General features: G+C 43.7%; 1 protein-coding gene across 1 annotated transcript; it reads left to right on the top strand.

The window, feature by feature from the left end:
- Window positions 1-6,801: 6,801 nt before the first annotated feature.
- Window positions 6,802-118,809, top strand: ADA2 (adenosine deaminase 2; the record flags this gene model as incomplete). The annotated part of the gene is given in 3 exon segments (XM_054719707.1): window positions 6,802-7,097; window positions 10,147-10,357; window positions 118,684-118,809. Coding segments are annotated over 3 exon segments (579 nt in total), but the record flags the coding sequence as incomplete, so codon positions are not given.
- Window positions 118,810-144,179: the final 25,370 nt, after the last annotated feature.

Here is a 144,179-nt window from a genome sequence, read left to right on the forward strand (position 1 = left end):
CACATTGATTGTTTTCCTCCTGCACACACCTGGACAGGGGCAAAGGATCCTACCTGTAATCCAGGTATGTGCCCTTGAACAGAAATCGAATCTTTGGTGAGAAGGCCGACACTCTAACCACTGAGCAACGTCTGTTTTTATAGTTTTCATCCATTCTCTTTTCAAAGTAAAGAAACATTTCAGAGAGGGGGGGAGAGAGAGAGAGAGAGAGAGAGAGAGAGAGAGAGAGAGAGGATGAAGTAAATCCTATCTAATAAAGAGGGTATATGCTAATTGTCCATCACGCTCTCATAAAGATGGTGGCATCCACAGCCAATAAGGAGGGAATATGCTAATTGACTGCCACGCCCTCAAAGATGGCGATGCCCATAGCCACAAGATGGCGGCGCCCAGTTCGCTCAGTCCCGCTGCGGCAGCAGGCGCGCGCCATGGCTGGGCCTGCCCCCAGGTGGGTCCAGCTGCTCCGCATGCCTACCTCTGGAGTCTCCCAGTCCCCTCAGCCCCCCAGCCGCCCAGGGCTGGTGGCTGCCCAGCTGCCCAGAGCCACCCAAGGCTCAGGTAACCAGGGCCGGCTGAGGCTTGCACTGCCTGCAGTGGCAGCAGCAGGGGTGTGATGGAGGCGTCGCCTTTCCCTGATCGCTGGGTTGCCTCCCGGCCCTGAGGGCTCCTGGACTGTGAGAGGGGGCATGCTGGACTGAGGGACCCCCCTCCAGTGCATGAATTTTCATGTACTGGGCCTCTAGTAGAACAATAAGGGATTTTTTCCCCCTTATGCTAGACCAAGCTGGTCCTGACCAGTATTAATTAAATTTTGTTTGGCAGTCCAGGAAAAGTAGCCACAAATACTTTTGGGGTCCTTAGAGAGAATGGAGGTAGAGATTTTGGAACCAGGTGGCCTCTGTATTGTGTCACTAAGGAGAGAAGGACAAGGGGCTGGGGCCATTGAGTGGAGGATGCAGCATGGGATGGATGGAATGGTGACGTGGATGTCATTGTCCTTTTGCCCTAGAGCTTTCAGTTGTAGGCAAACACTGTAGTCTGAGGAGAGATTCAAGGACTTGATAAAATTGAAGGGATTCTTCAAAAGTCCAGCTCTTTAATTTGAGGGTATAACCCCTACCATGACTGTGAGAATAAATCGTCATCTATTTCTTTCTTAAAATTTCCTCTGGTGTCTGATATACCATAGAGTAATTGAATGTTCTGGAAAGAATCTTGGATATAATGTATTTCAATGATACCACAATTTTCATTTTTGTCATATCCCTGCACCTCTATTTACTTATATGTCTCTTTAAATTAACTTGCTTTAAATTTTTTTAATTCAACCTAAACAGTGATATTTTGTATCACTGATGGCACATATATCACACATTGAAAACGACTGATGAAGTCCATTTCACCCTTTTTACATGAGAGAAAACTGAGACCAATAGACATTAAGTGATTTGCCCAAGGTCTCACAAAGACATGCTAATTTGGGACTATGTCTGAGCTCTCCTAATTTACAGTTTTTATTCTTTCTAGAATAACCTATCATACTTTCAAGTACATAGAAACAATTATTAAATGTAACTCATATAGATAACCCATGTGAAACCTGCTAAACATAGTGCCTGGCAGGGGTTCAATAAATGTGTTTCTTTCTTTCTACCCTTAAGTCCCTGCTCACTGCTAACCTGAACTAGTTGCTCCCTGGAAACTATTAAAATCGTTTTAATGCTAATATTCTGAAATATTAAAATGATGTACCTTTGGTGTTGCTGTTGAGTGACTGATTGTGCTGTGTTAGATACTCAATGAGTCTTATCAATCTAGAGACACAGGCCTTCAGTTCTGGGACAATACCTCCCCTTTTAAATTTATAAATGCAATTTCTTTATTAAAAAGCTTTCACCTTTTTAATTTTTGTACAATTTTCAAAACTATTCTGAAAGCAGGATATATGTGCACAAGTTTCTGCAAAGAGTGCTAATTACGAATATGGTAAATGCTTTACAAGTTACTTTAAAAAACTGCCACAACTGGGCCATTACATTGCCATCTTTTTTTAATCAAAATATTTGATTCCAGCCTTCTTTCCACTGCCTTAAACTATAAAGCATTTTTTAATGAGTTGAAATTAAGGAAGGACTACATCTACTAGAAAAGAAGAGAAGAAAGTTCTATTAGTTTGAGGTTTCAGACTCTCCCCCAAACCAAGACCAGTATCTTGGTAAGGGCTAGGCTGGGACCCTGAACAGAGTATGAGTATGTGTAGGTGGCATCTGGGACGATTTCTTATATTATTTATTTCATTTCTTTTTTTTCCCTTTTTCCTTCTGAAATATCTGTTATTTGGATGTTGGACTTTCTGAACTAATAACTATTTCATTTTCTTCTCTCCTATTTTGTCCTACTTTTTAAAAGATTCTCTTCAATTCCATCTTTTTAATATTGCCAGTAAATTTTAAAAACTTTAGCTTTTATATTTTAATTTCTAAAAGATCATTCTCATTTAGTTCATTTTTTGTTCCTATTTTATGGACATGATATCTTTTTTTTTCTTTATTGATTAAGGTATTACATATGTGTCTTTATCCCCCCATTGCCCCCCCCCCCATCTTTTCTCTTTTTAAAATAAGTATGTTTTTATTAATTTTAGAGAAAGAAGAAGGGAGAGAGATAGGGAGATGAAACATTGATGCGAGAGAAAGACATTGATTGGCTGCCTCCTGCACACTCCCTACTGGGGATCCAGCCCACAACCCAGGCATGAGCCCTGACTGAATTGAATTGGGGACCTCTTGGTTCATGGGTCGACACTCAACCACTGAGCCACACCAGCCGGGTGACACAATATCTTTTTTTTTTAATCTCTGTAAGAATATTAATTGCTAGAGGCCATTTCATGAAATTCATGCACGGGTGGGTGGGGGTGGGGAGAGTTCTTCAGCCCAACCTGCACCCTCTCCAATTCGGGACCCCTTGGGGGATGTCTGACTGCCTCTCGCAATACAGGACCGCTGGCTCCTAACCGCTTGCCTGCCTGCCTGATTGCCCCTAGCCACCTCTGCCTGCCTGATGGCCCCTAACCACATTTTCCTGCCTGCCTGATTGTCCCTAACTGCTCCCCTGCTGGCCTAATCACCCCTAACCACCTCTGCCTCACCCCACACCTGGAACCCAGGATTCCCTCCTCCAGCTGGTCACAGGCACCTGGGAACCAGGCTTCCCTCCCTCTGGCCAGCCGCAGGCACCCAGGAAATGGGCCGGCCACAGCCGCAGGGGACTGTGGGAGGGTGGCTTTGCCCGGGCTTCAGTCACAGGCACTGGCACCTGGGACTGTGGGGAGGGTGGCTTGACCCTCTCCCAGGCTGCAGCCTGGTTGGTCCTCATTCCTCTCTTGCGAGCTCATTTGTGCCTGGCTGTTCCCCATTCCTCTCTCGCGAGCTCATTTGTGCCTGGCTGGTCCCCATTCTTCTCTCCCCAATGTTGAGTGTCTGAGCCGTTATGATGTGACAACCATTTGCATGTTAGCTCTTTATTATATAGGACTAGAGGCCTGGTGCATGAAATTCGTGCACTGGGGAGGGTTGTCCCTCAGCCCAGCCTGCACTCTCTCCAATCTGGGACCTCTCCCGTGGGATCAGGCCTAAACCGGCAGTCAGACATCCCTCTCACAATCCAGCTGCTGGCTCCCAACTTCTTGCCTGCCTGCCTGCCTGATTGCCCCTAACCACATCTGCTTGCCAGACTGATCACCCCTAACCACTCCCCTGCCAGCCTGATCAACGTCTAACTGCTCCCCTTGCTGGCCCGATCGCCCAAACTGCCCTCCCCTTCCAGCCCAATTGCCCCCAACTGCCCGCTCCTGCAGGCGTGGTCCCCCCCAACTGCCCTCCACTGCAGGCATGGTACCCCCCAACTGCCCTTCCCTGCTGGCCCAGTCACCCCTAACTGCCCTCCCCTGTAGGCCTGGTCACCCCTAACTGCCCTCCCCTGTTGGCCTGATTGTCCACAACTATCCTCCCCTGATGGCCATCTTGTGATGGCCATCTTTGACCACATGGGGGCGGCCATCTTGTGCAAGGGTGTGAGGGTCAATTTGCATATTATATCTTTATTATCCTATCTTATCTAATAAAAGAGTGATATGCAAATTAACCATCACTCTGTGACAAAATGGCGGCGCCCATAGCCACAAGATGGTGGCGCACAGTCCTCTCAGCCCCGCCGGAGTCCCCCAGTCCCAGGATGGGCTACCACTGAGAGCCGGGCAGCCCCGGGTGTTCGGCTGGGAGGCGCCTGCGCCTCCACAGAGCGATTCAAGTACTGACGATTCTACCAACGGAAAAGTTAAGAGAAAGAGATGACAGAAAAGGAATAAAAGGAGAAAAGAAAGAAAGGACAAAAGATGAAACATCAAGAAAAAGAAAGAGAAGGAAAAAAGGAAAAAACAACCACATGATATCACCTTTTCAAGGTCTCATGAAATTCCTGTTTAAGGAGTTTATTTTATGACACTTTTAGTTTGGGTTTACATTTTTACTGGTTTGTCAAGACCACGTCAGGTACACTGTCCAATATGTTTTTTTAAAAATATATTTTATTGATTTTTTTACAGAGAGGAAGGGAAAGGGATAGAGAGCTAGAAACATCTATGAGAGAGAAACATTGATCAGCTGCTTCCTGCACACTCCCCACTGTGTATGTGCCCCCAACCAAGGTACATGCCCTTGACCAGAATCGAACCTGGGACTCTTGAGTCTGCAGGTCGATGCTCCATCCATTGAGCCAAACCAGTTAGGGCTGTCCAATATGTTAAAGAAAAAACCCTATCTAATAAAGAGGAAATATGCAGGGGAGGACATTTGGGGGTGACTGGGCTGTCAGGGGAGAGCAGTTGGGGACGATCGGGCCAGCAGGGGAGCAATTAGGAGTCAATCAGGCTGGTAGGGTAGTGGTTAGGGGGTGATCAGACTGGCAGGCGAGCAGTTGGCAGCCAGCAGTCCCGGATTGTGAAAGGGATGTCCAACTGCCTGGTTAGTCCCTGGGATCGGGCCTAAACAGGCAGTCAGACATCCCCTGAGGTGTCCCAGATTGGAGAGGGTGCAGGTTGGGCTGAAGGACAACCCCCCCCCCCCCGCATGAATTTCATGCATCAGGCCTCTAGTACAGGATAATTTTTTTGACTTTTTCTTTTATTTCCTGCTTTACCTCCATTTCCCTTTAGTTGCTTCTCTCTGTGTGTTATCTTTAAATTTTTAAAATCATGTTAGAGCCTTTCTTCATATGCCTTGTGATACTTTGCTCTTTGGTTATGTTTAAAAGTGGAACACCAAAAATACTAGAGGAATCCACAGGCAACAAAATCTCAGACATATGCCACAAGAACTTCTTCACTGACACTGCCCCTAGGGCAATGGAAGCTAAAGAGAAAATTAACAAATGGGACTACATCAAAATAAAAAGCTTTTTTACAGCAAAAGAAACCATCAACAAAACAACAAGAAAGCCCACTGCATGGGAAAACATATTTGCAAATGCTATCACTGATAAAGGTTTAATCTCCAACATCTACAGGCAGCTTATGCAACTCAATAAGAGGAAGATAAATGATCCAATAAAAAAATAGGCAACAGACCTAAACAGAATATTTTCAAAAGAAGACAGAAGGAAGGCCAAGAGACACATGAAAACATGTTCAAAGTCACTTATTATCCGAGAGATGCAAATCAAAACAACAATGAGGTACCATCTCACACCTGTCAGAATGGCTATCATCAACAAATCAACAAACAACAAGTGTTGGCGAGGATGCGGAGAAAAAGGAACCCTCGTGCACTGCTGGTGGGAATGCAGACTGGTGCAGCCACTGTGGAGAACAGTATGGAGTTTCCTCAAAAAACTGAAAATGGAACTCCCATTTGACCCAGTAATCCCACTCCTGGGAATATATCCGAAGAAACTAGAAACACCAATCAGAAAGGATATATGCACCACTATGTTCATAGCAGCACAATTTACAATAGCTAAGATTTGGAAACAGCCTAGGTGCCCATCAGCAGATGACTGGATCGGAAAACTGTGGTACATCTACACAATGGAATACTATGCTGCCATAAAAAAGAAGGAATTCTCATCATTTGCAGCAACCTGGATGGAATTGGAGAACATTATGCTAAGTGAAATAAGCCAGTCAATGAAAGAAAAATACCACATGATCTCACTCATTTAGGGATAGTAAAGAACATTATAAAGTGGTGAACAAAAAGATAGATACAGAGACAGTAAAGCATCAAACAGACTTTCAAAGTACAGGGGGAAAGTTTGGGAAAGGTGGGGGAGTTATGAAATCAAACGAAGGACTTGTATGCATGCATATAAGCATAAACAATGGACGCAAAACTCTGGGGGGGGGAGGGCATGTGTGGGTGTGGGGTGGGGGGGGTAATAGTAAGATATGTACACATATAATACCTCAATAAAAATATTAAAAAAAAAAAAAGTGGAACACCAAAAATCTGATTTCAATGTCTTGCTCTGTGTGTGAGCAGGGCTTGCTGATGGAAAAGTTTCATTATAAGGAGGCCTCATGGTAACCTTTTATTTGGGAAGCACCTCATTGTCCGTACCTGGAGGTCTTTTCTCTGGAGTCTCAGAGACTAATCCTTCAATACGCTGCCTCCTGTTAATCTGAGAACAAGGTGTGAGAAGGAAAATCAACACTTAAATCTGTAGATTTTTACTTACCCACTACCCTTTTTAGCCCCATTGAATTAATCTGAGCAATTTCCTCTTCCAGGCATCGCAGTGTTGGTGGGGGGCCCGTTTGGACAGCCAGCTGTCCTCTCTCTGCTTTTGGTGGTGGTGATGTCCCTTGTCTGCTCAGCTGTATCCATAGATGAGGAACAAAAGGAGCTGGTAATGAAGGAGAAAATGATGCAGTTGGGGGAGGGGGGCGGCACGGGAAGGAGGGAGCTGGTGCTGAAGAAAGAAGAGGAGATGGCTAATAAGAGGCTCATGATCCTCAAAAATGCTGAGATGAAGCAGGCCATGAAGTCCTGAAAGTTCCCACCCAGCATGCACTTTTTCCAGGCCAAGAATCTCATTGAGTTGGGGGGACCAGGCCTGCAGGGGAGGGCAGTTAGGGGTGACCAGGCCTGCAGGGGAGGGCAGATAGGAGCAATCAGGCTGGCAGGGGAGTGGTTGGGAGATGATCAGGCTGGCAGGCATAAGTAGTTAGGGGCAATCAGGCAGGCAGGCAGGCAGGCAAAGCAGTTAGGGGCAATCAGGCAGGCAGGCAGGCAGAGAGGTTGGGAGCCAGCAGTCCTGGATTGTGAGAGGGATGTCCGACTGCCAGTTTGATCAGGCCTAAACAGGCAGTTGGACATCCCTCAAGGGGTCCCAGATTGGAGAGGGTGCAGGCTGGGCTTAGGGACACCCCCCCCCCCCCGTGAAAGAATTTTGTGCACCAGGCCTCTAGTATGGTAATATTATCCTATATAATAAGAGGATAAAATGCAAATCGACTGGACAGTGGAATGATTGGTTGCTATGATGAGCACTGACTACCAGGGGGCAGATGCTCAATGCAGAGCTGCCCCCAGCATGCAGCGATCAGGGCCTGCTGGCCAACCTCTCAGTCCTTTCCCCGGTGGCAGGCTCTGATTGCCTGAAGGCAAACGGGGAACTGGGGGTGGGTGGTGATGGGGGGAGGGGATGGCACAAATTTGTGCACCCGGCCTCTAGTCTATAATAATAAAATAGTCTAGTTATATGCTAATTAGACTGGACAGTTGAACAACCTTCCGGACGTCCTTCCAGACAACCTTCCGGATGGAGCTGGGGCTGCGAGGGCTGAGGCAGCCGCTGTGGCTGCGAGGGCTGAGCCCCTTGCATGAATCTTGTGTATTGGGCCTCTAGTCTCTCTCTATAAAAGGCTAATATGCAAAGTGTCCCCGCAGGAGTTCAACCAGGAGACCAGGAGTTTGATGATGTGTGCTGACCACCAGGGGGTGGTGCAGAATGAAGAAAGGCCCCGGCTGGCAGTTGGCAACCAGCAGTCAGGGAAGGAAGGCCCTGGCCAGCAGCCTGAAGGCCCTGATCAGCCCTTATCTCTGGCCAGGCATAGGGACCCTACCTGTGCACAAATTTCGTGTACCAGGCATCTAGTTAACAATAATTAATTTAATCATACAACCACCTATGGGGTGCTTCCATGAGGTTATTTTCCTTGACAAAAAGAAACATGAAGGTCAGCAAAGTTAAGGAAGTTGCCTAAGGCCATAGAGCTAATGTCAATGTAAAAGTGTCCAAACTTGTAAGAATTTTTATGAGTTTATTTGAGCCAAACTGACAACAATTGCCAGGAAGCAAAATCTCAACGGATTGAGGAAATGCTCTAGAGAATATCAGTTTTGCATCTTAATTTTTACATTGCAATCAAAGGGGAGGAGTAAAGGGGTTACATGAAATCCATTAGTGATAGATTAGGAAGGTGGAAGAAAGCAAAGTGGGGACATCTCTGCGACTGGATAAAAAAAATAAAGGAATAGGTACATACTTCTTTTACATTTGTGGTATAGGATAGTTAGCAGTTAACAATTAATACAATAGCAATAACAATGAGGGATTTTGTGGTCTCTGCTCTGGTACAGTGAAGGATCTGGAAAAAAAGGAAATTACCCTGACATTCCAAAGGTCTGTCATCATAGATGCAAGAAAGACAAGAGACAGGCTCAGTTAAGTTTAAGATTGAACTTTGTCAGGGAAGATACTGGCCTAGGAAATAACTAGCTGCCATGACTCAGTTTTAGTTAGAAAGTTTTAATTTCAGACCATCCTATGTGCTTATTTTAGGTCTCTGAATCTGTAAGGTCACCATGAAGGCCTCCCCTGAGCTTGTCAGGTTTGGTATGTGGGTAGCCCCTTTTTCATCCACACAAATCAAGGATGTAAACCTGGCCATCAGGGTTATTTCCAATGAACCCCCGTAGGCTAGGGCTACCATAACAGAATACAACAAACTGGGTGACTCAAACAATAGAAATTTGGCCTACCTGGTGTGGCTCACTGGTTGAGCACTGACCTAGGAACCAATAGGTCATGGTTCAATCCCTGGTCAGGATACATGCACTGATTGTGGGCTTGATCCCCATTAGTGAACGTTCAGGAGGCAGCTGATCAATGATGTTCCTCTCTCATCAGTGTCTCTGTCTCTCTATCCCGCTCCTTTACTCTCTAAAAATCAATAAAAACAAATAAAAAAAAACTTTTAAATTAACCTTTATTCTATTTGTTTTCTCACTGATCAAGTGTGAACAGGTTTGGTTTCTCCTGAGGATTCTCTCCTTGTCTTGAAGATGACCATCTTCTCACTGTATCCTTATTTGGCCTTTTTGTTTGTTTTTTTTTGTTAAACCTCACCCGAGGATATTTTTCCATTGAGTTTTAAGGAGAGTGGAAGAGAGAGGGAAAGACAGAGAGAAACATTAATCTGAGAGAAACACATCGATTGGTTGCCTCCTGCACAAGCCCCGACCAGGGCCCGAGCTGGGGAGGAGCCTGCAATCAAGGTACGTGCCCTTGACCAAAATTGAACCCGGGATCCTTTGGTCTGCAGGCCGATTCTCTATTCACTGAGCCAAGCCAGGTAGGGCCTCATGTGGCCTTTTCTATATGCACATGCATGCCCAGTGTCTCTTATAACAATCTTATTTGATATTGGTCTCACCTTTATGATTTAATTTAACTTTTGATTACCTCCTAAAGTCCCTATCTCAAATACAGTTACACTGGGGGTTAGGGTTTCAATATATGAATTTAGTGGGATGCAATTCAGTGCATAACACCATGCAAAGAGAACTTGGTCTAGGATGTAAGTACAGCGCGGTCAGATTGGCAGTATGCAGAGGAAAACAAGAAAGCCTGATTGGTGGGAACTTCCCGCCTGAGCTGTCTCCTGCAGTGTACAAAGCAGGTCTCAGGGTGGAGGCCTCCATTAGAGTCAGATGCTTTCTTTGACCTCTCATCACTGCTCACTATGATGCATCCCAGTTTTTGCTGGGTGGGAGAGGCAAGGTGGATAGGATTCCTGCAGGTGCTGGAAGGTAATGGCCTAAAGCATGCCTCCTCAGTTCACCTCCTTTGTGTCCTGGACAGCCTCCTAAAAAATTTCACTCTGATGACCAAGAATCCCGAGGTGACTTATACAAACCAAGATATTGTCTGGTCTAAGTTTGAAACCATCTTTTTTACGATCTCTGGTCTTGTTAACTATGCACCAGTGTTTAGAGACTACATCTTCCAGGGCCTGGAGGAGTTCTACCAGGACAATGTGTTCTACCTGGAGCTCAGAGCCATGTTGTTCCTGGTGAGTCTGTCTCTCTTCTCCTCTCTTCTGCTCTGGCTTGACTTTCAGATCTTATCATGTAGGTTTTCACAGGCTCCCTACTCTAGTACAAGTACAGGACTAAATGATGACTTAATCCCTAAGGGGATATGTACTTTTCCAGGGTCCAACATGAGCAAGGAAACCTGAAATGGACTGGGATGGCCCCAGCAAAACTGTTAACATGACCTCCCTTTTACTTCCCTTCTCTCATGAGCACTACTTCTCACATCCTCCTAGATACATAGTGTTGAAGCATCCATCTTATATAAAAACTGCTGTTTGAAATTTTAACCCTGCTATTTGGCTTCGGTAGATGCTTGCTTGCTTAAATAATAAGGAAAATAAGACTACTCCCACTTCAGAGAGGCCATTAAACCTTCCCCGGATGAAGTTATCAGTGCTGGCACCAGGCCAGGCCTTTGGTTGGGGTCTCAAGGCCCCACCACATAGGGACTCTTTAATAATTTGCAAAGGGGGCTGGAAACACCCCATATTTGGGAGACAAAAGAAGGTAAAAACATATAAATAGGGAAAGTTCCTCCATGTTGGGGTCCAGAATTTGAGAGACATTTTCCTCTGGACCCGCACGTAATAAATGTAACTCCATCTCTCTAAGTATTGCTTGGTTCTTCTCTGATTTTCTGTAACAGTGTCTCATGGGTTCTCAAGGTTCCCTGGGCTTGGAATCTGAGCAGTGCCTCTTGCTTGGATCTTTCTTGACTTGTCTCCTTTCATATAAAAATTCAGCTTCTCTGAGTCTCTTGGGACAATGCTCTTGGTATAGGGGACAGCTAAGGAATCTGGTAAATGGATCTCGTTGCCTGTAACTGAGAGGATTGGTAATTTCCTAGGGGTCCTTTCTCTGGAGCCCAGTTGCATTTTATCTAGGTTCTTCTATGGGAAATGCTGCCCTCACAGAGGAACTGTTGAAAGCCTTGCTCTTTCTGAGGTTTCCCATATGCCCAAGACAGTGTCTTCCAGTAGAACTCAGGGCATAGCTATGGTGGACTGGCAGTGCTAGCTGAGGTGTCTGCAAAGAAGGTAAGGGCTTGGTGACCCTTCCTCCCTTCCCCTTCCTCCTTGTGGGTACTACAGACTCTTATTATTTCCTGTTTGTTCCACCATAGAAGCTTCCTCCCTGATTTTTCTTCAAATCATTCTACACCCAACCTTTTCTTTAATCTTGGTAGATAAAGTTCAACTCTTCAGCACAAAATGAGAGACTCTCACATCTAGAGTGTATTCACCACCCCAGCCTTATTCTTATTTTCTTTCCCACCTCTCTTCCTCCATTCCTTCCTCCCCATTTCTTTCTTTCTTTCTTTCTTTCTTTCTTTCTTTCTTTCTTTCTTTCTTTCTTTCTTTCTTTCTTTCTTTCTTTCTCTCTCTCTCTCTCTCTCTCTCTCTCTCTCTCTCTCTCTCTCTCTCTCTCTCTCTCTCTCTCTCTCTCTCTTTCTTTCTTTCTTTCTTTTTCTTTCTTTCTTTCTTCCTTTCTCCCTTTCAGCTATTCATCAGACATCTGCAGGCTTCTACTCTGTCAGGCACTATGCTAGGTGCTAGGTGTACAAAGCCACATGGGACATAACCCATGTCCTTAAGAAGGACAACAGTTTCTCTCTGGGAGACTTGTGGGTAAAAAAATACATGTGATAGACATTCTTGTAGATGTTATAGAACCATTTACAGGTTGTAGAGAGAATACAAAGAATAAAATGGTTAGTGTTATTGGATGGGTGGGAGAAAAGACCAAATATGCATTATGGAGGAAGGAGAATGCTCTGGTGATGTTGCATAAGACCAGAGAAAAACCAAGCAATGCTTTAGAGAAAAGGAGTTACACTGTTTATTACGCTGGCAGACTCAGTGGAATAACTTCCCAAATCTGAGTAAAGTAACATGCAGGGGGCTTCTCTTTTATATATTTCTAGGGTCTTTGTCTCTCAAATATGGATTATGCTTCCAATCTCTTCCTGGGCTTTGCAAAAAAGGCCCAAGGTGTTGGGGGTCTTGAGACTATATCTGATGGTCTGGCCTGGTGCCAGCACTAATAACCCCTGCCCTCCAGGGGTGTGCATTGTTCAGAGTTTATGGCCTCTGTATTTAGGTAACAGGTTTTGCAAGGCCAGTTTCTGGGAAGGAGGCAATGACTTAATTATAGGTTATCAAGAATGTACACTGGGCTTGCTGGCAGATTCAGATTGCTAGCCCCCCAAATATTAGGGTTACGTTGGAATTAGCCTTTTTAGCCTTCTCAGTGAGTGCTGTAAAATAAGGATGAGTTCACTGAGTTGAAGGTGAGTGATGGCATTTTCCTCAGTGGAATCAGCATAAACAAAGTTATAGGTGCTATAGACACTTATTTGGAACCCATTTGGGACTACAAGGAGTTCATAATGACTAGATACTAAGATTATAGGGATACTCATTGAAAATAAGACTGGGGAGGTGGACAGGGGTAATTATGAATACTTTGGGCACCATATTAAAAGTTATATTCTGCAGGTGAAATGGAGTCACTGGATGGTTTTAAATAAGAGAATGTGAACACATTCTTGCAATTTAGAAAGATCACTTTGGAAGCATGTGGAAGAATGGGTTACAGTGCAAGGGTCCCCCTAGTAAAAAAAAAATGGGGAGAGGACTGGAGGAGGCTGGGAGACCAGGGAAACTGCAGGTGTAAGATGAGGGTCAGAATGAAGATAGAAGCAATGAGGAAGAGATGGATTCAAGCTATGTGCCGGAGGAAGAATCTATAGGTCTGGTTACTGACTACATGGCGTGAGGATTCTATTATGACTTGCTGGCATTTGACTTGAATTGATTGGTGGTGATGTTTATGGAAATAGGAAACTCAAGAGGAGGATAGAGAGGGAGAAACAATCACTTTGGTTTTCAACTTGCAGAGTTAGAGATGTCTATGAGACATCCACATGAAGATGTCCAGGAAGTGGTTGAATACATGCGTTTGGAGCCCAGAGGAGAGTTCTAGCCTGGAAACATGATTGATATTTACCTGCAGAAAAGGGATAATTAAAACTGAGTTAGAATTTAGTTCCCATAGAAGATGTAGGATGAGAAGAGGAGTGGGCCAAGAGGAGAGCCCTGCAAACAGCAAATAGGATGGACAGTTTACAATGTGGACTGAGAAGGGGCAGGCACAGAGATAGGAGAGGACTAGGATAGAGCTCCCCCAGGGGCCAAGGAGAAGGAGGTTTCACATGGCAGGGTGAAGTCAAGAAAAATGTGTATTGGAAAGAGCCCATTCGATATAGAAATTAGAGGTCACCTTTGAGCAGTTTCAATGGTGTGCTGAGAAGAGAAGCCCAATTTCCAGGAGTGGAAAAATGAAATGCATGATAAATTGGAGCCAGGTTTGGCTAACTAAAAGCCTTGCCTATGATTTGAGAAAAAGAAAGAGGGAGGTAGCTGGATAGGTAGTTCAGGAGGGTCCTTTTTAGGGTGGGGCTTACTTTGAACACATAAGAATCTGGAGAGATTAAAGCAGAGGGGAAAAATGGAGCAAGGGATGACATGATGTTCCTTGGGACAAAAGAAGAGGTTACCCCAGCACGTAGAGAATGAGACTGTTCTTGAACCAGATAATGTTCTCCGTGACTTGAGAAAGGGCAGGCAAGGGGCAGATATAGATATTGGAGGGATAAAAGTGGGGACTTGAAGGGAGGAGATCCTTCCTGTCTCCCCTATATTTCTTTATTTTTTAATTTTTTATTGTTTAAAGTATTACATATAGTAGTACATATATCTCCTTTTTTCCCCCATTGACTTTTCCCCAGCCTCCCTTACCCCCTGTCACATGCCCTCACCGCCCCCCTCTGCCAATTGTCTTGTGTCCATTGGTTGTGCTTATATGCATGCATACAATTCCTTTGGTTGATCTCTTTCTTCCCCTCCCCAACACTCCCCTGCCTTCCCGCTGTAATTTGACAGTCTATTCGGTGCTTTACTGCCTCTGTATCTATCTTTTTGTTCATCAGGTTATAATGTTCTTTTTTCCCCATAAATGAGTGAGATCATGTGGTATTTTTCTTTCATTGCCTGGCTTATTTCACTTAACATAATGCTCTCCAGGTCCATCCATGCTGCTGCTAATGGTAAGAATTCCTTCTTTTTTTTTTTATAGCAGCATAGTATTCCATTGTGTAGTTGTACCACAGTTTTCTAATCCAGTCATTTGCTGATAGGCATTTGGGCTATTTCCAAATCTTAGCTATGGTAAATTGTGCTGCTATGAACATAGGGGTGCATATATCCTTTCTGATTGGTGTTTCTAGTTTCTTGGGATATATTCCTAGAAGTGGGATTACTGGGTCAAATGGGAGTTCCACTTTTAGTTTTTTGAGGAAACTGCATACTGTTCTCCACAGTGGCTGCACCAGTCTGCATTCCCACCAGCAGTGCACGAGGGTTCCTTTTTCTCCACATCCTTGCCAGCACTTGTCTGTTGATTTGTTGGTGATTGCCATTCTGACAGGTGTGAGATGGTACTGCATTGTTGTTTTGATTTGCATCTCTTGGATTATTAGTGACTTTGAGCATGCTTTCATATGTCTCTTGGCCTTCCTTCTGTCTTCTTTTGAAAAGTTTCTATTTAGGTCAGTTGCCCATTTCTTTTATTGGATCATTTATCTTCCTTTTATTAAGTTGTATAAGTTCCCTGTAGATGTTGGAGATTAAACTTTTATCAGTGAAAACATTTGCAAATATGTTCTCCCATACAGTGGGCTTTCTTGTTGTTTTGTTGATGGTTTCTTTTGCTGTACAAAAGCTTTTTATTTTGATGTAGTCTCATTTGTTTATTTTCTCTTTAGTTTCCATTGCCCTAGGAGCGGTATCGGTAAAAAAATTGCTTTGGCATATGTCTGAGATTTCTCTGCCTGTGGATTCCTCTAGTTTTTTTTCTTTTTATGGTTTCCTGTCTTATGTTTAAGTCCTGTATCCATTTTGAATTTATTTTTGTATATGGTGTAAGTTGGTGGTCTAGTTTCATTTTTTTGCATGTATCTGTCCAATTTTCCCAACACCATTTATTGAAGAGACTGTCTTGACTCCATTGCATGTTCCTGCCTCCTTTGTCAAATATTAATTGAGCATAGTGGTTTGGGTTGATATCTGGGTTCTCTATTCTATTCCATTGATCTATATGTCTGTTCTTGTGCCAGTACCAGGCAGTTTTGAGAACAGTGGCTTCATAATACAGCTTGCAATCTGGTGTTGAGATCCCACCTACTTTGTTCTTCTTTCTCAGGGTTGCTGTGGCTATTCGGGGTCTTTTTTTTATTCCAGATGAATTTTTGGAGAGTTCTTTCTAGTTCTGTGAAATATACTGTTGGTATTTTAATGGGGAGTGCATTGAATCTATAGATTCCTTTGGGTACTGTGGACATTTTAACAATGTTGATTCTACCAATCCATGAACATGGTATGTTCTTCCATCTGTTTACGTCTTCCTCTATTTCTTTTTTCAGTGTCCTATAGTTTTCCACACATTTGTCCTTTACCTCCTTAGTTAAGTTTATTCCTGGGTATCTTAATTTTTTTTGGTGCAATGGTAAATGGAATTGCTTTTTTAGTCTTTCTTTCTGTAAGTTCACTATTGGTGTATAGAAATGTCATAGACTTCTTGGCGTTAATTTTATATCCTGCTACATTGCCAAATTCATTTATTAAGTCTAATAGTTTTTTGATGGAGTCTTTCGAGTTTTTTTATGTACAATATCATGTCATCTGCAAATAAGGACAGCTTTACTTCTTCTTTTCCAATTTGGATACCTTTTATTTCTTCTTCTTGCAATGGCTAATACTTCCAGTACTATGTCGAACAGGAGTGGTGAGAGTGGGCATCCCTGTCTTGTTCCTGTTCTTAGGGGAAATGGTTTTAGTTTTTGCCCATTGAGTATGATGTTAGCTGTGGGTTTATCATATATGGATTTTATTATGTTGAGGTACGATCCTTCTATTCCCACCTTGCTGAGAGTTTTTACCAAGAAAGGGTGTTGGATTTTGTCAAATGCTTTTTCTGCATCAATTTATATGACTATGTGATTTTTATCTCTCAATTTGTTTATGTGATGTACCACGTTTATTGATTTGCAGATATGGTACCATCCTTGCATTCCTGGGATAAATCCTACTTGGTCATGGTGTATGATCTTTTAATGTTGGATCTGATTTGTTAGAATTTTGTTGAGGATTTTGGCATCTATGTTCATGAGGGATATTGGCCTGTAATTCTCTTTCATTGTGTTGTCTTTATCTGGTTTTGTTATTAGGGTGATGCTGGCTTCATAGAATGAGTTTGAAAGTGTGCCTTCCTCTTGAATTTTTTTGAATAGTCTGAGGAGGATAGGTTTTAGTTCTTCCTTGAATGTTTGGTAAAACTCGCCTGTGAAGCCATCTGGCCCTGGGCTTGTTTGCTGGAAGCTCTTTGATGACTGCTTCAATTTATTCCATAGTTATTGGCCTATTGAGCTGTTTAGATTCTTCCTGATTGAGTTTTGGAAGGTTGTATTTTTCTAGGAAAAAGTCCATTTCCTCCAGGTTGTCCAGTTTGTTGGAACAGAGTTGTTCACAGTATTTTTTAACAATGCTTTGTATTTCTCTGGGGTCTGTTGTTATTTCTCCTCTTTCATTTCTGATTTTGTTTATTTGGGTCTTCTCTCTTTGCTTCTTGGTGAGCCTGGCTAGAGGTTCATCAATCTTGTTTATTCTTTCAAAGAAACAGCACTTGGTTTTGTTGATCTTTTGTATTTTTTTTTTGTCTTTATGTTGTTTATCTCCACTCTGATCTTTATTATTTCCTTCCTTTTGCTTACACTGGGCTTTTCTTGTTGCTCTCTTTCTAACTCTTTGAGTTGTAGGATTAGGTAATTTATTACCATTTTTCTTGTTTTATGCTGTAGGCTTTTAGAGCTATGAACTTTCCTCTCAAGACTGCTTTCGCTGTGTCCCATAGATTTTGGATTGTTGTGTTTTCATTGTAGTTTGTTGCCATGATGTTTTTTATTTCTTCTTTGATCTCTCTGGTAACCCAGTCATTGTTTAATAGCATGCTGTTTAGTCTCCATGTGTTTGATTTCTTTGTATTGTTTTTATTGTAGTTGATTTCCAGTTTTATGCCACTGTGATCTGAGAAGATGCTGATATGATTTCTATCTTCTTGAATTTGAAGAGACTTTGCCTGTGACCCAATATATGGTCTATCTTTGAAAATGACCCATGTGCACTTGAGAAGAATGTATATTCTGTGGCTTTGGGGTGAAATGTTCTGAAGATGTCAATTAATTCCATCTGGTCTAGTGAGTCATTTAAGATTGATGTTTCTTTGCTGATTTTTTGTTTAGAGGATTTGTGCAATGGTGATAGTGGGGTATTAAAGTCTCCTACTGTGGTTGTATTGCTGTCAATTTCTCCCTTGATATCCTCCAGGAGTTTTTTTTTTAAATATATATTCGGGTGCTCCTGTATTGGGTGCATATATGTTTACCTGAGTTATTTCTTTTTGTTGGATTGCTCCCTTTAGTATTATGAAGTGGCCTTCCTTATCTCTTTTTTTATGTCGTTCACTTTGAGATCTAATTTTTCAGATATAATTAAATCTATCCCACCTTTTAAAAAAAATTTCCATTTTCCTGAAAAACCTTTTTCCATCCTTTCACCCTCAGTCTGTGCGCGCCATTTTTTCTGAGGTGGGTTTCTTGTAGACAGCAGATATATGGGTCATGTTGTCTTATCCAATCAGTTACACTATGTCTTTTGATTGGGGCATTTAATCCATTTACATTTAAAGTTATTATTTATAGGTACTTGTTTGTTGCCATTTTTATTCTTTACCCCTGTGTTCCTCCTTCACTTCCTATTTCTTTTTTCTTTCTTTCTTCTTTCTTTCTTTCTTTCTTTCTTTCTTTCTTTCTTTCTTTCTTTCTTTTTCTTTCTTCTTCCTTTCTTTCTTTCTTTCTTTCTTCTTTCTTTCTTCTTTCTTTCTTTCTTTCTTTCTTTCTTTCTTTCTTTCTTTCTTTCTTTCTTTCTTTCTTTCTTTCTTTCTCTTTCTTTTTATAGCAGACCCTTTAGCATTTCCTGCATTGCTGGTTTTGTGGTAATAAACTCCCTTCATTTTTTTTTTGTCTTTGAAGCTCCTGATTTCACCTTCAATTTTGATTGATAGCCTTGCTGGGTACAGTATTCTTGGATTCAGACCCTTGCATGAGTTTGTATATTTCATTCCATTCCCTTTTGGCCTGATGTGTTCCTGTTGGGAAATCAGTCTCTAGCCTGATGGGGGATCATTTGTAGGTAACTTTCTGTCTCTATCTGGCCACTTTTAAGATTCTTACTTTGTCGTTAGTGTTTTCCAATTTAATTATAATGTGCCTTGTTGTTGGTCTTTTGGGTCATTTTGCTTGGGGCTCTGTGAGCTTCTTGGATTTGTGTAAGTTTTTTCTTCCCTATATCAGGGAAATTTTCTGTCATTATTTCTTCAAACAGGTTTTCTGTGTCTTGCTCACTTTCCTCTCCTTCTGGAACCCGTATTATGCACATGTTGTTTCATTTTGTGTTGTCCCAAAGTTCCCTTAGGCTCTCCTCCTGCTTTTTAATTTTTTTTCTATAAGCTGCTCTACTTTGGTATTTTTTCCTACCTTGTCTTCTAGCTTACTGCTGCGGTCCTCTGCTTCTTCTAGTCTACTGTTGATGCTTTCTATTGAGTTCTTTACAGCAGTGATGTCATTGTTCATTTCTTCTTGGTTCTTCTTCATTTCCTCTTGTTTCTTACACATATTGTTGAATTTGTCTTACATTCTTTCATCCACCGTATGACCATTTCTCTGAATTCTTTCTCTGACAGGTTCCTTGCCTCCATTTCTTTTACTTCATTTTTTGGTGATGCCTGCCTTTCTTTCATATGCAGGTTGTTTTTTTTTTGTTTGTTTTTTTGTCTCCCCATGATCTCTCTTCTCTGAGCGTCTGGTTATGTAGTTCTCTCTCTTCTCTCCTTGGTTTAAAGGCACAAAATACAACACAACCAGGTACCATACACAAGGCACTGAACAGCAATGTATTCATGATAATAATAACCCCAAATAAAGGTGACCACCAAAGAAAGGCAAATTAGAGGATAAGAGAGAAAGAAGAAGAGAAAAAAAAAGGAGTGCAAAAATGAATTTGGGAAAAGGAAAAAAAAGTACGAAAAAAAAGGAAGAGAATAAAAAAGAAGAGGGCAACAAACTATATATATGGAGAGAAAACTCCAAAAAAATAGCCACTAATTCCAACAAATGCCAGCAACAAGTACCTGGAGATGAATGCAAACTACAAACAACAACTAATATCAAGCAAGGCAAGGGAAAACAGAAGCACAAAATAAACAAAAACAAAACAGAAAGAAGAAGCAAAACAATCTCACAAACAAGCATAAAAAATCAATATAATCAACAATCAAGCAAACAACAACAAAAGGACAGAAAGAAAAATATTTTTGGATAGTGAAGAAAGAGAAGAGAGAGGTGTGTATGGACTTGGAGCAGGGGATTGGACATTAGATATATAAGTAGGGTGAAATTTTAACAGGGGTAAAAAGAAGGAATAGGGAAAATCTAAAACAGGAATAGGGTAAGAGAAACAGGACAACAAAAGGGGAAAAGTGAGGAAGAGAGTGATGGGATAAAGTAAAGTTGATATAGAGTAAATGATGCTAAAGGAAAGATGAAAATAGAATGTAGATTACTAATCCCAAAATAAAATAAAGAGAAAACAAAATGACACTTAAAAAAAAAGGTAAAATAGTAGTAGTAATAATGCTGATTGAAAATAAAAATGTAATAATTACAAAAGTAAAATCAAGTGCGGAAAAAAGAAAAAAATTAGTTTCTTAAGTAAAAGATGAAAATAAAAATGTGCAGTAGTGAAGGTCATTCACTTTCTCTACTGTTCTGTGTGGCACGCCTGTTTCCTAGTCAGGACAGTATTGAAGTTCCCTGAGTTCCACTGCTCCTCAGTGCTGTAAGCTAGTCCTGATTTTTAAGCAGGCAGTACGTTTTTATTTCTTGTACTAGTAGCCCGGTGCATGAAATTCGTGCACATTGAAAGGGAATTAATTAGATTAAATATTTTAATATTGCTATTTGCCCTTTCTCTATAATAAAAGTGTGAGAGATAAAAGGAAATGAGTACAATGTATATGAAAATAATACGTAAATTTATTAATAAGTAAACAATAACAAAATGATATAACAATAATAAACTGATATAACAATAACAAACTCATAATATAAAAACAACATTGATGCAAATAATGATTGATAAAGTGATTAAACTTATTCTAATATCTCCCTGTATACCACATTAAGAGTAAAAACACTTTCAGAGTGCTTAACTAATTTCCCTTGAGATAAAGTATTTACAACTTTAACTTTAACGTAACATGCTCTTTGAACTCAAGAGAAAGCAACAGCCGTAACTGGTTTGGCTCAGTGGATAGAGCGTCGCCCTGTGGACTGAAAGATTCCAGATTCGATTCCGGTCAATGGCATGTACCTTGGTTGCGGGCACATCCCCCGTAGGAGGTGTGCAGGAGGCAGCTGATCGATATTTCTCTCTCATCGATGTTCCTAACTATCTATCCTTCTCCCTTCTTCTCTGTAAAAAAAATCAATAAAATATTTTTTAAAAATACTTAAAAAAAAGAGAGAAAGCAACATATAACTGACCATGTCCAAAAATGGGTTCAGGTAGGAATATTCCTACTCTGTCTAGAGTTTGTCCTTGTGATTTATTAATAGTCATCACAAATGCTGGTATAACAGGAAAATATCTTCGAATTAATTTAAATGGGTGGCCAGTGTCAGATGGGGACAAATCAATTCTTGGAATCAGAACAATCTCTCTCTCTGCAGATCCTGTTAATATTTCAGCTTTGATAATGTTAGGTCGCAATCTTTTGATAATAAATCTGGTACCATTACAAAGATTCCATTTACTATTAAGATTTCTCAATAGCATAATGATTGCACCCACTTTCAATTTTAATTTATGACAAGGCATTCCAGAAGGAGTAATACTATTAAGAAATTCAATAGGAAAATTTTCCTTTTCAGCATCATCTGTTGAGTCAATGGAATCATCACTCAAATAGGCGTGAAAATCTCCATCAAGTATATCCAAAATTTCTTCATTTAATTTTTGAACGTGCTCATTTTTTGAACAAAGAATTGCATGTTTAGGTATATTTTTAATATTATCTATAGATATACTATTTCCAAAGGTGGCTTTAATAATAGATCCATTAAAAATCATTTCATGGGGAATTTCAATAATATCCATTCCTAAATGAAAACTGCTATCAAGTTTGCCATCTCCAAGTTTTACTAACCATTCACTATAAGCAGAATCCTCTGATCTCATATTTGTTTTAAGAGACAACTGTCTGAAACATCCCCAAACACTACAGTACTTTAAAACTTATTTGTACTATGGCCAATCGTATAGCATGGCAACACAAAAGTCCCCTCTGAAAAGAACTTTCCCACCAAATGCAACATTCAAAGTAGCACCAGCGAGAGCTTTATATGTATGGCACGTGTCCGAGTCAAAGTTTATTTTTATATTTCCAGTGCATCATATGTACCGGTTGGTCGGACGGATGGACAAATGTCAGTCACTTAGCCTTTTATCTATACAGATTATGAGTCATGATTTTAACTTTTTAAAAAATTATTCTTTAATACCTCCAAAGCACAATGAGTAAGAATCTGAAGGTTTATGTGGCTTCTATTTGGTTTCTAGGACAAAGTTCTTTCCTTTACCCACCACTCACTTCTCTCCTTTTACTCTTGAATTTTAATTCCAACATAATTTTTGTAACACCTCTTGAAAAGGATCCCACCAAGTTTTTGATAGTCCACATGATAAAACTTACAGAAAAATATAGCATGAGACTTTCATTCTCTCACTAAGTTCTTCATATAACTGTAATTCCTCAGCCTCTAAAGAATGAAAAAGGAAAATAAAAGTGCCTTCTCTCATTCCAAGGCCTTTGTCAGTCAGGCAACCACAAAAAGAAAGAATGAGCCTACAATTCATGCCATGTAATCTCTATCAGGCATAATTCAAATCAAATCCCATCACGCAAAGTCTGGGATAATTAAAATGTATAAGAGAACAGTGGTGACCTGGGGGAGAACTTATGAAACCTTGTCTCCTGCTTTTGCTGACTATTCTTTTCGTTATGTTAGACTCCAAGTCCCTATTGGGGACCTGGTCAGGCAGCTGTGGGTGCTAACCCACGCCACCTGGATCCGTGATCCAGGACCTGGGCAGCCAGCTGCGGGCGATAACCCACGCCGCCTGCCCTGCTCTGAGATCGGTGATGGCGGACCTGGGCAGGCAGCTATGGGCGCTAACCCACGCTGCCTTCCCTGGTCCGAGATCCCTGATCGTGGACCTGGGCAGCCGGCTGGGGGCGTTAACCCATGCTGCCTGCCCTGCTCTGAGATCGGTGATCACGGACCTGGGCAGCCGGCTGCGGGCTTTAACCCACGCTGCCTGCCCTGGTCCGTGATCCCTGATCGTGGACCTGGGCAGCCGGCTGCGGGCTTTAACCCACGCTGCCTGCCCTGGTCCATGATCCCTGATAGGGGCTTCGAGTCAGCCGCTGCCAGTGGCGGCTGACTCGAATCCCTTATCCGGGACCTGGTCAGGCGGCTGCAGGCGCTAACCCATGCCAACTGCCCTGGTCCATGATTGGTGATGGCGGACCTGGTCAGCCGGCTGCCGGCGCTAACCACCTGCCCCAGTCCACCATCATGACTTGGATCTCACTGGCATGGGTGCTGCCCTCTCCCCCCGCCATCTTTACTGGTTTAATGTGTATATTTGCTCCTGATTGGCTGGTGGGCGTGGCTGGTGGGTGTAGCGAAGGTGCGGTCAATTTGCATATTACTGTTTTATTAGGTAGGATTCCTTTATTTGTGTTTACACAAGAGTCAATTTGTGATTCAATCACTGGGTGGCAGTGTTTCTGGATTGACCTCCGGCTCTATAGGTCCTCTCTGGCTAGTGTTTAGATTTTGTTTTCCCCATGGCACTTAATACCGGTTTGGGGGAGTGGGTTGCCCCAGAGCTGGTTCTCTGATAGTTATTCCCTGCTCTTATCCCCAGGTTCCAGAAAAACAACTTTCCTCTGCAGTCTCTTAGGGTGTCCCCAATTGGGTGATCCTATGTATTAGGCTTAGTAATCAGAAGCAAGGGTTTAAAGAGGAAAAAAAAAAAGAGCCAGAGTAAGTGTGCGAACTCCAGGGCTGCGTGCAAGTCTGTGCAGTCGTTTTTCCCCCTTGGGTCTAAGCAACCAGCACACTTTAAAATTTTTTAGGCTGTCTTTTTGTGCTCAGATCAAAGTGGGTTGCTTTTTAGAGTTCCCTTCTGTTAGCAGCTCTGAGGACCCCCTTCTACATTCACGGATCACACCAGCCCCAACAGCCACAAATTTTTCTAGGCACAGACTTCCCCAGGACCTCCAGTTCCCGCCATGTGCGTGTTTCTCTCTCCTGCTGGGACCACAGACCTCACCTTCTCCCAGGTGAATTCTGACCTTTCCATGAGGGAGTGAAGAGCTCCTTTGAGTCTGAGTGCTTGCGCCAATTGGGGACTGGTGTTCTCAGGTTTGCAGCTGTTGGGTGGGTGCTGTAGTTGTAGAATCCCTGGGATTTTCAGGCTTCCGATAACATCCACTTTCCCCTTCATGATGGTGCAGTCTCCGCGTCTGAGCCGGTCACTCTGGGAGGGAACCCAGCAGCAGTGGGGGCTGCCCGGTCAGGGGAGCCCCATCCAGCAGTCCCCGACAGTCTCCTGGAGTATAGCTGTCCCTCAACTCACCAACAAACACTCCCCATGCGACCACACACTCTCCCTTTGTTTTCTCACTCACACACTATCTTGCAGTCTGCCTTCCCAATGGCAGCCATCTTCCCTCCCTCCCCTATATTTCTTTAACAAGTAAGGCAAAGATATTCACTGAGATTGAGGGGCCGTGAGGGGAGAATGGTGGATGTTTGAGAGAACCACCTAGGGCAGTGGTCGGCAAACTGCGAGCCACATGCGGCTCGTGAGCTGCAGTTTGCCACTCTGTTTACTAATGAGTTTGCTGACCACTGACCTAGACTCTCCATTCCAATAATTACAGGCTGTTGTTGTTCCTTATGATTAAGCCCCTATCCCAGTGGTCGGCAAACTCAGCCAACAGAGCGGCAAACCACGGCTCGTGAGCTGCATGTGGCTCGCGAGCCGCAGTTTGCCTACCACTGACCTAGGGGAATGGACAGGTTGCTGATCACAGAAAGATAAACTAATTCCCTAAAGCTCTAAGAGGTGGATACAAGATCTCCAGTAGTCCATGCTAGTGTGTGATTCCCTTCTGTAGTATCCTTCCCATAGGAATAGAAAATAGTGTGATGGAGCCCAGGTTAGTAAGACAAACCAAGTGAAAGAACTAGGGTGAGGACCTGAGGGCAATGACAAGGGAGTGGTGGGAGTCAGTTGGAAAGCACAGGGAGTGGGTCAATGAGAAGAGTAGATGGTTAGAGACAAGGTGAGAGACAAGGTGAAGGTAAAAACATAGGAACCTGCAGGGTGGCTGCTAAGTGATTTAGCAACCTGGAAAGACAGGAGGTATGGAGGAAACTAGCAAATTTGAATTCAATGTATTAGAAGTGGAGCAGCTTGGGTGATAAACTCAAAGGTGAGACCTCTGAAGTATGAATTCAAAGGGGAGTGTATGTCCTTGGGAGGCAGCATGCCCAGGGAAATCTAGGATGAAATGGCTCAGAAAGGGACCAGATTCAAGACAGGTCTTCCAGGGCAATGGTCTGGAGTGTGTGGGTTTTTGACTTCGTTCAGGAAGGATTTCACAACATGAGTCCAGGTGATTTTGAGAATATGTTTATTAAAGCTGGGGAGGATGGCGGCATAGGTAAGCACCTAAACTGCTGCCTCGTACAACAATTTCAAAACTACAACTAAAAGACTGAATGGACATCATCCAGAACCACAGGAAAGCTGGCTGAGTGGAAATCTACAACTAGAAGGAAAGAGAAAAGCTCACAGAGAATCAGAGGAGCGGCAAAAGGCTGAGGTACAGAGACAAGTGCACAGAGAGGAAGGGCAGTTGAGTGCCTGGCTGGCTTTCTTTGGCGGGAAGGGGAAGGAAGCCCCCAACTGCACTGAACTCCAGTTCTGGGTGAAACCCTGTGAACCCAGGCTCATACGGGAGGAGTCTGGACTGTCAGGTAGAGAGATAGGCACACGGAGACTCAGAGACTCGGGGGAGCTGCGGAGGGCAGGGGTCTGGAGGCGCACGTGCGCGCGAGTGCATGCAGAGAAGACTGACTGTGGAGGTTGCCGCAGGCTTTCCCTAGCGGAAGGGAGTCAGAAGCTCCTGACTGCACTGAACCCCAGTTCTGACTGCACTGAACCCCAGTTCCAGGCGAGCCCCAAGGGACCCATGCTCTTACGGGGGGAATCTGGACTGTCAGGTGGAAACTCAGGGGAACTGCGGAAGGCAGAGGTCTGGAGGCGTGCGCGCAAGGGCAGGGCTGATGGGAAGCCAAGACTGTCTGCTCAGCCCTGAGATTCCGCCCCACCCAAGCTGAGCACAGAGGCTTTTGCAAGTTTGCAAGTCTGGTCCTATAAGGCTGTCTCTAGCACAGAAGGTCTCCCGGTGTAGACACAGCTGATCCTCACAGCCAACTGGCCTGGAGGTCAATTTCTCCCAGTGATACCAACAACAATCAAGACTTAACTACAATAAGGCTGTACACACAGTCCACAAAGGGGTGCACCAAGAATGTCCACCTCAGGTAACTGGGGAGGCCAACCCACTGGGCCATATAGGAAACCTAGCATGTAAAGCTACCCTACCAACTCAGGGAAGCAGCTAAAATGTGAAGACAAAGAAATAGATCACAAACGAAAGAAATGGAGGAAAACAAATGACTGGATATAGAATTTAAAACCACAGTTATAAGGTTTTTCAAGAATTTCCTAGAAAAGGCTGATAAATTTAGCGAGACCCTCAAAGATATGAAATAGGACCAACTAGAAATTAAAGATACACTGACTGAAATAAAAAATATTATACTGAGACCCAACAGCAGATTAGGGGAATGCAAGAATCAAGTCAAAGATTTGAAATACAAAGAAGCAAAAAACACTCAACCGGGAAAGCAAAAGGAAAAAAGAATCCAAAAAGTTGAAGATAGTGTAAGGAGCCTCTGGGACAACTTCAAGTGGACCAACATCAGAATTATGGGGGTGCCAGGAGAAGAGAGAGAGCAAGATACTGAAAACCTGTTTGAAGAAATAATGACAGAAAACTTCCCCCACTTGGTGAAAGAAATAGACTTATAAGTCCAGGAAGTGCACAGAACCCCAAAAAAAAGGAATCCAAAGAGGACCACACCAAGACACATCACAATTAAAATGCCAAGAGCAAAAGACAAAGAGAGAATATTAAAAACAGAAAGAGAAAAACAGTTAGTTACCTACAAGGGAGCACCCATACGATTGTCAGCTGATTTCTCAACAGAAAGTATGCAGGCCAGACGCGAGTGGCAAGAAATATTCAAAGTGATGAATAGCAAGTACCTACAACCAAGATTACTCTACCCAGCAAAGTTATCTTTCAGAATGGAAGGTCAGATAAAGAGCTTCACAGATAAGAAAAAGCTAAAAGAGTTCATCACCACCAAACCAGAATTATATGAAATGCTAAAAGGTATTCTTTAAGAAGAGGAAGAAGAAGAAAAAAGGAAAGATAAAAATTATGAACAACAAATACCTATCTATCAACAAGTGAACCTAAAATCAAGTGAATAAAAAATCTGAGGAACAGAATAAACTTGTGAATATAATAGAATCAGGGGCATAGAAAGGGAGTGGACTGATAATTCTCAGGGGGAAAGGTATATGGGGGGTACAGGAAGAGCAAGAAAAGGTTAAAGATGACTTTGTTGGTTTGATTTTAAGGAAGTTTTTGAGAGAGTAAAATGGAAAGGATTAGGAAGAATCCAAAAGAACACTATCAAAAATATATAAGATGGTCCCCCAAAATATATACACAGTTTAACAGCTGATAACTCACTTAATTTTCACTCCTTTTCAGGTTTAACTGATTTGAAATAATGAGTGAAGCCAGACTAAGCTTTGAACAAAGAAAATTTATCCTTAAGTGCCACCAGATTTTTTGTATGGGGATACCGGTATATAAAAGACAAAGTTTACAGTACAAAACTGGCAACAGTTGATGAAGTGAGGGCACACAAATACTGAATGAAATGATTCTTGATCTTTATGATTCCACTGCTTCACATTACCAGCAGTGCCTGGACCAGAACAGTCATCAGTTTGAAAACAGGCATTGACAAAAAATTATTCATTTATATAGATTTTTTGAAATTTTGAAAATGAATTATATGTTGATAAACATTGACTTTATAATCATTCAAAACACATATACATTTTTTGGGACACCCTGTATATTTTAAAATAACCTGACTTTAGGGTATTCCATCTGGGCCAGAATCAAAGGATGATGGTGATTTCCAATGCTATGAGATGAATGGACCTCAGATTTACAGACATGAGCTGGTAGAAGTTCAGGCATCCACAATGGGGGAAGGCATCTGCTAGGAGAGCAGCCCTAGGTGAGTAAGTGCTGTTAGATGATTCTTTTGATCATCTATTGAAGAGAACTTTACTGAGGACGTTTTTTGGGGGGAGGGGGAGAAAGAATTGTAGTTTTGTGGGAGTGGGCAGGATTCTGAATTTTCCCTTTGGTAGGTTCACTTGGGGAAAATGACCTTTGGATAGAGTTCTCCTCTACATTATAACAAAATTAGTCTACTCATTTATTCAAATATTTGTATACCAACACCCTGGGGACTGTCCTTTAAGTTTGTGGCAGAAGCTATAAGATAGTTTTGTTACTATATCCATGTTTTTTATCCCCCCAATTTTTTAAATTAAGGTATTATATGTGTACATATATCCATGGTTTTTAAAGGCTCAGAAATTTTGTTATTTATACACCCAGAAGTAATAGGGCTACAGAGAACTGAAACACATTGACCAATTCATAAAGACATATGTATAAATAAGAAAGTTTAAATGATGTTTTTCAGATAAAACTGTCAATCAAACCAAACACACTTATGCTTCCTGAGTGGAGAAATACTCTTTTTTTAAAAAAATAAATCTTTATTGTCCAGATTATTACAATTGTTCCTCCTTTTTCCCCCCATAGCTCCTCTCCACCAGGTTCCTACCCCGCCCTCTGCCCTTACCTACCCCCACTGTCCTCATCCATAGATGTATGCTTTTTGTCCAGTCTCTTCCCGTATATCCCACTCCCCTTTTCCCCTGAGAATTATCAGTCCACTCCCTTTCTATGCCCCTGATTCTATTATATTCACCAGTTAATACTGTTCATCAGATTTTTTATTCCCTTGGTTTTTAGATTCACTTGTTGATAGATATGTATTTGTTGTTCATAATTTTTATCTCTATCTTTTTCTTCTTCTTCCTCTTCTTAAAGCAGTGATGGGCAACCTTTTGAGCTTAGTGTGCCAAACTTCGCCAAAAAATTGAGCATAACTCGGGTAGTGTGTCACTTTGAGGAAAAAACATTATTTCGCAAATGTTTCATCCTCAGGAGCAGCAAATGTTTCATCCTTGGCATGCGGCCGCCTCAGAGGCCGTGTGTCATCAGAAATGGCTATGCGTGTCAGTGCTGACACGCGTGTCATAGGTTCGCCATCACTGTAAGAATACCTTTCAGCATTTCATATAATTCTGGTTTGGTGGTGATGAACTCCTTTAGCTTATTCTTATCTGTGAAGCTCTTTATCTGACCTTCAATTCTGAATGATAGCTCTGCTGGGTAGAGTCATCTTGGTTGTAGTTTCTTGCTATTCATCATTTTGAATATTTCTTGCCACTCCCTTGTGGCCTGCATAGTTTCTGTTGAGAAAGCTGACAATCGTATGTGTGCTCCCTTGTAGGTAACTAACTGTTTTTCTCTTTCTGTTTTTAATATTCTCTCTTTGTCTTTTGCACTTGGCATTTTAATTATGATGTGTCTTGGTGTGGTCCTCTTTGGATTCATTTTGTTTGGGGTTCTGTGCACTTCCTGGACTTGTAAGTCTATTTCTTTCACCAAGTGGGGGAAGTTTTCTGTCATTATTTCTTCAAATAGGTTTTCAGTATCTTGCTCTCTCTCTTCTTCTGGCACCCCCATAATTCTGATGTTGGTCCACTTGAAGTTGTCCCAGAGGCTCCTTACACTATCTTCATATTTTTGGATTCTTTTTTCTTTTTGCTTTTCCAGAGGAATGGTTTTTGCTTCTTTGTGTTTCAAATCTTTGACTTAATTCTTGCGATCCTCTAGTCTGCTTTTAGGTCTCTGTATAATATTTCTTATTTTCAGTCAGTGTATGCTTAATATCTAGTTGATCCTTTTTCATATCCTCGAGGGTCTCATTAAATTTATCGGCCTTTTGTAGGAAATTCTTGAAAAACCTTATAACCGTGGTTTTGAACTCTATATCCAGTTGCTTGCTTTCCTCCATTTCCTTCATTTGTGACTTGCCTCTTTGTCTCTGCATTTTAGCTGCTTCCCTGAGTTGATGGAGTGGCTTTGTGTGCTAGTTGTCCTAGCAGGGCCCAGTAGCTCAGCCTCCCCAGTTACCTGAGGTGGACACTCTTGGTATGCCCTTTTGTGGGCTTTGTGTACAGTCTTGTTGTAGTTAAGCCTAGATTGTTGTTAGTATCACTGGGGGGAGTTGACCTCCAGGCCAATTGGCTGTGAGGATCAGCTGTGTCTCTGCTGGGAGAGCTTTTGTGCTCAGCTTGGATGGGGTGGAGTCTCAGGGTGGAGCAGACAGCCTTGGTTTTCCGTCAGCCCCGCCCTAAGAGGCCCCTGTGTCTCAGTGTCCTGCCGCAATGGCTGCATGCACCTCTGAGAGAAGGGTTCTCTTGAGTTTCGCCCACTGCCAGACAGTCCAGTTTTTCCTCAAATGAGTCTGGGTATCCAAAGTCTCACCGGAACTGGATTTCAGTGCGGTCAGGAGGTTTAGTTTCCCTCCCGAACGAGAAAGCTAGCCGCATGCTTGCTGCCCACCCTCTCCGCGCGCCGCAGGTAAGCCAGCCGCGTATTTAGCCGCCCACCCTTTCCACGCGCACGGGTCCCCGCACCTCTGTCCTCCAGAGCTCCTTTGAGTCTCAGTGTCCTTTTCTCTTTCCTTCTAGTTGTAGAATTTCCACTCAGCCAGGTTTCCGGTGGTTCTGGACAATGTCCGCTCCGTCTTCCAGTTGCAGTTTTGAAATTGTTGTGCGAGGCAGCAGTTTAGGTGTTTACCTATGCCGCCATCTTTGTTTCTTCTGGAGAAATACTCTTGTTGAAGGCAAATTTTAACCTTTCCTGAAACCAGGTGGGATTTGGTGAGCCAGAGCCCTAATAAGCCCTGGCACTGAGCTAATGGAGTCCATAACAGGGTTCTTAACATGTGAAAATCTGATGAAAGCTATCACCCTTTTCCCAGGAGGAAAAAAAAAAAGCATTAGAATTATTGACTCTTGAAGACAGTGTTTTCATAGGTATTCATATACATCTATACAATGTTTCTGGCAACAATACAATGCACAGCTCTTATCAGGAAGATGAGGAGACCTCGGATCTTGTCTTCTTGTTTTTTTTTTAAAATCTTTATTTAAAAAAAAAGTATTATTGAGAGTATTATAGATGTCTTCCTTTCCCCCCTTATTGTCCCCCTCTGCCTGGTTCCTGCACCTCCCCAGGCCTTCACCACCTTACTGTCTGTGTCCATAGGTAAGATCTTCAGTTAATCTCTTCACACCACCCCAACTCCTTCCCTCTGAGTTCATCAGTATGTGTCATGCTTCCATGCCTTTGATTCTATTTTATTTACCATTTCATTTTGTTCATTACATTTCTTGTTCTTTTTTTTATTTTTAGATTCACTTGTTGATAGGTATGTATTTGTTGCCATTTTATTGGTCATATTTTCTTCTTCTCCTTCTCTTTCTCCTTCTCCTTCTCCTTCTTCTTTGTCTTCTTCTTCTTCATCGTCTTCTTTGTCTTCTTCCTCCTCACCCTCTTCCTTTTCTTCTTCTTCTTAAAGAATACCCTTCAACATTCATGTAATTCTGGTTTGTTGGTGATGAACTCCTTTAGCTTTTTCTTGTTTGTGAAGTACTGGAAATCACCACCATCCTTTGATTCTGGCCCAGAAGTTCTTTTTCTGAGCATTAATTCTAAATGAGGGCTTTGCAGGGTAGAGTACTCTTGGTTGTATGTCCTTACTATTCATTATTTTGAATATTTCTTGCCACTCCCTTCTAGCCTGCAAAGTTTCTGTAGAGAAATCAGCTGATAGTCTTATGGGTACTCCCTTGCAGGTAACTAAATGCATTTGTCTTGCTCTTTTTAAGATTCTCTCTTTGTATTTATCCCTTGGAATTTTAATTATGATGTGTCTTGGTGTTGGCTTCTTTGGGTTCCTCTTGTTTGGGATTCTCTGTGCTTCCTGGACTTGTAAGTCTATTTCTTTCACCAGGTAGGGGAAGTTTTCTGTCATAATTTTGTCAAATGGGTTTTCCATATCTTGCTCTCTCTCTTCTCCTTCTGGCATCTCATAATGTGAATGTTGGTACACTTGAAGTTGTCCCAAAGGCTCCTTACACTATCTTCATAATTTTGGATTCTTTTTTCTTTTTGTTCTTCTGCTTGGGTATTTTTGGCTTTCTCATATTCCAAATCATTGATTTGATTCTTGGAATTGCCTACTCTACTATTGAATCCTTATAAATTACTAGAGGCCCGGTGCACAAAATTCGTGCACGGAGGGGGGTTGTCCCTCAGCCCAGCCTGTACCCTCTCCAATATGGGACCCCTCAAGGGATGTCCGACTGCCTGTTTAGGCCCGATCGGGCCTAAACAGGCAGTCGGACATCCCTCTCACAATCCAGGACTGCTGGCTCCCAACTGCTTGCCTGCCTGCCTTCCTGATTGCCCCTAACTGCTTCTGCCTGCCAGCCTGATCACCCCCTAACCACTCTGCTGCCAGCCTGTTTGCCCCCAACTTCCCTCCTCTGCCAGCCTGGTCACCCCTAACTGCCCTCTCCTGCGGGGTTGATCACCTCCAACTGCCCTCACTTGCAGGCCTGGTCCCTCTCAACTGCCCTCCCTTGCAGATAGTGTTGCAAGGGAGGGCAGCTACTATGGCAGCTATCCATAGGCAGCTACTATGCCTCCCAACTGCCCTCTCCTGCTGGCCATCTTGTGGTGGCCATCTTGTGTCCACATGGGGGTAGGATCTTTGACCATATGGGGGCAGCTATATTGTGTGTTGCAGTGATGATCAATCTGCATATTACTCTTTTATTAGATAGGATAGAGGCCTGGTACAGAGGTGGGGGCCAGCTGGTTTGCCCTGAAGGGTGTCCCTGATCAGGGTGGGGTTCCCTTGGGGCGTGGAGCGGCCTGAGTGAGGGGCCTGTGGTGGTTTGCAGGTGGGCCATACCCCCTGGCAACCCAAGCGGAGGCCCTGGTATCTGGAATTTATTTTCTTCTACAATTGAAACTTTGTAGCCTGGAGTGGAGCCAAGCCTGGGGCTCCCTCCGAGGCCGGTAGCCATTTGTGTTGGGGCTATAATTGAAACTTTGTTGCCTTAAGCGTGTGTGGAAAGCTTTGCTTCCCCTGTTGCCGGCGGCAACCCTGGCCTGCTCTCTCAAGCTCCATTCTGCCGCCATTTGTTTGAATTTGTTTACCTTCTATAATTGAAACTTTGTAGCTTGAGTGGAGGCTTAGGCCTGGCAAGGGCAGGCGGAAAGCTTGGCTTCCTCTGTTACCTAGGAAACCTTGCTCTCTATGGCTGTAGCCATCTTGGTTTGGGTTAATTTGCATACTTGCTCTGATTGGGTGATGGGCGTGGCTTGTGGGTGTGTTGGAAGTATGGTCAATTTGCATATTTGTCTATTATTAGATAGGATTCTTTATTTTAGTTAGTGTATCTGTCTGGTCCTTTTTCATGTCTTTGACATTCTCATTAAGATCCTTAAAAGTCTCATGAAGATCATTGAGTAATCTTATAACCATGGTTTTGAACTCTGTATCCAGTAGTTTGCTTGCTTCCATTTCTTTCATTTGTGACATATTTCTTTGTCTCTGCATTTTGGTTTCCTTGTGTTTGTTTCTCTGTATTAGGTAGAGCTACTATGTATCCTGGAATTTGTAGAGTGGCCTTGTGCAGTAGGTGTCCTGTAAGGCCCAGTGGCTCAGCCTCCCCAGTCACCTGAGCTGGGCACTCTAGGTGTGCCCCTTTGTGGGCTGTGTGCACAGTCTTGTAGTTGAACCTTGGTTTCTGTTGGTGTCTCTGACAAGAGTTGACCTCCAGGCCAATTGGCTGTGAGTACCAGCTTCAACTATAGTTGAAGAACTGCTGTGCAGGACACCCATATGGAACAGGACTTGCTTCAGTGGGGCTTTGGTGCTCACTGAGTATGCCTCTTGGGTCTGCCTCTTGAGTCACTTGTGGCTGTGTAGAGTTGTAATCTACTATGGTCTGAAGCTGTCCACCAGGTGCACTGGTTCTAGGGCCTCCAGGGAGGTGCCAAGTCTGTCACTGCCTGGAGCCTCCTGGTAGGAGCTACAGAGGGATCTGCAGATGGCTGCTATTTGCTATTTGTATTGGGCTTGGAGGTGCACAAAAAAGGCCCAGCTGTGAAGCAAGGCAGGCTGGTGCTAGTGCTGGGTCTTGGGGCTTTTATTGATAGTTTTAGGGCAGGCTGTCATCAGGTGTAGTTTGTTTGAGAGATTTTAGCAAAGTCTAAAGCCTGAGCCAGTACAGGTTATTCATATGGAAAAGCTGCTTAAATAGGTTAAGTGGGGCTGCAAATTGGATGGGCCTGGGTCTCATGGAATTTCCAGGGTGGAGCAAACAATGTGCTCCAGGCTGATGGAGATTCAGATATGGCTGCCAATCAGCCCTGTGACAGAGGAGGTCCCAGCACAGGAACAATGACCCCTGCAAGCATCCATGTCTGGGAGAAAGCTGCCCTCGAGTTCTTGCTTTTATGCCAGACAAGCCAGTTCCTCTCGGTATGTGTCTGCGTCCCCCAGAGCCACCTGGTACTGAGAGTCAGAGTAAGTCTGTGCCAGGCCATATATTTTTATTTTTAAGGATTATTATTATTTTTAAAAATATATTTTTATTGATTTCAGAAAGGAAGGGGGAGAGAGAGAGAGAGAAACAGCAATTATGAGAGAGAATTATTGATCGGCTGCTTCTTGAACACCCCCCACTGGGCATCGAGCCCACAACCCAGACATATGCCCTTGACCAGAATTGAACCTGGGACCCTTCAGTCTGCAGGCTGATGCTCTATCCACTGAGCCAAACTGGCTAGAGCTGTGGTCCCTTTAAATGGAACACCTGGGTCTCTAGTAGACTCTGTGTCATTTAACTATAATCCCTGCTGGTTTTTACAGCCAGTAATTGCAGGGACTTCTCTTGCCAGCTCTGGAACCCTGCACTGGATGTCTGGTGTGGGGCTAGGGCCCCTTGCCCCACAGGGAAAGCCTCCACAGTCAAGATATCCCTTCTAATTAAAAACAAAACAAAAACAGTACACATGGGGATGGGGGGAGAGACAGGAGAGGGTTGGAAGTGGTTAATGGGGGGGGGGAGGGGAGAGAGAGACCTATGTAATACTTTCAACAATAATGATTAAAAGAAAAAAAATAAGTCAGACACAATAGTGTAAATATTATATGTTTCCACTTATACAGTATAAGGTACCTAGAATAGTCACATTCATAGAGACAAAGTAGAATAATGGCTACTAGGGTCTTGGTTGCTTGGGGGTTGGGGAGTCATTGTTTGTGCATATAAAGTTTCAGTATGAGATAAGGAAAAGGTTCTGGAGGTAGATGGTGTTGATGATTGCACAACAATATGCATGTATCAAAGCCCTGAAGTATACACTTAAAAATGATTAAAATGATAAAAGAACAAAAAAACAAACAAACAACAAAAAACCCAAACAAAAACAGCACACATGGGTATTGGACCAGCCTATCCATACCTCTGCCCTCCTAGGAGTCTCAATGTGCTTTCTTTTTACTTCTCTAGTTGTAGGACTCCATTCAGTCAGCTTTCAGGCAGTTCTGTATGATGATTGTTCTGTATTTTAGTTATAATTTTTATGTGTTTCTACCATAGTTAATTTAAATTAGGCTAAAGCAACATCCTAAAATTCCCTTCTTTTTTTTTTTTAAATATATTTCTTTATTGATTTCAGAGAGGAAGGGAGAGGGAGATAGAAACATCAATGATGAGAGAGAATCATTGATCGGCTGCCTTCTGCACGCCCCCTATTGGGGGTCGAGCCCACAACCCAGGCATGTGCCCTTGGCCGGAATCGAACCTGGGACCCTTCAGTCCGCAGGCCGACGCTCTATCCACTGAGCCAAACCAGCTAGGGCCTAAAATTCCCTTCTTGTTGTAGGCCTTTTTATCTGTTCTTGTCTTCTTTAAGAAAATATCTTAATTAAGAGACAAAGTGTAAAAGCACAAGGAAGAATTTATTGCTACAGCAAGACATACTTAGCACATGAAACAAGGAAGGGCATAGGAGATGCAATATGAGAGCCTAGGCTGGGCTGCTTTGGCTCACAGGAAGTCAGAGAAAATGGGGACAAAGGGGGCCTTTGAGACAGGTTCAGAAAGTTAGCCCAGGACAAGCTGCCATTGCTCACTGCTCCCCTGGTTGCAAGTCTCATGGGGTCCCTCAGAGGTTAGGAGATATGTGAGGGCCGGGGGAAGGGGAAGGCAATGGTGATCCCTTGAGGGAGAGTACCCTGGGGCCTTCATTTTCAGGGGTTTTAAAGGCTGGAAGTGAAAAAAATGGTGGTGGAGTAAGTTTATGTTACACAGACAGGCTCCCAGGACCAAACTGGAATTACAACTAAAATAAAATGAAAAACCATCTTGATCTAATTAGTCAGAAACAGCATTTGGGTCCCTGCCCCAGACAGCACAGGGAGGTGAAAGCAAGCAGGACCTCACATGCACCCACCTGCCACAGACTCTATCCTGAACCTTGTAGTGAGGCAAACACCAGTGGGAGGAACCCCAAACAACTGTAGCCTACACCTGCAGGACCAGCTCTATGGGGGAGAAGAGTACAGCTTAGAACAGGGACAATTGAGGGGTGAGACTCAAGGCAGACACAGCCTCTCAGCTAAGGAGTCTCTGATCACTGGACTACAAGTGGCTTCAACCTCTTGAACCTCAATCAGATTGCCCAGGGCCAGAAAGGGACAGTGACTCCCATGCATCTGCACTATAGAAGTTCCCAGGAGACACAGGATAGATACATCAAGAGACCATATTCAACAATATCAGAGAAAAATCCAGCAAGCCCCACAAATAGCAGACCCAAAGCACCTATATAACAGCAAGCATGACTACATTGGGGTTGAACCTCATTGACAGCAAGTGAGGGGGGAGATCCCTCCCATGAATGTGACATCAACAATCAAGACCCAATTACAACAGAGCCCAAACAATGCACACAAGGGGCATTCCTATAGCATCCAGCTCATGTGAACACAGAGACTGCACCACTGGGCCTCTCACTTTCTACATGAGGCCATCCCACAAAGACTGGGAGGCATAGCAGTCCTATCTAATACATAGAAGCAAATACAAGGAAACAGCAAAAGTGGGGAGACAAAGAAACAACCCCTGAATGAGAGAAAAGAAGGAATCTCCAGAAAAAGAACTAAATGCAATCCAGGTAAGCAACCTATCAGACATAGAATTCAAAGCAATGGTTATAAAGATGCTTAAGGAACATAGTGCAAATTACAACAGCATAAAAGGGAAAATAGAGGACATGAACAAGAACCAGACAGAAATGAAGAATGATACATCTGATATCAAGTACACACTGGAAAGTATTAAAAGTAGATTGGATGAAGAAGAGAATCAAATCAGCGACTTGAAAGACAAGGTAAAAATAAATACCCAATTAGAGCAGCAAATAGAAAAAGAATTAAAAAGCAGGAAGATAGCTTAACACATGGCGGACTAGTAGTTTTATTGCTAGCTTTACCCAGTGGCCAGATAACTTTCTATTGAACGAGTACCATATTTTCCGGTGTATAAGACGACTTTTTAACCCAGGAAAATCTTCTATATGCCCAGTCGTCTTATACACCGGAAAATACGGTACAAAAAACGTTTTACATAAATGTTAAAGGCACACTTTAAAATTAAATACTCACTGCATTTTGAGGTTATTTATTACATGTTCTTACAAGCTAATATCTTTTTAAAGAATTCTCATGATTTGCCACAAGCCTTAGAACAGAAAACACGAGAATTTTCGTGATCCAGCCACAATGTGTTAAGAGGGCTCTGAGACACCATGAAACATAATAACATCTTCATTATAGGAATACTAGAAGAGGAAGAGGGTGAGCAAGTAACAAAGAACTTCTTTAAAGAAATAATAACAGAGAACTTTCCCAACCTGGTGAAGGCAAATGTCACACAAGTTCAGGAGGCAGAGAGAGTCCCAATCAAGATGAACCCAAAGGCACCCACACCTAGACACATCAATATTAAAATGGCAAACATTAAAAAAGGAAAGAATCTTAAAGGCAGAGAGAGAGAGAGAGAGAGAGAGAGAGAGGAATTACCTATAAAGTTGTAACCATTAGTATGTTAGCTGAGTTCTCAATAGGAACACTTCAGGCCAGAAGTACTTGCCAGAGTGACAAGAAGTACTCAAAGTAGTGAAAATCAAGGGCCTAAATCCAAGACTACTGTATCCAGCAAAGCTAGCCTTTAAATTGAAGGTGAAATAAAAAGCTTTCCAGTGGAAAAAAGGTTAAAGGAGTACATTACCACCAAACCAGAAATGCGAGAAATGTTAAAGGGACTGCCTTAAGAAGAAAAGGAGAGAGGGGATCATAGAATAAAGAAAATAAAAATGGCAAGAAATAAATACCTATCAATTATAACCTCAAATGTAAGTGGATTAAATTTTCCAGTCAAAAGACATAGGGTGACAAAATGGATAAGAAAACATTACTCATATATGTGCTGCCTATAAGAAGATTGAGAGTGAATGGATGGGAAAATATATTCTGTGCGAATGAAAAGGAAAAAAAAGTGGGGTAGCAACACTCATATCAGACAAAATAGACTTCAAAACAAAGGCCATACCAAGAGAAAAAGAAGGCCAGTTCATAATACTAAGGGAATGATTCAACAAGAAAATATAACCCTTGTAAACATATATCCACTCAATATAGGATTACACAAGTACATAAAAAAACTCTTAAAGGACTGTAAGAGAGAGATTGACAGCATTACAGCCATAGTAGGGTGTGGGAAGCCACCCACTGCCGATACTATCATGAGAGTGCACAAAGGAACGCGGAAGGCTGATGGACATTGGGCATTGGCAGGGCTGACTCTAAGCACTGGATTGTTGAGATAGTCATGGCTCAAGGCAATTCCATAACCTGATAATCCTTTTACTGATTACCAAAATTTACCTTTGATATGCCTGTAGGCATTGCTAAAGGGAAAATGTGTATTCAAGTAAATAAAAAGCGGACTGACCAGTGGTCAGTGTGCTCTTCATGAAAGAGATATCACCTGGCCCCAACCCCTTAATGATTCATACTTCTTGTCTAGTGTTTTCATTTGTGCATCAGCCCCTCCTTCAGATCCTGAACCCAGCCATGCAGGTTGCAGCAGTAGGCAACTTAAATATCCAACTGACATCACTGGATAGATCATTCAGACAAAAAATTAATAAGGAAACAGAGGCCTTAAATGATGCAAGATGGATCTAACTGATATTTGCAGAACATTTCATCCCAGAGCAATAGAATATACATTCTTTCCAAGTGCACATAGAATAGTCTCAAAGATAGACCACATTTTAGAGCACAAAACAAGTCCACACAAATTTAAGAAGATTGATATCACACTAAGCATCTTCTTGGATCAAAATGGCATAAGTTAGAAATCAACTACAATAAAAAAAAAAAAACCCTCAAATACATGGAGGCTAAATAGCATGTTATTAAACAATGAATAGGTTACCAATGAGATCAAGCAAGAAATTAAAAATTTCTTGGAGCCCTAACCGGTTTGGTTCAGTGGATAGAACATCGGCCTGCAGACTCAAGGGTCCCAGGTTCAATTCCGGCTGAGGGCATGTACCTTGGTTGTGGGCACATACCCAGTAGGGACTGTGCAGGAGGCGGCTGATCGATGTTTCTCTCTCATCGATGTTTCTAACTCTCTATCCCTCTCCCTTCCTCTCTGTAAAATCAATAAAATATATTTAATAAAAAGCAAACTTCCTGGAAACAAATGAAAATGAACACACAATCACCCAAAATGTATGGGACACTGTGAATGCAGTCCTGAGAAGAAAGGTCTTAGCACTACAGGCCTACCTCGAGAAACAAGAAAAAGGATTAATAAACTATCTGACCCTACAACTAAATGAATTAGAAATATAACAGCAAGAAAAGCTTAGAGGAAATAGAAGGAAGGAAATAATAAGGATCAGAGTGGAAATAAATGATATAGAGAGTAAAAAAGGAACAAACAAATAAACAAAAAAACAGTATAAAAGATCAATGATCCAAGAGCTGGTTCTTTGAAAAGATAAACAAGATTGACGAACCCCTAGGCAGAATCATCAAGAAACAAAGAGGGAGGATAAAAAAATAAAATCAGAGATGAAAGAGGCGATATAACAACAGACACCACAGAAGTACAAAGGGTTGTAAGCAAATACTATGAACAACTAAACCAGAAGAACTAACACTGATCCTCCTCAAACTATTACAAAAAATTCAAGAGGGCCAAAACCGGTTTGGCTCAGTGAATAGAGTGTTGGCCTGCGGACTGAAAGGTCCCAGGTTCGATTCCGATCAAGGGCATGTACCTTGGTTGCGGGCACATCCCCGGTGGGGTGTGTGCAGGAGGCAGCTGGTCGATGTTTCTCTTTCATCGATGTTTCTAGCTCTCTATCCCTCTCCCTTTCTCTCTGTGGAAAATCAATAAAATGTGTTTAAAAAAAAAATTCAAGAGGAAGGAACACTTCCAAACTCTTTCTATGAAGCCAGCATTAACCTAATTCCAAAACCAAATAAAGACACTACAAAGAAAGAAAATTACAGGCCAATATCCCTGATAAATCCAGATGATAAAATCCTCAACAAAATATTAGCAAATCACATCCAGCAATATTTTGAAAAGATCATACACCATATATCAAGCAGGATTTATTCTGGGGATGCAAGGCTTATACTATATTTGCAAATCAATAAATGTGAGACATCACATAAACAAATTGAAAGATAAAAAGCACATAATCATATATCAAATGCAGAAAAAGCATTTGACAAAATCCTGCACCCTTTTATTGATAAAATATCTCAGTAAAGTGAGAATGGAGGGATCATACCTCAACATAATAAAGGCCATCTATGACAAACCTACAGTCAACATAATACTGAATGGGCAAAGTATAAAACGTTTCCCTTAAGGACAGGAACAAGAAAAGGATGTCTGCTTTCACCACTCTTATTCAACACTAGAGGTCTGGTGCACGAAATTTGTGCACGGAGGGGGGGGGGTTCCCCCAGCTCTGCCTGCACCCTCTGCAATTCAGGACCCCTACACCTTTTTCTTATCTAGCTAACCTCTTCACATTTAAAAAAATTAACTGAAATATCACTTACTCTAGGAAATCGTCTTTGAACAAATGTCTTTACAACCTGTATTAAGTATTTTCATAGTATACCATTCTTTTTCTTTAACAGCTACTTAGCGTGGATGCAATGTGGTTTTCATTCTTGCATCTGAATTTTTTCTTCTTGCTCTTTTAATAGCAAAGCTTATCCAATTTACATTTGCCTTTCAAGGACTTATATTTGGTTCAGTTTCTAGTTGGCTCCCTGCTTTTTTTTTTTAAGCAATAAATTTGGGTTGTGATAGTAAGTCTCACTTGTAATCAAGTCTGTTGGTCTCTCTATCTGAATATTTCTGTAATACCTATCACTTTAGCATACCAGAGATTGTGTTCATTTATAGAAAATAACAATAAATGTCACCTGATCATTTGATCTTCTAGTTATATTTTATAGCAAGATATATTATTCTAGTAATTTAACTATTACAAAACTGAGGTGTACAGAAATAAATTACATTGAACAATAAAGAATGACTCAAATATCAAAGCATGGTACACTTAGGGCCTCCCTTGTCCTGTGCCTCAGATATCATAGCATAGTACACATGGAACTCAGCATCCTTTAAAATAGGAAGGGATGCCATACTCATGAAGCAACTACTTCCACACATATTTTTTTAAAATTTAATTCATAGCACGTACTCTTTGTACTAATTATTTGAAAATCATCCTAGCAATTGCCTCTGTTCCTCTCTGTATTGTTGCCTTACATTCTGATGTTATTACTGCGCTTTTATCATCCACTCGCTCTAATAAGATTGTGAATTTTTTAAGGGCAGAGATCATGACTTGAGCTTGTGTTTCTCTGTCATGGTGCCTAGATAAATATTCAAATGCCATCCAGTCCAAATGACTGTGATGAGAGAGGCCCACTGTTGCTGGAGACCTCTGATTTTTATTTAAGGGGCCTCACTTGTTCTGCGCCTTTACAGAGGGTTGAGTAGGGGCTGAGGGAATTTGAGGAAACCCAGACAGAATTCTCCTCCTAAAAGATTTTGCTAAGGTGGCCACCGGACCACCGGGCATTTGTCCAATTAAAACCTGGACACACAGCAATAACAAAGGCACTGGTCTCCTACTTCCAATGCATGAGGATCAACCCCAGCCTGCAGGAACTCACCCCCGCAGTCAGGACCAGGCCGCTGGGTAGACCTGGGCTGGTACTCCTAACTCTGGGGAGAGGGAGCCTTTCCATGGCTGCAGGCTAGAGGCCCTGGACTCTGGAACAGGTCCATAATGCAGGTTGGTCAGCCAAGTGGCTTCTTCACCTGGGATTGCAGGGGGGCTTGGCCAGGCTCTGCCTGGCCTGTCCACCCCATGATCACAGGTCAGCTCGGTCTGGCCTGTTCGCCCTGTGATCATGGGGCGGTTTTGACACAGGCTCTTCGTGACCACAGGGCGCCTTGGATCCAGGCTATTCACCCCACAATCACAGGGCGGCTTAGACCTGGGCTCTTCGCCGGTGATCATGGGGTGACTTGGGTTGGCCGATTCACCCTGTGATTGCGGGGTGGCTCGGCTTGGTCTCTTCGCCCCCAGATCATGGGGCGGCTTGGAACGTGCTTGGACCCGGGCTCTTCGCCCCCTGATCGCCCCGAGATCACCCTGCGGCTTGGCTTGGTGTTTGCCCCGTGATCACTGAGCAGCTCGGCTTGGCCTGTTTGCCCCGTGATCTCGGGGTGGCTTGGCTTGGTCTGTTCACCCTGTGATCACGGGGCAGCTTGGCTTGGTCTGTTCACCCCGGGGGGGGGGGGGGTGGCTCAGCTTGGCCTGTTCGCCCCGTGATCAAGGGGCGGCTCAGCTTGGCCTGTTTGCCCCCTGATCGCGGGGTGGCTTGGCTTGGCCTGTTCGCCCCATGATCAAGGGGTGGCGCTCAGCTTGGTCTGTTCACCCTGGGGGGCGGCTCGGCTTGGTCTATTCATCCCGGGGGGTGGCTCGGCTTAGTCTGTTCGTCCCCCCAGCCGTGATCTCGGGGCGGCTCGGCTTGGACTGTTTGCCCCCTGATCGCAGGGCTGCTCGGCTTGGTCTGTTCACCCTGGGGGGCGGCTCGGCTTGGCCTGTTTGCCCCATGATCGCAGGGCAGCTCAGCTTGGCCTGTTCACCCCGTGATTGCGGGGCGACTTGACTTGGCCTGTTTGCCCCGTGATCACAGGGCGGCTTGAAGCCGCCTGAAGCTGCCACCCCCTCCCCATGTCCCTGACTCCATCAGCAGCATAGGGCCTCTGTCTCCGCTGCCTTTACCCGCCATCTTTGCTGGGTTCATTTGCATATCACTCCTGATTGGCTGTGGGCATAGCGAAGGTACGGTCAATTTACATGTTTCTCTATTATTAAGTAAGATAGTACTGGAAGTCCTAGCAATTAGACAAGAAGAAGAGATAAAAGGCATCCAAATTGGAAAGAAGGAAGCAAAACTCTCATTATTCACAAATGACATGATATTGTATATAGAAAACCCTAAAGACTCCTACCGGAAACTACTTAGATTTAATAAATGAATTTGGCAATGTAGCAGGATACAAAATCAACATCCAGAAATCAATGGCATTTTTATACACCAATAATAAACTCTCAGAAAGAGAAACTAAAAAAGCAATCCCTTTTACCATTGCAACAACAACAAAAATAACATAACTAGGAATAAACTTAACCATGGAGGTAAATGACCTGTATTTGGACATTGATAAAACAACTGGAGGCATATACCATGTTCATAGATTGGAAGAATTAACATAATTAAAATGTCTGTACTACCCAAAGCAATCTATAGATTCAATGCAATCCTTATTAAATAGCAATGGCATACTTCACAAAGCTAGAACAAATACTCCAGAAAATTGTATGAAACCATAAAAGACTCTGATAGCTACAGCAATCTTGAGAAACAAGAATGAAGTAGGAGGTATCACAATGCCGGATATCAAACTATACTACAAAGCCATTATAACCAAAACAGTATGGTACTGGCACAAAAACAAGCATATAGACCAATGGATCAGACAGAGACCCCAGAAATTGACCCACACATTACGGTCAATTAATAGTTGACAAAGGAGACAAGAACATACAATGGAGTAAAGACAGTCTCTTCAATATATGGTGCTGAGAAAACTAGACAGACACATGCAAAAAGATGAAACTAGACTACCAACCAACACCATACACACGAATAAACTCAATATTGATAAAAGACTTAAATGTGAGGCATGAAACCATAAAAATCTTAGAGGAGAACATAGGCAGTAAAATCTCAGACATCCCTTGTAACAATAAGTTTACGAATACATCTCCTAAGGCCAAGGAAACTAAGGAGAAAATAAACAAATGGGACTACATCAAAATGAATAGCTTCTGCACAGCAAAAGAAAACCACCTTCAAAATGAAAAGGGAACCCACTATATGGGAGAACATATTTGCCAATGATACATCTGATAAGGGGTTAATATAAAAAATATATAAAGTACTCATACAACTGAACAACAAGAAGACGAACAATCCAATTGAACAATGGACAGAAGACCTAATAGACATTTCTTCAAAGAGGACATACAAATGGCCAGGAAACATGAAAAAATGATCAAAGTCACTAATCACCCGAGAAATGCAAATTAAATCCACAATGAGATATCATCTCACACCTGACAGAATAGCTACCATAAAAAAATCAACAAACAGTAAGTGCTGGTGAGGATATGGAGAAAATGGAACACTAGTTCACTGCTGGTGAGAATGCAGTTTCATACAGCCACTATGGAAAATAGTATGAACTTTCCTCAAAAAATTAAAAATGGAACTTTTCTTTGACCCAGCAATCCCACTTCTGGGAATATATCCCAAAACCTCCAAAACATCAGTCAGAAAGAATATATGCACCCCAAGTTCATAGCAGCATTATTTACAATAGCTAAGATTTGGAAACAGCCCAAGTGTCCATCAATAGATGAGTGGATACAAAAGCGGAGGCATATTTTTACTATGGAATACTATGCAGCTGTAAAAAAGAGGGATCTCTTACACTTTGGGACAGCATGGATGGACCTGGAAAATATTATGCTAAGTAAAATAACCAATCTGAGAAAGACAAATATCATATGATCTCACGTTTTTGGGTTTAATCTAATGAACAAAATGAATTGACCAACAAAATAAGACCTGAAGCATGGAGGCATGGAACAGATTTACATATCTTGATGTGGGGTGGGGGGCATGAGAAGAAATAAACCAAAGAACTTGTATGCATAGCCAATAGACACAGGCAATAGGGTAGTGAAGACCTTGGGGTGTGGTAGGGAGTGGGAGGAGAGGGTTAAGGGGGAAAAATGGGAGATATTTGTAATAGTATCAACAATGAAAATATATTTAAAAAATAAAATAAAATAAATTCTGGGCGTTTAGGGAGGTCTTAGGTGCAGATCAATAGAATATTCATTAGCTTAATGTTGATGAACCAAAATGAGATTTATTCTCTTAATTTGTCTGACCTTTGGTGTAGTTGGCAAATGGCACTTAATTGGATTTCTATTAGTAGTCTCCCTGAGTAGGGTGAATTAAGCTATTTACTCCTGGGTCAGGGGAGGAGAAGTAGAAACCATTTACTCTTTTTTTTTTTTAATGTGAAAATAGAGGGATTAAAAAAAATTATTTATTGTGTAAAGTTTTACCTATGTCTCCCTTTTCCCTGTTGATACCTCCCCCTCACCCCCCGCCACCCCACCCCCTGCCATTCCCACCCCGGGCAAGTGTCTGTGTCTATTGCTTATGCTAATATGCATGCATACAAGTCCTTTGGTTGATCTCTAACCTCCCCCGCCCCACCTCCGTCCTCTGCCATTTGTTTCTGGATCTATTCTTGTTCATCAAATTATGTTGATCACTATATCCCACATATGAGTGAGATTATGTGATATTTATCTTTCTCCAACTGGCTTATTTTGCTTAGCGTAATGCTCTCCAGTTCCATCCATGCTGTTGCAAATGGTAAAAGTTCCTTCTTTTTTATAGTGGTGTAGTATTCCATTGTGTAGATGTACCACAGTTTTCTAATCCACTCATTTGCTGATGGGCACTTAGGTTGTTTCCAAATCTTAGCTATTGTAAATTGTGCTGCTATGAACATAGGGTTGCATATATCCTTTCTGATTGGTGTTTCTGGTTTCTTGGAAGATAGTCCTAGAAGTGGGATTGTTACAGAAGACCAGAGAAAAACCAAGCAACGCTTAGAGAAATGGAGTTACACTTTATTATTACTACATCAGCAGGCTCAGAGAAAAAATGTCTTTCAAATTCTGAGCAAAGCAACAAGCAGAGGTATTCTTTTTATTAAAGAGCCAGCCCTATGTGTGCTTAGTAGTTATCTCGCTGGAAGCTTGTGGCCTTGAGAACAACAGGGTTCTATTTATTTAAAAAATACATCTGGCATGACAGCATGGGAGTATTCAGTGGCCTACAAGGTTAGACAGCTAAGTTTATCTTCCTTATTATACAAGCAGGCTAGAAAGCAAAGTTATTTTTCAGAATAAGGGACTATCTAAATAGCAGAGAATTTCAAACAGTAATTTTACAAAATAGGGGTTAGCCTTTGCCGGGGTGTTACTCAGCATCTAGAAGGGTTCAGATATCTGGAGAAGGGGCTGTGAGTAAATTAATAAAGAGACTAGACATGAAATATAAATTTGGAAGGCATTTTGGAGGGCCAGATGGAAACTTAGTTCTAGTGACTAAACTCCTCAAATCTTCGCCCCCAGGGCTTTTTATTCCCACATTTTGCCCTCTAGCAAAGCAGATATACATATCAAATGTAAGGCCTGGTAAACAATAAAAAGATGATCAGGTTGGGGGAACTGCCTTTGGCTGTTCCAGCAGCAGGCAATAATATAAGCAGATTTTCAGACCTGCTGAAGCTGTCCATTCAAACTTTTGAGGACTTCACCCATTTATTATGACATGCTGGAATTAGCCTCCCGCAGCCTTCTCAGGATTACTGTGTGAAACGAGAGTTCCATTTTTAACTTTTTGAGGATACTCCATACTGTCTTCCACAGTGGCTGCACCAGTCTGTATTTCCACCAGCAGTGCACGAGGGTTCCTTTTTCTCCACATCCACACCAGCACTTGTCGTTTGTTGATTTGTTGATGATAGCCATTCTGGTGTGAGATGGTATCTGTTAACGAAAAAAAACCATTGAAACCTGTAAAGAATTTAGTGAGTTTATTTGAGCCAAAATGTCGACATATGCCGGGAAGCAGAACCTCAATGAATTGAGATAATGCTCCGAAGAAATGGTGGGTTACATCTGTATTTATACATTGCCATCAGAGGAGGGACATAGGTGAGCTACATGAAATTCATTGGTGACGGATTAAGGAGGTGGGATAAAGTCAAACGGTGGGAAACCCCTGGGATTGGATAAAAAGCAAAATGATGGACACATACTTAGATGGGTACAGGAACAATTAACATGATAATGAAGGAATTTGAAGTATCTGTCCTGGCACCCACCACATTTGGTTGTGCCCCAGGGGCTCCAGCAAAAGAAGGAAGTTACAAGTTACCCAGACATCTCACAGATATGTTATCTTAGAGGCAAAAAGGCAAATGGGCTCAGTAAGGAAGATCTAAGTTGACCTTTGTCAGGGAAGATATTGGCCTAGGACATGACTGCCCACTATAACCTGTTTGTAGTTAAATATTTAATTTTCAAACCATCCTTTGTGGTTATTTCAGGTCTCTGAGTTTGCAAGACGGCCACACAGGCCTCCCCTGAGCTTGTCAGGTTAGCGTGTGGCTCCTTTCTTTCACATATCTCTTTTTCTTTTGATTTGCATCTCTCAATTGATTAGTGACTTTGAACATGTTTTCATATGTTTCTCCGCCTTCTGTATGTCTTCTTTCAAAAAGTGTCTAGGTCCTTTGCCCATTTTTTTGAATAGATCATTTATATTTCTTTTGTTAAGTTGTATGAGTTCTCTGTAAATTTTGGAGATTAAACCCTTATCTGAAATATCATTGGAAAATAATGGCTTTCTGGTTGTTTTGTTGATGGTTTCTTTTGCTGTGCAAAAGCTTTTTATTTTCATGTAGTCCATTTGGTTATTTTCTCCTTAGGATCCATTGCCCTAGGAGCTGTGTCTGTAAAGATATTGCTATGATATATGTCTGCTATTTTGCTGCCAATGGAGTCTTGTAGGATTTTTATGGTTTCCCATTTTACATTTAAGTCCTTTAGCCATTTTGAGTTTGTTTTTGTGTATGGTGTAAGTTGGTGGTCTAGTTTCATGCATCTGACCAAATTTCCAACACCATTTATTGAAGAGACTGTCTTGACTCCATTGTATGCTCTTGTCTCCTTTGTCAAATATTAATTGAGCATAATGGCTTGGGTTGATTTCTGGCTTCTCTGTTCTGTTCCATTGGTCTATATGTCTGTTCTTGTGCCAGTACCAGGCAGTTTTGAGAACAGTGGCTTGGTAATATAGCTTGATATCTGGTATTGTGATCCCTTCAACTTTGTTCTTCTTTCTCAGGATTGCTGTGACTATTTGGGGTCTTTTTTTTTTTTTATTCCCGATGAATTTTTGGAGAGTTTGTTCTAGATATTTGAATTATGCCATTGGTATTTTAATGGGAATTGCATTGAATCTATAGATTGCTTTGGGTAGTATGGACATTTTAATGATGTTGATTCTACCAATCCATGAACATGTTATGTTCTTCCATTTGTTTATGTCTTCCTCTATCTCTTTTTTCAATGTCCTGTAATTTTCTGAGTACAGGTCTTTTATGTCCTTAGTTAACTTTATTCCTAGGTATCTTAATATTTTTGGTGCAATGGTAAATGGGATTTTTTTTTCATTTCTCTTTCTATGAGTTCATTATTGGTGTATAAAAAGGTCATGGATTTCTGGGTGTTAATTTTGCATCCTTATATATTGCCAAATTCATTTATTAGGTCTAGTAATTTTTTTTTATGGAGTCTTTGGGGTTTTCTATGTATAGTATAATGTCATCTGTGAATAAGGACAGTTTTACTTCTTCTTTTCCAATTTGGATGCCTTTTATTTCTTCTTCTTGTCTGATCACTATGGCTAGCACTTCCAGTACTATGTCAAACAGGAGTGGTGAAAGTGGGCATCCCTGTCTTGTTCCCATTCTCAGGGGAAATGAGTTTAGTTTTTGCCCATTGAGTATGATGTTGGCTATAGGTTTGTCATATAAGATATTTATTATGTTGAGGTATGATCCCTCTATTCCCACTTTGCCGAGAGTTTTTAATCAAGAAAGGGTGTTGTATTTTGTCAAATAATTTTTCTGCATCAATTGATCTCATTATGTGATTTTTATCTCTCAATTTGCTTATGTGATGTATCACATTTATTGATTTGTGGATATTGTACCATCCTTGCATCCCCACAATAAATCCCACTTGGTCATGGTGTATGGTCTTTCAAATGTAATGCTGAATCCAATTTGCTAGAATCTTGTTGAGGATTTTAGCATCTACGTTCATCAAGGATATTGGCCTATAGTTCTCTTTTTTGTGTAGTGTATTTATCTGATTTTGGAATTAGGGTAATGCTGGCTTCATAGAAAGAGCTTGGAAGTGTTGTTGCTTCCTCATGAATTTTTTGGAATAGTCTGAGAGGATAGGTTTTAGTTCTTTGAATGCTTGGGAGAACTCCCCTGTAAAGCCATCCGGACCAGAACTTTTGTTTGCTGGATATTTTTGATCACTGCTTCAATTTCTTCAGTAGTTATTGGCCTATTCAGATTTTTTTTTTATTCTTCCTAATTGAGTTTTGTTTTGGGAGCTTGTAATTTTTCTAAGAATATGACCTTTTCGTCTAGGTTGTCAATTTTGTTGGAATAGAGTTGTTCATAGTATTTTTTTCATAATCATTTGTATTTCTGTGGGATTGGTTGTTAATTCACCTCTTTCATTTCTGATTTTGTTTATTTGGGTCCTTTTTCTTTGCTTCTTGATCTGGCTAGAGGTTCATAAATCCTGTTCATCCTTTCAAAGAACCAGCTCTTGGTTTTGTTGATCTTTGTATTATTTTCTTTGGGCTCTATTTCATTTATCTCCACTCTGATCTTTATTATTTCATTCCTTCTCCTTACACTGGGCTTTTCTTGTTGCTCTCTTTCTAACTCTTTGAGTTATAGGATTAGACAATTTATTATAATTTTTTTCATGTTTTTTTTTTAGGTAGGTCTGTAGAGCTATGAACTTCCCTCTCAAGACTGCTTTCACTGTGTCCCAGAGATTTTGGATTGTTGTGTTTTCATTGTCGTTTGTTGCCATGATGGTTTTTATTTCTTTCTTTGATCTCTTTGGTAACACAATCATTGTTAAATAGCATGTTATTTAGCCTCCAGGTGTTAGATGTTTTTCATTGTAGTTGATTTCTAGTTTTATGCTATTGTGATATGAGAAGATGCTTGATATGATTTCTATCTTCTTGAATTTGAAGAGACTTTGCCTGTGTCCCAATATGTTGTTTTAAATGACCAATGTGCACTTGAGAAGAATGTATATTCTGTGGCTTTGGGGTAAAATGTTCTGAAGATGTCAATTAATTCCATCTGATCTAGTGAGTCATTTAGGATTGCTGTTTCTTCACTTATTTTTTGTTTAGAGATTTGACCAGTTAAGTTAAGTCCCCTGCTATGACTGTATTGCTGTCAATCTCTCCCTTGATATCCTCTAGAAGTTTATTTATGTATTTGGGTGCTCCCGTATTGGGTGCATATGTTTACCCGTGTTATATCTTCTTGTTGAATTGCTCCCATTAGTATGATGAAGTTGCCCTCCTTATCTCTTGTTATGGCCTTCACTTTGATGTCTAATTTGTCACATATAAGTATTGCTTCCTCAGCTTTTTTTTCATTTGCCTGAAAAACCTTTTTCCATCCCTTCACCATCAGTCTGTGTGAGTCCTTTGTTCTGAAGTGGGTCTCCTGTAGACAGCATATATATGGGTCATATTTTCTTATCCACTCAGCTACCCTATGTCTTTTTAATGGGTCATTTAATCCATTTATATTTAAAGTTATTATTGGTAGGTACTTGTTTGTAGCTATTTTTATTCTTTATGCCTGTGTTTTTTCTTCCTGTCTTATTTCTTCTTTTTACAGCAGTCCCTTTAGCATTTCTTGCATTGCTGGTTTGGTGGTAATAAACTCCCTTAGTCCTTTTTTGTCTGTGAAGCTCCTGATTTCCCTCAACTTTGATCGATAGCCTTGCTGAATACAGTGTTCTTGGATTCAGGCCCTTGCTTTTCATGACTTTGTATATTTCATTCCATTCTCTTCTGGCCTGATGTGTTTTTGTTGAGAAATCAGTCTATAGTCTGATGGGAGATTCCTTGTAGGTAACTTCCTGTCTCTCCCTGACAGCCTTTATGATTCTTACTTTGTCGTTGGTGTTTGCCAATTGAATAATATTGTGTCTTGGTGTCGGTCTTCTTGGGACTTGTTTGCAACTCTGTGAGTTTTTGGGCTTGTGTGAGTTTTTTCTTCCCTATATCAGGGAAGTTTTCTGTCATTATTTCTTCAAACAGGTTTTCTATTCCTTGTTCAGTTTCCTCTCCTCTGTTCCCCCTATTACATGAATGTTGTTTCGTTTTGTGTTGTCCTAAAGTTACCTTAGACTCTCCTCCTGTGTTTTAAGGTGTTTTTCCAGTTGCTGCTCTGCTTGTGTATATTTTCCCTACCTTGTCTTCTTGCTCACTGATTCAGTCCTCTTCTTCATCTAGTCTACTGTTGATACTTTCTATTGTGTTCTTTATTGGAGTCATGTCATTTTTCATTTTTTCTTGGTTCTTCTTCATTTCCTCTTGGTTCTTTCACATATTGTTGAATTTGTCCTCCATCCTTTTCAGCATCCTTATGACAATTGCTCTGAATTATTTCTCTGACATATTACTTGTCTCCATTTTGCTTACTTACTTTTCTGGTGATGCTTCCTTTTTTTTTTTTTTTTATGGGGGCTGTTTCTTTGTCTCCCCATGTTTGATCCTCTCAGGGTGTTTGGTTATGTCACTTTCTCTCTCTCCTGCATTTACTTAAAGGCACAAAATACAACATGACAAGACACAACACACAGGGCACCAAACACAAATGTATTCATGATACCAATAACCCCAAATAAAAGTGACCACCTGCTGAAACCGGTTTGGCTCAGTGGATAGAGCATCGGCCTGCGGACTGAAAGGTCCCAGGTTCGATTCCGGTCAAAGGCATGTACCTTGGTTGTGGGCACATCCCCAGTGGGGAGTGTGCAGGAGGCAGCTGATCGATGTTTCTCTCTCATCGATGTTTCTAACTCTCTCTCCCTGTCTCTTCCTCTCTGTAAAAAATCAATAAAATATATTTTAAAAAATAAAAAATAAAAGTGACCACCAGAGAAATGAGAATTAGAGGAGAGAAAAGAGTGCAAAAATGATACTGAGAAATGAAAAAAAAATATGAGAGAGAAAAGAAAGAGAAAAAAAAAATAAGGGAGAAAAATATATGTATATGCAGATAAAACTCCCCAAAACCAACAGCTATTCCAAAAGATGCAAACAACAAACACTCTGAGAAAAATGCAAACTACAAACAACAACTAATCCAACAATTCAAACAACAATGTTGTATTTTGTGCCTTTAAGTAAATGCAGGAGAGAGAGTGACATAACCAAACAACATCACCCAGATGAATGTGAGGAGGCAGAGTTTATTTCCAGAAGGTAAGGTCAAGGAATTGAATGAATGGGGAAATGGCCACAAGTCAGTATATAGGAGGTAGAAAGAGAATAAGTGTATAAGAAGAAAAGTAAAAAAAAAATACAAAAAAAGAGAGAAAAGAAAAATATATATTAATAGATATAAGAAAATTTATATATAATATATATATATATATATATATATATATATATATATATATATGTAAAAAATTCCCCTTTCTTTAATGTATCTATGTATTCATCTATTATTGGAAAAGGAGAATAGAGTGTAGATAGGCCTGAGTTAGTGATTGGAATTAATTAAGCTATTAGTAGAAAAAGAGAATAAGTGAGGAGAGGAAAAACAGAAGCAAAAAGAAGGGGAAAAAAGGTGAAAAAAAAAACCTCCCAAACTAACAAACAATCAAACAACAACAAGACAGAAAGAAAGAAAAATAAAAAAAAATAAGAAAACAAATTGGCTAGTGAAGAAAGAACAGAGAGAAGTGTGCATGAGCTTGGAGCAGGGGAGAGGAAATTAGATATATGAGTAAGATCAATTATTAACAGGGAGTAAAAAGAAAGAATAGAGAAAAACTAAAGTAGGAACAGGGTAAGAGAAACAGGATGAAAAAGGGGAAAGTGAGGAAGAAAATGTTGGCATAAAGAAAAAATTGCGATACAGTAAAATAATGCTAAAATAAAAATAGAATGTAGAACACTAATCCCAGAATAAAATGAAATAAAGAAAACTTTAAAAAGAAGGTAAAATAATAGTAGTGATAATAATAATTGAAAACATAAATATAATAATAAAAAAGTAAAATTAAGCAAGAAAAAATTTAGTTTCTTAAGTAAAAGATAAAAAATAAAAAAGTGAAGTAGTGAAGGTCATTCACTTTCTTTACTGTCCTGCCTGGCACATCTGTTTCCTGTCAGGTAGTCAGCACAGTGTTGAAGTTCCCTGCAATTCACCACTCTTCTGTGTCATTAGCCATATTCTTTTTTTCAAGCTGGTGGATCTCTCTGCTCGCTTTGTTTCTCTGCCTGCCTTCAGTTGTATTTACACAAGAGTCAATGTCTGACACAACCCCTGGATCGTGGTGTTTCTGAATTAATTTCCAGGACTAAATGGCCCCTCTACCCAGTGTTTAGATTCTTCTTTCCCTGCCACACTTAACACTAGGTTGGAGGGATGGACTGACCCAGAGCTGGTTTCTTGCTTGTCTCTCCTTATTCTGATCCCCAGTTTCCACAAAAACAACTTTCCCCTGCAGTCTCAGTGAGTGTTTTTAATTGGAAGATCCTATGTACTGGATGTAGCAAGCAAAAGCAAGAAGGTAAAAAAAAAAAAAAAGACAAAAGAACTGCACCGATTCATGTCTTTTTTCCATAGCTTGGAAAGAGACTGGACAAAAATTGTACACCTATGGATGAGGACAGTGGGGGGGGGGGGTAAGGGCAGAGGGTGGAGTGGGAACTGTGTGGAAGGGAACTATGGGGGGAAAAGAGGAACAATTGTAATAATCTGAACAATAAAGATTTATTAAATTAAAAAAAATAAAAAATTTTTCTTTTGTTGACTGAAGCCCCCATGGATCTGCGTTTAGTAATAATCAATGAAAATCAGCTTCTGCAATTGCACCAGTGAAATGATATAGTTTAAAATAATAACTTCAATGAAAAATCACCTTCTTGGTGCTTAAAGGAAAAATAACACCACCCTTGATTTTTTGGAATTACAGCAGCATATTGTATAATTATCCCAGGCAAACTTACAAACTAATTCCTTAGATGCCTGGCAGCAATTTAAAGAAAGAATTTGCTCCTTTACTTTTGCCTTTTAGCATAACCACTATTACCTGTCTCATTCTTGTTCTTATTTAGTTTTAGTCTGTAGATGCGGAATAAAAATCTTAAAAGAATTGAAACTCTGCAAGCAGCATATCAACATGTATTAAGAATTTAAAGAAGGGGGAAATGCTGGAAACCAAGATCAACAGTAATTAATATAAATGCAAGAAGTCTGTCAGAAGGCTGACCTGGACTCCTTTGATATTCAGGGTGAATATTTGCATTTTATTACCTACTGCTGACTCAATGGCTTAAAGCAAACTCCCCACAACCTGATAATCTTATTTTTTACTAAACATTACCATTGATATGTATGTTTGCATTCCTAAAAGGCATTTGTGTATTCTAGTAAATAAAATAAGCTGGGAACAGAGACTCAGTGGAACTTGACTACTAGAGTTAAGTTTTCCCTGGCTTCCCCCCATAATTTCAAAATTATTATTTCTTGTCTTGTGTTTTAATTTGCATGTCAGCTCTTTCTCCAAGCCTTTGAACCTGAAAGCCACACTGGCTGTGGCTTTTCACATGTGGGTTCACAGCTGAGGCAGCTAGTCACTGGGTCATGGTTATAGGGTCCCAGGAGGTATCCATGGTCTCCCCAGTTGAAGGTAAAGCTGGGCTTCAGATCACAGCCACTCTCCCCTTTAAGATGGTGCGGTCTCTGTGGCAGAGCCTGCTGCTCTGGGAGAGATTTCAGCAGTAGTAGAGGCTGCCAGGCCAGGGGAGCCTGGTCTGCCGGTCCCCAACAGTCCTGTAGAATATAGCTGTCCCTCACTCACAAATACAGACACTCCCCATGTGTCCACGACTCTCCTTTCACTCTCTCACTCACACAATATCTTACAGCCTGCCATCCCATTGGCTGCCATCTTGGATCCTTCTAAAGGTAATTCAAAACCATTTACTCTTAAGTGTCCTTGGTTTAGGGAAGATAGGATTTACTAGGTTGCTGCAAACAGCTGCTTAACTGTTTTAGAATTTCTATTCTGCTTGTCCTAGAATTTTCCTAGCTTCTTACTATATTCTATAACACAGCTACTCTGATATTTTTGCATTCTAAATATATTTTTAAAATTCTGATTGGGACTCCTAAACTGACTTTACTATCCCTGGTGTGATTTAAAGGGTTCAATGACCCTCTAAGGAAGGATACACCTGCCCCAAGAACCAGTAATTCCAGTTCATAGATCAGGGCTCTTTTTTCTCTTTTTTTGAAACCAAAAAAAAGAGTCTCAACTCTCCCTGTCTTTGCATCTTGGACTAACCCATGTTTTCCCCTAGATATGTTAATATCTTCCTTGAGGTTGAGAACAAGCTGGTGAGGAGTACTTTCTCAGTGCTTTTCTCCACTATGATCTGATGTGTGTTTGATAACTTAACTCTGAGTTAACTTATCAAACACACTTGTATTTCTAGTTTTGAGTTCTTGGGATGTGGGAGTAGGCTTACCTTTGGGCTTTAGTAGAGCTTTTGTAAGTTTTGCGAGCAGAGTAAATAAGACCTGGGCATAAATGATCCTTTTAAGAGAAAAGAGAGTGTCTAGTCCACCATCTGTTAAGAGAAGAATTTCTGAAGGAGATGAGCTGACACTTGACCTGGCCTATGTGGGGTGTTAGAAATGGCACTTCCCAGGACAATTTTTTCCTCAGGTTTTGGTCTGGAAAACCCTTCTGTCTCCAACCATGGGTTCCTGTTAGAAATGCTCTTCAACAAAGGCTCAGGAATGAGACAAACACTCTAAGAATGGATCAGCAAGGCAAATTTACTTTTGTGCAGGAGGGTGCAATGCACCAGCAACATGGCGGGCAAGTACACATGTTGAGGATTCTGCTGTCCTCTTTATTATTCCCTGATGAGTTACTGCACCATACTCTGATTGGCTGAAGGGCATGGCTTCATAGTCTGTCACAAACATCTAATCTGAGGAAATCTGTGCAATAAGGAAGGAGAGTGGATGTCTGTCAGGTAGTGGGACAAGCTACCTCTTCTTCAGGAATGTTTGCAATTCTGGTTTCTTTTTTTTTTTAAATTTCTTTATTGATTAAGGTGTCACATATTTGTCCTCATCCCCCCATTCCCATCCCACACCCCTCCCCACGGATGCCCCAACCCCCTGTTGAACTTAACCATTGGTTAGGCTCATATGCATGGACACAAGTCCTTTGGTTGATCTCTCCCCCCTCCCCCCACCCTGGTTTCTTATTAGATTGTTAATTACCTGCCAGAAGATGAGGGAAGTTAATATCTAAATGATGACTTTGATAGAAAAGACTTCTTAACTCTTACAGTTCTACCCCCTCTAATCCCATCCTCCTCTCTGGCTCTGGCTTAAGCCCTGCCTCATTCCCTTGTCTCTCAGCCCTTTTCATCACCTTCCTGGGACTCCGGGGGTCCATGTCTCCCCCTTTGTCACTGCAATGTTTATTTCCAGCACCCACATTTATTGCCTTTTGTTGTGTCATAGCATATGAACCCTGGTTTTCCTAACTACATTGTGAAGCATTTCAGACTAGTAAATCAGTGAGCCGACATGAGATGCCTTAAGAAGCCAAATTTTGGAGTCCTTTATTACACCAGTGGGCTTAGAGGAATATTGTATTCAAAGTCTAAGCAAGAAACATGGAGGAAGTTTTCTTTATACTTTTTTTAGTTCTTTGTCTTCCAAATTTGGAATGAGACTTCCGGACCTTCAGAGAAAGAAGCCCCGTGTGTTGGGAAGGGGCCATGAGACCATATCTCAAGGCCTGGCCTGGCACCAGCACTGACAACTCTGTCTTGGGTATAGTTTATGGCCTTTTCAAAGTGGGAACAATGCTTACGTAAGTAGGTCCTGCAAGATGGACAATTAAGAGGGAGCAGTGACCAGACCATAAACCGGTAAGAATGTACACCAGATTTCTAGGAGAAACCAAGATGGCGGCATAAGGTATACACCTGTACATGCTGCTTCTCACAACCACACCAAAACTACAACTAAAAGACAAAACGACTATCACCCAGAACCATGGGAAAGCTGGCTGAGTAGAAGTTCTACAATTAGAAGGAAAGAAAAAAGCTCATTGAGACTGTGTAGGAGGTGAAAAGCCACAGAAAAGCATAGGTACGGAGGCACGCAAATTGGGCTGGCGACTGGGTGCGCTATTTTTTTTTCAATTGGAAGGGAGATACAAGCTCCCGATTGCTCTGAACTCCAGTTTCCGGTGAGACTCTGGGGACCCAGACTCCTATGGGGAGAAACTGGATGGTCTGGCATCAGGTCAGAAAGTGAGGGTGGCTTTCTCACAGAGGTGCACGCAGGAATCATTGTTTACTGTGCTGGGGCGCAGGAAGCAGGGATGTGGGAATGCAGAGACGCAGAGATGGCTCTCTGGCAGCCATCGCTGGTTGCCACGCCCTAGTGATTCCCTGAAACCCCACCCCACCCAATTTACAAACCCACCTGAGCTGTGCACAGCGGCTTTTGCATATGAATGGCCTGCCCTTTCACAGCTTAACCTAACAAACTGCAGCTAGCTCAGACAGCTCCAAAAATTCCAAACCCCAAACAAAGAGGAGAAATATGCAGATCTCACTGTAGTTCCTGCTGGGTGGCCTCAGACAGTAGTTGACCTGCACATCCTTGAAGATCCAGGAGCCAGTGTACCTAGTGGTCAGTGTGAGATGACACCAGATTTCAACTCTTCACATCCATAAGCGGCACACACAAGAGGCAGACTCAGTGAAAAACAAAGCCCCACTGAAGCAAGTCCTGCCCCATAAGGGTGTCTCCAGTACATCAGTTCTTCCATTATAGACACAGCTGACCCTCACAGCCAATTGGCCTGGAGGTCAATTACTCCCAGTGTACCAACAGCAATCAAGGCTTAACTACAACAAGACTACACCCAGCTCATAAAGGGGTGCACCAAGAGTGTCCACCTCAAGTGATTGGGGAGGCTGAGCCACTGGGCCCTATAGGTCACCTAGCATACAAACCCACTCCATCAACACAGGGAAGCAGCCAAAATGCAGAGACAAGGAAACATGTCACGAATGAAAGAAATGGAGGAAAGTAAACTAGTGGATATAAAGTTCAAAACCACAGTTATAAGGTTACTCAGGAATCTTCTAGAAACCGCCAAGAAACTTAGTGAGACCTTCAAGGATCTTAATTAGAATGCCCCCCCCCCCCAAAAAAAAAATGGAAAAGGACCAGTCAGAAATTAAGCATACACTGTCTGAAATAAAGAATAATATACAGAAATCCAAGAGTAGACTAGAGGACCCCAAGAATCAAACTAAAGATTTGAAATATGAGCAAGCAAAAAACACCCAACCAGAAAAAGAAAAATAATTAAAAAATATGAAGATAGAGTGTAAGGAGCCTCTGGGACAACATCAAGCATACCAACATCCGAATTATGGGGGTGCCAGAAGAAGAGAGAGAGCGAGATATTGAAAACCTATTTGAAGAAATAATGACAGAAAACTTCCCCTACCTGGTGAAATAAATAGACTTACAAGTCCAGGAAGTGCACAGAACCCCGAACAAAAGGAATCCAAAGAGGACCACACCAAGACACATCATAATTAAAATGCCAAGGGCATGTGCCTCTGGATCCAGGTGGGGCTGGGTCCCGGGTCCGGGTGAAGCTGGATCCCGGGTCCGGGTGAGGCCGTGCGCCCCTGGATCCAGGTGAGGCTGGGTCCCGGGTCCGGGTGAGGCCATGCACCCTTGGGTCCTGGTGAGGCTGGATCCTGGGACCGGGTAAGGCCGCACACACCTGGGTCCGGGTGAGGCCACGCGCCCCGGGGCCTGGGTGATGCTGGGTCCCAGGTCCGGGTGAGGCTGCGCACCCCTGAGTCTGGGTGAAGCCGCGCCTATGCGTCCGGGCGAGACCAAACCAGAGGGTGTCGGACTTGCATTACCACCATTTGTCCACCATCCAGAACTGAAAAGTCAGTGCTGACATGTACACATAAGGAACTGGTGGACATTGAAATTGGGTCTCAAAAGAACTGTTGGTCCAGAAAGAAACTTACTACAGACTGATTCATTTGCCTGTCAGCATAACTATTGCTGACTAATAGCATAACTATTCTAACTATGTAAGAATGCTCGTCTCACATTCAGTTCTTATAAGTATATTTCTAGTAACACATGATCTCACTCATCTAGGGGAAATGATGAACAACATAGACTGATGAACAAGAACAGACCCAGAAACAAGGAGGCATCGATCGGACTGTCGGGCCTCAGAGGGAGGGTAGAAGAGGGTGGGGGTAGGGGGGAGAGATCAACTAAAGGATTTGTGTGCATGCATATGAGCCTAACCAATGGTTAAGGACAACAGGGGGTTGGGGGCATCCGTGGGGAGGGGTGGGGGATGGGAATGGGGGGATGAGGACAAATATGTGATACCTTAATCAATAAAGAAATTTAAATTAAAAAAAAATAAAATAAAATGCCAAGGGCAAAAGACAAAGAGAGAATCTTGAAAGCAGCAAGAGAAAAACAGTTAGTTACTGTGAGGTTCGTGGTGCAGGGAACAAAGACAGAGAGTCCAGGCTGGTCAAAAGGAGGTTTAATCTTGCACTCCCGGGCGAGGTTCACCGGTCCTGAGGGTAGGGCTGGAGAAGTCGCATTGGGCGGGAGCTGAGGCACTTTTTTTATACAGGTGTTCAGTGAGGGCAGAGGACCATGAGCTGAGGGCAGGTGGAATTTCCACCATGGGAATGGAACCAATATCTGAGTCACCATATGCCTGGAGCACTGGTCCGTCATGGGTTCCAGGAAGGGACCAGCATTTGTGTTGCCATTTGTCTGGTGGACTAGTCTGTTATCTGCGTCATTGTCGGTTGCATGCATCGGCTTCTGGAATTCCTCTGACCTAACAGTTACCTATAAGGGAGTACCCATACGACTGTTGATTTCTCAACAGAAACTATGCAGGCCAGAAGGGAGTGGCAAGAAATACTTAAAGTGATGAACAGCAGGAACCTATAACCAAGATTTCTCTACCCAGCAAAGCTATCATTTAGAATTGAAGGTCAGATAAAGAGCTTCACAGACAAGAAAAAGCTAAAGTAGTTCATCACCACCAAACGAGGATTATATGAAATGCTGAAGGGTGTTCTTTAAGAAGAGAAAGAAGAAGAAAAAGGTAAAGATAAAAATTATGAACAACAAAGTGACAACAAATACATATCTATCAACAAGTGAATCTAAAAATCAAGTCAATAAAAAATCTGATGAACAGAATAAACTGGTTAATATGATAGAATCAGGGGCATAGAAAGGGAGTGGACTGACAATTCTTGGGGGGAAGGGGGCATGAGGGGTGCGGGAAGAGATTGGACAAAAATCTTACACTTATGGATGAGGACAGTGGCAGGGGATAAGGGCATGGGGTGGGGGGGGGAATCAGGTGGAGGAGATCTATGGGGGGAAAAAGAGGAACATCTGTAATAATCTGAACAATAAAGATTTACTTAAGAAAAAGAATGTACACCAGATTTCTGTCACAGGCTCAGATTTCCAGCCTCCCGTCCCCCCCTCCCTTTCTAAACATGTCTTATTTTCCCATTATTTAAGCAAGCAAGCATTTACAGAAGCCAAAATATAAGGGTTAAAATTTCCAACAGCAGTTTTTATATAAGATGGAGGTCACTATGCTTCAGTAGCAGTTCTACCATTGCCTGGTGTCTTCATGAACTTCAATAGTGATAACCATGCTTGTTGATAGTGGTCCTCAAACTAGGGTGTACATATGAGTAATTTGAGGCCCGACTTCTCAGGATTCTAAGTCTGTGCTTTAGGGTAGGGCAGGAAAGTAGCAAAGTTAACTTGCCCCTAACACTTCCTCAGGGGATTCTGATGAAGATTGTCTCACCCAGACCACACTTGAGAAATGAACTTTATCTACATCATCTCATTTGAGCCTCACAACAACCCTGCATTTTACAGATGTGGAAACTGAGGCTGGGAAAGGTCAAAGAACTTGACCAAAGTCACATTGGTGGCAATGAAGCATCCATCTTATATAAAAACTGCTGTTTGAAATTTTAACCCTGCTATTTGGCTTCTGTAAATTCTTGCTTGCTAAGACTACTCCCACTTCAGAGAGGCCATTAAACCTTCCCCAGACAAGGTTATCAGTGCTGGAGCCAGGCCAGGCCTCTGGTTGAGGTCTCAAAGCTCCAGTACATACGGGCTCTTTAAGAACTTGCAAAAGGGGCCGGAAATATTCCATATTTGGGAGACAAAGAAGGTAAAAACACATAAATAGGGAAAATTCCTGCATGTCGGGGCCCAGAATTTGAGAGACATTTTCCTCTGGACCCGCGCGTAATAAATGTAACTCCATCTCTCTAAGTATTGCTTTGTTCTTCTTCGGTTTTCTGTAACATTATTGGTTCCCTGACCAGGAACAACTGTGCTTGGTCTTTTTGGCCTCTGGTGAATGGGCCAGGTTTGGGGCCCGGGGGAGTCAGATAGGCCTCCGGGAGGTGCCGCTCTGCTGATTTAGCAGAATTGAACTGGGGGACTCTGGGCGCTCCTGGACCTCAGCCTAGGACCCGGCCGGCATCTGGAGAGAGTGGACGGACACTTCTGGACCTGTCGACAGAATCTGTAAGGTAGGGGCCCTGTCAGTTCAGCCAACTCCAAGTGAGTGGAAGGGGGAGCTTGATCACCTCCCTGGAAGCCATAGGACTTCCTTAGGCAAATTAATCAGGAATCAAGAAACTCTGAGTAAATATCTGGTAGAAGTCAAAAACTTGGACTAGCTAGTATATAAATGTGGGACTCTGGATTTGTTATCTATTTCTATTGTTAAATTTGTTTAAAGATAGGGTGCACCTGTTGTGATGGTCTGCAAATGTCTTAAGTAGCGCTGCTGAGTTATTTTTCTCAGAGATGTTTGCTCTCTATCACAGTGGGAGGGGATCAGCCCATTTAGCTAATAAAAATTTCTCTCTAATTTTGTATAAGTAAGAGTTTCAGTTTGCCCTGATTTGTGAATTTGCTATATTAATTTGAAATTTTAAAGTCCTAAGATTAATTTAAAGGTATAAATTTGTGAGATTTCAAAGAACAAAGAACTTTTATTTATGGCTTTCTTATCTCTTTTGGTGGTAGGAGACTTCCAGGGGCAGGGCTTACAGCTCTGCAGGGAGGAGAGATTTACAGGCCCTGTCCCTGCCTGTGACATCATAGTCCAATGTGGAACTAAGGCTGAATTTATTATTAACTATCTATGGACCAAGTTAACCATAGTTATATGTCTTGTGTGGTCTCTTGTCTTTATGGTTATGTGTTTTGTTTGACTTGTTTTCAGTTATTTATTAGGATCCTCATAGAGGATATAACCTGGTCTTTCCCTTCTTCTCTCAACCTGATTCTAATAGCATCTGTAACTGGATTAAAGATCTTTTCTTTCAGGAGGCCATCCAGGCTTTCAGTTCACAAGAACTCCCCTACACACCCTTATCCCCATCCGCTATCTTTCCAGGCTGACTAAGAGTCATTTTTCTCCACAGGTCAGACCCCAGCCTCTGGAAGGGAGGACTACTACAGCGGTAGTCTGTAGTTTTCTCTGAAACTCCCACTGCTTCTATTTCTCCCCTCTGTAGGAATTGTCTTCCTCTGACTCACAATCGGAAAGGGAGACAAGCAACTGGACTGGGGGACAGGATGGGGTGGGGAGGGGGTAGTCGGAGAAATCAAGAGTGGTAAAGGATGAGGATTTAAGATCCTCTAGGAGTCCAGGGGCTTAGAGTAAAATCTATGAGGGAAAACAACGGTTACAGAAAGAACAAAGTATCCTTAAATGTAAAAAGCCTGGTTATACAGGATCTCAGACCACTTGCCTTATTTCCCCTGCTAAGGACAGAGTAAATGGTTAATGCAGAAAAGGGTGGGGAGTGTCAGCAGTTAATTGTGAAGCTGGGAGAGATAGGTTTTTGTTTATTTTTACTGGCTGCAGACCGCACTGCTGGCGTAGGGGTATGGTCCAGGTGGGTGTCTTATCAGAACTTCACTAGATCAAAGGTCACAAGTTTTCTGCAAGCATAATTATTTTAGCTTCCCTGGTGATTTAAAACTGGTTGCTAGGCAGACTCAGCCCCAAGAGCCAGATGAAAGAAGGAGGTGAGGGGGGATGGATGCCCGAACTGCCTGCAGTGGCCCTGGTAGAAGCTGCAGCAGTGAGAAAAGCAGGGGACAGCAGACATTTACCTGACACTAGAGCTACCCCGCTGCTGTCCAGTGAGTAATGAGTGTTTTACAACAAGCAATACAAGACTGAGGCCTTTGGCCTGCTGGCTGCAGCAGTTAAACCAGAAGCCAGTGACTGCTACTGGCCTTCCTGCAGCCCCAGGAATAGAGCAGCAGGTCCTGGATCTGTAAAAGCAGCAGATAGAGCAAGTGAAAGCTCACTGTTTGCAAATACACTGAAAGGGTTCAGTACCTGCTGCTGCTGGAAGAGGAGGGGCTGAGATCCCTTTCCAGTTCACGCCCTTGGGAGAGGCCTGGTCACTGCTCTGCCACAAAGGGGACTGGCGGGAAGACAAGGGGCCTAATATCCAAGCCACTGCCACAGGAGCGCTTTGCAATATGCAAAGCTGTTTCTAAGTGCAACTCCGGCTGTTTTGGACTGGCAGCTTAAAGTCAAAGAGCAAAGGAAAGGCATTCTCCCTGGATTGGGGAGCCTTCAGGACTTTGGGATTCTCCAAGAGAGGAGGAGTCTGACTGAGGGATGGCAGAGACCCTTTTGGGTTGGAAAAACCTAAGGCCACAGTTTAAACTCATAAATTACGGCTTTCTAGGCAGATGTCCAAGCCCAGATATGTAGGGGTTAAGTTGCCTGTTTACAGCAAAACAACTTTCTCCCATGCAAGAATAAAATTTAGGGAAATTAGACAGGCTGTGTTTGTGGCTAGAAAGAAGAACAGCCACCATGCACAGCTCTGACAGTGGCCTGCAGAAAACTGTACAATAGATTTAGATGATACCTGTGACTTCATGGACATGACTCCAGAAAGACAAGGACAATTTTGCTTTATGTGGGAAGGTCAAGAATAGACCTTAGTCACCTCCCTAAGATATTTGTATAGCCATACCATGTGTTATATATAGTAGCAGAAGATTAGGCTACCTAAGGTGGCCACAGTGCCAATATTGTACTTCATTGTGTTAATAAAATTGCATTAACCCTTTGCACTCGCTTGCTTTTTTCTCGAGCTGCTACCGATGCTAACCGTGTTGAGTCACATTCGACATCCGAGTGCAAAAGGTTAACCTTACATATTTAAATGCAGTTGCCAAAAGGGCAGGTGCCCAAATAGGCAAGGAAAATACCCATCTGGTTTTGGTCTCTATTAAAAGACAGTTGGTAGCCTATATACTGTCTTGCAGGCCTGTGTGACCATGCCTATGTCAGGTATGGCAAAAACCTCAACTTTAGGAACCGGGGAAGGCCTGTTTGGAACAGAGGGAAGTGGTGAGTACCAGCCTTTTGTTACAGGAATTACAGACCCCGTGAGGTCCTGTGACATGTGAGACCTGTAAAGCAATAAAGCTCCCTTAGTCCTTTCTCAGAGGGCATGTCACCCCTCCCAGAGACCATATGAAATTTTAAGGACAAGTCAAATAGGGGTAACCTTACTACAAGGACAGCTATAGTTGTATACTTGAATATAGACACATTTTGAATTCCTCGTCATTTGAAGACAGTTATATTACTCTGAAGAATCCATAGAAAGGACTGACAAGGAAAATAAGATCTTAAAGCAGGACAGTATATTTTTTTCCTTATACAATTCGACCGAAATTTGGCAATACTTAATAAATCATGGCAATACATTTCTTTGCATAAATTCAATAAGACGGGTTTCTAATAGTGGTTTTACTGACCAGAAACTTTGACTGGAGTATCATGTTTTAAAGAGCCCTGCCTGAACTCTGAAGACTTGAAGCCAATAAGAGTGCCATGGAGAAAGCCTCTTATCCTACTTGGTAGTCCTGAAAATGGCTGATGCTGGAGCATCAGGCCCATGCCCTACCATCACTGGCGGTTGGTCAGAGTAGAAGGGGAGCAATAAGGACGACTCTGTGTCCCTGCGGAACCCCACACACTCTAGGCCGTGACGAATAGGAGGGCTACTGAGATGGGCCTTAAAACCTAGGGCGTGAGCCCACGTGGAGTCGCTGCAGGTAAGGAATTCACCTAACTCAGCAGATACTACAGGCAGGCTGGACAGCAGCTGGATGGCTTGGCTTCCTAGCCCTATGGGGCACATTAAGATTCAATCATGAAATTCTGGCAAAGGTAGTTAGTTACCATTCTTGTTATGTTTATGCAAACAATCAAGCCAAATTAAATACAATAGGCAAATTAGTCTTTATCTGGCTCTTTTGATAAACATAGAGGTAATTTTGAGGAGAAAAATTCTATTTCAATAGAGATTATTAAAGAGCCCATATGTACTGGGGCCTTGAGACCTCAACCAGAGGCCTGGCCTGGTGCCAGCACTGATAACCTTTTCTGGGGAAGGTTTAATGGCCTCTCTGAAGTGGGAGTAGTCTTAGCAAGCAAGAATTTACAGAAGCCAAATAGCAGGGTTAAAATTTCAAACAGCAGTTTTTATATAAGATGGATGCTTCATTCCCCACTGGTTTTATGTACATGAGTCAAATCATTGACTCTTAGTCATTGTAGTTATATTTACCCCTGAGGACTATAATCTTAATTTTCTGCCTAATAAAGTTAATGCTTATAAGATAAGGGCCTGGAATGAGGGCCAGGAGTAATCTTTAGAGAGTCCGAAGAGTCCTGGACTCTCAATTTTTCCTGGGCTATCTTAACCTTTTGCACTCGGATGTCGAGTGTGACTCGACATGGTTAGCATAGAGATTAAAATTACTCTTTGAATGTATCAATAATTTGAAATATAAAAAAATCCAAATAAATAAGTTTGTATGAAAAGAAACTCCAGTTTTTTATTCTACTGCCGCGCCTTGTAAAATCTGGGGTATTTAAAAAATTAAATCCCAAGTAGAATAAAGGAATCGAGAAAAAAGCAAGCGAGTGCAAAGGGTTAAAACGGACATGTTTTCTTTCCCTTCCACTGGACCATTTGTTACAGTTTGTCTCTGCCAGGTCACAAGCCCACCTCCTTCTGTGCCCAGGCCTCATCAGCCTTCTGACAGACAGCAAGGATCTCTTGGCTCTGAGAGAAAAATCTGTCCCTCCTCAGCACGAAGCAGTTACAGAGTAAATTCAACATCCATTTTCCCTAAAAGAATTCAGAGCCAGGATCCTTGAGGTAATATATTAGGCAGTTAGACAGACATGAGCAGAGCAGGGACGATGGGCCAACTAGCGCTACAGGATGTAACTAAGTCTTTCCACCTCTATGTATGTGAGACAAGGGGCATAGGCAAAGAGGTACTCACCAAAGTCTCAGTCCCTAGAAAAGGCTGGTAGCCTATTTGTCCAAAAGACTTGATCCCTTTGCATTTGGGTGACCTACTTGCCTCCAGGTGGTAGCAGCCACAGCTATGCTTATTTAAAAAGCAAATAAGTTAATCCTAGGGCAGTAACTAATCCTAACTGCCCCACATGAGGTCAAGGTTTTACTCCATAACACACTAGAGCACTGGATGTCAAACGCTTGAGTCACCCAGTTTCAGGCTCTCTGGTAGACGAAAAATCAGTAACAATTTATACTGATAACATGTACGCATTTACAACAAGGTAAGGGTTCTCCACAGAAACAAGAGGGAACTGGGCCATAGATGAAGCTGCCTGGGAGGCTGCCCTAAAACCAGTGGGGCCTTTACAGATTCTAGTGACTCTTTCATATCCTGACCTACCCAATCTAGAAAAGCTAAAATCCATAACCAGTCTTTATTCAAGTTCTTACAGTCTTTACAGTCTACCCAGGAAGCATCGGAGATGCTCTGCCTGTATCAACTTCTGATCTGGTTCATCCCTTCCACCCTAGTGACTCTGTTTGGGTAAAGGTATTTGCCATCAAAGGACTGACTCCTACCTGGAAAGGACCACCTCCACGGCAGTCAAGGTCAACGGAATCCTAACGTGGCTTCATCACACCCGGCTTAAGAACTTGCAAAAGGGGCTGGAAACACTCCATATTTGGGAGACAAAGAAGGTGGGAACATATAAATAGGGAAAATTCCTGCATGTTGGGGCCCAGAATTTGAGAGACATTTTCCTCTGGACCCACGCGTAATAAATATAACTCCATCTCTCTAAGTATTGCTTTGTTCTTCTTTGGTTTTCTGTAACCGCAAAAGTGACCAGATGGTGTTTGAGCACTGTGGTGGCCACACTCCACTTTCAAAAGAAGCTCCCTGAGGGAGCATCTGGCTTTATTCTAGTCCTTATGCAGAGAAAACTAGAGCCCCAAGGATGTGCTGAGCTGTTGCTTCACCCAGAAGGAGCTGGCATTGCTAGGGGAGTCACTTCCTTTTGGGCAAATCCTGGCAACTTTCTCAGTGTGGGGAGTGGAGGGAGGGGGGAACTTTCTACCCTGGAGGAGCCTGGGGCTCATTAGGAGGCAAAGGGCAGCAGAGGGAGGGAGAAAATCACGGAGAGAGGGTTTGGGTCTGGGTTGGTTTGAAGGCTGTTGACTTTCATTTTGAGGCTGGTGGGGAAGTATGTGGAAGAAGTTCCTGGGAAATTGGATTGGAGGGACAAAGAAAGACTAGGGCCTGGTTTCCTGTTCGACTCTCCCCCATTTCTGTGGCTGACCCTGCCAAGAGGGAGACTTGGGCTCCAAAGCTTTTACCCTGAAGGATCCTGTCCAGCTCTTCTCCTTCCCCACTCTGCCCAACCCCACCATCTTCCAGCCAGCCTTCCTAGAAGGTGGAGGGCTGCTGAGATTTGGGATTCTGGGAGAGGCTAAGAAGGATGCGACTTGACCATTTGTTCTGATATGACCCTGGAACAAAACTACTCTAGCAAGTAGTTTATGCCTTAATGCCCCCAACCCCTCATTAGCCAGAGAAGGGGGAGCCATCAACACATTAACAACTAAAAATCATCTGCTCTGGAATTCTTTTTTTTTTTTAAATTTCTTTATTGATTAAGGTGTCACATATTTGTCCTCATCCCCCCATTCCCATCCCCCCCTCCCCACGCATGCCCCAACCCCCTGTTGAACTTAACCGTTGGATAGGCTCATATGCATGCACACAAGTCCTTTGGTTGAACTCTCCCCCTCTCCCCACCCTCCCCTATCCTCCCTCTGAGGCCCGAGAGTCCCATCGATGCCTCCTTGCTTCTGGTTCTGTTCTTGTTCCTCAGTCTATGTTGTTCATCATTTCCCCTAGATGAGCGAGATCATATGTCACTAGATATATACTTATGAGAACTGAATGTGAGACGAGCAATAATAGTTATGTTGACAGGCAGATGGATCAGTCTGTAGTGAGTTTCTTTCTGGACCAACAGTTCTTTTGAGACCCAATTTCAATGTCCACCAGTTCCTTATCTGTACATGTCAGCACTGACCCCTCAGCTCTGGATGGTGGACATATGGTGGTAACGGAGGTCCGACTCCCTCTGGTTTGGTCTCGGCGAACCCAGGGGCACGGCTTCACCCGGACTAAGGGGCACGTGGCCTCACCCGGATCTAGGGACAGATGGTCTCACCTGGACCCAGGGACGCTTGGGCTCTCCCAGACCCAGGGGCACGTGGCCTCATCCGGGCCTAGGTGTACGAGGCCTCACCCGGATCCAGGGACACATGGTCTCACCCGGACCCAGGGACGCTTGGCCTCTCCCAGACCCAGGGGCACGTGGCCTCACCCGGGCCTAGGTGCATGAGGCCTCACCCGGATCCAGGGACACATGGTCTCACCCGGACCCAGGGACGCTTGGCCTCCCCCAGATCCAGGGGCACGTGGCCTCACCCGGGCCTAGGTGCACGAGGCCTCACCCGGATCCAGGGACAAATGGTCTCGCCCGGACCCAGGGATGCTTGGCCTCTCCCAGACCCAGGGGCACGTGGCCTCACCCGGGCCTAGGTGCACGAGGCCTCACCCGGATCCAGGGACACATGGTCTCGCCCGGACCCAGGTGCGCGTGGCCTCTCTCACACCCAGGGGCACGTGGCCTCACCTGGACCTAGGTGCACGAGGCCTCACCCGGATCCAGGGACACATGGTCTCACCCGGACCCAGGGACGCTTGGCCTCCCCAAGACCCAGGGGCACGTGGCCTCACCCGGGCATAGGTGCACGAGGCCTCACCCGGATCCAGGGACACGTGGTCTCACCCGGACCTAGGGACGCTTGGCCTCTCCCAGCCCCAGGGGCACGTGGCCTCACCCGGGCCTAGGTGCACGAGGCCTCACCCGGATCCAGGGACACATGGTCTCACCCGGACCCAGGGACGCTTGGCCTCTCCCAGACCCAGGAGCACGTGGCCTCACCCGGGCCTAGGTGTACGAGGCCTCACCCGGATCCAGGGACACATGGTCTCGCCCGGACCAAGGGGTGCGTGGCCTCTCTCAGACCCAGGGGCACATGGCCTCACCTGGACCTAGGTGCACGAGGCCTCACGCGGATCCAGGGACACATGGTCTCACCCGGACCCAGGGACGCTTGGCCTCCCCCAGACACAGGGGCACGTGGCCTCACCCGGGCCTAGGTGCATGAGGCCTCACCCGGATCCAGGGACACATGGTCTCACCCGGACCCAGGGGCGCTTGGCCTCTCCCAGCCCCAGGGGCACGTGGCCTCACCCGGGCCTAGGTGCACGAGGCCTCACCCGGATCCAGGGACACATGGTCTCACCCGGACCCAGGGAACGCTTGGCCTCCCCCAGACCCAGGGGCACGTGGCCTCACCCGGGCCTAGGTGCACGAGGCCTCACCCGGATCCAGGGACAAATGGTCTCGCCCGGACCCAGGGATGCTTGGCCTCTCCCAGACCCAGGGGCACGTGGCCTCACCCGGGCCTAGGTGCACGAGGCCTCACCCGGATCCAGGGACACATGGTCTCGCCCGGACCCAGGTGCGCGTGGCCTCTCTCACACCCAGGGGCACGTGGCCTCACCTGGACCTAGGTGCACGAGGCCTCACCCGGATCCAGGGACACATGGTCTCACCCGGACCCAGGGACGCTTGGCCTCCCCAAGACCCAGGGGCACGTGGCCTCACCCGGGCATAGGTGCACGAGGCCTCACCCGGATCCAGGGACACGTGGTCTCACCCGGACCTAGGGACGCTTGGCCTCTCCCAGCCCCAGGGGCACGTGGCCTCACCCGGGCCTAGGTGCACGAGGCCTCACCCGGATCCAGGGACACGTGGTCTCACCCGGACCTAGGGACGCTTGGCCTCTCCCAGCCCCAGGAGCACGTGGCCTCACCCGGGCCTAGGTGTACGAGGCCTCACCCGGATCCAGGGACACATGGTCTCGCCCGGACCAAGGGGTGCGTGGCCTCTCTCAGACCCAGGGGCACATGGCCTCACCTGGACCTAGGTGCACGAGGCCTCACGCAGATCCAGGGACACATGGTCTCACTCGGACCCAGGGACGCTTGGCCTCCCCCAGACACAGGGGCACGTGGCCTCACCCGGGCCTAGGTGCATGAGGCCTCACCCGGATCCAGGGACATATGGTCTCACCCGGACCCAGGGACGCTTGGCCTCTCCCAGCCCCAGGGGCACGTGGCCTCACCCGGGCCTAGGTGCACGAGGCCTCACCCGGATCCAGGGACACATGGTCTCACCCGGACCCAGGGACGCTTGGCCTCCCCCAGACCCAGGGGCACGTGGCCTCACCCGCGCCTAGGTGTACGAGGCCTCACCCGGATCCAGGGACACATGGTCTCGCCCGGACCCAGGGGTACGTGGCCTCTCTCAGACCCAGGGGCACGTGGCCTCACCTGGACCTAGGTGCATGAGGCCTCACCCGGATCCAGGGACACATGGTCTCACCCGGACCCAGGGACGCTTGGCCTCCCCCAGACCCAGGGGCACGTGTCTTCACCCGGGCCTAGGTGCATGAGGCCTCACCCGGATCCAGGGACATATGGTCTCACCCTGACCCAGGGACGCTTGGCCTCACCCAGTCCCAGGGGCACGTGGCCTCACCCGGGCCTAGGTGCACGAGGCCTCACCCGGATCCAGGGACACATGGTCTCGCCCGGACCCAGGTGCGCGTGGCCTCTCTCACACCCAGGGGCACGTGGCCTCACCTGGACCTAGGTGCACGAGGCCTCACCCGGATCCAGGGACACATGGTCTCACCCGGACCCAGGGGTGCGTGGCCTTTCCCAGCCCCAGGGGCACGTGTCTTCACCCGGGCCTAGGTGCATGAGGCCTCACCCGGACCCAGGGACATATGGTCTCACCCTGACCCAGGGACGCTTGGCCTCTCCCAGTCCCAGGGGCACGTGGCCTCACCCGGGCCTAGGTGCACGAGGCCTCACCCGGATCCAGGGACACATGGTCTCGCCCGGACCCAGGTGCGCGTGGCCTCTCTCACACCCAGGGGCACGTGGCCTCACCTGGACCTAGGTGCACGAGGCCTCACCCGGATCCAGGGACACATGGTCTCACCCGGACCCAGGGACGCTTGGCCTCCCCCAGACCCAGGGGACGTGGCCTCACCCGGGCCTAGGTGTACGAGGCCTCACCCGGATCCAGGGACACATGGTCTCACCCGGACCCAGGGGGGCGTGGCCTTTCCCAGCCCCAGGGGCACGTGGCCTCACCCGGGCCTAGGTGCATGAGGCCTCACCCGGATCCAGGGACACATGGTCTCACCCGGACCCAGGGACCCTTGGCCTCTCCCAGACCCAGGGGCACGTGGCCTCACCCGGGCCTAGGTGTACGAGGCCTCACCTGGATCCAGGGACACATGGTCTCGCCCGGACCCAGGGGTGCGTGGCCTCTCCCAGACCCAGGGGCACGTGGCCTCACCCGGGCCTAGGTGCACGAGGCCTCACCCGGATCCAGGGACACATGGTCTCACCCGGATCCAGGGACGCCTTGCCTCTCCCAGGCCCAGGGGTACGCGGCCCCACCCGGATCCAGGGACACATGATCTCGCCCGGACCCAGGGGTGCGTGGACTCACTTGGACCTAGGTGCACGAGGCCTCCCCCGGATCCAGGGACACATGGTCTCACCCGGACCCAGGGGCACTTGGCCTCTTCCAGACCCAGGGGCGCTTGGCCTCACCCGGGCACGGGACCCAGCGTCATCCGGGTCCAGGGGCACTTGGCCTCACCCGGACCCGGAATCCGGCCTCACCTGGAGCCAGGGGCACGTGGACCCACCCAGACCCAGGGACGCGAGGCCCCACCCATACCCGGAGGCGCGCGACCACTCCCGAGCCCAGAGGCGCGCAACCCCGCCCGCACCCGGGTCCCAGCGGGGCCCCGTCCTCCCGATCCCAATTCCCGCCGGTCAACCCCCCCCAGCAACCCCCTCGGCCATCCTGCCAGAGCTCCAGGACGGCTGCCGCAGAACTCGTCGGGCGGCTGCTCGGCGAAGTTCCGGTGCGCCCGGTGCGTGGCGGCGGGCCGGCCCGGCGTCACCGCGCCGGCTCCTGGGTCCGCAGCGGCGGCCGGTCGCCGAGCATGTGCACCCGGCCGCCCCCGGGGCACCGAAATTCCTGAAGGACTCGGAGGCCAGCAAGCGCGGAGTCCCCCACCCCAAGTCTCACAGGAGCCCGTCTGTCCGTGCTCGGCAGCAAGTGGAGCCGCCCCCTCAGCCAGAGACTGCCGGGGGGACCGCGCCGAGCACGCTCCAGGTCGCCCCTGCGTCGCCCAAGCCGCAGTTCCCAAAGTGTGGTCCTTGGGTCATCTGCATCAGCATCATCCCGCATACCCCTCTTATTCTAGCTGCAGAGCATCCACTCAGCCAGCCCTACGGTGGTTTTGGGTGGTGTCTGTTCCGCTCTCCCGTCGCAGCCTCAAAGTTGTTGTGGCAGGCAACATCCAGGCCTCCGCCCTATGTCTCCATCCCGGTCCTCCCTTGTATAGTTAAGTCTTGATTGTTGCTGGTGCCACCGGGAGGGCTCTCTTTGTCTATAAAGGAAGAGTTGCTGTGCAGGAGACTCTTCTATGGGCCGGGTCTTGGTGCAGCAAGGCTTTGGCGCTCACTGAATCTGCCTGTTGGATTTGTCCCTTATGTGCGTGGTTGAAGTCTGGTGTCATTTCCCACAGACCACCAGATGCCCTCGTTTCTGGGTCCCCAATGGGGCGTAGATCAGCCACTGCCTTAGGCACTCAGCAGGGATTACAGCAAGAACTGTAGTTTCCTCCTGTCTGAGTGGCCCTGGAGCAGTCCGACTAGAACAGCAGTTTATCTGGTCCGCTGCCAGAGGGCAGGCCACCCACATGCATAAGCCGTTGCTTGGAGCATAGGTGTGCCTGCAAGACTTGCGGGGCGGGTCTTCAAAACGTGCGGGGCGGGTCCCAGGGCGGGGTGGGTCTCAGGGCGGGACGGGTCCCAGGGTGGGGCGGGGTCTCAGGGCGCCAACAGGCCATGGTGCGGCGAGCCACAATGGCTGCGAATCTGCTCCTTCTGCCTTCCAAGTTTCTAAGTCCCCTCGTTCCGCGCTCTAGCGCAGCAAACACTGATTGCTGGGCGCACCTCCGCAAGAGACCCGCCTCTCCCCGCAGGCATCTGGGTCTCCCGCGGGTCCCCAGAAGCTGGATTTCAGGGTGATGGAGAGCTAATCTCCCCTAAGTTTGGAACAAAAGCCCCTTTCCCCCGCCACCAGCCCGAGCCACGCGCCTCCGCACCTTGTCCCCTCCGATTTCGCTGGTTTCCTCTTCCCTCTTAGCTGTAAATCTCTCCTGTAGTTCTGGGCTGCAGACGCTCCGTCCTCCAGTCGCGCCCCTGAAACCGCTGCGCGCGGCCCAGCCATCCTCTTGATTCTCCTCCGTCAAAATGGCTAGAGGACTTGAAAGTAAGATGAGATCTCTTAAGAATCCTCCAAATTGGTGTTGGCGGCGTCCGGGGCCCCGAGGATCTCAGTGCGCAGCTCGGCCAGGTCGGTGGCGCGGGTGAGCCCCTCCTGCAGAAAGATGGTCTCTTTCTTCACCGAGAGCCGCTGCGCGGAGTCCGCGGCCGCCGCCACAGCAGCCGCGGCCCCCACGAGCCCATGGCCCCGGCTGCGGTAATGACTGAGGGGAGCAGCTGCCCGGTCTGGGGAGACGCGAGCAGCAGTCGCCACCCTCAGCAGTCCATGTTTCAGTTGTATTTCCGAAACTGCCATGCGAGGCAACAGATCAGCCTTTCACCTCCGCCGCCATCTTCTGCTCTGGAATTCTTTTGCTGAGACACACCACCTCCCCCTCCTGCTTGTGGGGATAATTCAGGGGCTGGGATGATGTTGATGAAGTATCCTGGCTGCTCAGCCTTCTATTGTGTTACTAATGCTCAGTAACAAAGGCTACTTGCCTCTAGCAACAGTTGCTAGGTGTGTCTTATCTCATGGGCTCCAGTCCCTTTCCCCATGGCCAAAATCTGAGACCCAGAATTGGTCCTGGCCAGTCTTCAGAGTGGAGCTCTTGTAACCCAACAAGATGATTTACAGAAAATGGCCCTGCCTACACTTACTGATGGGGGTCTTAGGGAGAGAGAGGTTTGTGGCAAACAGATACTGTGATGGTTGTTCCAGACATTTCTGGCTCCTATCATTTGTGAAACAAGCAATGCTCTGTTCCCTCACCTCTGTTAACATAAAAAAACACAACATTCAAGACTGTAAAGAATTTTTGTGAGTTTATTTGAGCCAAACTGTCGACAATAGCCAGGAAGCGGAACCTCAACAAATTGAGATAATGCTCAGGAGAATGGTGATTATGTTTATACTAGAGGCCCGGTGCACAAAATTTGTGCACGAGGGGGGGGGTGCCCCTCAGCCCAGCCTGCACCCTCTCCAATCTGGGACCCCTCGGGGGATGTCTGACTGCCTGTTGAGGCCCGATCATGCCTAAATGGGCAGTTGGACATCCCTCTCACAATCCAGGACTGCTGGCTCCCAACTGCTCATCTGCCTGCCTTCCTGATTGCCCCTAACCGCTTCTGCCTGCCAGCCTGATCACCCCTTAACCACTCCCCTGCCAGCCTGATTGATGCCTAACTGCTCCCCTGCCAGCCTGTTTGCCCCTAACTGACCTCCCCTGCAGCCCTGTTCACCCCTAACTGCCCTTCCCTGCAGGCCTGGTCCCCCCAACTGCTCTCCCCTGCAGGCCTGGGTCCCTCCTAACTGCCCTTCCCTGCAGGCCTGGTCACCCCCAACTTCCCTCTTCTGCCAGCTTGGTCACCCCTAACTGCCCTCCCCTGCAGGCTTGATTGCCCCCAACTGCCCTCCTTTGTAGGCCTGATCCCTCCCAACTACCCTCCCCTGCTGGCCATCTTGTGGTGGCCATCTTGTGTCCACATGGGACAGGATCTTTGACCACATGGGGGCAGCCATTTTGTGTGTTGGAGTGATAGTCAATCTACATATTACTCTTTTATTAGATAGGATAGAGGCCTGGTGCATGTGTGGGGGCCAGCTGGTTTGCCCTGAAGGGTGTCCCGAATCAGGGTGGGGGTTCCCTTGGAGCATGGGGCAACCTGGGCAAGGGGCCTGTGGTGGTTTGCAGCCCAGCCTCGCCCCCTGGTGACCCAAGTGGAGGCCCTGGTATCTGGGATATATTTATCTTCTATAATTGAAACTTTGTAGCCTGGAGCGGAGCCAAGCCTTCTGCTTGCTCCGTGGCGGCAGCCATTTCTGTTGGTGTTTATTCACCTTCTATAATTGAAACTTTGTAGCCTGGAATGGAGGTCTGGGCCGGTCAGGGCAGGTGGAAAGCTTGGCTTCCTCCATCGCCGGGGGCAACCCTAGCTGCTCTCTTCAGCTCTGTGGCTGCTGCCATTTTTCTTGGGATTTATCTTCTGTAATTGAAACTTTGTAGCCTTAAGCAGAGGCCTGGGACAGCCAGGGTGTGCAGAAAGCTTGGCTTCCTCCATTGCTGGGGAAACCCAAGCCTCCCTCCTGCTCTCTTCATGGCCACAGCCATCTTGGTTGGGTTAATTTGCATAATTGCTTCTGATAGGCTGATGGGCGTGGCTGGTGGCTTGTGGGTGTAGCGGAGTGATGGTTAATTTGCATATTACTCTTTTATTACATAGGATTTATACAAATTTTGTGCACTGGGGGCGTGTCCCTCAGCCCAGCCTGCACCGTCTCCAATCTGGGACCCCTCAGAAATCCCTCTCACAATCTGGACTGCTGGCTCCCAACTGCTTGCCTGCCTGCCAGCCTGATCACTCCCTAACCACTCCGCTGCCAGCCTGATTGACGCCTAAATGCTCCCTTGCCAGCCCGATCACCCCAAACTTCTCTCCTCTGCTGACCTGGTCACCCTGAACTGCCCTCCCTGCAGGCCTGATCGCAACCAACTGCCCTCCCCTGCAGGCCTGTCACCCTAACTGCCCTCTCCTGCTGGCCATCTTTGACCACATGGGGCGGCCATCTTGTGCAATGGTATGAGAGTCAATTTGCATATTACTTCTTTATTATATAGGATTGTAATCAAAGGAAGGAATGTAGGTTGATAAACCAGAGAGGTGGGAGAAAGCAAAGTGGGGAAAATCCCTGGGATTGCATTAAGAGCAAAATGATAGACACATACTTAGGTGGGTACAGGAACAATTAACATAATAACAATGAAGGAATTTGTGGTATCTTTCCTGACACCCAGGCACATTAAGTTGTGCCCAAGGGGTCCAGAAAAAGGGAAGTTACAAGTTACCCAGACATTGCAAGGGTATGTTATTATAGATGCAAAAAGACAGATAGGCTCAGTTAAGGTAAAAATTGACCTTGTTAGTGAAGATACCAGCCTAGGAGGTGACTACCCACCATAACTGATTTTAGTTAAAATTTAATTTCAGGCCATCCTTTGTGGTTACTTTAGGTCTCTGAGTTTGCAAGACCACCATGCAGGCCTTCCCTGAGCTTTTCAGGTTAGCACGTGGCCCCCTTTCATCCACACATCCCCCTTTTGGTCATAAATCAACCCAAAGGATGCATTGATGACTAATCTTTTGGTTGGATAATGGAGTCCCAGGGTGCTAGGAAGGCTCATTCCTAGGATGTCTCAGTGTCAGCATGTCTTGCTGAACCAGGTGGACCACTGAGGATGGGGCAAGACCACCTTCTTAGATGGCATTTAAGGTTGAATTATTATTATTTAAAAAAGGGCAGGTAAACGGGAGGCAGTCAGATCCTATATCTCCTTATTAAAAAGTACTCTGGATCATTTCTAAATTTTAAGCTACTATGATTCAAGTTTTTTTTGCTGTTTGTTAAGTTTTGTTTTTCTGCATCTAGTATAACATTCACATACCAAGAACAAAAGTAACAATAATAAACCAGTAACACTGATTAGGAACAGAAAATGTCTAATATTAAACAAGGAAGGATCTGAGAGGAAATATTCTGCTATTATCCAAAAGTTCCAATTTTTCTTCTGGGCAGTTAATTTCATTCATTCTTATATTTAGTCAATATTCATCTAAAATATTCATTTAGGTTAGATCTATATATAATTCTACCAAGGGAATTATTAGGGAGGTGTTCTTGGAAAGGTTTGTCCAAGGTAGGTCCTTTATAATAGATACTAGTGGCCTTGTTCATGAAATTCATGCACGAGGGTGGGGTACCTCAGTGCAGCCTTCACCCTCTCCAACCAGGGACCCCTTGAGGAATGTCCGACTGCCAGATTAAGCCAGATTCCTGTGGGATAGGGCCTAAACTGGCAGTCGGACATCCCTCTCGCAATCTGGGACTGCTGGCTCCTAACCACTCACCTGCCTGCCTGCCTGATCACCCCTAACTGCCTCTGCTTGCCTGCCTGATTGCCCCTAACCCCTCTGCCTGCCTGCCTGATCACCCCTAACTGCCTCTGCCAGCCTGCCTGATCGCCCCTAACTGCCCTCTCTGCCTCGGCCCCACCACCAAGGCTTTGTCGAGAAGGGAGTTGGACGTCCGGAAGATGGTTGGTCAACCCGGTCTAATTAGCATATTAGTATAGATAGATTATATAGGATAGGATTGTTTAAATGGGGAGGGGGCGGAGAGAAAGCCTTTTTCAGCAGGAGGAGATGCTCTTGGCAGATAAATATACATAATCCCTATATCTGGACTGATAGCCAGCCATATGCACTATACTGCCAAACTGGTCATTAAAAAGTTGAACCACTTTCTTACACCTTACACCAAACATCTGTTGCCCATAAAACCCCTCCTCAGCCCCCACCTTAGGTTCTGCCTTCGCAATTCACCCAGATTAGGTTCTGATTGGTCGGTTTCTATGCCAGTCAGTGTCAAAAGCTCTGCCTCCTAGGCAGCCATTGGCTCCTCACACTTCACCCAGATTTGGTTATGATTGGACGGTTTCTATGCCAGTCAGTGTCAAAAGCTCCACCTCCTACACAGCCATTGGCTCCTTATAGTTCACCCAGATTTGGTTCTGATTGGTCAGTTTCTATGCCAAACAGTGTCTCCAGACCTATCTTTAGGCCTGATCAGAGAGGCGTGGCTGCTGGCCAGGCCCGGAGAGAAAGAAAGAAGCAAGGGCTGAACAACAGCTGCCATGGAGGCTACGGATTAGACTCTGCTTCTCTCTCCAGGCCTCTATCTGGGCCTGATCTGCAGCCCTCTCGGCAGTCAGTATTGGGTTGCCATGCCCGCAGCAGCGGCAGACAATGCTGGGTCGCCACGGCAACCCAATCCTGACTACAGAACTGACTTCCTGTTGGTTGTGCCTTCGGTTGTTACAGACCCTGGGTTTTTATATATTAGGATAGCTTAAAAAATGCACCAAAGATTATATTGATAGTAGAAGACTAAGAAATAAGGCAAGCCCCCAAATTCAGGGGTCCTGGTAGAACACAAAACATACTTGGGAGCCAGGCAGCAAGGCAAATATCTTTTTTTTAAAAAATATATTTTATTGATTTTTTTACAGAGAGGAAGGGAGAGACATAGAGAGCTAGAAACATCGATGAGAGAGAAACATCGACCAGCTGCCTCCTGCACATCCCCTACCGGGGATGTGCCCGCAACCAGTGTATATGCCCTTGACCGGAATCGAACCTGGGACCTTTCAGTCCGCAGATCGACGCTCTATCCACTGAGCCAAACCGGTTTCGGCAAGGCAAATATCTTTACTTCTACGTAGAAGGGTGCACACACATGGTCTGGAAGCATGCGCACACTGAGTAGGCAGTCTACTCAACTTTATAATCCCTGACACACGTGACCTGTTCCTCACTCTTGATGGGAGCTCAGGTGCACAGTCTTTCATGATTGGCTAATTCAAAGGGAAGTGTTGTCTTTGCTGTTTCAAGATGGTGGCCCCAGGGGAGCTGCAAGCCATGTGGCCAATATGGAGGCTGCCAAGTCATGCAATCCAAAATGGTGGCTGTCTAATTTGTTCTTTGACAGAAAAGATGACTTGTTTATTCTCACAATTACTCCCTTTTCTTTATTTAAACTCTTTTCTTCAAACTCAGCTAACATTCGTTGACTTTCCTGCTCTATAGTGTCTAGGATGAGACTATTTTGCTGTTTGGTCAATGCAGTTTCAATTAATCCTTGTATAAGAACCCCCATGCTTGGGATGATGTAACATCCCGTCATTGTAACTTCTAATCAAAGGGGGGAATATGGACACCATCATTCCCTCCACTTTCCAAACCATTGCTCTAGTGAATCAGAGAAAGGATCCTCAATCCCAGGGTTCTAGCTAACACATTAGCTAAAGCTGCCATTGTCTTAGGGCCTCTGTGATGGTCAGTCTGGCTGTGTTGTCAGGGATGAATGTGCAGCACTGACCCCCAACATTACACATATTCCTCCCTTTTCTGCCAGAATCATATCCAATGCCAACCTGTTCTCCCAGGTCATACTGCTTTTGGCATCTAGCTATTCACCTGTTCCTTTAACTGCATCTTGAGTGTAGTTAACAAGCCTTTGCTGGTTAAAGTAAATATACTAGTAATTAATCCAACTACATTCTTGTTTACAGTGGGCCCCCACAACAGGACACATTCAAACCCTGCGGCAATCTGATTTCTAGCCTTAAACTCCTTTGGCACCCCTCCTGACCCCAATGGGATCTGTGTGTAAATATGGGGATCAAAGGAGCCCCCTGGTCTCTCTTTCCTCTTACTAGTCTGTCTGTCCATTGAAAAAGATTTATGATATGCCAAAGTGAAAGGTATAGCCGATTGTATCAGAGTGTAAGTTCCACTCCATTTGCTGGGCAAGGTCACAAGTCAGGGCCCCCATAACACCACCAGACATCAGCACGGGGTATCGACAGTGCAGCATGATTGGCTTTTGAGGATACTCGGCCATTTATGCATCCGAAAAAATTTCTCATGAACTCTGAGTACTGTTCCCCACTTTGAGAGGTGGGAGGTATACTAGTAGTTTACATCAGAGGATGGGGCTGGATCATTTTTGGGGGTCCTTGCTCTTTACCTCTGTTGGATGGGAACAGGGAGAGAGTCTTACAGGAAGCATTTCCCCAGGAGGTTTCCTCCTGGTACAAGGCAAGCACATATTCCATCCCATTACTGTCTGAGGTCCATCCAAGTGGAAATGGGATCACTTGGGCCTCTAGCCTTCCTGCTGCACAAGTGTAACAGTCACTTTTATTTAGGGCACATACAGAATATTTAATCCATTCCACCCAGGCATGTGTTCCCTTATATCCTACTTCTATTTGCATGGTGGTGGCAGTGGCCTAGGGGATCTTGTCCTGTGACATCTACTCCTAAATCTAGTCCTAGCCAATCTTTTGACCTAAAGGCTGAAATATCCAAGTCATTCAAGTTATCTATAACCAGTAACTTAACCTGGTAAGCATGATCCAGATTGTACACATTTCTCCAGCCCACATTGTAAGCCCCTGCAATTTGCCAGATCCCTAAAGCAAATAGAGCCCAGTACATGATGGTTATTAAGACAGCTCACAGTTTTTGGTGTCAGTTTCAAGGCAATATGTCCTGGTATGGCTGTTTAAGTTGAGGCGTGTTCACCCTTAACCCGTGTGTGATGGGTCCAACCTCGCTTTGCAGTCCAAACAGCAGTCTCTGTGGTAATCAAGACAGGTAAGGTCCTTTCCAGGAGGGTTCCAACTTGCTTCCCTTCCAAGTCTGGATTAGAACAAATGTCTTCCAGTCCATGGAGATGAATCGGAAACTCAAGAGGGCCTTGGGTCAGGAGGCCTTCTAACCTGAGAGAGATTAAAGTAGACGAGATACCCAGTACATAGTTCTTAAGAAATTTGGTCCCTAGTTTCCATTGTAGGAAGATCTGGAGGCATTCAGGAGGGAAGCTTGGTTTTCCCAGGCAATGGAGGAAGCCAAGCTTTCCGCCTGCCCTTGCTGGCCCAGGCCTCTGCTTAAGGCTACAAAGTTTCAATTATAGAAGGTAAACAAATCCAAACAGAAATGGCAGCAGCCACAGAGCTGGAAAGAGCGGGAGGCTAGGGTTGCCCCAGGCAATGGAGGAAGCCAAGCTTTCCGCACACCCTGGCCTGCACAGGCCTCCGCTTAAGGCTACAAAGTTTCAGTTATAGAAGATACATAAACCCCAACAGAAATGGCTGCTGCCACGGAGCAAGCAGAAGACTTGGCTCCCCTCCAGGCTACAAAGTTTCAATTATAGAAGATAAATAAACCCCAGATACCAGGGTCTCTGCTTGGGTCGCCAGGGGGCGTGGCCGGCCTGCAAACACCACATGCCCCTCACCCAGGCCGCCCCATGCCCCAAGGGAACCCCCACCCTGATCCAGGACATCCTTCAGGGCAAACCAGCCGTCCCCCACCCGTGCACCAGGCCTCTATCCTATCTAATAAAAGAGTAATATGCAGATTGACAATCACGCCAACACACAAGATGGCTGCTCCCATGTGGTCAAAGATCCTGTCCCATGTAGACACAAGATGTCCACCACAATATGGCCAGCAGGGGAGGGCAGTTGGGAGGGACCAGGCCGGCAGAGGAGGGAAGTTGGAGGGGACCCAGGCCTGCAGGGAAGGGCAGATGAGGGGACCCAGGCCTGCAGTGGAGAGCAGTTAGGGGTCACCAGGCCTGCAGGGGAGGGCAGTTAGGGGTCACCAGGCCTGCAGGGAAGGGCAGTTGCAGGGGACCCAGGCCTGCAGTGGAGAGCAGTTGGGGGTGACCAGGCCTGCAGTGGAGAGCAGTTGGGGGTGACCAGGCCTGCAGGGGAGGGCAGTTAGGGGTGACCAGGCCTGTAGGGGATGGCAGTTAGGGGCAAACAGACTGGCAGGGGAGCAGTTAGGCATCAATCAGGCTGGCAGGGGAGTGGTTAGGGGGTGATCAGAAGCAGGTAGAAGCAGTTAGGGGCAATCAGGAAGGCAGGCAGGCAAGCAGTTGGGAGCCAGCAGTCCTGGATTGTGAGAGGGATGTCCGACTAAACGGGCAGTTGGACATCCCTCGAGGGGTCCCAGATTTGAGAGGGTGCAGGCTGGGCTGAGGGACACCCCCCGCATGCATGAATTTCATGCACTGGGCCTCTAGTATAACATATAATACTTTATAGAACTTGTGCTTTAGAAAAGGACTAACCAAAATAAGGTTTATTTTCTAACTTCATTTGTGCTTGGGTGCAGTCAGCAAATAACACTAATTGGATTTCTGCTATCAGTCTCCCTACGTACATTGATATAATCTATTTACTCTCTGTTTAGGGATGCAAAATGCAAATCATTTACTTTTTTTTTATTGTCTAGAGTTTTACATAGTCTCCTTTTTTCCTCCGCTTGATTCCCCCCAGCCAGCCATTCCCACCCCGGGCAAGCCCTCACAGCCCCAGTGTCTGTGTCCATTGGTTATGCTAATATGCATGCATACAAGTCCTTTGGTTGCTCTATAACCCCCGCTCCCCTGTCATTTGCTCTGGATGTATTCTTGTTCATCAAATTATGTTGATCATTATATCCCACATATGAGTGAGATCATGTGATATTTATCTTTTTCTGACTGGCTTATTTCGCTTAGCATAATGCTCTCCAGTTCCACCCATGCTGTTGCAAATGTTCAAAGTTCCTTCTTTTTTATAGCAGCATAGTATTGCATTGTGTAGATATAACACAGTTTTTTAATCCATTCATCTGCTGATGGGCACTTAGGTGGTTTAGGGAAGATGGGATTTACTAGATGGCTCCAAATTGCTGTTTAACTATTTTAATTTCCCTATTCTACTTATCCTGGCTTACTGGCCTGTGTCATTTATTCAATTTTTTCAACATTTTTCTTTACAAACATTCTAAAACTTTTACAAGTTTTTCTTTAGAAACCTTATAACATTCAGAAATAATCAGCTTTAGAAACCACTTTCTTTCTTCTTCAAAATTCATTTTCATGCTTCATGCTTTCTCTATTATACAAAAATCATAATTTTTTTTATGATTTTTGAATTTTTAACCTGTAGATACCTTAAATTTTAGGAGTCATGTAATTAATATTCCTCAGATTAGCAATACATTCACATTTTAAGAGATATCCTATATAATAAAAGCCTAATATACAAATCAACTGATGGGTGGAACGACTGGTTGGCAGGGGGTGGGGCCGGTGAACGAGCGGCACCAGGCCAGCCAAGGCGGGTGCCAGTGGTCAGAGGGAGTGAATGGCGATAGGGGGCGGTGGCGACTGGTGGCAGCAGGGTGATGGGGGGCGGGGGCGGGGCCAGCCATTTCCAGGCCAGCAACATTCCCTGTTGCCTCCTGCAGAGGGAGGCCATTGGTGGTGGCAGTGGGGAGACACTGGGGACTGGTGTTGGCCACTCACCAGCCAGTGTCATCCGCTGATGGGCCCGCTGGTCACCTCCCACAAAGAGAAGCCACTGGTGGTGGTGGCAGAGTGATGGGGGGCGGAGCCAGCCACTGGCACTGTCTCCCAATTGGCCCGTAGGTTGCCTCCCTCAGAGGGAGGCCAGACTGCTGCTTAGGCCCACTCCCCGGGGAGCAGGCCTAAGCCATCAGTTGGACATCCCCTGAGGGCTCCCAGACTGTGAGAGGGAGAAGGCTGGGCTGAGGGACCTCCACTGAGTGCACAAATTTTCGTGCACTGAGCCTCTAGTTTCAAATAAAATATGTCTTATTCATTAATAGATTCAAATCCATCCTCTATATTTTCCCTAAGAGGCAAACTCAAATTAATTAATGTTTTAGTATCCTATTACTTCAAAATATTTAGATGTTTATTATTTAATCCAGCAATACTCCAAAGCCTTTAATTTATCAAAGACTTTGGAAAATTATGTATAGACCTATGAGGCTGGAGAAAAGGGAAGGGTGGGGTGCGGGGAGAGAAGGAAGTAGGCACCACAGCCTGTTCCCAGACCTCTAGCTGCTTGGATTCAAAACTGCCACATTTTTCCTTAGAGATAACATGCTAAGGTTTGGGTGATACTGTTGTGGCTTCTGTTCCTGGCCCTCTGGGCCAGCCCTTCCCTGGGCCACATGTTCCACAATTGTGAACATTATGTTAGCTTTCTGTTTCTGCCTTTCTTATATTTATGTAAATAGACCTTCTGAGCCCCTTTTAACAGCTCTTCTGCACTTCTATCATTCCAGTTCTCTAACTTTGCCATTTTCTTGAGATGTCAGGTCAACTATTGGTGACAAAATGTAATTTTTAATATTTCTTGGCCCAACAGGTCCTTGGGGTCTGGCCCAGCGTACTTTCTCATTTGATCTTTTAGTCTTGGTAAAATTTGGAAAGCCTTTCTTCTTTGTCTTGATGAATATTGAAGGCTTTAATTAAGGCTCCTGGGTTTGGAAATTTTACATTTGCTGGAAGTATTCCAGGGCCAGCCAGGTGCTGCCTTTCCCAGATAGCTATAGCTGACCTTGAAATCATTCCCCCTACTTTTCCAGAGAATAGTATTCCCAAGATAGACATTAACTTGGTCCACATATACACTTGTGGGCCCCAAAATGGGTCTAGCTGGTCAGCTAAGCCACGTGGGTCTTTCAGCAGAGGTTTTAACTCCTTTTTTTTTTAAAAATTTATTTTTAAAAAATTTTTGCAAGGCAAACATCCTGGATGAGCCCCAAAATTGTAAGAAATAAGGCAAGTCCCCAAATTCAGGGGTCCTGGTAGAACACAAAACATACTTGGGAGCCAGGCAGCAAGGCAAGTAAGTATCTTTACTTCTATGTAGAAGGGTGTGCACACATGGTCTGGAAGCATGTGCACACTGAGTAGGCGGTCTGCTTGGCTTTATAATCCTGATGCAAGTGATCTGTCCCTCACTCTTGATTGGAGCTCAGGTGCACAGTCTTTCACGATTGGCTAATTCAAAGGTAGGGGTTGGCCTTTACCATTTCAAGATGGCGGCCCCCAGGGGAGCTGCAAGCCATGTGGCCAACATGGTGGCTGCCAAGTCACACAGTTCAAAATGGCAGCTGTCTAAACCTTTCTTTGACAGAAAAGATGACCTGTTTATTCTCACAGAAGACCACCGGTGTGAGGCCAACAAAACATTAACTTCATTATCATAGGTCAGTGGTCGGCAAACTGCGGCTCACGGGCCACATGCAGCTCTTTGGCCCCTTGAGTGTGGCTCTTCCACAAAATACCACATGCGGGCGTGCACATACAGTGTGATTGAAACTTCGTGGCCCATGCGCAGAAGTCGGTTTTCAGCTCTGAAAAGAAATTTCAATCGTTGTACTGTTGATATTTGGCTCTGTTGACTAATGAGTTTGCTGACCACTTTCATAGGTGATAATCAGAATATCACTGTCTAGACTCTAGCAGGTGGGAAAGATTAGCAGGTACCCAAGTTAAATTTTTTATGTCCAATAGGGAAAGGGATCTAGGGAGACAGATATTGTTTCCACTAGGAAACTATCTTACCTAATAGTAGACAAACATGTAAATTCACTGTACCTTTGCTACGCCCATAGCCAATCAGAGTGACTATGCAAATTAACCCAAAAAGATGGCGGTTAATTTGCACACATAGGCGTCCAGCGCCTGTGTCCCAGGAACATCCTGGAACCCAGGCCACTGTGAGGTAAGGCCTGATGCAGAAGCGGACCCCCCTGCAATCAATCGCAGGGAGCTGGGGCTCTGCTCCTGCTCAAGGCTGAAAGCAGACCCCCTGCGATCGATCTCAAAGAGCAGGAGCGGACCCCCAGCGATTGATTGCAGGGAGCTGGGGCTCCGCTCCTGCTCAAGGCCCAAAGCCTCCACTGGAAGCTTTCGGCCTGGAGCAGGAGCGGACCCCCTGGGATCAATCGCCTGGGCACGAGCGGACCCCCTGTGATCGATGGCAGGGAGCTGGGGCTCAGCTCCTGCCCTAGAGGCTTTTGGCCTGGGCAGGCCTGGGCAGGGGCAGAGCCCACGATCAGAGGAAACTGGAGGGCCCCTGCCCAGCCCTCCATTGGTGTGAACTATAGAGGAAACACCTTTTCTGACTGCACATTGGCTAAGCTCTCTGTATGCCACTGGTAATATTCTTAGTAACTTGGGTAATAAGAATCCAAAAAGGTGATCTAGAGTTTTTCCACCACACTTCTGGAGAAAAAAACGAAGGTCCGCTGCTGGAGGGCAAAGAAATGTCATATCCTGCCCTAGCTGGTTTGACTCAGTGGATAATGCCTTGGCCTGCCGACAGCAGGGTCTGGGTTGATTTTGATCAAGGGCATGTACCTAGGTTGCAGGCTCCTCCCTGGCCAGTGCCCAGATCAGGGCTCATGCAGGAGGCAACCAATCAAAGTGTTCCTCTCACTTTGATGTTGCTCTCTGTCTTTCCCTTTCTCTTCCACATTCTCTAAAAGTCAATGGAAGCATTTCCTCAGGTGAGGACAAAAAAAAAAAAAAAAAAAAAAGAAGAAAGAAAGAAAGAAAGAAAGAAAGAAAGAAAGAAAGAAAGAAAGAAATGCATATCCTATGAAAGACACATCTTGAAAATGCCTAAAGAAATTGTCATTTTTTCTTGGTGAAGGGACTGGAGTCCGTGTTGATGAAAACACCTTGGTGGCTGTGGTGACTGGCAGTGGCTGCAGCAGTGGGGTGATGGGGCTGGTGCCTTCCCCTGATCAGCCCAGTTGCCTCCCACAAAGGGAGGCCAGACTGCGACTAAGGCCAGCTCCCTATGGGGAGCGGACCTAAGCCATCAGTAGGACATCCCCTGAGGGCTCCCAGTATGTGAGAGGGGGCAGGATGGGCTGAGGGACCCCCACCCCCAGTGCACGAATTTCGTGCACCAGGTCCCTAGTCTATATATATAAAAGCCTAAGCAACTTTACGGCTGAACGATCGGAATGACCAGAATGACTGGTTGCTATGATGTGCACTGACCACCAGGGGGCAGATGCTTACCACAGGAGCTGACCCCTGGTGGTGAGTGTGCTCCCATAGCCAACCTCCCCTGGTCAGCCAACCTTCTGTGGTTCCTCCCCCGCAGCCACCGGGCCCTGATTGCCCAATCAGGGCCAGGACCTGAGCTGGGATGGGGAACTGGGGGTGGGTGGAGGCGGATTCGGCCCCTTTCCCAGGGTGACCTTCAGGCCCTGATTGGCCCAGCCCTGATTGCTGGCCAGGCCTAGGAACCTTACCCATGCATGAATTTTGTGCACCAGTCCTCTAGTAAGGAGGATAATAGCAGAATCAAATTATTTTATATACATTCAATCAATAACAATTAGGTAATATAAGAACAAGGTTTGAGCAGCATCATTTGTGAGTATACAGGCCTTGTTGATGTCTTGGGATGGCTGTCTACCTCTTCCGTAGTCAGCGGCTTCTCATCCTTGAGATGAAGGTAAGTGTCAGAGACAGGGCAAATGTCAATTTGTGGTTAGGTACCTGGTAAGGTAAAATCCCTTTAACACTGTTGGAGAGAGTATTCCATTAATGTATTTCCCAATAGACAAAAATCTCCAGGTTGTCATAGTCTTTGAATCTTTGTCTCCTGGGAGTACTGTGAAATGAGTGTTACTAATTTGTTAGTTCCTACAATGCAGAATGTCTACTTTTTAGTTTTCCTTATATTTGGGAAACAAAATATTTAAAAATCAACAATATTTTAAACAGAGTCATAAGAATAATTACTCTCAATTAATTTAGTCCCATAACTACTTTTGTTTATACTGATTATTTGCCAGTAGTTTTTTTTATAAATTCGGTTATTCTTTAAAGCTCTATAAATCTTCATCCGTTCAAAGATATGACCTGCTTAGAAGCCTGCAAGTTAAAGTAAGTCAGAGTCCTTTTCATGGATTTTTCTAAAGACAATATACCAGCAAATGCATCAGAATAAAGCAATGGCTGTTCATGAATGACAAAATTTAAAAGTGGCATGGTTATAGATTTGATAAAAACTTTGCTTTTCTATAAGATATAACATTTCAATACAACAATTTCTTGGTAAATAATAATTCCTGTAAAATGACATAGAGAATAATATAAAATTTGTATACTTTTAGATTCAATTTAATTTAAGCATATAAAGAATAAATAATATGTAAGGTTTTTAAAACAAGGCACATGGCTTATTGCAAGTGGTGTATTGAGCATTGAAAATAATTCATAAACTCCTAATATGTGAAATGCAAATACCCAGAGTATCACTGGCAGACACAGAGAATCATCACACTTGTCTGATGTCCCTGACTGGACATGTGTTATGTCTGAAAGTTTCCTGTTTGAACTTGGCTCTGAATCTGTACAAGTTCCTTTCTGAAGCAGACTGAAACCTCTATAACATTCAAAATATATGTATATAAATAGGACACAGTTAATTTTATTTGACAAAGCTTCCCATGTAATTTCAAGTATATTAAATTGGCCTAATTTAGTTAAAAATATTTCTTTTAAGAAGAGAGAATAAATTGTTGAGTCATTCCAGGGCCCTTTGAAATGTCCCAAAGCTATCTCTCGATTAAAGTCTTGAAATTTAACTTGGAAATACTGTCAAATATACATAACCCAAAGATTATATCACAAACTCTGTAATTATTTAGAAGACATCAATCAAACTTAAACCAGTTTTAATATTAAAAATTTGGTCCAGACCACAGAATTCTGCTTAGTTTATAAGTATTAATATATTTTTTAATCAGACCAATAAAATGTTATGCCACACTTAAGCACACAAACAAATACTACACAAAGACCATACATATAAGGACCACAACATAATTTGAACTACTAATTTTTCCAGAGCAAATGCAAAAATTATTTTCCTCAAAAATGAATTTTCATACTTCATGCATTCTATTATCACAACCATATAATTTCTCCCAACTTGAAATTTGAAAGGTTAATTTGAAATTTTAACTCTTAGAAGCTTCAAATTTTAGGTGGCAAGTTAAGTACTTAGCATTTCTTAGATTAGTAATACATTCACATTTTTAAGAATATATTTCAAATAAAATACAAGACATATTCAATTAATAGATTCAAATCTATTCTCTAGATTTTCCATACAAGACAAACTCAGATTAATTAATGTTTCAGTACTTTGTTATTTCAAAATACCTAGGTATTAAAAATTATTATTACTATTACTAGAGGCCCAGTGCACAAAATTTGTGCACTGGGGGTGTGTGTCCCTCAGCCCTGCCTGCACCCTCTCCAATCTGGGACCCCTCGGCAGATGTCCGACTGCCAGTTTACCGATAGCAGACATCCCTTTCACAATCCGGGACTGCTGGCTCCTAACCATTTGCCTGCCTGCCTGCCTGATTGCCCCTAACCGCTTCTGCCTGCCAGCCTGATCGCCCCCTAACTGCTCCCCTGCCAGCCTGATTGATACCTAACTGCTCCCCTGCTGGCCTGGTCCCCCCCAACTGCCCTCCCCTACTGGCCTGATTGCCCACAACTGCCCTCCCCTGCTGGCCATCTTGTGACAATGTGGGGGCGGCCATCTTGTGACAACATGGGGGCAGCCATCTTGTGATGACTTGAGGGCACGAGGGCCACCTAGGCTTTTATTAGTATAGATTATTATTTTTTTTTACTATTTAACCCAACAATGCTCCAAAGCTTTTAAGTTACCAATTAGGCATATGAGGCTGGAGAAAAGGCAGAGTGGGGAAGGGAGAAGGCCCTGCAGCTTCTTCTCAGACTGCAGTTTCTAGGCCTCCAGCTGCTTGGATTTAAAACTGCCACATTTTTCCTTAGTGATAACATGCTAAGGTTTGGGTGATAGTGAGTTCAGCTTCTGATAGTACCAGGACTGTTAAGTAAAGAAACTGTTCTTTGGGAAGTGGGTGATAATGCTGGCCTTGGGATCTAAAGGCTCAGTGAGGGGTCCCTTCTTTTTTCTCTGTGACCCATATGCTCCCCCTCTTTTGGGTTGTCCATACTGTTGTGGCCTGTTTCTGGCCCTCAGGGCCAGCCCTTCCCTGGGCCACTTGTTCTACAGTTGTGAGCATTATGTTAGTTTTTTTTTTCTTACACTGCTCCAACTCCTTTTGCAACCTAGAAAATGTGGTTTCTGGTGGCACAGAGGCTTCTGGGCTGGTTGGGATTGCAAACCGGCCATATTGGATGTTCCCTCAGATTGTCCCCTGGTCACATAGGGAGTGGAAGGCAAGACAAGGGATCTCATTTCTCTGTCCACCTTTGTTCTCTTTTAGGCTTCTCTACCTTTATAGGGAGAAAGACAACTGGCCCCTTCCTCCAACAGAGAGCACAGTCAGTCTCCTCTTGAGTGACTGGACTTTTATCATTAACATATTTATAATTACACTGATAATGCTTTATCATAAACCCTTCATTTTAGTTACATCTATCTATTATATCTTAACAAGTTTGAGATTTTAAAGTCAATTATTACCCAAAGAATTTCTCGACCAATTTTGTAACAGGGTAACTCACCAGACTTCAGCAGCTTTAATGTGAAAGTACTATTTTGTGAAAAGCCACGTCCTCCATGGCTTGGGTTCAGGACTGGAGAACCACACACAAATGATGAGACTGGATGAGAAATATGAATTTGGAAACAGGGGGCCAGGCAGAAAGCCCAACTCTAGTGGAAGGGCTTCACTGGTACCCAGGCCCTGCTAGCCTTTTAATCAATTTTAGATACACATATTGCCCGTAGACAGGCAGGCAATTCCGGTAGCAGACTATCTTAAAGGTCAGTAAATATTAGTAAATATTTAATTTGAGACTATTTGGTCAGGAAATTGATTGAGCCACCATTGTCTCGACTAAACAATCAGTGCATAGCTTTGGCCCTTGCCAGAGCTCAAGGTCCACCAGCATTTCGGGTTCCTTGTTTACACTTTCCTGGTAGTGTAGACAATGGGTAGCTTCCAACATTTTACCCTTTTCATTTTCTTAATAAATCTTGAAAAGTGAATGCTGCCTGAAGGGTTTGAGTCCTTTTAAGATTCTTCATCCTGCATGTGCAGACTAGAAATAAACATATAAGAACAAGAATGAGACAAGCAATAGTGGTTATGCTAAGAGGCAAATGTAAGGAGATCTAGTAGAATGGATTAAATTCTTTCATGTCCTTTTTAAATTGTTGATAGGTATCTAAGGAATTAGTTTGTAAGTTTGCCTGGGGTAATTGTACAATATGCTGTTGTAATTCTAAATTATCAAGGGTTGTGTTACCTTTACCCCAAGCACCAAGAAGGTGATTTTTTATTGATTCCCAAGGGTGTAAGGTACTATTATAGGGAATGGGGATAACATAAATCTGGGAAAAATTATAACGACACTGCAAAGATATTCTTTGCTCTAAGCTGTGGATTTTATCACCCATCCACAAGACTGTATATTTTAGTGCTGATAATTCTATCTCAAATTGGCTGTCAATTCTTTTTTGTATAGACAGGTCTTAGTTACATTTTTCTTAACTTGTTGTACAAACTAAGAAGTTTGAACAGTTTGCACCATGGATGAAGCAGCAATGCCCACAGAAGTAAGTAACATTACGAGGGCAAAGAGTCGTGCAATTAACATTCCAAGAAATCATTTTTGTCACTTTAAGATTTTTACCAGATCATGTAACAGTTGGTAGTTTTGATGAGATTCCCAAGGCTCGGTTAGGTTAGTAGGAACCCAAGCAAAAGCAGGTTGTTTTAAAATCATGAGGGAATCTTTTTGAAATGTAGAATTAATACAATGGGATAGTGTACAGCCTGTGCATGACACCTCATACAGATGGCTTGTTGCATTAAGGTGCATCTGGATGGGGCCCGAGAGGAGTACAAATGGATCAAATGCACAGGCGGTGGCAAATACTGTCTTATTGGGAGTTCCCCATAAGGTACGAATGGAATTATCTGAGCTATAATTAAAACTATACCATTTAATAGGTGCAAGTGTAGCAGCTAATTTCCATTGTGTATTTTGTAGGGGCCAATTGTCATGTTGTAATTGGGATCCAACAAATCCTCAGTCATGCCATGAGATGGAGTGATTTGCATCAACATATAGAAAGGATGCGGTACCCTTCCATTTTAGGGTGCGATTGTTACTATATGCAGACCCGTAGGGGCTCCAATCCACAAAGGAAAAACTGTTATTAAATTTGCTGCTGGTGGGGTAGTCACTATAACAGTCTTGTCAATTAATTTCTTCCTCGGTGGGGTGCCATTATAAGACTTTTTACATAATGGCTTAGTGGGGGGATGTCTTAGTAAAGTTACATTTTCTGTACCTCTCCCTGGAGCTAGTGATAGTAGATGTATTTGGGCTTTGGCCCAAATCCCCCTCCTTTGGTGTCCATGATAGCCAGAGCCTCTTTTTAATTCTACACACAAAGGAGCAGTGGTTTGATTCTGTGTCACACAAGAGGGAAGCTGGGTGGTGACACCTGTGTAATAGTACTTTGCCCATATACTTCCATGTCCCACCCATGGTTCTCCTGGGTGACCAAGGTGCTTGGTATTATTGTTGACTACATTAGGTGTGTGGGGGGTGTTAGCCCACATAAGGGGTCTTACCCTTGGAGGGTCAGGAAAATAAGTCCAAAATACTTCCCCATTTGCCCCTGGTAGTATTACCGCACAGCTGATAGCTGCTAGCATGGCAAGAAAGACGTTCTCAGGCATTCTTGGGGTTGTAGTTTCCTCACAAATTCGCACAGCTTTCTGACCATCTTCTTCACCATCCCCCAGGTGAGCTCCAGGCTGTTTGTCGTCTGCTTCATCCTCCTCCCACTCCTTATCTTTAGTGGGTTGCTTGGGACTGCTGCTGTCTGCGGCTGGGGTAGTGGATTGTCTGCAGCTGCAAGCTGTAATCCATATTAAACTTCCATGTTGAAGTTTAATATTTCTTGCGGGAATCCACACAGGCTTGGAGAAGTTTTCTGGAAATACACAAGCGTACCCTCAACCAAATGTTAACAGGGGGTTGGGGCCCTTCCATAAACCAGACTCAGGATCTTTCCATTTAACCAGACCATTTTCCTTTGGCTTATTCTGACACCAGTGTATTCCCATGGGTGTCCTGCCATTGGCATTACAAGTGAAAAAATTTAAAGTAATTAAGGCTTGGTATAGTCTACTTACAGGCAATTTCTCCATAATCCCCCTTTTTTGTTTTTCAAGTTGGGATTTTAGCCTTTGATGTTGGCATTCTATAATTGCCTGTCCTTGTGAATTATATGGTATTCCTGTAATGTGCTGAATTTTCCATTTTTTACAAAATTGCTGGAAATGACAGCTTGTGTAAGTGGGTCCATTATCAGTTTTAATAATTTTTGGAATTCCCATGATGGAAAAAGCAGCTAGGCAATGATTAATAATCTGTTTTGCTGTTTCCCCTGTAGATGCAGTGGCCCATAGAACCTTAGAAAAGGTATCTACAGATAGAGACATGCAATGCCCCAAGGCGTCCAAAAGGAGTCAGTGTGTTACATCCATTTGCTAGATATGGTCCCTTATTGTAGGGAGCAGCTATAGGGTTAAGCCTTGGACAGACCTGTTGGCAAAGCCACAAACAAGTCCCAGCTTAGAGGGCAAAGCCCTCTTAGCATAATTAAGCTTGATCTTATGACACTCCCTAGATCCTTCCTGGGTAGCTAATGGGCTGTGGGAGGTGCAGCAAGTACTGCCAAAACAAGTGAAACTCACAAGAACATTGTAACTATGTTGACCACTACCTTGTTTATCTCTGATTATAAAATAAAGCATCAGCTTGCCTTCTGGATCTCTCTCTGTGGCCTCAGCCAGGCACAGGAAGATCCACCTAGACCCAGCTTATTCTCTTTGTCTGTCTTTTCTACATCCTTCGCCGCCCTCCCTCAGGCTCGCCGAACTCTTGGCTGTGCTGGCACGGCACACATTATCAGTCCTCGAGGGTTAATTCCTATATTAGGCCCTTGAGGCAGATGTAACATGCAAGTGGGACATTCCTTGATAATCTGTTTTGCCTGCTGTCGAGTGATTGAGAATTGTTTAGACAACATTTTGGCAGGCTGATGTAAAAGCTGATGAGATTCTGTGGTCTGTTTTAATAAAGCAACCAATTGATCAGCATGGGCATTTCCTTTTGTTAGAGGGCCAGGTATTACCTGTGCACCCTAATATGAGTGATATAGAAAGGGTATTGTCTATGTTGTACAATCTGCTGAACTTGTTTAAATAGTATAAATAAACTTTGGTCACTGAGCCATTTTAATCGAGCAGTTTCAATTCTATTCACCAGGCCTGAAGCGTAAGCAGAGTCAGAGATAATATTAAGAGGCTCTTGCAAATCCTGCAATACAGCCTTAATAGCCTCTAATTTAATTCTTTGTACAGAAGTATGACTGGTCAGTATGACTTGGTCTGAATTCATCCTATATTATAAAAGAGTAATATGCAAATTGACCATCACTCCAACACACAAGATGGCTGCCCCTATGTGGTCAAAGATGGATGCCCCCATGTGGACACAAGATGGCCAGCAGGGGACGGCAGTTGGGAGGGACCAGGCCTGCAAGGGAGGGCAGTTGGGGGGGGGGGACCCAGGCCTGTTTATCTTGAGGTGCCAAGGGAATGGTGAAAAAACAATCCTTAAGATCTACTAATATAAGAGACCAATCCTCTGCAGGGGAGGGCAGTTAGGGGTGACTAGGCCAACAGGAAAGGGCAGTTGGGGGGGACCCAGGCCTGCAGGGAAGGGCAGTTGGGAGGGACCAGGCCTGCAGGGGAGGGCAGTTAGGGGCAAACAGGCTGGCAGGGGAGCAGTTAGGCATCAATCAGTCTGGCAGGGGAGTGGTTAGGGGGTGATCAGGCTGGCAGGCAGAAGCGATTAGGAGAAATCAGGAAGGCAGGCAGATGAGCAGTTGGGACCCAGCAGTCCTGGATTGTGAGAGGGATGTCCGACTGCCCGTATAGGCCTGATCCTACCGGACAGTCGGACATCCCTCATGGGGTCCCAGATTTGAGAGGGTGCAGGCTAGGCTGAGGAATACACCCCCTGTGCACTAATTTCATGCACTGGGCCTCTAGTTGTATGATAAGCAGCTTTACCATTAGATGATCCATCAGTAAAACCAGTTAATGCTCCAGGAATAGGTTCCTGCCTAGTATTTTTTTGGTATAATAATGGGGGTATAATATAAAAATTGTAGTAATTTGTCTTTTAATAGGTGACAACTAAGTTCCCATGAATACCCACTTAATCCAATTTGCCTATTCAAATCAGTTTGAAATAACATTTCTAATTGCTTCCCAGAGAGGGGAAGATAGATGTATTGGGGTTCTTCTCTTCTAAGCTGCCTGTAGCGCTTTCTGAGTTGAGATATTAACTGAGCCATGAGTTCTATATATGTAACCTCGGTTTTAGAAGATTGATGCCCTAAGTGGACCCATTCAATAATAGCAGGAGTGTTTTTATTTTGGAAGATGATTCCAATGGGACTACTTGCAGTAGGGTTAATCTGTTCCAATAAAGGCAATTTAGGCTGTACCTGTGCTACTTGGGCTGAGGAGATTGCTTGCTCAATTCTTAGCTACTCCTTCCTAGCTTCATCTATTAATATTTGGGGCGAGGAAAGTTTAGAGTCACCCCTAAGTATATTAAATAAATTTGTCATTTTTCCCGTAGAGATTTTCAGATAAGGTCTTAACCAGTTAATGTCCCTAATAATTCTTGAAAGTCATTCAAAGTTTTAAGGCAATCTTTTCTTATTTCCACCTTTTGAGGCCTAATACATTGGTTTTCAATTATGGTTCTCAGATATTTGAAAGGCGTTTCTTTCTATACCTTTTCTAGAGCAATTTTTAAGCCCCATTTAGGAAGTTCCTTTTCTAATTAGGAGAGCATTGCTAAAGTCTGCTCTTCTCATGGACTTGCTAAGAATAAGTCATCCAAGTAATGGATAATATAATATTGGGAATATTTGTCCCTTAAAGGCTGAACAGCTTGAGCTACATATTTTTGACACAAGGTTGGGGCTATTGGCCATTCCTTGAGGCAAAACTTTCCATGATATTTTTTCATGGGTTCTATATTATTAATAGATGGCACTGAAAATGCAAATCTTTGTTTATCTTGAGGTGCCAAGGGAATGGTGAAAAAACAATCCTTAAGATCTACTAATATAAGAGACCAATCTAGAGGGGTTTGTGAAGGTGCTGGGAGTCCAGGCTGTAAAGCTCCCATGGTATGAATAATAGCATTAACGGCTCTAAGTTCATGTAACAAGCGCAATTTTCCTGTCGCCTTCTTAGGTATAGTAAATATAGGCATATTCCAAGGACTATTGGAAGGCTCTATGTGGCCAGCCTCTATTTGTTCCTGTATTAATTCATGAATATGACCTAATTTCTCCTTGGTTAATGGCCACCGATCCACCCATATAGGTCTATCATCTTTCTATTGTATAAGGATTATCATGAGGATGAGGAGGCTGAGCAGTGACCATTCCTAAAAAGGCTGATTTCCTAATCCTCATCTTCTTGAGTTTCCTTTGGCTTAGATGGGCTCTTTAACTCTCTGATTATTTTTTCCTAAGCCTTGATCAGTCTGATATCCCATCTGAGTTATTAACTGCTGTCCTTTGCCGATAATAATACAAGCTCGTAAGCCTTTTAAAACATCCCGGCCCCATAAGTTGACTGTAATTCCAGAGACTATGTAGGGCTGAAACCATCCTGTCTGTCCTTCCTCATCTTGCCACCTTAATACTGCAGCACTATGTTGTGTATTATCAGGAACTCCAACCCCCCAAATTGAGCCCATAGCTTCTACCATGGACCAACTTGGAGGCCAGAATTCTTTGCTGATAACGTTGACATCTGCTCCAGTGTCTACTAAACCTTTAAACAGTTTTCCTCTCTATTCTTAAATTAATCATAGAATGCATTTTGCTAATTTCATGTATCCAATAGATATCTGAGCTTCCAAATCCTTGTGTTCCTCTTTTCCTATTTATAGCTTTGCCTTGCTGAATATAAGGTAGAAGTAGTATCTGAGCAATTCTTTGTCCTGGAGTAATTTGCATAATATGTTTGCTTTCTAGTATTACCTTGATTTCTCCTTCGTAGTCTGAATCTATGACTCCAAGCAGAACAGTTAGTCCTTTCAGGGTGTTTCCACTTCTCCCTAAGATTAATCCTTATGTTCCCAGTGGCACAGGTCTCCAAATTCCTGTAGGAACAGCTTGCCGAGCTATATTGGGGGTCAGAGTGACTGCTATTGTACTGTTAAGATCTAAGCCTTTGCTCCATGGAGTGGCTCAGATGAGGAAATCCACTGTGGGCTTTGCAGGGCAAAAATCCCCTATTGATGATGGGGTTAGGGGCAGCCCCTCTGGCCATTTCCCTGCAGTTGGCCATTCCCTATGTCTTGATCTAACGGCTGCCCATTTTAATGAAGTTTTGATCTACATTGACCAGACCAATGGTTTCCTTTCTGACATGTAGGACACAGAGAGGTTGAATCTGTGTTGATTGAATTGGGAGGTGGAATGCTCACACCTTTCCCTTGAGTGTCACCTTGTGTTTTTCTTGGTTGCCTAAATTCTTTTTTGAAATGTCCTGTTTTTCCCCAATTAAAACACCTTTTATTCCCCACTGTTACAGCGGCAGCTAGTAAGTTTGCTTGAAAAGTGCCTGATCCCACATTCTGACATGCTCGAATCATTTCTGTAATGGTACTATTTCTTCTTAGAGGTGTCAGGCATTTCTTACAATCAGCATTGGCATTTTCATAAGCTAATTGCTGAATTAAAATGTCTCCTGCTGTTTCATATTGAATCTGTTGTCTCACTACTCAAGTGAAGCGAGCCACAAAGTCAGAAAATGACTCTGTAGGCCCCTGCATACATTTACTAAAAGCTCCCTCAGGGTTCCCTTTTGCTGGTAAAGCCCACCAAGCTCTTCTTCCACAAAGTCTAATTTGCTCATAAGCTTGCTGCACATAATTTAGCTGATTCTGCACGTCACTATATTGTCCTAGTCCTGCTAGCATTTCATAAATCATTTGATCATTCAGCCTGCAGTTTGCGTGGGCTTGCTCTTGACATTTCTCTAAAAATTCTCCCTTCCATAGTAAATGATCTCCTCCATCTAGGGTTGTGTGAGCCAGAGAATACCAATCATATGGAGCTAAGAATGCTTCAGAAATGTTAGTCATAATTCTCCTGTAAAAGGAGCAGTAGGACCATTTTGCACTATGCTCTCATGCAAGGCCTTTATCATTTTAAAGTCAAATTTTTCATGCTGTCTTATTATATGATTTGGGAGATGTGGGTCAGCTACCTGTATAATAGGAAAAGCAAGTCTCTCCTCCACCATCATGTCCTTTAATCATTTCCGGATAGCTCTTTGCATAGGTTATTCTATTAATGGTGAATGAAATGTTTCAGGATTGGGACATGGAGGTGGAGGGGGCCATGAAGGCCATTCCTCCAATTTTTCTTTCTGCTCCTCTTTAGGAGCAGAGGGTGCAAGGGGAGTAGGTTTCTTCTCTTTTGCCTCTCTGAAAGGCTCTAGCAAATGCAATACCATGTTCCACAAGAAGAAAAAATTTGGATGCAAGCTTTTCCCCTGTTGCTGAGCTTTTTTCAAGTTCTGACCCACTCTTCCCTAACATTCAACATCTAATGTACCCTCTTCAGGAAACCAAGGATTATGTTCTATAATAACATGCAAAAACTGTAAGAGAATACCTTCTGACACTTTAATTCCTTTATCCTTGAGCATGCAAACCAAAAGTCTACAATAAAGTTTCTCCCCTTTTGATGAATTCTGCCCCATTAGCCTGGCTAAAAAGGACGTTCCCACCCTACTTACAGATCACAATTTCTGCAGCTGGCCATGGGCTTTGCACGCAGCGAATTTCCCCACCTTTTCAGTGAATTCTTTCCCCACCTATCTGGTGAACTTTGTTTTTTGCTCTAGGTGAATCTTCTTCTCCAGTTGTCTTTCGTCAAGATGCCAGATGTGAAAAGCCATGTCCTGCATGGCTTGGGTTCAGGATCTGGAGAAGGGCTGTGTACAAATTACAAGACTAGACAAGAAATATGAATTTGAAAATAGGGGGCCAGGCGGAGAGTCTTTCTCAAGAAGAAAGGCTTCGCTGGTGCCCAGGCCCTGCGAGCCTTTTATTCAATTTTAGTTACACATATTGCCCTTAGGCAGGCAATTCTGGTAGCAGACTATTTTAAAGGTCAGTTAATATTAGTAAAGATTTACTTTGAGACTATTTGGTCAGGAAATTGATTGAGCCACCATTGTCTCGACTAAACAATCAGTGCATAGCTTTGGCCCTTGCCAGAGCTCAGGTCCACCAGCATTCCGGGTTTCTTGTTTACTCTTTCCTGATAACAGACAATGGGTCACTTCCAACACCCAACCCAGCCTGCATAGCTCACATCCTCATGCCTGTAATCCCTACTTCGCCATGTAATCTTTGTCCCTATATTCATAAACCAGCATACAGCAAACCAAAGTCCCCAAAAGATAGAAAGCCAAAATTACATTACAGACACACAGACAGAAATCTCACTAGCTAAGATTTTCTGGTGGCTGAAGTCCTGAAAGGGAGAGCAGGAAGAGCCCCCAAGATTAAGAATTCTTGACAGCTGCTGGGATGTTCCTGCAATCTCTATCATGTGTTCAGCCTCACCACACATAACTTGGCTTCCCCAAAGAGGGACTTGCCCCATTTTTAAACAAATTAAGCAAGAAACAAAGAGACATAAAACAGCAATAGAAATGCTCTTATACAGGTGCACACAATACACTAAAAGTTTACACCACAGAATGTCCTGCATTAAAAACCACCAAAGCAGAGCAATGTCTTCTGTCCCTGGTTCTAGAACTTCCCCTATCTAGAACCTCAGCTTTCTTCCAATGGACTATTTAAAATATGGACTGGGGCCTTTTCTAGTTGCCTCTACCTCCCTTTGTCTGTGGCAGTCGTCGGTCAACTCATTAGTCAACAGAGCCAAATATCAACAGTATAATGATTGAAATTTCTTTTGAGAGCCGAAAACCGACTTCTGCGCATGGGCCATGAAGTTTCAATCGCACTGTACGTGCGTGCCCGCACATGGTATTTTGTGGAAGAGCCACACTCAAGGGGCCAAAGAGCTGCATGTGGTTCATGAGCCGCAGTTTGCCGACCACTGGTCTAGGGGAATCTTCCTAGGACATGTGCTATCGGCCACTTGTACCATTCATACCCTCTCTTCCCACCCCTGCATCCTGTTTGCTCTGGGGAAATTCAGTAATGGCCTAGCTACCTACAGTTTCTTTTCTATGAAGATAAATCAGAGGGATGCTTCCTACAGGGGGGAAAACAGCGTGTAGGCATTTATTAACTTCAGAATAGTTCTGAGACAGTTTCTAAAATTTCTTATTAATTTCCATCTTATTTGGAAGGGTTTTCTTTTTTTCTTCTTCTATGCTTTTCCTTAGAAGCTTCTAATTTCCAAAGCAAGATATGCTTCCCATATAGTCATTCAGTTTAATTTCAGAGCTGTCATTTTTCTAATTTCTGAATGCAAAATATTAATGTAGGTACCCAAAGACAACTGCATTTTGGCCATTTCTAAGTTGATATTTTCTAGTTAAATCTTCCCATTTTATAAAGCACTTGCAAGTAAAGGCTTCTTATCAGGAGTATTAAGAGGGCTGGGGTTTGGGAGCTTCTGGCCTTTGAGGCACAATTTCCCATGTTAATTAATTTTTTATTTTTGGCTATCTGTAGTGAGCAAATTTTCTAGACATGTTAAGTAGTGGGTCCAGTGTGGCCTCAGATTCTCTCCTGGCTGTCTAAAACAACCAGAAGGGTTTGGGGCCCGCCCAGGCAGACCAAGCCTTATGATGGCCCCCTAGATGAGCCATTTAGTTAATTACAGTTGCATTGGGACTTCCCTATGGGGCTCCTGCATTTATGACACCTCCACAAAGATTCTTAGTCACCTAAGAACATCACAGAATCGTACTGGAGGGAGGATGTGCCCCTTTATCTTTGGAGCTGAATGAGTTCAGCTCATTTATATGGTGAAGTTTTTGTTTTTGTTTTTCTCAGACTCTCAGCAATTCCAATTGAAAAGCCAAAATCAAAACCAGCCACCCATTTTTCCCCTCCAGTCCCACCTTAGCCTGGGTTTTGTCAACCCTGGTTGCACCGCGAGGATTTTAAAACACAGCTCAAATAAAGTCAGACCCTCTACCAAAAGCAAGGGAAGGTCCTGGATCCAAGAGACAACTCACCCAAGTTCACCCAATGGGTAGAGAACTGGCAGGATCAATGGGACCTTTGCTAGATCCTAGCACTAAGTCTGAGTTCAAGGAATGATCCTGGGTGAACTTCTTTGGAATCCTGCCATGACTATGCCAAGTAATGTTAATGTAAAAAAACAACAACATTCAAACCTGTAAAGAATTTTTGTGAGTTTATTTGAGCCAAACTGTTGACATATGCCAGGAAGCAGAACCTCAATGAATTGAGATAATGCTCTGGAGAATGACGGGTTACATCTGTACTTATACATTGCAATTAAAGGAAAGGGATGTAGGTGGGTTACATGAAATCCATTGATGATAGACCAGAGAGGTGGGAGAAAGCAAAGTGGGGGAAACCCCTGGGATTGGATAAAAAGCAAAACGATAGACACATACTTAGGTGGGTACAGGAACAACTAACATGATAACAATGAAGGAATTTGTGATATCTGTCCTGGCACCCAGGCACATTAGGTTGTGCCCCAAGGGGTCCAGAAAAAGGGAAGTTACAAGTTACCCAGACATTTCAAAGGGTATGTTATTATAGATGCAAAAAGATAGATAGGCTCAGTTAAGGTAAAGTTTGACCTTGTCAGTGAAGATACTGGCCTAGGATGTAACTACCCACCATAGCTGCTTTTAGTTAAAGTTTAATTTCAGACCATCCTTTGTAGTTACTTTAGGTCTCTGAGTTTGCAAGACCGCCATGCAGGCCTTCCTTGAACTTGTCAGGTTAGCATGTGGCCCCTTTTGTCCACACCTCTCCAACCCCTAGTTTTTTCCTGGATTCTTATCAGACCCTTCATTAAAAATTCCACCTGACTTTTTGCTGAAGTGACCACTGCTTTATGTTTTTGGTGTTACTCTGCAAGAATATTGCCAATGGGAGGAACCAAGATGGCGGCATAGTTAAGCAGCTAATCTGCTGCCTCACACAACAATTTTGAGGGTACAACTAAGGGACAGAGCGTCTACCACCCAGAACCACGGGAAAGCTGGCTGAGTGGAAGATTTACAACTAGGAAGAGAAAGGAGAACAAACGCTGGGGAGCTGAGGTACGGAGGCGCGCGAATCGGGCTGGCAGCGGGCGACTGGGTGCGCGGTTTTTCTTCAACCCGCAGGGAGAAAAGCTCCCGATCACTGTGAAATCCAGTTTCTGGGGACACTCGGGGGACCCAGACACCTACGGGGAGAAGCTGGACTCTCGGCCATCGGGTCGGAAAGTGAGAGTGACTTTTTAGCAGTGGTGCGCCCAGCAATCATTGTTTACTGCGCTGGAGCGCGGGGCACAGGGACTTGGAAACGGGAAAGGCAGAGACAGCTGACGCCAGCCATCGCCATTGGCCACGCCCCAGCCTAGTGACGCCCTGAGGCCCCGCCCCGCCCTGAGACCCCGCCCCGCACATTCTACAAACCCGCCCAGGCTCCACACAGCGGCTTTTGCATATAAATGGCCTGTTCTGTGGCAGCTCAACCAAATTAACTGCAGCTCCAGTCAGACTGCTCCAAAACCGCCCAAGCAAAGGAGGAGAAAACTAGTCCTTGCTGTAGCTCCTGCTGGGGGACACACAGTACACAAGGGTACACCAAGAGTGTCCACCTCAGGTAACTGGGAGGCTGACCCGTTGAACAAATAGGACACCTAGTACACAAAGCTACCCTACCAACTCAGGGAAGCAGAGAATATGAGAAGGCAAGGAAACAGATCACAAACCAAAGAAATGGAGGAGAACAAGTGACTGGACATAGAGTTCAAAATCACAGTTATAAGGTTTTTCAAGAATTTCATGGAAAAGGCCGATAAATTCAATGAGACCCTCGAGGATATGAAAAAGGACCAACTAGAAATTAAACATACACTGACTGAGATAAAAAATATTATACAGAGACCCAAAAGCAGACTAGAGGATCGCAAGAATCAACTCAAAGATTTGGAATACAAAGAGGCCAAGGACACTCCTCCAGAGAAGCAAGAAGAGAAGAGAATTCAGAAAGTTGAAGATAGTGTAAGAAGCCTCTGGGACAACTTCAAGCGAACCAACATCAGAATTATGGGGGTACCAGAAGAAGAGAGAGAGCAAGATGCTGAAAACCTATTTGAAGAAATAATGAACGAAAACTTCCCCCACCTGATGAAAGAAATAGACTTACGAGTCCAGGAAGCACACAGAACCCCAAACAAAAGGAATCCAAAGAGGACCACACCAAGACACATCATAATTAAAATGCCAAGAGCAAAAGACAAAGAGAGAATCTTACAAGCAGCAAGAGAAAAACAGTTCGTTACCTACAAGGGAGCTCCCATACGATTATCAGCTAATTTCTCAACAGAAACCATGCAGGCCAGACGGGAGTGGCAAGAAATATTCAAAGTGATGAATAGCAGGAACCTACAACCAAGACTACTCTACCCAGCAAAGTTATCATTCAGAATTGAAGGGCAGATAAAGAGCTTCACAGATAAGAAAAAGCTAAAGGAGTTCATCACCACCAAACCAGTATTATATGAAATGCTGAAAGGTATTCTTTAAAAAGAGGAAAAAGAAGAAGAAAGATAAAAATTATGAACAACAAATACATATCTATCAACAAGTGAATCTAAAAGTCAAGTGAATTAAAAATCTGAGGAACAGAATAAACTGGTGAACTTAATAGAATCAGAGGCATAGAATGGGAGTGGATTGATAATTCTCAGGGGGAAAGGGGTGTCTATGTGGAGAGTATGGGAAGAGACTGGACAAAAATCATACACCTATGGATAAGGACAGCGGGGGGGGGGGAGGTAGGGGCAGAGGGGAGTAGGAACTGGGTGGTGGGGAGATATGTGGGGAAAAAGGAGAAACAATTGTAATCTGAACAATAAAGATTCATTAAAAAAAATAAAAAAAAATAATTAAAAAAAGAATATTGCCAATGGCATTTATCTTACCATGCTATAATTGTATTGTTTACCTGTCTGTGTCAAATCAACAAAAATGATAGGTCCTAACCTTAGCTGTACATTAGAATCACTTTGGGGAATTAAATAACAAACAGTTCTAGCCCAGAGATTCCTTGGGTGATTCTAATGTGGACCCAGGGTTGAAACTTTGAGATCCCCTGACACTAGACCAGTGATGGGCAACCTTTTGAGCTTGGTGTGTCAAACTTCGCCAAAAAACTGAGCATAACTCGGGTAGTGTGTCACTTTGAGGAAAAAACATTATTTTGCGATATTTATAGTTTAAATAACATAAATATATAATTGTTATATATAATTGTATTTAATAAACCAAAAACTAAATATTTAACTTACCTGTTTAGTGACTTCTTTGTTCATCCATCAGTTGGTTTCTTTTGTTGGTCTTGATATTATTTAGCTTGTGTGGGGATGCTGTGCACTAAGATAAGTGAGGGGAGGGGGAATTTTTTAACTAACCTGCTTATTAGTGACTTTTTTGTTGCTGAATTTCATTGGCTAAATCTTCAATTGAAGGTTGGTATTTTGTACACTTCAGGCCCAAGCAAGCGCTACTAACTTCATCTGTCAATCTGTTTCTTTTGTTGGTTTTGATATTATTTAATGCTGAGAATAAGGCATCACAAAAGTATGTAGAGGGAAAAATTGTGAGTAAAACCATTGTTATATTTTTCAGGGTGCTAAAAGTGTCTGGTAGTCAGTTCCAGGCACTCCAAATTTCCTATTCGTAGTGGCACTCCTCTTGATTCTCCAAGCGGCACCTTTCCAGATTCTCAAGCTTTGACCTCAAGTCGACAAACACCTGAGCCCAGATACTGTCTTGAAATTCTGCAAGTTGCATCTCCAAATCATCAATTTGCATCCATTGGAAACCATTTAATTCCAAACTACTGTAGACTACTACATCAGGATACTTAATTATTTTCATGGTCTGTTCTAGACTTCTAAATTGACTAAATCTATCACCAAACTGGTCAAGTAACAAGTCTAAAACATGCTGGCACTTCATATGCAAGAGTTCCATTTCATTTTGTACAGCTGCACTGGCTTTCTCAAAATACTTTGTTACTTGAGGAAAATACTTATAAGTTTTAGTTTCTACATCTCGCTTGAAAATTTTAACTTTACTTTCAAAAGCTTTTATGTATCCAAACATAACGTCAATACTTTTGCCAAAACCTTGTAACTTTAAGTTCAGTTCATTAATATGAACAGAGAGATCTGTAAAAAACATCAGGGTGTTGACCCACTTATCATCATTAAGCTGAGGAAAGTTTCCCAGATCCGTATCGTCAAGAAATACCTTAATTTCTTCAAAGCACTCCACAAAGCGCTCAAGAACATTGCCTCAGCTCAGCCATCTTACATTATTGTACATCAGTAGTCCACTGTAGGTGGAATCAACCCCCAGTAAAAGTGCCGAAAATTCTCGCTTGTGAAGGGGGCGAGCAGCTATTAAATTAACTATTTTTGTAACAACTGACATTAAGTTGTTTAAGTTGGTGAATCCTGCCTTGGCACATAAAGCCTCCTGATGGATAATACAATGAAAAGGCACACTCAAATGTCCAATAGCTTCTGTAAACAATTTGACAAATCTGACCTTCGTCACTGACACAACTTTAGAGATATCAATGCTTAGGTCACGAAATGTTTGTATAACAATCTTACATATTTCGCTTCCTGATTTACTTGTTGACACTGATACTAACTTTATCAACTCTTCTCTCATTGTGAGACCATCAGAATATTGACCAATAATGGCTAACTGAGCATGTGATGTGACATCAGTAGTTTCATCAAGAGAGATCGAAAAATATTTACACTTCCTTGTGTCTCTCTTTAATTGATGTTGTACGTTTGTGTTCAGTCTCATTATTCGGTCTTTTATGATATTTCTACTGAGTGGTAACTCAGATATTCTCTTAATAATTGCATCTTTATTCTGCATATCGTGAAATAGAACTGGTGCGCATCTTAGGAGAGTTTCTTTAATAAATTCTCCCTCACTGAGCGCTTTTCCATGCTGAGCTATAGAGTGAGCAATACTCAAACTTGCAGATGTTAAATTTGTAGAGCCTTTCATAAATTTAAGGATGGAATTAGATTGGCTCTTATAAAGGTGTAGCTGCCTGGAAATGTATTCCTTCCTTTCATCCTCACTTTTTTCCAAGAGCTGGGAATGATTAGTTTCAAAATGTCTATTTATATTCCACATTCTGCTTACTACTGTTTCAGTACATAGAATGCAAAATGATCTGCCATTTTTTTTCTATAAAGCCATACATCTCGGTCCATGTCTCTTGAAAGGGTCGGCCACTGCTACTACCACTTCCTTTACTTAACCTTAGTTTTTTATTTTTTGGGTTCTCCATCAGGGGGGCATTGACAGAAGATAGAATTATAGATAGCTTGTTAGGCCTGCAGGCAATTAGGGGTTAACAAGCCTAACTAACCACAAAATGGTGCATATAACTCTTTTAGGAAAGGGCAGGGTTAATAAGCAGAAATAGGGGTTAATAAGGATGCACAACAGTAATAGTGGTTAAATGGAGTCTGCACTATGGAGCAAGATGGTGTTCCTTATGGGAATTAAAATGGCTGCCGCTATTTCTAATGGTGGGAAACAGCACCCATAGCACGCCACAAACCCTCGCCTCTCCCAGCCTTCCCCTCACTTATCTCAGTATTGATGGATTAGAAATCCATGACACCCCAGAACAGTAGATAATGGTTGCTGTGGTTAACTGTTATTTGGTTACTGGTAATGGCAGGGCCCCCAAAGATGCGTCCCCCACTGCGTTCCGCTGCTCCCTGCTCTGCCGGCGGAAGTGAGGGCAAAGATCCCGGCTTAACCGGAAGTCCCAGAACTAGATGCTCTGTGCCAGACTTCGGTTGTTTTGGCCTACAGACCTCCAGCACAGAGTGTCTAATAGGGGAGGATGAAACATTTGCGACTAGAGTCTTGCTCCAAGACTCTAGTCGCAAATGTTTCATCCTCAGGAGCAGCAAATGTTTCATCCTCAGCATGCGGCCGCCTCAGCAGCCGCGTGTCATCAGAAATGGCTACGCGTGTCAGTGCTGACACGCATGTCATAGGTTCGCCATCACTGCACTAGACTATGAAAGTGAGGGAAGGGGCCACTCTAATGACCTGAGACACTCAGGGTCAGCAAGATTCTGAAATTCATCAGACCTTCAGCTCCAACTATGCAGTAGGACTGAGTTTCTTAACCTTTTTAAGTCTCAAAATTCTCATCTATAAATGAGATTACTTAATAGTGTAGTTTTGAGGATTAAACGAGATATGATATAAAGCTCTTGGCATATGCCTGGCACATAGTATAAGCTCAATTAATATTTGTTAAATAAATAATTTTCTAGTAGTAAAAGCTATTTGTGTTCAGAATTAGAAATTCTGAGTCCTAGTTCCTGGCCTTATGGAAATTAATTGTGTAACCTTAAGCAATCTCTGCTCTCAAATTCCCCTTCAGCTCCTTCCAGCTTCAAAATTCTGCAATTCCATGATATTATAGAGAATAAAACTTTGTAATCTTGCCCTAGCCAGTTCGGCTCAGTGGAAAGAGTGTCAGCCTGTGAATTGAAGGGTCCTGGGTTCGATTCTGGTCAAAAGGCACATGCGCGAGTTATGGGCTCAATCCCCAGTAGAGGGCACATAAAAGGCAGCCGATCAATGATTCTCTTTCATCATTGATGTTTCTACCTCTCTCTCCCACTCCCTTCCTCTCTGAAATCAATTAAAAAATATAAAAAAATAATCAAATAAAATGTTTAAAAACAAAAAACAACCTTTGTAATCTTATATTGGTTTATGAAAGTAGTATGTAGTTTGATGAATTCCTCAATAAATTTATAATTCCTGGATTAAACTACAGTTAAAATTTGAGATAATCTAAATTGAGTCCAATGTGTTTTTAATTCAGGAGGCCTTGTTACACAGATGTAGCAGCTTTTTAAAAAAATATATATTTTTATTGATTTCAGAGAGGAAGGGAAAGGGGGAGGGGGATAGAAACATCAATGATGAGAATCATTGATCAGCTGCCTCCTGCACGCCCCCCACTGGGGATAAAGCCCAAAACTCAGGCATGTGACTTGATTGGGAATCAAACCTTCTGGTTCATAGTTGGACGCTCAACCACTGAGCTTCCCTGGCATGACACAGCTTTTGTATCATTTAGTCTTAGATGAATGAATAACACCACCTACTCTTAGGTCTGATCAAACAATCAAATTGATATCCCCTCCCCTGAGAAACTGTCCTTTAAATCATTTTGCAACCAACATTCCCTTTTGCTTAGACCACATTCCGTTTGCTAAGACCAGTAACTTTCCTCTCTGTACTTGCCCAAGATCCTGACCCACCCAGAAAATTCCCCACCAATGAAGCCCCCCGCCCAGAGTCCTTTAAAAACTCTGATTCCTCTGTCCCTTGGTGCTGGTACCATTTTGGGGCTCAGCCTATCTGGTCTCCAGATGATCTAATCCTATATAATAAAGAATTAATAAGCAAATTGACCCTTACACCCTAACAAGATGGCTGCCTACGACCAGGCCGGCAGGCCGTGAGGGACGACCAAACAACTGAACAAGCAGGCTGTGTGGGGCGACCAGGCCGGCAGGGGGGTTAGTGAGGGACGACCAAATGACTGAACAGCAGGCTGTGTGGGGTGACCATGCCAGCAGGGGGGGCAGTTGGGGGCAACCAGGCTGGTGAGGGGGCAGTTAGGGGCAACCAGACCAGAAGAGGGGGGCAGTTGGGGGCGACCAGGCCAGCGGGGGGGGGGGGAGGGGAAAGTTGAGGGTGACCAGGCCAGCAGGGGGGGCAGTTGGGAGTGACCAGGCTGGTGGGGGTGGGGGCAGTTAGGGGCACCAGGCCAGCAGAGGGGGGCAGTTGGGGGCGACAGAGGCAGTGAGGGATCATCAGGCTGGCAGGCAGGTGAGTGATTAGGAGCCAGCAGTCCAGGATTGTGAGATGGATGTCTGACTGCCGGTTTAGGCCTGATCTGATCGGGCCTAAACCGGCAGTCGGACATCCCCCAAGGGGTCCTGGATTGGAGAGGATGCAGACTGGGCTGAGGGTGATGCCCCGCTCCCCCGTGCATGAATTTCATGCACCAGGCCTCTAGTACATTTATAATTCTTTACCACTTTCAGCTTCATGTGTTCCTCCTTTGGTGACCTTAACACCTACCTGTATCTACAGACAGTTAAATTCTTAGATATTAATATATCTTGCTAGGACAACTGCAGATTTTGAGTTGTTTTCCATATATGGTGATAGATTGGTGATATTATTATTAGTAATAATTTCTAAGTTCTTTTCAAATATTAACTTATTTGATCCTTGCTATGACCCTATGAGGTATGGTTGATTTGAAATAGATTGTATCTCCACTGGGAGCCTAAACCAGAAGGCTGACCAGACTCCCCAAATAGCTGAAAAGTTTCCTGCAACACAGAGAGCAGTGTTCTAACCACACAAGCTGGGAGGCAGGGAGGAGTTACAAGTGTCCCCCCCGCTGGAAAGGGTCTCCTGCTGATCGAAGTGGGAGTGCTCTTGAGCATTCAGTTTAATTAATGGAACCTGCAGTTTCTTTGCCAGAGGCCAGAGGCCCAGGAGCACAAGGCACCAGAAGACCAGGAAACACTCTGGATGTGGCATCTGCAGCCCAAGGAGCCAGATCCAATCTTTGTGGCTCTTTGTTCTATGAGAACTAGCATTGTGATTGGAACCCTGGTCTCCAGCATTAAGTACTGGAATCCTATCTAATAAAAGAGTAATATGCAAATTGACAGCACCTCTGTTACACCCACCAGCCACGCTCACCAGCCATGCCCACCAGGCAATCAGGAGCAAATATGTAAATAAACTAACCAAGATGGCTGCGGCCACAGAGAGCAGGTGGGAGGCTTAGGTTTCCCTGGCAATGGAGGAAGCCAAGCTTTCTGCCTGCCCTTGTCGGCCTAGGCCTCTACTCAATGCTACAAAGTTTTAATGATAGAAGATAAATAAATTCCAACAAAAATGGCAGCAGCCACAGAGCTGAAGAGAGTAGGAGGCTAGGGTTGCCCCCGGCGATGGAGAAAGCCAAGCTTTCCATCTGTTCTGGCCTGCCATGGCCTCCGCTTAAGGCTACAAAGTTTCAATTATAGAAGATAAATAAACCCCACATACCAGGGCCTCCACTTGGGTCGCCGGGGGGCGTGGCCGGCCTGCAAACCACCACAGGCCCCTAACCCAGGCTGCCCCACACCCCAAGGGAACCCCCACCCTGATCTGGGACACCCTTCAGGGAAAACCAGCCAGCCCCCACCCATGCACCAGGCCTCTATCCTATCTAATAAAAGAGTAATATGCAGATTGACAATCACTCCAACACACAAGATGGCTGCCCCCATGTGGTCAAAAATTCTGCCCCCATGTGGACACAAGATGGCCACCACAAGATGGCCAGCAGGGGAGGGCAGTTGAGAGGGACCAGGCCTGCAAGTGAGGGCAGTTGTGGGTGACCAGGCTAGTAGGGGAGGGCAGTTGGGAGGGACCAGGCCTGCAAGGGAGGGCAGTTGGGGGTGATCAAGCCTGCAGGGGAGGGCAGTTAGGGGTGACCAGGCTGGCAGAGGAGGGAAGTTAAGGGTGACCGAGCCTGCAGGGAAGGGCAGTTGGGAGGGACCCAGGCCTACAGGGGAGAGCAGTTGGGGGGGACCAGGCCTGCAGGGGAGGGCAGTTAGGGGCAATCAGGCTGGCAGGGGAGCAGTTAGGCATCAATCAGTCTGGCAGGGGAGTGGTTAGGGGGTGATTAGGCTGGCAGGCAGAAGCTGTTAAGGGCAATCAGGAAGGCAGGCAAGCGAGCATTTGGGAGCCAGCAGTCCTGGATTGTGAGAGGGATGTCTGACTGCCCACTTAGGATCGGGCCTAAATGGGCAGTCAGACATCCCTCAAGGGTTTCCAGATTGGAGAGGGTGCAGGCTAGGTTGAGGGACACTCCCCCCTGACCCCGTACACGAATTTCGTGCACCGGGCCTCTGGTGACAGAATAAATGACTTAGAACCCCTGCCATTGTTACAGAAGACTGGAGAAAAACCAAGCCAGGCTTAGAGAAAGGGAGTTACATTTTAATTATGCGCAGGCCCAGAGAAAAATGTGCCTTTCAAATTCTGGGCCCCCCAACATTGAGGAAACTTTTTCTATTTATACTTTTCCTAGCTCTTTTGTCTCCCAAATTTGTAATGAGACTTCCAGGCCTTCTGGGAAAGAAGGCCTACATGCTGGGAAGGCGCCATGAGACCGTATCTCAAGGCCTGGCCTGGCGCCAGCTCTGACAACGCTGTCTGGGGCATAGTCCACGGCCTCTCTGGAATGGGAATAGTCTTATTTTCCTTATTATTTATGCAAGCAAGCATTTACAGAAGCCAAAATAGCAGGATTAAAATTTCAAACAGTAGTTTTTATATAAGCTGGATGCTTCACCATAATAAAAGCCCCAATCAGGCCTCTGGTTCTGCTATCGGAGAAATGTGTGGACAGTCTTTCTCCATTGCTAGTGGGCATGGATCCTTATGATATCTTAAGAAAAATAATTTTCTAAGACTCACAGGGGATGAGTTATTTTTATTTGCATGGAATTACATCTCTGGGTTTGTAAAGTCCCATTTCCCTTAAGCCAATCCTGGAAGATGTGTACCTGGGGATTCAGCAGAGCTAGAAGCAAAGTCAGCATCCAAGGTTTCCTTTCCAGGATGGAATTGGGCCTGACACAGCATTAGGGTAGTTGCAGTCCATCAGCCCATTTTGTTGGCCATGTGGGCGAATTCAGGAGCATGACAGCCCTGCAAACCAAGAGTCAAGCACACAAGAGAACAAGCCAAGAGTGTGGACTCCATTGTTTAGGAGATTAAGTATCTCAAATCTTCCCTCCCTTACAGTGGTTACACCTACTCTGGCCAATGACCTGTTCCCACGTGTGATTGACAGACAAGTACCTTCTCTATGTCACTTAGATTTTAGTGAGCATGTGTCTAAACTGCAGCTTCCTGGCAAAATTGCACAAATGGTATGCCCATAATATTTGGCCTTCCTTTTCCTTCTTTCCTGTTAATTAATAACTGGTTCATTATAATGGTATCGGTTGCATCATTTGTGCATCTCTGCATACTTGATTAATATGCCAGGAATCTTCTTTTAGGCAGACTTGTCATTTGTTTATTTTTAAAAAATGGTTCTTTTGTTTCCCTTGTTTTGTTAGTACTGCTCCACCTGCCACCCCTCCAACATTCATCCATTTGTTCATCTATTCTTGAGTCTAAAACATACTTCTAGGGGCTTATTACTTTTAAAACTCCAAGTGGACAGAACTCTTCTTAAATTAATGCTTATTTATGGAGCTCCCACTCTGGTGCTATAGGAGGAGAAATGGGAAGATTGAAAGTATGTGGACCCTGCCCTCAGGGGTTTATCATCCAGTTGGGGTATCTTGGCAGGTGACTCAGTAATGACAGAGTAGTCAAGGCATGGGGCAGCATTCTGTTCTTCCTTTCTGCAGATCAGCTGGTAATGCCAAGATGACTTCAAGTAACAAGTCTGGGTTCGGTTAACTCAATGGTTCCCAACTTTTACATTAAAAATTTTTGAGGATCCCAAAGAGCTTTTGTTTATGTGGATAATGTCTACTTTATCCTGTATAATATAGCCTAAATTAGAAAATGCAACTGAGAAATTTTCAAAGCACAAGACTACACAAGCACTCAATCTATTATTTGTCAGAACAACATTGTCATACATGATGAAGCTTCTAGAAAATTCTGAATACTCATGAGAGAATGAGAGTGAAAAAGACAAATAATACCATCATTTTTCTTTTTTGCTAATCCTCACCCGAGGATATTTTTCCATTGATTTTTAGGGAGAGTGGAAGAGAGAGAGAGAAAGACAGAGAGAAACATTGATGTGAGAAAAACACATTAATTGGTTGCCTCCTGCATGTGTCCTGATCAGGGCTTGGGCCAGAACGTGCAACCGAGGTACATGCCCTTGACCGGAATTGAACCTGGGACCCTTCGGTCCACAGTCTGATGCTCTATCTGCTGAGCCAAACCTGCTAGGGCTGCACATTGATCTTTTATTTTCCTTCCCTTTTGGGCCTCTCTGTCCTTGGGTATAGGCATGTTCTACAAAAATGGTGGCCATTTGGCTTTTTTTTTTTTTTTTTCATTTCTCTCTCGTTGTTCATCTTGTAACAATATCAACCAATTGCAAGGGATTCATTCAGAATATCCATCCACCACCTGCAATTTTTTTCTAATGTCTGGAAAACTCTGGCTTAAAAAAAGTCTAATTTACCATGTGAATATTTCAGTTGCTTGAGGGTCCATATCAGTGTATTTCCAGTACGCCTGAAAAACTCATCCTTGAAAGATAGCGGGGTCCTCATCTGCCCTCTGCTGAACTGCCTGTACCAGGTTTAGACTCGTTTTCTTGGGAACTCCCCTCCTGAGTCCCTCACAATGCATCTATCATAATGTTCAAGTCAAGGCAGTCCCCCATCATCGGGGTCCCAACTGGGTTCCACTAGAGGAATAGCTTGGGCTGGGTCAACTGTATTTGGGTCCTCTCCATGGAGCCTCTGTGATTCCTCTTGAGCTTTCCCCAACACTAATCTCATCTTGTCCCAGGTTTATAGGATATCTGAGTACCTGTATATTGGCCCAGTTGGGGTTATGAGTCGAAAATATGAAGACAATCAAATCTGTGATCTTAACAGGATCATCCCAGTAGGAGGGATTGGAATTTTTCCAATTTAGCAAATCTGAGGTGGAGAATGGAGTATGGGCCCAATAATATTCTACTGGGTGCCCATTCTCACTGGTATAGGTGGAGAGGAAATTGCCCTGCTAGGGAAAGAAATTCTATCCCCTCCTCTACCTGTAGTATTATAGATATCACATTTTTTTTTTCTCTGAACCATTAGCCCTTTATTTTCTTTTGAGTCAGAATTATGAAAAGACATAAAGGCTCAAACATACAGCACTCCCCCATCCCCCAATTCCCCAACCTCTGACAAAACAATTCTAACTGTAATACAGTATAATAGTTTAAAGACCCATTTAATGGCCACCTTTTCCCAGAATATAGAGCATATATAGGCCAAGCAGTATTACAATAAAACACTATTTCCCTTTTTGTCATTGGTGGATAAGTGTAAGTAGCCCAACCCCCCAAGGTCTGTCCTAATGGAGTATCTTTTGAGATCTACCAGCACCCATCCTTAAACAATTTAGGCAAGATTACAGGCAAAGTTACACAAGGCAAAACCACTCGAATACACAACATTTGTAAGTGCACACAACAGATAGATAGCCATTTGTAGCTTACCGTGCACAGCCAGACAGAATGCCTGGTGCCACACAGGCCTGTGTCTCAACCCTAAGTTGATTAGGCTGGGGTGTGGAGATCAGGCAAGGACTATGGGAGGTCGCTTGCAACCAGCAGCTGATTAAGCTCACACTAGATGGGAGGCAACAGATGACAGACAATGGACACCTCTTTTGTCTCAGAGGGTTCTGCTCTGCAGCTGGTGTTGGGGGAAGTTGGATGAGCAGGAAGCTGTTTCCATCCCCTTCTCTTGGCTCCATTGGCCTTGCTCTTTGGTTTCCTCTGCCAACCCACTGGACTTGCTGTTCCTTTTGTTTGGCCTCAGAGTGAACATGCTCAAGAATACTGAATGTTAAGGCTGCCAGGACTTTCCAGAGGGAAGAACCTTAGGGACTGTTAATTCAATATCTAGTATTACCCAGTATTCTTATGGCTTACTGAACGAGATCAATATAATCCGAGTATGATCATATCCCATCTCAAAATATGCCTCTTTTACAAAAAGATTATTTTGAACTGAGACAATTAAGAAGCAGCAAACCCAGACAGAGCTCTTTGCCATATTCTTATCTGCCTAAAAGCAGGTCATAAATTTCTGTTTGTGGGGTCCCCTGCCCCTCTCCTATAGCAGAAGGAGAACAACCCTTATGACTAAGAAAGTGGGCACTGAGGTGGGTCTGAACAAATAAACCTTGCTACAATAACTTTTATCTTCTATTACTTTCTCCATATATTTACAATTTACTGCCCCTAGAAGTCCAAACCCCTTTTTCTTTGTCTTGTCACTTCTCTTTGATTTATTTTCAGTTGGTAAAATAGTACAGCACTTCTTGGGGTCTTCACCACTTTTCTATAAGGCCTCCATGCACATAAAAATTAACATCCAATAAAATTTGTATAGCCCTGGCTGGTGTGGCTCACTTGGTTGGAGCATCTGTTAGGGGCAAGAGGGAGAAATAGAATAGTTGGGGACTGGCTATAGTTATAAAAAATATTAATCATGCTCTGTTAACTGTGGTTATTTTGTTCTGATTAAAGAAAGCCCATTCAGACCTGGCTGGGAGTTGTACACCCTGGGACCTGGGAGTTAACCTCGAAATGCAGTTCATTCTCCTTATCTGAGAACTGCCTATCATCATAGAAAGATTAACAACCTTGTTGCCAAAACAGTAGAGTCCCAGAGGTGCCCACCCTTTGCAACCCTCAGCCTGCATTGCCTATAATCTGTAACCATTATACCCATTTTTATTCCTTTTGCATATCCATGTAATCTTTGTCCTTCTACCCAATATGAGCAGCTGGCTTATGGAGGGTTGGGGAAAGGATAAGGGAGCAGAGCAGACTTTTATGGGTGACCTGCTGCTCTCCCATATTGCTGGCAGTATTGGAATAAATGCTCATATATGATTCAACCCTGTCTGCTTAATTGGCTCAAGTAGTGACAGGCGGCCCAGACACATTTGTTGTCTGGTTTCATTTTCTGGCGATTCTGGTGGGACCACAAGTGGGACTCTTCTGGTGTGAGTACCAGGGATCCTGCTTGCTGCCTGGACTGGGGTAACTGGGGCTGAGGCCTGAACTCTTTTATTCAAAGCACTGCCAGGAATTTTCCTGTTTTGAGTCCCAGCCACAGCCTCAGCAATTCGTGTCATCTCACCTAAGTTGAATCAAGCATTCTGCCTATCTCTGCCTCTTCTCCCTGAACCCCCATCAGCTCTGGCTCTGTGTAGAGAGAGCTACTGTTTCCTATTAGCAACCTTTAGCCACAGACCACCTGGGATTAACTGGTTTTCTTGCAAAGCAGCCTCCCTATTTCCTGTTTAATAAATCCTACTCACCTTTTGAGGATCCATTCCAATGCCATTTTCTCCAGGAAAGCTTCTCTGATCTTATCCAATTAAAGGAACCCTTTCTTTCTCTGAGATTCCCTATACCTCTAACACTTAATTCTTCTGCATTGTATTAGAAGAATGCGGAGAGTCTGTCTCTTCCCTGAATTGAAAACTCCTTGAAGGCCAGGCAACCAGTTTTGTTAGCATTTATCTGTCCCAATGCCTAGCCCAATTCCTAATATACTTTAGGTGCTTAATTAGTGTCCATGGGAATAAATGGACGTGTATTATTTCTTTCCAACTTCTCTCACTCTACAATCTGTAGAAACTTCCACATCTTGTCCAGACCTAGAACTGCCAGTGCAAACTACCACTTTGAGTGGGGTGAGACCTGGCCCAGGGACAGAGAGTGCTGAGGGAGCTACCCAGAGAAGTCACAGTCCCACCCCAGTGCCTATAACAACAGTTTGGAGTGGCTCACCCTGCCAAGTGGGCATTTTAGATGGGATTCCTTTAAACCCTCTCCCTTCCCCCCACTACATCTTTTCCCTTTCTTTTGCCTACTGTCTGTTCCTGGTTCTTTAAACCACCACCTCAGGGGTGCTCCACGCAGGGGTTAGAGAGGAAAGATGAAGTGGGTCCTTGGACCATTCTTTTTGCCTTGTGTCTTCCCTCCAGCAGACCTATTCTTCATTCATTACATGAATACTTACTGAGCACCTACCATTTGCCGGGTACTATTCCAGTGTGGCGATCCAGCAATCAACAACATAGGCAGATATTCCAGCCTCATGGCATCAAACAACATCGTCCCAGATGGGTCTAGGACTTCTGATAAATGTCAGAGGCCATCAAAGGCATTCATCAAATAAATTGTAAAGTTCGACTTGATTTTAGAAAATATTGGCAATGGGAATGAAATTTTGCTCCACTCATCTCTGGTGTCTGTGGGATCATGCTTCCTTCCCAAGGTCTATGAACTGAATGGGATGATCCATAACTAGGAGTGGGCAGCGAGGACCTACAGAGAAGTGGCTTGTATGTTTGTGAAAAAGCATCCTGGGTTTATTGGAATAAAAATCACTTATTCAGAGAGATCCAAGATGGCAGCTGACAGGGTGGAGGTGAGGGAAGAGTGTGAGTGACTGAGGGAGCAAAAGGGGAGTACATGGACGTGTGGGGCATGTGTGTATGTGTGAGTGAGGGACAGTTATATTCTGCAGGACTTTTGGGGCCTGGTGGACCAGGCTCCCCTAGCCGGGCAGTCTCTGCTACTGCTGAAATCTCTCCCGGGGCGGCCGGCTCTGCAGCAGAGGCCACACCATTTTGAAGGAGAAAGCAGCTGTGACTGAGAGCCCAGCCTCACCTCCATCCGGGGAGCCCTCGGACACCACCCCCTACAGCCACTCTGGCCAGGGACCTGCTGCCTTGGCTGTGAACCCATGAACACCGAGACTCCAACCTCCCCGGCCGTGGGCTCCTAAAAAGTTTGTCCAGGGGGAGACAAAATGGCAGCCGAATAGGCAGACTTGTCCTGCCTTCTCACAGAGTAGATAGAAGAAACAACTGAATCTAATAACATCCACCTGGAATTGGCGAATTAAACACAGCTGGTGCGACAATCCATGCCTGGAAAGGACAGAGGATGCCTGGAGAATGGTAGGATCGGGGATCTGGGCTGGAGAGAGAGAGACACGTGGCCCCAGGACTAGAGGGTCAGAAGAAAACTGCACTGCACCAAGTCCCTGTCCCTTTGGGACACGAGTAACACTCGACTGTGGAAAGGGATCCACAGGGCTGCTGACAGCCAGGGACTAGATCTGGGAGGCTGTGCCCAGAAAGGCAGCCTGAAGTTCTGCACTGGCCACTCATTGCTGGAGTGGGGAGGGAGAGAAACATGTAGCAGCATGGTTGCTCTGTCTTTACATTTTCCTTGCTTTTACTCGCTAAACCCAGTACAAAGGATCTTTAATTACAAACACTCGCCGACACTGCAGTGCAGATAGAGGTGATTTTGTGGAGGCTGGGGAACAAAGCAGGGAGAGGCAACCAGGAATCCAGCTCTGAGACAGTCCAGTACCCCCAACCCGAAACAGCAATTTTTCTCCTGAAGAACCAGCCCCTTGTAGCAGTGCCGCCGCACCCAGCCTTGAGCTCAGCAGGGAAACAAGGGTTCTGAATACTCCCAGGGAGCCCTCAGGGACTGAATTGAGGGAACATTTGGTCCTGGAATACAGCAACATCCCCACCTAGAGCCCGTGTCAGAAATAGACGCTGTGTAAATAGGACTGAAAGCAGGCAGACAAACAAAGTAGCCAGATTGACCCTGCCTGCCTGAAACCACCGCTGGCTAGACAGACACAGAGGAGCAGCAGATCACTGGGAACTTCAACACGGTACGGACTACCTAACAGGAAGCGGAGAGGTGGCAGACAGAGCAGTAGAGAGGGTTCTTTTTTTTTTTTTTTAATATACTTTATTGATTTTTTACAGAGAGGAAGAGAGAGGGATAGAGAGTTAGAAACATCGATGAGAGAGAAACATCGATCAGCTGCCTCCTGCACACCCCCCACTGGGGATGTGCCCGCAATCAAGGCACATGCCCTTGACCGGAATCGAACCTGGGACCCTTGAGTCCTCAGGCCGACGCTCCATCCACTGAGCCAAACCGGTTTCGGCTAGAGAGGGTTCTTAAACCCGTCCCCATGGAACATTAAAACTCAGCTGAAGCGAAGGACACTTCACTTTTTTATTTTTTATATTTTACCTAAGAAAAAGAAAAGGAAAAAAATTTTTTCTTTATTTTATTATTATTATTTATTATTATTATTATTATTATTATTATCTTTTTTAAACTTATTTTTTTCTGGATTAGTGTTCTATATTGTATTTTTAGTTTTATATTATTACTAGAGGCCCAGTGCATGATTGAATCATGCACGTGTAGGGTCCCCTACACGCTTTCGCTTTTCACGGTGGAGCTGGGTGCCTGTCTGCTCCGGCACCAGGCTTCTGAAAGGCCTGGTGCACCAGCGGACAGGCACCCAGCTCCCCCACTTTTGATGGTCCGTGGCCGCTGAGGGGGGGCTACCCTGCTGTTGAGAGGTGCAGGGGGCAAGACTCCCGCCCCCTGCGCCTCTCAATGGCCGCTGAGGGGGGTTGCCATGGACACCTGGCTACCCTGCCATTGAGAGGCGCAGCTGGGTGTCCGAGGCAGGCCACCTCAGCGGCCGCGGATCTGGCTGTTGAGAGGCGCAGGGGGGCGGGACTCAACAGCAGGGTAGCCCCCCTCAGTGGCAGCGGATCTGTGCCTCTCAATGGCTGTATAGGCCACCCCGAGTCCCGCCCCTGAGCCTCCCGCCGCCCAATCGTGGGCGTAGCGGAGTGATGGTAATTTACATGTTACTCTATTATTAGATAGGATTTTACTTCATCCCATTTTTTCCTTTTTGCCAATCTTTTCTTCCTCACTTCTCCCTTTTTCATCCTGTTTCTCTTTTCCTATTCCTGCTTTAGTTTTTCTCTCTCCTTTATTTTTAATCCCTGTTAAAAATTGATTTCTTTATCTGCTTTATTGATGTATTACCATTATAGTAGTCTCTATTGGCTTACTCATATATCTAATTTCCTCTCCCCTACTCCAAGTTCATGCACACCTCTCTTCTCTCTTTCTTCACTAGCCATTTTTTATACTTTTGTTTTTCTTCTCCTCGCTTGCTCTCTTCTTCTCCTCATTGCTTAATTTATTTCACTCACCAAACTCAAGCCTATTTGATCTCTACTATATTCTTTTCTAAAAATGGATGGATATATAGGTAGATTAAAGAAAGGGGAAATTTATTTTTTATTTTATTCTTAATCATTATTTTTTGTTATTTTTATTATTATTTTGTTTTTTACTTTTCTTCTTATCCATTCATTCTCTTTCTACCTCCTCTATACTGAACCATGGCCATTCCCCCATTCATTCAATTCCTTTACCTTTCCTTCTGGAAATAAGCTCTGCCTCTTTAGATTCAGTCCCCTGCCCCTTTTTTTCTGGGTTTTTGTTGTTTGCATTTATTGGTTTATTTGTTTGTTTTGTGGAGTTTTCTCCCCATATATGTATATTTCCCCCCATTATTTTTTCTTCTTTTTCTTTTCTTTCTTATCTTTTCCCCATTGCTCAATATTATTTTTGGGCTCTTTTCTCTCCCCTAATTATCTTTTATCTGGTGGTCACATTTATTGGGGTTATTGGTGTCATGAATACATTCCTGTTTTGTTCCCTCTGTGTCATGTCTTGTCAAGTTGTGTTTTGTGCCTTTTGGTCAATGTGGTAGAGAGTGAGCCACATAACCAGACACCCTGAGAGGAGCAGAAATGGGATGACAAAGAAATAGCCTCATATGAAAGAAAAGGAGGTATCATCAGAAAAGGAAGTAAATAAAATGGAGGCAAGCAATTTGTCAGATAAAGAATTCAGAGCAATAGTCATAAGGATGCTGAAAAGGATGGAAGACAAATTCAGCAACAGGTGTAAAAATCAAGAGGAGCCGAAACCGGTTTGGCTCAGTGGATAGAGCATCGGCCTTCGGACTCAAGGGTCCCAGGTTTGATTCCGGTCAAGGGCATGTACCTTGGTTGCGGGCACATCCCCAGTAGGGGGTGTGCAAGAGGCAGCTGATCGATGTTTCTCTCTCATCGATGTTTCTGACTCTCTATCCCTCTCTCTTCCTCTCTGTAAAAAATCAATAAAATATATTAAAAAAAATCAAGAGGAAATGAAGAAGAACCAAGGAGAAATGAAGAATGACATAGCTGCAATAAAGAACACAATAGAAAGCATCAAGAGTAGACTAGAAGAAGCTGAGGACTGCATCAGCGAGCTAGAAGACAAGGTAGGAAAAAATACCCAAGTAGAGCAGCAACTAGGAAAAAAAAACCCACTTTGAAAGCAGGAGGAGAGCCTAAGGGAGCTTTGGGACAACATGAAATGAAACAACATCTGCATAACAGAGGTCCCAGGAGGAGAGGAAATGGAGCAAGGAATAGAAAACCTGTTTGAAGAAATAATGAGAGAAAACTTCCCTGATAATGGGAAGAAAAAACTCACACAAGTTCAAGGAGTACACAGAGTCCCAAATAAGAGGAACCCAAAAAGACAAACACCAAGACACATCATAATTAAATGGGCAAACACCAACAACAAAGTAAGAATCTTAAAGGCTGCCAGAGACAGAAAGAAAGTTACCTATAAGGGATCTCCCATTAAACTATCAACTGATTTCTCAACAGAAACACATCAGGCCAGAAGGCAATGGAATGAAATATACAAAGTGATGCAAAGCAAGGGACTGAATTCAAGAATACTATACCCAGCAAGGCTATCATTCAAAATTGAAGTTGAAAAAGGAGCTTCATTGACAAAAAAGGCTAAGGGAGTTTATTACCACCAAGCCAGCAATGCAAGAAATGCTAAAGGGTCTGTTGTAAAAAGAAAAAAATAGAGGAGGAACCAAGATGGCGGCATAGTTAAACAGCTAATCTGCTGCCTCACACAACAATTTCGAAAATACAACTAAAAGACAGAGCGTCTACCACCCAGAACCACAGGAAAGCTGGCTGAGTGGAAGATTTACAACTAGGAAGAGAAAGGAGCACAAACGCTGGGGAGCTGAGGTACGGAGGCGCGCGAATCGGGCTGGCAGTGGACGACTGGGTGCGTGGTTTTTCTTCAACCCGCAGGGAGACAAGCTCCCGATCACTGTGAAATCCAGTTTCTGGGGACACTCGGGGGACCCAGACACCTACGGGGAGAGGCTGGACTCTCGGCCATCGGGTCAGAAAGTGAGAGTGACTTTTTAGCAGTGGTGCGCCCAGCAATCATTGTTTACTGCGCTGGAGCATGGGGCGCAGGGACTTGGAAACGGGAAAGGCAGAGACGGCTGACGCCAGCCATCGCCATTGGCCACGCCCCAGCCTAGTGACGCCCTGAGGCCCCGCCCCGCCCTGAGACCCCGCCCCGCACATTCTACAAACCCGCCCAGGCTCCACACAGCGGCTTTTGCATATAAATGGCCTGTTCTGTGGCAGCTCAACCAAATTAACTGCAGCTCCAGTCAGACTGCTCCAAAACCGCCCAAGCAAAGGAGGAGAAAACTAGTCCTTGCTGTAGCTCCTGCTGGGGGACACACAGTACACAAGGGTACACCAAGAGTGTCAACCTCAGGTAACTGGGAGGCTGACCCGTTGAACAAATAGGACACCTAGTACACAAAGCTACCCTACCAACTCAGGGAAGCAGAGAATATGAGAAGGCAAGGAAACAGATCACAAACCAAAGAAATGGAGGAGAACAAGTGACTGGACATAGAGTTCAAAACCACAGTTATAAGGTTTTTCAAGAATTTCATGGAAAAGGCCGATAAATTCAATGAGACCCTCGAGGATATGAAAAAGGACCAACTAGAAATTAAACATACACTGACTGAGATAAAAAATATTATACAGAGACCCAAAAGCAGACTAGAGGATCGCAAGAATCAACTCAAAGATTTGGAATACAAAGAGGCCAAGGACACTCCTCCAGAGAAGCATGAAGAGAAGAGAATTCAGAAAGTTGAAGATAGTGTAAGAAGCCTCTGGGACAACTTCAAGCGGACCAACATCAGAATTATGGGGGTACCAGAAGAAGAGAGAGAGCAAGATGCTGAAAACCTATTTGAAGAAATAATGAACGAAAACTTCCCCCACCTGATGAAAGAAATAGACTTACGAGTCCAGGAAGCACACAGAACCCCAAACAAAAGGAATCCAAAGAGGACCACACCAAGACACATCATAATTAAAATGCCAAGAGCAAAAGACAAAGAGAGAATCTTACAAGCAGCAAGAGAAAAACAGTTCGTTACCTACAAGGGAGCTCCCATACGATTATCAGCTAATTTCTCAACAGAAACCATGCAGGCCAGACGGGAGTGGCAAGAAATATTCAAAGTGATGAATAGCAGGAACCTACAACCAAGACTACTCTACCCAGCAAAGTTATCATTCAGAATTGAAGGGCAGATAAAGAGCTTCACAGATAAGAAAAAGCTAAAGGAGTTCATCACCACCAATCCAGTATTATATGAAATGCTGAAAGGTATTCTTTAAAAAGAGGAAAAAGAAGAAGAAAGATAAAAATTATGAACAACAAATACATATCTATCAACAAGTGAATCTAAAAGTCAAGTGAATTAAAAATCTGAGGAACAGAATAAACTGGTGAACTTAATAGAATCAGAGGCATAGAATGGGAGTGGATTGATAATTCTCAGGGGGAAAGGGGTGTCTGTGTGGAGAGTATGGGAAGAGACTGGACAAAAATCATACACCTATGGATAAGGACAGCGGGGGGAGGTAGGGGCAGAGGGGGGTGGGAACTGGGTGGTGGGGAGATATGTGGGGAAAAAGGAGAAACAATTGTAATCTGAACAATAAAGATTCATTAAAAGAAAAAAATAGGAAAGGAAGAAGAAACACAGGCATAAAGAATAAAAATGGTGACAAAAAGTGCCTATCAATAATAACCTTAAACATAAATAGGATTAAATGCTCCAATCAAAAGACATAGGGTAGCTGAATGGATAAGAAAACATGACCCATATATCTTCTGTCTACAAGAGACCCACCTGAGAGCAAAGGACTCACACAGACTGATGGTGAAGGGATGAAAAAAGTTTTTCAGGCAAATGGAAGTGAAAACAAGAAAGCTTGGGTATCAATACTTATATCTGAAAATATAGGCCTCAAAGAGAAGGCCATAACAAGAGATAAGGAAAGCCACTTCATCTATACTAATGGGAGCAATTCAAAAAGAGGATATAACTCTGGTAAATATATATGCACCCAATACAGGAGCACCCAAATACATAAAAAACTTCTGTAAGATATCAAGGGAGAGATCAACAGCAATACAATCATAGTAAGGGACTTTAATACCCTGTTGACAACACTGGATAAATCCTCTAAACAAAAAATCAGCAAAGAAACAGCAATTCTAAATGACTCACTAGATCAGATGGAATTGACATCTTCAGAACATTTCACCCCAAACCCAAAGAATATACATTCTTCTCAAGTGTACATGGGTCATTTTCAAAGATAGACCATATATTGGGACACAGGCAAAGTCTCTTCAAATTCAAGAAGATAGAAATCATATCAAGTATCTTCTCAGATCACAATGGCATAAAATTAGAAATCAACTACAATAAAAACAATGAAAAAAAACTCAAGCACTTGGAGGCTGAATAGCATGCTATTAAATAATGATTGGGTTACCAAAGAGATCAAAGAAGAAATAAAAAGCATCCTGGTAACAAACAACAATGTAAACACAACATTCCAAAATCTATGGGACACAGTGAAAGCAGTCCTGAGAGGGAAGTTCATAGTTCTACAGGTCTACCTCAAAAAACAAGAAGAAATGGTAATAAATTAAAAAATTTAAAAGAGAGCAACAAGAACTGCCAAAAGTAAGCAGAAGGAAGGAAATAATAAAGATCAGAGTAGAAATAAATGACATAGAGAAAAAAAAGTAATAGAAAAGATCAATAAAACCAAGAGCTGGTTCTTTAAAAGGATAAACACGATCGATGAATCTGTAGCCAAGCTCAGCAAGAAACAAAGAGAGAGGACCCAAATAAACAAAATCAGAAATGAAAGAGGTAAAGTAACAACAACCCCAAGGAAATACAAAGGGTTGTAAAAAATTAATACAAACTACCACACTCCAACAAACTGGACAACTTAGATGAAATGGACATATACTTAGAAAAAATACAAGGATCCAAAACTCAATCAGGAAGAATTAAAAAAACCTGAATAGGTTGATAACTATGGAAGAAATTGAAGCAGTAATAAAGAAAACTTCCAGCAAAGAAAGGCGCTTGTCCTGACGGCTTCACAGAGGAGTTTTACCAAATATTCAAGGAAGAAATAAAACCTATCATCCTCAGACTATTCCAAAAAATTCAAGAGGAAGGCACACTTCCAAGCTCTTTCTATGAAGCCAACATTACCCTAATCCCAAAACCAGATAAAGACATCACAAAGAAAGAGAATTACAGGCCTATATCCCTCATGAACATAGATGCCAAATCCTCAACAAAATTCTAGCAAATCAGATCCAGCATTACATCAGAAAGATCATACACCATGACCAAGTGGGATTTATCCCAGGGATGCAAGGATGTTACAATATGCACAAGTCAATAAATATGGTACATATCATAAACAAATTGAGAGAAGAAAACCACATAATCATATCAATTGATGCACAAAAAGCATTTCACAAAATCCAACACCCTTTCTTGATAAAATCTCTCAGCAAGGTGGGAATAGAAGGATCATACCTCAACATAATAAAAGCCATATATGACAAACCCACAGCCAACATCATACTCAATGGGCAAAAACTAAAACCATTTCCCCTAAGAACAGGAACAAGACAGGGATGCCTACTCTTACCACTCCTGTTCGACACAGTTCTGGAAGTACTAGCCATTGCAATTAGACAAGAAGAAGAAATAAAAGGCATTGATATTGGAAAAGAAGATATAATACTGTCCTTATTCACAGATGACATAATACTGTACATAGAAAACCCTAAAAACTCCATCAAAAAACTAAGAGACTTAATAAATGAATTCGGCAATGTAGCAGGATACTAAATTAACGCCAAGAAATCCATGGCATTTCTATACACTAATAGTGAACTTAAAGAAAGAGAGACTGAAAAAGCAATCCCATTTACCATTGCACCAAAAAGTTAAGATACCTAGGAATAAACTTAACCAAGGAGGTCAAAGACCTATACACGGAAAACTACAGGACACTGAAAAAAGAGATAGAGGAAGACGTAAACAGATGGAAGAACATACCATGTTCATGGATTGGTAGAATCAATATCATTAAAATGTCCATACTACCCAAAGCAATCTATAGATTCAATGCACTCCCCATTAAAATACCAACAGCATATTTCACAGACTTAGAAAGAACTCTCCAAAAATTCATCTGGAATAAAAAAAGGACCCCGAATAGCCACAGCAATCCTGAGAAAGAAGAATAAAGTAGGAGGGATCTCAATACCAGATTTCAAGGTGTATTACAAAGCCACTGTTTTCAAAACTGCCTGGTACTGGCACAAGAACAGACATATAGATCAATGGAACAGAATAGAGAATCCAGATATCGACCCAAACCACTATGCTCAATTAATATTTGACAAAGGAGGCATGAACATACAATGGAGTCCAGACAGTCTCTTCAATAAATGGTGTTGGGAAAATTGGACAGATACATGCAAAAAAAAAATGAAACTAGATCACCAACTTACACCATACACAAAAATAAACTCAAAATGGATACAGGACTTCAACATAAGATGGGAAACCAGCCAAACCGGTTTGGCTCAGTGGATAGAGCGTCGGCCTGCGGACTGAAAGGTCCCAGGTTTGATTCCTGTGAGGGCATGTACCTTGGTTGCGGGCACATCCCCAGTAGGGGGTGTGCAAGAGACAGCTGATCGATGATTCTCTCTCATCGATGTTTCTAACTCTCTATCCCTCTCCCTCTCTGTAAAAAATAAATAAAATATATTTTTTTAAAAAAAGACGGGAAACCATAAAAATACTAGAGGAATCCACAGGCAGCAAAATCTCAGACATATGCCAAAAGAACTTCTTCACCAATACTGCTCCTAGGGCAATGAGAAATAAAGAGAAAATAAACAAATGGGACTACATCAAAATAAAAAGCTTTTTCACAGCAAAAGAAACCATCAACAAAACAACAAGAAACCCATCTGTATTGGAGATCATATTTGCAAAAGTTATCAGTGATAAAGGTTTAATCTCCATCATCTACAGGCAACTTATACAATTTAATAAAAGGAAGATAAATGATCCAATAAAAAAATGGGGAACGGACCTAAATGGAATCTTTTCAAAAGAAGACAGAAGGAAGGCCAAGAGACATATGAAAACATGTTCAAAGTCACAAATTATCCGAGAGATGCAAATCAAAACGACAATGCGGTACCATCTCACACCTGTCAGAATGGCTATTATCAACAAATCAACAAACAACAAGTGTTGGCGAGGATGCGGAGAAAAAAGGAACCCTTGTGTACTGCTGGTGGGAATGCAGATTGGTGCAGCTACTGTGGAGAACAGTAGGGAGTTTTCTCAAAAAACTAAAAATGGAACTCCCATTTGACCCAGTAATCCCACTCCTAGGAATATATCTTAACAAACTAGAAACACCAATCAGAAAGGATATATGCACCCCTGTGTTCATAGCAGCACAATTCACCATAGCTAAGATTTGGAAACAGCCTAGGTGCCCGTCAGCAGATGACTGGATCAGAAAACTGTGGTACATCTACACAATGGAATACTATGCTGGCATAAAAAAGAAGGAATTCTTATCATTTGCAGCAACCTGGATGGAACTGGAGAACATTATGCTAAGTGAAATAAGCCAGTCAATGAAAGGAAAATACCACATGATCTCACTCATTTATGGATAATAAAGAACATTATAAACTGATGAACAAAAAGATAGATACAGAGACAGTAAAGCATCAAACAGACTGTCAAATTACAGGGGGGAAGGTTAGGGAGAGATGGGGGAGATAAGAGATCAATCGAAGGACTTGTATGCATGCATATAAGCATAACCAAAGGACGCAAAACACTGTGGGGTGAGGACATGTATGGGAGTGAGGTGGGGGTGGTCAATGGTAAGATATGTACACATATAATACCTTAATAAAAAAATGAAAAAAATATCAATAAACAAACTAATTCACATACAAAAAAATTGTTTTTTCTTTAAAATTTTCAGATCTTGGTCAGTTCTGCACTTTTTAAAAAATTTATTTATTGGTTAAGGTATTACATATGAGTCCTTATCCCCCCATTACACCCCCAACCCCCCACTCATGCCCTCAACCTCCTATTGTCTGTGTCCATTGGTTAGGCTTATATGTATGCATACAAGTCCTTTGGTTGATCTCTCCCCCTTACCCCACCCTCCCCTACCTTCCCTGATGTTTGACGTTCTGACTGATGCTGCTCTGTCTCTGGACCTGTTTTTGTTCATCAATTTATGTTGTTCATTATATTCCATAAATGAGTGAGATCATATGATATTTATCTTTCTCTTCCTGGCTTACTTCACTTAGCATAATGCTCTCCAACTCCATCCATGTTGTTGCAAATGGTAAGAATTCCTTTTTTACTGCAGCGTAGTATTCCATTGTGTAGATGTACCACAGTCTTTTAATCCACTCATCTGCTGATGGGCACTTAGGCTGTTTCCAAATCTTAGCTATTGTAAATTGTGCTGCTTTGAACATAAGGGTGCATATATCCTTTCTGATTAGTGTTTCTAGTTTCTTGGGATAGATTCCTAGAAGTGGGATCACTGGGTCAAATGGGAGTTCAATTTTATTTTTTTTGAGGAAACTCCATACTGTTCTCCACAGTGGCTGCACCAGTCTGCATTCCCACCAGCAGTGCAAGAGGGTTCCTTTTTCTCCATATCCTCGCCAGTACTTGTCATTTGTTGATTTGTTGATGATAGCCATTCTGACAGGTGTGAGATGGTACCGCATTGTCATTTTGATTTGCATCTCTCGGATGATTAGTGACTTTGAGCAGGTTTTCATATGTCTCTTGGCCTTCCTTCTGTCTTCTTTCAAAAAGTGTCTATTTAGGTCAGTTGCCCACTTTAAAAAAATATATTTTATTGATTTTTTACAGAGAGGAAGGGAGAGGGATAGAGAGTTAGAAACATCGATGAGAGAGAATCATCGATCAGCTGCCTCCTGCACACCCCCTACTGGGAATGTGCCCGCAACCAAGGTACATGCCCTTGACCGGAATCGAACCTGGGACCCTTGAGTCCTCAGGCCGACGCTCTATCCACTGAGCCAAACCGGTTTCGGCAGTTGCCCATTTTTTGATTGGGATTTTTATCTTCCTTTTGTTAAGTTGTATGAGTTCCCTGTAAATGTTGGAGATTAAACCCTTATCATTGATATCATTGGCAAATATGTTCTCCCATGCAATGGGCTTTCTTGTTTTATTGATGGTTTCCTTTGCTGTGCAAAAGCTATTTATTTTGATGTAGTTCCATTTGTTTATTTTCTCTTTAGTTTCCATTGCCCTAGGAGCAGTATTGGTGAAGAAGTTCTTTTGGCATATGTCTGAGATTTTGCTGCCTGTGGATTCCTCTAGTATTTTTATGGTTACCCGATGTATATTTAAGTCTTGTATCCATTTTGAGTTTATTTTGTGTATGATGTAAGTTGGTGATCTAGTTTCATTTTTTTGCATGTATCTGTCCAATTTTCCCAACACCATTTATTGAAGAGACTGTCTTGGCCCCATTGTATGTTCATGCCTCCTTTGTCAAATATTAATTGAACGTAGTGGTTTGGGTTGATATCTGGATTCTCTATTCTGTTCCATTGATCTATATGTCTGTTCTTGTGCCAGTACCAGGCTGTTTTGAAAACAGTGGCTTTGTAATACAGCGTGATATCTGGTATTGAGATCCCACCTACTTTGTTCTTCTTTCTCAGGATTGTTGCAGGTATTCGGGTGTTTTTTTTTTTTTTTTAAATTCCAGATGAATTTTTGGAATGTTTGTTCTAGGTCTGTGAAATATGCCGTTGGTATTTTAATAGGAAGTGTATTGAATTTATAGATTGCTTTGGGTAGGATGGACATTTTGATTCTACCAATCCATGAACACGGTATGTTCTTCCATCTGTTTATGTCTTCCTCTATCTCTTTTTTCAGTGTCCTGTAGTTTTCCGTGTATAGGTCTTTTACCCCTTAGTTAAGTTTATTCCTAAGTATCTTAATTTTTTTGGTGGGATGGTAAATGGGATTGCCTTTTTAGTCTCTCTTTCTGTAAGTTAATTATTGGTGTATATAAATGCCATAGATTTCTTGGCATTAATTTAGTATCCTGCTACATTGCCAAATTCATTTATTAAGTCTAATAATTTTTTTATGGAGTCTTTAGGGTTTTCTATGTACAGTATCATGTCATCTGTGTATAAGGACAGTATTACTTCTTCTTTTCCATTTTGGATCCCTTTTATTTCTTCTTTTTGTCTGGTCACAATGGCTAGTACTTCCAGCACTATGTCGAATAGGAGTGGTGAGAGTTCGCACCCCCGTCTTGCTCCTGTTTTTAGGGGAAATGGTTTTAGTTTTTGTCCATTGAGTATGATGTTGGCTGTAGGTTTGTCATATATGGCTTTTATTATGTTGAGGTATGATCCTTCTATTCCCACCTTGCTGAGAGTTTTTATCAAGAAAGGGTGTTGGATTTTGTCAAATGCTTTTTCTGCATCTATTGATATGACTATGTGGTTTTTATCTCTCAATTTGTTTATGTGATATATCACGTTTATTGATTTGCGAATATTGTACCGTCCTTGCATCCCCAGAATAAATCTTACTTGGTCATGGTGTATGATCTTTCTGATGTATTGCTGAATCCGATTTGCTAGAATTTTGTTGAGGATTTTGGCATCTATGTTCATGAGGGATATTGGCTTGTAATTCTCTTTCATTGTGTTATCTTTACCTGGTTTTGGTATTAGGGTGATGCTGGCTTCATAGAAAGAGCTTGGAAGTGTTCCTTCCTCTTGAATTTTCTGGAATAGTCTGATGAGGATAGGTTTTATTTCTTCCTTGAATTTTTGGTAAAACTCCCCTATGAAGCCGTCTGGCCCGAGGGTTTTGTTTGCTGGAAGCCTTTTGATGACTGCTTCAATTTCTTCAATAGTTATCAGCCTATTTAGATTTTTAGAATCTTCCCGAGTGAGTTTTGGAAGGTTGTATTTTTCTAGGAATGTGTCCATTTCCTCCAGGTTGTCTAGTTTATTAGAGTAGAGTTGTTCATAGTATTTTTTAACAAACTTTTGTATTTCTGTGGGGTCTGTTGTTATTTCGCCTCTTTCATTTCTGATTTTGTTTATTTGGGTCCCCTCTTTTGCTTCTTAGTCAGCCTGGCTAAAGGTTCATCATTCTTGTTTATTCTTTCAAAGAACCATCTCTTGGTTTCTTTGATCTTTTGTATTGATTTTTTTTTGGTCTCTATGTCATTCATTTCTGCTCTGATCTTTATTATTTCCTTCCTTGTCGTCACTGTGGGCTTTTCTTGTTGTTCTCTTTCTACTTCTTTGAGTTGTAGAGTTAGATGATTTATTACCATTTTTCTTGTTTTTTTGAGGTAGGCCTGTAGAGCTATAAACTTCCCTCTCAGGACTGCTTTCATTGTGTCCCATCGCATTTGCATTTTTGTGTTTTTATTGGCATTAGTCTCCAGGATGTTTTTAATTTCTTCTTTGATCTCATTGATAACCCAATCATTGTTTAATAGCATGCTATTCAGCTTCCAAGTGTTTGAATTTTTTGGAATGTTTTTATTGTAGTTTATTTCTAATATTATGCCATTGTGGTCTGAGAAAATGCTTGATATGATTTCAATCTTCTTGAATTTGGGGATTTGGGGAGACTTTATTGTGACCCAATAAGTGGTCTATTTTTGAAAATGTCCCATGTGCACTTGAGAAGAACGTATATTCCATGGCTTTAGGTGAAATGCTCTGAAGATGTCAATTAGGTGAGTCATTTAGAATTGCTGTTTCTTTGCTGCTTTTTTGACTAAAGGATTTATCCAGTGATGTCAGTGGTGTATTAAAGTCCCCTACTATGATTGTATTGGTGATGATCTCTCCCTTGATATCTTCCAGGAGTTTTTTAAATTTATTTTATTTTATTTTATTTTATTTATTTTTATTTTTTACAGAGAGGAAGGGAGAGAGATAGAAAGTTAGAAACATCGATGAGAGAGAGACATCGATCAGCTGCCTCCTGCACACCCCCCCACTGGGGATGTGCCCGCAACCAAGGTACATGCCCTTGACCGGAATCGAACCCGGGCCTTCCAGTCCGCAGGCTGACGCTCTATCCACTGAGCCAAACCGATTTCGACCAGGAGTTTTTTTAAAATGTATTTGGGTGCTCCTGCATTGGGTGCATATATGTTTACCAGGCTTATATCCTCTTGTTGTATCAATACCTTTATTATTATGAAGTGGCCTTCCTTATCTCTTTTTATGGCCTTTACTTTGAAGTCTATTTTGTCAGATATAAGTACTGCTACCCCAGCTTTTATTTCATTTCCATTTGCCTGAAATATATTTTCCATCCCTTCACTTTCAGTCTGTGTGAGTCCCTTTTTCTGAGGTTGGTCTCTTGTAGACAGCATATATATGTGTCGTGTTTTTTTTATCCATTCAGCCACTCGATGTCTTTTGATTGGAGAATTTAGTCTGTTTACGTTTAAAGTTATTATTGAAAGGTACTTGTTTGTAGCCATTTTTATTTTTTGTGTCTGTGTTCCTTCTTACCTTTTTATTTTATCTTTTTACACCAGTCCCTTTAGCATTTCTTGCATTGCTGGCTTGTTAGTGATAAACTCCGTTAGCCTATTTTTTTTTTTTTTTGTCTGTGAAGCTCCTTATTTCCCCTTTAATAATTTTGATTGATAGCCTTGCTGGATAGAGTATTCTTGGATTCAGTCCCTTGGTTTGCATCACTTTGTAAATTTCCTTCCATTCTTTTCTGGCCTGATGTGTTTCTGTTGAGAAATCATTTGATAATCTAATGGGAGCTCCCTTGTATGTAACTCTCTCTCTCTCTCTTGCACCTTTAAGATTCTCTTTTGGTCCTGAATATTTGCCATCGTAATTATTATGTTTCTTGGTGTGGATCTTTTCGGGTTCATCTTGTTTGGGACTTTCTGTGCTTGTGTGACTTTTTTCTTTACCACATCAATGAAGTTTTCTGACATTATTTCTTCAAATAGGTCTTCTAACCCTTGTTCCTCTTCCTGTTGTTCTGGCATATGTTGCTTCGTTTCATGTTGTCCCATAGCTCCCTTAGGCTCTCCTGTCTTTTAATTTTTTTCTTTAATTGCAATTCAGTTTGGCTTCTCTGTCTTCTAATTCGCTAATTCGGTACTCCACTTCTCCTGGTCTACTGTTGAAACTCTCCATGATGTTTTCTATTGCAGCTATATAACTCTTCATTTCTTCTTGATTCTTACATAAGTTGTTGATTTTTTCATTCATTTCTTCTTGGTTCTTACAAAAGGTGTTGATTTTTTCTTCCATCTGGTTTATGAACTCTATGACCCTTATTCTGAATTCTTTTTCTGACATATTGCATGCCTCTGTTTCACTTAGCTGCTCTTCTGGCGATTCCTCCTTTTCTTTCCTTTGGGGGTAGCTTTGTCTACCCATTTTTGGTCTCACCGACTGATCTAGATGTCCAGTCGTACAGGGGCTGCTCCTTGGGTGGCAGTGGATTCTCAGGCTGTCGTTGCTCCTTGGGCGGTCATGGTAGCAGCTGCTTCTCAGTTAGCAGTGGCTCCTCTGGTGGGTGCTGTTCACAGCAGTGGTGTATCCTCTGGATGGTGGGGGAGGCTGCTCATATAGCTGCTGTTCCTTGGATGGGGGTGGGCTGATTATGAGGTTGCCACTCCTCGGATGGGGATGGGATGCTCACATCTGCTGCTCCTTGGACAGGGGCCGGCTGCTAATGTGGTTGCTGCTCCTCGGACAGGGGCGGACTGCTCGCATGGCTGCTGCTCTTTAGATGGGGGCTGGCTACGTGCGGCTGCTGTTTCTCAGATGGTGTGGGCTGCTCGTGATGCCATCGTTCCTTGGACAGGGGTAGGTTGCTTGCAGGTTGTTGCTCCTTGTACGGGTGCAGGTTGCTTGTGCAGCTACTTCTCCTGAGACAGGGGGTGGTCTGCTCATGTGGCTGCTGCTCCTTGGGTGTGAGTGAGCTGCTCATGCTGTTGCTGCTCCTTGGACAGGGGCAGGCAGCTCACCTGGATCCTTCTCGTCGGACAGGTGCAGGCTGCGTGTGGGTGCTGCTCCTCAGACCAGTGCGGACTGCACAGGGCTGCTGCTCCTCGGATGTGGGCAGTCTGTTTGTGTGGCTGCTGCTCAGTAGGGGTGGGCTGCTCACACAGCTGCTGCTCCTCAGATGGGGGCAGACTGCTCACACAGTTGCTGCTCCTCAGATGGGGGCAGGCTGCTCACACAGCTGCTGCTCCTCAGATGGGGGCAGGCAGCTCATGCAGCTGCTGCTCCTCATAAGGAGGCAGTCTATGCACACAGTTGCTACTCCTTGGATGGGGGCTGGTTGCTTGCACAGCTACTGCTCTTCGGACATGTGCAGGGTGCGAACTTCGCCCAGCTGCTGTTCCTCGGGTGGGGGCAGGCTGCGTGGGGCTGCCGCTCCTCAGTTGTGGGTGGGCTGCTCGAACTGCTGCTGCTCTTTGGATGGGGCGAGGAGCTGCTTGCGTGGTTGCTGCTCCTCAGATGGGGGAACTGGCTGCTCACAGAGCTGATGATCCTTGGACAGGGCCAGGCCATTTGAAGCTGCTGCTCTTAGGACTGGGGCGGGTTGCTCGCAGGGCTGCTGCTCCTTGGACAGGAACGGGCTGCTCACGTGTCTGCTGTTCATGTGGTCACAGTGCCCTGGGCTAAAGCGTTGGGCCAGTCAGAAGAGAGCATGCTTCAGAACTCACAGGAGCCTGCGTCCAGGGTGATTGGAGCCTTATTAACCATGGGATCACAGCCTAGGTAGCAGGTCCCTGGCAGGGGTGGCTGTAGAGTCCCAGGTGTTATCTGAGGGCACTCTGGGTGGAGTTGAGGCTGGGAACCCAGTTACAGCAGCTCTCTCCTTCAAAAAGGCTAGGCCCCTAAGAACAAGCTGGCCTCCCGGTACTGTTTGCAATGGTAGCAGAAGCTACCTAGTTAGGCGAGCCTGATTAGCCTGCCCCTGAATGTCCTATGGGATCTAAGTGTGCCTCATTCACTCACACACACAGACACACCCCACCTGACCACACACTCCTCTTTTACTCCCTCACTCACTCACTCATGCTCTTTCCCTCACTCCCACATTCTTCCTGCCTCTGTAGTTGGGTCTGGGGTGTTATTGACCCCGTGGATGGAGTTTCCCCTCCAGGTGTCTGGTTATGTGGCTTGCTCTCAAGCCCCTTGGCCAGATAGGATAAAATTCACCTCAACAAGACACAAAACAAAGGAAACTAGGCACAAATGTACTCATGGCACCAATAACCCCAATATAAGTGACCACCTGAGAAAAGAGAGTTAGAGAAGAGAAAAGAGAGCACAAATGATATTAAAGACAGAGAAAAAGATAAGAGATAAAAGACAAAGGAAAAAAAAGGAGAATATATATATATATATATATATATATATATATATATATATGAGCAGCAGCTTCAAATGGCCTTATATATATATGTAAGACACCACAGAACCAATAGATAAACCAAAAAAAAATAAAAATAAATTAAAAAAATACAAACACCAAACACCCAGCAAAGAGGGTTGGGGCAGAATCTGTAGAGGCTGAGCTTATATACTGAAAATAAGATTAAGAATTGGATAAATATGGGGAGGACCTCAATTTAGTATTGAGAAAGTAGAAAGGGAATAAGGGGATAAGAAGAAAGAGAATGAGAAGAAAATAATAATAATAAATTGAAAAGAATAGATTTCAAAAATGGTATAAAAATTAAAAATAGCAAATAAAAATAGTGATGGAAAAATAATACAAAAAGAGGAGGAGAAACCAAGATGGTGGCATAGGTAAACACCTAAATTGCTGCCTCGCACAACAATTTCAAAACTACAACTAAAAGACAAAACGGACATCATCCAGAACCATAGGAAGGCTGGCTGAGTGGAAATTCTACAACTATAAGTAAAGAGAAAAGCATACTGAGAATCAGAGGAGCTACAGAAGGCAGAGTTACTGAGGCGCGTGAGTGGAGAGGGCTAGCAACTGAGTATGCGGCTGGCTTTCTCAATCGGGAGGGAGACAAAAGCTCCCGACGGCTCTGAACTCCAGTTATGGGCGAGACTCTAGTGACCCAGACTCATTCGGGGAGAAACTGGACTGTCTGGCAGTGGGGAAAACTCAAGGGTGGCTTTATCTCAGAGGTGCTTGCAGCGATTACCACGGACACAGACACAGGGGACTCTTAGGGCAGGGCTGATGGGAATCCATTGCTGCCTGCTCTGCCCTGAGACTCTGCCCCATCCAAGCTGAGCACAGAGGCTTTTGCAAGTCTTGTCTCATAAGGGTGTCACCAGCACAGAAGTTCTCCCAGCATAGACACAGCTGATTCTCACAGCCAATTGGCCTGGAGGTCAATTCCTCCCAGTGATACCAACAACAATCAAGGCTTAACTACAACAAGTCTGAGCACACAGCCCACAAAGGGGTGCACCAAGAGTGTCCACCTCAGGTAACTGGGGAGGCAGAGCCACTGGGTCCTATAGGACACCTACCACACAAAGCCACTCTATCAACTCAGGGAAGCAGCCAAAATGCAGAGACAAAGAAACAGGTCACAAATGAAAGAAATGGAGTAAAGCAAACAACTGGATATAGAGTTCAAAAGTACAGTTATAAGGTTTTTCAAGAATTTTCTAGAAAAGGCTGATAAATTTAGTGAGACCCTTGAGGATATGAAAAAGGACCAACTAGAAATTAAGCATACACTGACTGAGATAAAGAATAACATACAGAGATCCAACAGCAGACTAGAGGATCGCAAGAATCAAGTCAAAGATTTGAAATACAAAGAAGTAAAAAACACTCAACCGGAAAAGCAAAAAGCAAAAAGAATCCAAAAATATGAAGACAGTGTAAGGAGCCTCTGGGACAACTTCAAGCGTACCAACATCCGAATTATGGGGGTGCCAGAAGAAGAGAGAGAGCAAGATACTGAAAACCTATTTGAAGAAATAGTGATTGAAAACTGCCCCCACCTGGTGAAAGAAATAGACTTACAAGTTCAGGAAGCGCAGAGAACCCCAAACAAAAGGAATCCAAAGAGGACCACACCAAGACACATCATAATTAAAATGCCAAGAGCAAAAGACAAAGAGAGAATATTAAAAGCAGCAAGAGAAAAACAGTTAGTTACCTACAAGGGAGCACCCATACGATTGTCAGCTGATTTCTCAACAGAAACCATGCAGGCCAGATGGGAGTGGCAAGAAATATTCAAAGTGATGAATAGCAAGTACCTACAACCAAGATTACTCCACCCAGCAAAGCTATCATTCAGAATTGAAGATGAGATAAAGAGCTTCACAGATAAGAAAAAGCTAAAGGAGTTCATCACCACCAAACCAGTATTATATGAAATGCTGAAAGGTATTCTTTAAGAAGAGGAAGAAGAAGAAAAAGGTAAAGATAAAAATTATGAACAACAAATACATACCTATCAACAAGTGAATCTAAAAATCAAGTGAATAAAATATCTGATGAACAGAATAAACTGATGAATATAATAGAATCAGGGGCATAGAAAGGGAGTGGACTGACAATTCTTGGAGGCGAAGAGGTGTGGGGGGTGCGGGAAGAGACTGGACAAAAATTGTACACCTATGGATGAGGACAGTGCGGGGTAAGGGCAGAGGGTGGGATGGGAACTGTGTGGAGGGGAGCTATGGGGGCAAAAAAGAGGAACAATTGTAATAATCTGAACAACAAAGATTTATTAAAAAAAGAAAAATAATGCGAGAAAAAATAGAAATAGAAAATAAAGCAACAAACAAAAACAGGAAAACAAAGAAGAAAAGAAGAAAAAAAAAAGGGATAATAAAAAAATAAAAATAAAAGTGAAAAAAGTGAAGTGTCATTCCTTTGGCTGGCTTATGATCCCAGTCGTCTGTACTGTACTGTTTCTCAGTTTCCCATTGCTGGGGCTGAAGATTTCTCTTTAGGCCAGTTCCTGTGACCTCTCAGGGAGTATTCAGATTCCTTTGTATTATTCAGGGTGGGGTCTGGGTGTGGCTGTATTGGTTGCCTGGAGACTGGAGGGAGGGGCTATCTCTCAGGAGAAAATGGCGACCGGGGCTCAGGTGTGACTCAGCACCAGACTCCCTACCACCTCTCCGGGACCGCCCACTCTCCCCAGACTCCACAAGTCCACACCTTCTCCTGAACCGCAGCCACGGGTAAGTGTCTGTATCCGAAAGGTCCTATGAACTAGGTTCATTGAAGAAAGGCACAGGCCCCAGAGTGGGGAAGGACTGCTTCCCTGCAAGCTCCTCTCTTGCCGGTACTGCACGATCTGATCAGCCCTTCAGGGCTACCTCTGAGCTCAAAACCAAAATCCAGAATCCAAGGTCCAAAATCCCCTACCTCCCACAGTCCCGTGGACCCTGTTTTCACAGTCAGACGCTTTGCCTGTCCTCAGGGACGTGGCTTGGCGCCGTGTGGTTTCTCCCTGACCCTCTGGGCTCAGAGGTCCAGCAGACCCTCTTGACTAGATCCTTGACTTCACCTTTCTCCAGGGGACCTCTGCCCTTCCTGGCTGCAAACTGTCTCACCAGCTGAGTCTCCTTCGCTAATTCGGGCTGAATTCCACTTGTTTCAGCCACTCACTCTATTAACTCTGGAACAAGGTCTATTCCGCCGCCATTTTGTCTCCTCCGAAAAGTGTCTAATTAGATCCTTTGCCCATTTCTTGATTGGAGCATTTTTATCTTCCTTTTGTTAAGTTGTATTAGTTATCTGTAAAATTTGGAGATTAAACCCTTATCTGAAATATCATTGGCAAATATGTTCTCCCATGCAGTGGGCTTTCTGGTTGTTTTGTTGATGGTTTCTTTTGCTGTGCATAAGCTTTTATTTTGATGTAGTCCCATTTGTTTATTTTCTCCTTAGTCTCCATTGCTCTTAGGAGATGTATCTGTAAAGATATTGCTACGACATATGTCTGCTATTTTGCTGCCTATGGAGTCTTGTAGGATTTTTATGGTTTCCCATCTTACATTAAAGTCCCTTAGCCATTTTGAGTTTGTTTTTGTGTATGGTGTAAGTTGGTGACCTAGTTTCATTTTTTTTTAATTTTTTTATTTTTTTTAATATATATTTTTTTATTGATTTTTCACAGAGAGAAAGGGAGAGGGATAGAGGGCTAGAAACATCGATGAGAGAGATACATCGATCAGCCGCCTCCTGCACACCCCCCACCGGGGATGTGCCCGCAACCAATGTACATGCCCTTGACCGGAATCGAACCTGGGACCCCTCAGTCTGCAGACCGACGCTCCATCCACTGAGCCAAACCGGTTTCAGCTAGTTTCATTTTTTTGCATGTATCTGACCAAATTTTCCAACACCATTTATTGAAGAGACTGTCTTGACTCCTTGTATGCTCTTGCCTCCTTTGTCAAATATTAATTGAGCATAATGGCTTGGGTCGATTTCTGGGTTCTCTGTTCTGTTCAATTCTTTGATATGTCAACTCCCCTGTTCTTGTGCCCGTACCAGGCAGTTTTGAGAACCGTGGCTTGGTAATACAGCTTGATATCTGGTATTGTGATCCCTCTGACTTTGTTCTTCTTTCTCAGGATTGCTGTGGATATTCAGTGTCTTTTTAAAATTCCAGATGAATTTTTGGAGAGTTTGTTCTAGATCTTTGAAATATGCCATTGGAATTTTAATGGGGATTACACTGAATATGTAGATGGCTTTGGGTAGTATGGACATTTTAATGATGTTGATTCTACCAATCTATGAACATGGTATGTTCTTCCATTTGTTTATGTCTTCATCTATCTCTTTTTTCAATGTCCTGTAGTTTTCTGAGTACAGGTCTTTTATGTCCTTATTCCTAGGTATCTTAATTTTTTTTTGGTGCATTGCTAAATTGGATTGTTATTTTCACTCCTCTTTCTGTGAGTTCATTATTGGTGTATAAAAAGATTATATATTTCTGTTGTTAATTTTGTATCCTGCAACATCACCAAATTGATTTATCAGGTCTAGTAGTTTTTTGATGGAGTCTTTGGGGTTTTCTATGTATAATATCATGTCATCTGCGAATAAGGACAGTTTTATTTCTTCTTTTACAATTTGGATGCCTTTTATTTCTTCTTCTTGTCTAATTGCAATGGCTAATACTTCCAGTACTATGTCAAACAGGAGTGGTGAGAGTGGGCATCCCTGTCTTGTTCCTGTTCTTAGGGGAAATGGTTTTAGTTTTTGCCCATTGAGTATGATGTTGGCTGTAGGTTTGTCATATAAGGCTTTTATTATGTTGAGTTATGATCCCTCTATTCCCACTTTGCTGAGAGTTTTTATCAAGAAAAGGTGTTGGATTTTGTCAAATGTTTTTTTCTGCATCAATTGATCTGATTATGTGATTTTTGTCTCTCAGTTTGTTTATGTGATGTATCATATTTATTGATTTGTGCATATTGTACCATCCTTGCATCCCCGGAATGGTGTATAACCTTTCTAATGTAATGCTGTATCCGATTTGCTAGAATTTTGTTGAGGATTTTAGCATCTATGTTCATCAAGGATATTGGCCTGTAGTTCTTTTTTTTTTTGTGGTGTCTTTATCTGGTTGGTCATGGTGTATAACCTTTCTAATGTAATGCTGTATCCGATTTGCTAGAATTTTGTTGAGGATTTTAGCATCTATGTTCATCAAGGATATTGGCCTGTAGTTCTTTTTTTTTTGTGGTGTCTTTATCTGGTTTTGGGATTAGGATAATGCTGGCTTGATAGAAAGAGCTTGGAAGTGTGTCTTCCTCTTAATTTTTCTGGAATAGTCTGAGGAATATAGGTTTTAGTTCTTCTTTGAATGCTTGGTAGAACTCCCCTGTAAAGCCATCTGGACCAGGGCTTTTGTTTTCTGGAAGATTTTTGATCACTACATCAATTTCTTCTGTAGTTATCAGCCTATTCAGGGTTTTTTTATTCTTCTTGGTTGAGTTTTGGGAGCTTGTCTTTTTCTAAGAATATGTCCCTTTCATCTAGGTTGTCCATTTTGTTGGAATAGAGTTGTTCATAGTAGTTTTTCATAATCGTTTGTATTTCTATGGAATTGGTTGTTACTTCACCTCTTTCATTTCTGATTTTGTTTATTTGGGTCCTCTTTCTTTGCTTCTTGGTTATCCTGGCCTGATGTTCATCAATCTTGTTTATCCTTTCAAAGAACCAGTTCTTAGTTTTCTTGATCTTTTGTAATGTTTTGTTTGGTCTCTGTGTCATTTATCTCTGCTCTGATCTTTATTATTTTTTTCCTTCTGCTTACACTGGGCTTTTCTTGTTGCTCTTTCTAACTCTTTGAGTTGTAGGGTTAGGTAATTTATTACCATTGTTTCTTGTTTTTTGAGATAGGCCTGTAGAGCTATGAACTTTCCTCTCAAGACTGCTCTCACTGTGTCCCATAGATTTTGGATTGTTGTGTTTTCATTGTCATGATGTTTTTTTATTTCTTCCTTGATCTCTCTGGTAACCCTAAATAGCATGCTCTTTAGCCTCCAGGTATTTGATTTTTTTGGATTGTTTTCATTGTAGTTGATTTCTAGTTTTATGCCATTGTGATCTAAGAAGATGTAGTTGATTTCTATCTTCTTGAATTTGAAGAGACTTTGCCTGTGTCCCAATATGTGGTCTCTCTTTGAAAATGACCCATGTGCACTTGAGAAGAATGTATATACTGTGGCTTTGGGGTGAAATAATCTGAAGATGTCAGTTAATTCCATGTGATCTAGTGAATCTTTTAGGATTGATGTTTCTTTGCTGATTTTTTTGTTTAGAGGATTTGTCCAGTGGTGTTAGTGGAGTATTAAAGTCTCCTACTATATGGCTGTATTGCTGTCAATCTCTCCCTTGATAATCTCTAGAAGTTTTTTTTATGTATTTGGGTGCTCATGTATTGGTGCATTTATGTTTACCAGAGTTATATCTCTTGCTTCTTTTTTAAAATTAAATCCTCAGCTGAGGATGTTTAGAGAAAGGGAGAGAGGTGGGGGGGGAGGGAGGAGAGAGAGAGAGAGAGAATGAGAGAATGAGAGAAACATTGATTTGTTGCCTCCCATATGTGCCCAGGTATTGAACTGGAAACCTAGGTATGTGTGCTAACTGGGAATCAAACTCACAGCCTTTTGGTGCGTGGGATGAGGCTCCAACCAACTGAGACATCTGGCCAGGTACCTCCTTGCTTCAGCCAGAAAGCTTCAGTCTTACTGGAGCAGTGATTTCCCTCCTGGGACAGGCTGACCCCTCCTGTGACCTCTGGATCTCTCCTTTGGTGGGCACCCAGTCCCCCAAAGGGCCTCAGTTTCCTGCCCCTTCCCTCTTCCTGAGAAACGGATTTCTGGAACCCAGGGCCTCAGCCAAGAGCCTTCCCTTTACCCAGGGTCCCAGGGTGGAGTGCGGGTCCCTGGAATCTCTGCCAGCCCCTCTATCAACCCCCATTCTTTCCAGCCTGAGGATTTCTGTAGCCCTCCGAGACTCCAGTGACTGCCATTTAGCGGGAC

The sequence above is a fragment of the Eptesicus fuscus genome, chromosome 7 (genome assembly GCF_027574615.1).
Source record: "Eptesicus fuscus isolate TK198812 chromosome 7, DD_ASM_mEF_20220401, whole genome shotgun sequence".
Classification (NCBI taxonomy): domain Eukaryota; kingdom Metazoa; phylum Chordata; class Mammalia; order Chiroptera; family Vespertilionidae; genus Eptesicus; species Eptesicus fuscus.